This window comes from Cupressus sempervirens, chromosome 6, assembly GCF_028749045.1.
Source record: "Cupressus sempervirens isolate cs-2001-9-10 chromosome 6, ASM2874904v1, whole genome shotgun sequence".
In the NCBI taxonomy this organism is placed as follows: domain Eukaryota; kingdom Viridiplantae; phylum Streptophyta; class Pinopsida; order Cupressales; family Cupressaceae; genus Cupressus; species Cupressus sempervirens.
The window spans coordinates 531,388,441-531,532,619 of NC_143123.1; the positions used below are offsets into that span (position 1 = coordinate 531,388,441).

General features: G+C 33.4%; 1 pseudogene; it reads right to left on the minus strand.

Moving 5' to 3' along the window:
• Positions 1-11,953: 11,953 nt before the first annotated feature.
• Positions 11,954-109,043, minus strand: LOC149553357 (protochlorophyllide reductase, chloroplastic-like; annotated as a pseudogene).
• Positions 109,044-144,179: the final 35,136 nt, after the last annotated feature.

Genomic DNA, 144,179 nt, shown 5'->3' on the forward strand with positions numbered 1-144,179 from the left:
TCAAGTGACTAATAGTAATTAATATCTAGTCATTTATAACACTACTAAATATACTACTAAGCAATTTTAGTCACTGATTTTGATCTGTGACTAAAATATACTACTAAAATCACTTAGTAGTAGATTTAGTAGTGTTATAAATGATTAGATATTAACTACTATTATTCACTTCATTGATTTTTAGTAGTATATTTAGTAGTATGTTTTAGTCACAAATGAAAATTAGTGACTAAAATCTCTTAGTAGTATATTTAATAGTGATATAAATGACTAGATATTAAAGTTACTATTAGTCACTTGACTAATTTTAGTCATTGATTTTGAATGTTGATTTAGTCATATAATTAGTAGTATATTTAATCACATATTTAGTTATAAATTTAAAAGTTGATTTAGTCATATATTTAGTGTTATATGTAGTGATCTATTTGGTCACATAAAATTTTAGTTATAATAGGGCATGATGGAATTAAACCACCATCCTCCTTTAAAAATAGGTGCTCTTCCATTGATAAAATACCCTTTGAAGAATAAACATCAAATGTGTACATTTAGTAGCATATTTAGTAGTATATTTAGTTATAATAGGTTATGTATAGCATTAAGAGTTCTAGAGCTTGATTAGTTGAAGTCATTTTCAATCCAATGTTTCATTATATCAAGTATTGCAAGGAGTACATTATAAACTATGCCTTTCTTAGATCATTTAGCTTGCAATATCTATGTAGTCAAGTGCTTGTATTCAAGTACAAGAATTGCTCTTCCACTTATGATTTTAAGTATTGCCTTAAATTTTGATTTATAATCACCAAGGTCATGCATCAAAAATGTAGTTGTGGCTATAGATTCTACATCCACCCTTTGACCATGTAGTTACACAAAATGAATGCTTATTTTTTAAGGCAAGAATAGATGAAAAAAAAAAGATTATAAATTATTTTTTATTTCAAAATAAAATGGTGACTACTAAGCCCACATGATATTGCACACAGATAAGACACAAAAGAGTTTATTTTCAAAAGTAATAGTAGCCAAAAGGAAGTAAGGGAAAATGTATCAAGAACACTAAAACAATAATTACTTATATAGGAAAATTCAAAATAGATGATGTTTCATCACTTAAGCCACTTCATAAGAGCCATGAGATGCATGACTTAGGCCAACTCATAAAACTAAAAAGGTAAAGAAAGAGTAAGTATACTTGTTTTGCAATAATGGCAACAATTTCTTCCATCTCCCTTGTGAAGTGCTAAAGAACATGAACTCAAGGCATCATAAAAGGGTCTATAAACATTTATGCCCTTTAGCAAGAATCTTTACAATAGAAAGTGTAAAACTTATGATTGAATTAGTTGAGCTTGTCTCAAGTGATATTTGAGGTGCAATAGCTACTAAAGGATGTTTGTCTATCAATTCTTCAACCTTGAAATGATATCTTAATATCCTATGTTGTATTCATGACATCTATGGGAAATGCATTAAGCATTGTTTTTAATAGTGTGCAAAATGACTTCCCTATACCCAATAGCTTGTTATTAAAACAAGGCTTGAGTAATTGCAAAACAACAATAAAAGATAACTATAAGTAAATAATGTTCAAAATTGAAGTTTAATGTGTAGAAACTATGTAGTTTCAAAATATTTGATTTGTTTGCACATAGTTGAGTTATCTGCGACACATTGTTTTCAATGAATAGATGTGGTTTCTTTTATAACACCTAGTTCATGACATCAAGGCCCCATTCTAAAGTTATTGAGGGATCTTTGCTTTTCCCCAAAGGTTGTAAGTTGTTGAGTATTTTTTTTCAAATAATTGTAATTTATATTAGCAGTAGGCTAGGCTTCTAATGCTTGAGTTAGGAGCTATATTTTGTAGAAATTTCTTTTTCCTTAGGTTCTATTATTAGTGCAACCTAAATGGTATTACAAAAAATAACATTTAGATGCCACATATTAGTGGTTATCTAGGAAATATGTATATGACACTCATTTTTTTTCCAAAAGACATGTGGCATGAATATATTCAAATTTAACATAATACTATACCCTTGAGTATATCTCATAGATTTTTTGGAGTAATACTCTGCACAAGCATAACCATAGTATTTCAAAGTCTTTTCCAATCACATTTAATTCAACTGTACAAGACTATAATGCACTAACCACTACTACTAAAGAAATGCATTATAAAAAAAGAAAGCATGTCCATGTACTTTTGGGGCTATAGTTCCATTTATAGAAAATAAAATTAGTAAATAAAAAAGGTATACAATCATCTATAAAATATATTTTTAAAATCAACAAAATAAAATCAACAAATGGGAGTAATGAGAAAACTTCAATCATGTAAAATCTTTTAAGAACATGTAGTTGATATGAGATCTAACCAAGAAGATATATAACATATCAAATAGAACCCCTACTTTATTTTTATCATGTCTTAGATAGTTTAGAAAACACTTGACAAGCCTCTTGGTCTCTTTGACCTGCCTTACTTGAACATGATCTATTTTGAAGGTTGTATGACTTAGTCTGCATATCAAACATAGACTCTTATTCTATCTACATATTCAAATTTCAATTCTCTAGTATTCATGTGAATGTTGTATATATTCATGTCTGCTATTATTCTACTTTCAATTCTATAATATTCATGTGCCTATTGTATGTGTTCATGTTTTCTATTATTTACTTTCAATTCTATAGTATTCATGTGCCTTCTATATATTCTCATACTTTGTTGTTTTATTTTTCTCAATAAATCTACAACTTTTGTCTTAATGTTGTAGTCCTATGACTATCTTCTAGATGGAACTTGCATGGCTTAATTTTTTGATGTGTCATGATACAAGTTGTCCTTTGGTTTACACAAATTGTCCCTTTTCATAATGGAATCCTCTCACAGACCAATAGTAAAATGTGAATCTCAATCATTTGAACTTGGAATTAACTCTAGCCTAATGCTAAATAATAGAGAAAATATTGTTTATCAATTTTCAATATTTATAGAATGACAATGCTCAAGAGACTTCAAACTATCGATTAATCTTTCTAGTACAAGAGATGTGGTTGCTTAATTTTAGCATGTTAATATGATAAAATCACCTCAATTTAAAATTTACAAATTTAATTAATTTAATTTATTTCTTCTATTAATAACTACTTAGTTGTGATACATGTATGTCAGTCAACATTGTAACACCAAACACAAGGAGAAATTCCATGATAAAAAATGCTAATGCACTAGGATGTTGAGCTACTAAATGGTTCATCCATGGCTTGAAGGAGGAAAGAGAACTTTGATTTGTCACTAGTCTTGTGTTTCCAGATAAATATTATAATAAAAAGTCATCTAAACCTTAAACATGATCAACAATAAAAGTAAAATAGTAAATTGGTATTGAATTTATTTGGTAGTGAAGAAGACATACACTGAAAAGTAATAATGCCACTATTCAGCATTGTAGAAGTTTCCATAAGAAACAAGAAAAAATCTCATTTATTCTTTTGCAACCTTTAGTATAATAACCAACCCAAATATCACTTCTTGTTAAAAGATAAATCACCAATACATGAAATATTATACTAATTTTCAATGGTGATAATGATTTGCAAATGTCACAATCAGATGAATCTCACCTTACCAACATAGTTGGATATCCAAGGGCAATGATCATCAAATTGCTTAACACAATGGTTGCAAATAGATAAATGCTTAGAATGTAAAGGTCTGACTATCTAAATATTGGAAAATAAATTTATTAATGAGAATAGAAAACAAAATAAATAAATAATAAAGACATTATTAACTTAAAGATGTAGGAACCCACAACTTTTAACAAACTTAAAAACTATGTAGGAATTTGTATAAAAGGATATAAAATGAAGCACCTTGCAGGTTAGACACAACTATGACCAAAACCCTACCAATAGAGCATGATTATTTTCCTTAGGATTCAACAAATATTCCTAATTCGTGAATACTAGCCAAAAATCTCAAGAAAACACTTGAAAAGTCATATTTGAACACTCTATTGATTAAAAAGGCAACTGAATCAAAAAAAATCCTTGGTTGACATGCATGCAAAATGTGGAAGCATATAAGGCATAATAGTATTTAATTTTTTGAGAAAGAGAGGAAGTTGTGACTTATAGGAAGTAGAAAAAGAGAGAAAGTATTTAACAATATTCATAGTGCATGCAGGATGTAGACAATTATAGTTGCGAATTCCTTGGTAGACATGTATGCAAAATGTGGAAGCATATAAGGCATAATAGTATTTAAAGTTTTGACAAAGAGATAAAGCTAATGGAGAGAAAGATAATAAAAATGAGATTATTATATATTATATCAACTATATTCTCCAGTTAGAATCTTCACCCTTTTGGTATCTACACCATACAATGATCATTTAGGTAGTTTGAAAAGTTCAAAAATTATACATTTTAGGTGGACACGTAAGACAATATAAATGGTCATTTTCATTTGCATGGAATATCAAAAAAAGCTTAGAAAATAATACAAATTCAAAGGGTTATCAAATAAAGAGTCCTAAATCTAGTAGAAAAAAACCAATATTTAGGATTGTCTAGATTAACAATTTTCCATTCTATGCTTGATATCCTTGGCACACAGAAATTATTCAAGTTCCTTGCTCCAATTGGCTTGTCCAACATATACTATGGGGTGTCAAGGATTTCTTCTATTAAAAAATGTTTAGTTCGTGGCTTGAATATTGTTGATCCTTGGAATTGAGGTTAAGGAAAATATTTGTGTGTGAATTTTGTATTCTATTTCATTTCATTTAATTCTACTTGTTTGGAAAACAATTGTACAAGATGTTTCAAAACTAGATTATGAACAACTAAAAGTGTTATATACAATGTGCATGAATAGTTTTATATGGTGTGTGGCTTAGGGAAAGAGGATATACTAAATTAATATATGAATGCCATTAAATGGGCATGTTGTATTCTCTTAATTAATATATTAGAATAGAGAATCGTACACCAAAAAATGCTCAAGGAACCAATGTTATTTTGTTGGAAATGACTGATTGATAGCTATGTTATCAATTGATGCACCTTTATTAAGTGACATGTTAGGATTTCCTAGTTGGGCTAGTTATGAGGCTATGGAGGGAAAACTATCTAGCAAATCTCACAAAACTACTAAGTTTTATGCTATTCCACATATCATCTAGAGAAAAAATTATAGCATATTAATAGAAGGTGAGCTTGTGCTTTATATAATTCAAGCTAATCTTATTTTTAGAGAATAGAATTGGACTACATGAATATGTCACAAAACTAAGTCTATGCTTTGTCAAATATCATCTAGAATAAAACTATCACATATGGATAGATGAAGAATCTATGTGCTTTATATAATTTAAGCTAATCTTATTTTTAGGGATTAGAATTGGATTGTATGAGTATGCATTAGAGGTGAATTTTTAGCATGGGACTTGATCACCAATGCCTTGTTCAGGATGCTAAATTTGTATGCAATTGATATCATCCCAACCTGATTTATGGATTCAAGATAGAAGCACCAGCCAAAAGAGCACTTCATTTAATGGTTAATTCCATGCAGTAAGGAATCTAGAAGGTGCTAAGGTCTTTTTTCATCGATACAAAAAGACAAAAGCATGGGTTTTCTTTTCCTAAGAATCAGTCAAAGATAATAATTTGGATTTTTGAGCCTCTAGATGGTTGTTAAGAATTGGTAGTTTGTGAAAAGTGACAAAATTTTTAAATTTTTAAATTTTTACTCTATAATACCAATGCCTAGATATGCTATTCCAGGTAACATTTTGTAATCATGTTGGTTTCTTTTCACTATTTTTATAGATATCTTGTTGAATAGGGTTTGAGTGATGATAAAATAGATCCATTAGACCTACCAAGATGCCTAGAATAGTAGTTATGAAGGCTTTCATAAATCTCACATTAGTAGGGGACATCTTGTTTGAGTTTGGTTTGTGACTATCTCAATGTATGAAGAATGATTATCATAGTAGGATAGAGATTAGAACAATGGGGTGCAATTGGGAAGATAAAAGGATTGGTTGGAGTTGTTGAGTGTTAGGTGTCACATAAGTAGAGCCCTCTCATACTAAGAGAAGTGAGGACTCGAGCATTAGTCACAGGTGCAACAAGAAATTTTGGACAACTTAGAAAAGATAAGTACATATGAAACAATATCTAATGAGAAATTTTGGACAACATCTAATCAGATTAACATGCTTAACTGTAGTAATTTGATCATGAAGTGATGAACTATAAATTGCCACTTGGAAGACTTTAAATATGTCAAATAGAAGAAAAGAGTAGAAAGTTGAATCAAATTTTGTTTACTTAGAACTTTATTTGGTGATCAAATTTTTCCATATTAAATCATGCTAGTATAGTATAGAGTAGATTTGGAACTTACCTATTTTTCAAGATAAGATGTGAAAAAAAGTCATTATTCTTTGCCACTCATTCTTCACAAAGGTGCTCCTAATTTGTTATTATAATTGTATGATTCTGGTCACTATCATCTAGTGTACATATGAAACAAATATAGATAATTATATCCATTTGCAAAAATATCCATGTATAAGCTAAACTATAAAAATATCTAAATAATTATAGATTTAAATGCATTGGCATATGGTACTATGCATGAGCAATACATCCAATCATTTTCACAAAAAACATACACTATACACATACAAGCAAGAATAACATTTTCAATTCCTAAAACAAAAAAAAGACAGATGAACATGCCATTGTATCTTTGACATAGAGAATAGCTAAATTCAACTTTATCTTACAAAGACCATTGAATCTATTTTGATATTTTGATCAAGCATGTACTATAATAAATAATTATCTACATCATGACACATTTTTCTTAAGAGTCAAGTATGCCACCACCTTGTAGTTGCATTAAGAAGCATCTTCATGGTGATGTTGCTATCACCAGCCCAAGCCAACAATGTACCTCTTCACCATAATACTAAAGAAGCTAGGCATTTTTTCTCATTCTGAAACAACAACAAAACCAACAAATTTCACAAGGATAAAAATGGGGGTCAAAAAAGAAAACCTAAATAGCCATTAATTCAAGAATAAAATCTTATTAGAAAGTTCACAAAAATAATCTAGTAAAAGGCCCATTCAGTCCTCACTTGCAACTGACTGTGATCATCACTTTGAAGAATTATTGAAACAAACATCATGCATAATTTTCACAACATCAGATGGTGCATTTTGTATGAAGAAAAGGCTAAAAAAAAGTCAAATAACAATTTAAAAGTTAATAGTGTAAGTATTGAAAATAAAAAACATCGTGCCCATTGATTGACTAAAAATACATGGAAACTTTGAGGATGTGTGCAAGACATCTTGATGTGAGTAATGCATGGTTATCCAAAAAAAATTGCTGAATCACTTAAAAGTGTTGAGTTGTTTCAAGAAGTAGGAAAGAATAAAAACAAAAACTTAAAATAAACTAGAAATTTGGTTCATAAAAGGTAACAACCTTCAACAACATGGTAAGAAGATCCAAGGTGCTAGCAAAAAATCCTATTAGCTACTATTGCAACTATCTCAAACAATATAACACTATGGTAAAGTACAGGAGCAAGCCACATTATCTTGTTAAAAATAAAGCATCTCTAAGAAATATACTAAACAATTGCAATGTAAATTCACTTAACTATAGCATTCCATTAATGTTATAAAACTTACATTCACCAATATAGGGCCAATATAAGGCAGAACCTAAGCAACAAGAGGACACAAGCATCCTTGCACATCCTTGATAGCTTGTTGGAGAAGATGAAGAGAGTTATTGATTTTTCACAATTATATCAATCCATAAATTGGCTAGATTCTAGCAATTTCACCATGGAAGAAAATGAAGAGGGAATGATCACTAGTGGAGAACTTATTCTTAGATAAATCTTATCACACTAATACATGGGGCAAACTGGGCAATTGCAACTACCACCCTCCCCCTCTAGTGGTATAGCTCTTGTTTCTTAGTGGATTTATCTTGTATTTTAATGCTTTAGGCTTGGCCCCATGTGAAATTTCATATGTGACTTCTTCTTACCCATTTTTTTGGTAAATATGGATGATATTGTTTTTTTGAAGTAAAATACACTAATTGATTAATAGAAAAAGTCAATTTTTAGTAGCCCATAGGTTGTGCACACTAGATATACCTATAATCTCTAAATTCATGTAATAAAAAAAAGGGATGAAATTTATGATGCACGAGCATCTTGCATGGGAAAATTATTGGAAAAAAAAAATTTAAAAAAAAAAAAAAAAAAAAAATTGGAGGAGAGAGAAAGTGACGAAAATTAGAGGAGAAATAATAAATAAATAAAAAGGGAAAAAGGAGAAAAAGAAAAAAAGAGGAATTTCTATTTTCGAGGTGCATAGGTGGCATAAAATAGAAAAATAGGAAAAATAGTTGTCATTCCATTAATCGAGGTGTGTAGGTGGAAATTCTAGAAGGTTTTGGATAAATCATGTATTTAATATTTGTTGGGTGCTTAGTTGTATTTGGGTGGGAATTTAATATTTATTTAAAGATAGTTGTATTTACCCTTTATCCCACATTGGTTGTGTTTGTAATGTCTTGGGTTAGAAGTGCCTATTTAAGCAAGGCTTATTATCATTTGTAATCAAGCTCGAGGAGTAGAAACTTGAGAAGTAGAAGTTGTGGAAGGAGAAGCTCAAGGAGAAGCTTGATATCATCTTGTGGGTGTTGTAAGGATCTTCAAGTATAATAAAATTTCTTGTAGAGCATTTTTTTGGTCTCCATATTGTTGCTTTCTTGATTGAGTGAGTAAGGGTGGTGTGGCCCTCTATCAAGTGGTATCAGAGCAGGTGTTCCTGAGTGTGAGGCAGTTTGTGTGAGGCAGTTTGTACCAGGACCTTGGTTGGGTGAAGTTTATCAGAGCTGGTGGATTGCAAATCCGTTGTCCTAGACTTGTGATGTGGTTCCTGATTGCTCGTGCGAGGTGGCAGGTTGCAATCTGACTTGCAAACAATTTGGTTGTCACAAGGAGCGTGGGAAGGATTTGTTGCAGAGGGTTTACGAAGATCTTGGGAGATGGCTCCAAGAGGATTGGACCCTAAGATGATTGCCAAAATCTATGATATAGTGGAGAGGAATTTTTCTAAGATGATTTCTCGGTTGGATGCTAGATTGGCTAATCAAGCTAAGAAGGTCAAGGTGGAAGAGGATGGTTTTGTTGATCAATTTGTGGAGTCTGATGCAGAACCTGCAGAGCAACTAGAGGTTGTTGTTGATGTTGGGACAGAGGTTGGTTTTCATGATCAGTTGGTTGAGTCTGACATAGAGACTGCAGAGCATTTGGTTGTGGATGATCTAGTTGGTGTTGGTGGTAACTTGTATGTTGCAGAGCACTCGGTCGTGGATGATCCAGTTGTTGGAGGGTTTGTTGCTGTTGGTGTGGATTCACTAGTTGTTGATGTGAATGGGAGTTTGCTAACGAAGCATTATGTTCAATTTGTTCCTGGAAATGAGCACGCTGATTGGATGGTTGAGATTCTGGTGTTTGATAGAGTGATGCAGATGTGGAAGATTTGTATGGTGGTTTTCTTGTCTCTGTTGAGGTGGAAACCTTTGGTGAAGATGAAGATGATGGTAGATATTTCTTTTGGCATCAAAGTGTGGGACACACTTTTCTATCTACCGTGGGAGTCTGATGCAGGAGCATCTTGCATGGGAAAATTATTGGAAAAAAAAAATTAAAAAAAAAAAATTTGGAGGAGAGAGAAAGTGACGAAAATTAGAGGAGAAATAATAAATAAATAAAAAGGGAAAAAGGAGAAAAAGAAAAAAAGAGGAATTTCTATTTTCGAGGTGCATAGGTGGCATAAAATAGAAAAATAGGAAAAATAGTTGTCATTCCATTAATCGAGGTGTGTAGGTGGAAATTCTAGAAGGTTTTGGATAAATCATGTATTTAATATTTGTTGGGTGCTTAGTTGTATTTGGGTGGGAATTTAATATTTATTTAAAGATAGTTGTATTTACCCTTTATCCCACATTGGTTGTGTTTGTAATGTCTTGGGTTAGAAGTGCCTATTTAAGCAAGGCTTATTATCATTTGTAATCAAGCTCGAGGAGTAGAAACTTGAGAAGTAGAAGTTGTTGATATCATCTTGTGGGTGTTGTAAGGATCTTCAAGTATAATAAAATTTCTTGTGAAGCATTTTTTTGGTCTCCATATTGTTGCTTTCTTGATTGAGTGAGTAAGGGTGGTGTGGCCCTCTATCAATTTAATTATTATAAAAATAAGAAAAGTGTACAATAGGTAGGCTAAAAACCACTTAGTCAAATCAACAAAGAGAGTCATTCTGATCCACTTTCCTTTACCTATATGAATAAGTAGGATTTCTACTCTCAAATGAAAATTGTTTCTTGTAAATAGGTTTGTTATTGAAGTAGTTGAAAGAATACAAATTTATCTTTGTGTAACCCTTCTAGTGTTTGTTTACCAAACATCTCTTAGGTATTTGCCTTCTGATTGAAGTTTCTTCAAAACTAACTTTTCTTCACTACCATCCATAGACTCATGCCATGCAAACAAATCACTTATAAGTTTACAATAACATAAATGGTTGTTGTCTAATATTTGTGTATTAAAATTTGCTAACGCTTTAACCCTTTCTCTTAATCTCTTCATAAGAAGATTTACTTGTTGCTGAATGATGTTTAACAAAGCCCAATGGACATCTTTTTCCATATCCTTTATATCACCACACACATAAAAATAGTCAACTTGAGAAATGAGCTCCCATATATAGCTAGCATGTATTTGACAAATTAAGCAGATGTGAGCTACTATTAGGAAAATTACATGCAATATGTACTCTGGAAATAACCAAGCATGTCGAATAGGACTCCTATGAGTTATAAGAGAAAAGTGCATAATATTCAAAGCCATTGTACATAAAATCTTTAATAAATTTATTAGAGGGAGATATAGCATAGGGGAGAAAGAACGATAATGTCCACATTCATTGCATATGTCATCTTCTTCTCTTGTCTAATTGTAATTACATGTAAATGAAATGTTAAAGGCACATGTAAATGGATGAATGCATTAAATGTGTGTAGATAAATCATAGTTTAAATTAAATGTCTTATTGACTATGCAACTTCCAAGGTAAAGATTTTTATGATTGAATTTTATGTCAACACAAAACAAAAGATTACCCAAAAAATGTACCCCAACCAATGGTAATGCATGGAAATTCAAATCAAGATGGTGGAAAATTGATTTCAACAATGAAAGCAGAATTTGGTGGGATTGTTTTGATAGTTTCCCTACTCTTGAGGCACTCTTTAATGTTAAAGTGATGCAAAAACTTTAGTCCCCACCTATGGTTGTAGAGACTAATAGAAGGTATCAAATGAACAAAAAATGAATTCTATTAGGCTCTAATGTTATTCAATCCTATCAATCTAGATATAATTACCTTGTTGGGGAATCGAAAATTCAGAGAAACTTGAAATGGTTGTCAATTGGCAGATAATTTTTTACATGCAGCTTTCTTAGCCTCTCCAAAATATTGTTACATGCACATTCAAAAGATGAAAGTAGTTTTGAGGGTTTGTGGTCTAATATATTAGTGAACATAATTTTATAACAAGATATATTATAGATTTAAGATATAATTTCTAACATTTATTTGTATTCTCTCATTTTATGAATTAAGTAGTTCCCAACTTTTCACAATGTACTAGTCCATGGTGAAATATAGATAAACATGGAAACAAATGAATCTAACTTGTTTCGTTATAAAAATGGAAGTCTATTATTTTCATGTGAAATAAAATACTAAACAAAATTGAGTAGTCTTTCCTTGCAAAAATCTCTGACAGAATTCCATTGCCAACATGACTGGAGAAGTTTCAAATACTTATCATAGACACAAAAATATGAGAATTATTAGATCCCAAAGATTTCATGGGTGAGCTATTGACTCCTATAAACCACTAGCAAGACCTTTGATATCATTAAGATTAGTTTTCAGTGGAACATTTCTTGCAAGGGTATTTGTATTACCTATTAGCACACATATATGTTACAAAGTTCTTCCTACCCTAGGTAAAAGGATTTTCTAGTTTTGGATTTCACATTAATTTGGTTACTTCCAAACTATAAGAAATAGATAATCTATAAAATGTCACAATTTTATGTTAGATTTCTTAATTTTTTTGTTTATTTCCACACTTCTTGATAATTAATTTAAGGCCCTCGGACCAATAAACTCTTAAAAATATAAATGCTAGCATATATATTTTTATTAGTATAAAATTTTAAAATAGTTTTAGAAAGTCCATTACAAGAAGCTTTTCCTGATCTTACAGGTGCCTTATATATTATGAGTTATCACAAGTCATGTTATTACTTTCTAAATTTTTAAGGATAAACATTTCTTTATAGAGGTTTAAAATAAAACATTACGTCATAAAAAAAATGATTACAAATCTCAAAAAAATATGTTATTTACAAAGGAAGAGATTAATTTTTTTTTCTATAATTGATCCTACAATTATGACATTTTAACTGTAATCACACTTTTTCATGTCTTCTATTAGCAATCAAGATAAAAGAAAGTGAAAAAGATGGTTTGTGCCCACACTCAACTCATATCCATCATGTGTGAACCTTGGTTCCTTAGCAGGGAGCAAATAAAATACAACATTATAGACAAACACATATAGTGGGCTTCTAGACCACCAAAAGCTATCAACAAATTGCCTTGCACTTTCTAAAGAAGACAAATTCAAGTGAATGATTGAGATATTTTCCCTAGGAATACAAATTTTTTTTAGCAACCCTCTCTACCTTGAGGAAATCTCTACAAGCCATACTAATATGCCATTTCTCACTCTCTCAGCGAGCTTTAATAGTAGAAATCCCTAAACTAGTGGATGCACCAGTTATAATAACATTTCTATTTCTTTATGTCTTTTTACTATCAGGGGTTTCCTAAGTTACCATCATTGTAGCCATATTTTGTGGCATAATCTTGAGGTTATGGGTATTTCTATTCATAGGCCTTTGTTGTACAGTAATTAAATTAATAATCTTATGTCTATTAAACCTAAAAATATTATTAGATCTATGAAAAATAAATCACAACCCTAAAAATTTCACTCGGTGACAACTATTACCAAGTGCTAGTTTTGCTCGACACCAATGGATGCCAAGTGATAGGAGGGTGCCGAGTAAGCTTGGCATAAGAGGAAGTTGAGTGAACTTGGAAAACAAAGGGCAACTTAGCACAAGTATATGTTGAGTGAGCTTGGCAACAAGTAATGCGGAGTGAGCTTGGTAGCCACTACAAAGTGGTGCTTGATAGAAGAGGATGTCGAGTGAGCTCATTAATAATTGTAGAGAGAGAACTCAGTGAAGAAAAAAAAAAGAGGACTTGGTAAAGACCAAACTAAGTGGGCTATAAAACAAACTTACAACCTAGACTTTTCTTTCATTAAAACTAGAGAGCCGAAGTATGAAGATTTCAAAAAAGAACTTCTCAAATGAAAAACATATAATAATGAATAAGAGAAGAACAAAAAAGATATGTATGCCTTCTTTCTTTCTTTCTTTCTATTCAAATATGATAAAACTATTACAAAATCTAGGAGTATTCGACTTCAACCAGAAAACCCTAAAATCTTCAAACTAGTAAAACCTAAAACTTTGAACTTGTAGCTCTAATGGTTGCAAATAAAAATGCTTGGAGCAATCACTACTTCACAAGGAAAATCCAATAAATGATGAACTTACAGAATGACAAGAGGAAAAACATGCAACTGTAGACATGAGAAAAAACTTCCTTCTATCTTTAGAACTCTAATGACTAGATCTACTAATTGATTTCCCTCATAGCTCTATACACTTGCACTTCTCTACTCTACAATTCTTCTAACTCTCTAATCTATTGAACCTAAGAATGAATCAGTAAAAATTCCTTTTTTTTGTCTTCATTCAAAATGTTTTCCTCCTCTTTTCCAAATTTGAAACTCACCTACCAAGCATTAATATTTTTGACATGGTTAGGGTGGTAGGTGGGCATTTGGCTCCAGGAGAAAATGACTATTTTCATTTAATATTTCAACACTCCCCCTTTTTCCAAAGCCAAACTAAACAAGGATCACTGCTGATCCACATCAACTACACCAATACTCTCTCTTAGGTGTAAAGAAGCTCTAATGCCTAAAGGCTTAGTAAATGTCTGCTAGCCGCTACTTAGTCTTGCAAAATTTCATTTTGATATCCCCATTCTTCACCAACTCTCTGATGAAGTGATATCTGATCTCTATGTGCTTGCTTCTCTCATGGAAGACTAGATTCTTGGGCAATGTGATTAAGGAGATGTTGTCACAATAAATTGCGGTTCCATCCTCTTGCTTTTCATTAAAATATATCAATATCCTCCTTAACCAAATAGCTTGATCTGCTACTGCATTTGTTGCTGTGTATTCAACCTCTACTATAGATTGAGCAACAATAGGTTGCTTCTTAGATGCCCATGAAATTGCACTTGATCCCATGTGAAACATATATCCATAAGTGCTCTTCATATCATCTAAGCTTCCAACCCAATCACTATCTGTGTGACCAACCAACATGAAATCACTATTTGCAGTATATGAAATTCCAAATCCCTTGGTACGATTCACATACTTTAAGATCCTTTTTCTTGCTTGTCAATGTGAATCCTTTGTGTTTCAATAAATTTAGAAATCAAACTTATTGCATGCATTATGTCTGGCCAAGTTGTAGTCAAATACATCAAACTTCCAACCATGCTCTTGTATAGTGTTGGATTCACTCTTTTGCTACAATCTTCCTTGCTCAACTTTAGACCTACTGTTGTTGGTGTTGGAGTTGCCTTACCATTCTGCATTTTGTATCACTCCAAGATTTGCCTTGCATATTTTTCTTGAGAGATGAAGATGCCATCATGATTTTTTTTTACTTCTATGCCTAGAAAATACGTTAGCAGACATAAGTATGTCATTTCAAACTCATTTTTCATGGCCTCTTTAAACTCACCAATTAGGAAATTATCATTTCCAATGAAGATTAAATCATCAACATAGAAGAAAATAATCAACACATTACCATTTGTTGCCTTGATGTAAAGTGTGGGCTCACCATTGCTTTTCCTAAAGCCATTGCTCATTAAATCAGAGTCAATCCTACTATACCATGCCATTGGAGCTTGGTTGAGCCCATATAGAGCTCTCTACAATCTATACACCTTGTTCTCTTCACCTACAACTTCATAACCAGGTGGCTACCCCTCATACTTCTTCCTTCAATACACCATTTAGGAAGGTAGACTTCACATCCATTTGATATACCTTCCATTTGTGTTGGGCTTCAATTGTTATGATAGCACACACAGTTTCCATTCTTGCAACCAGGGCATATATCTCATCATAATCTCTGCCATATTGCTTCTTATACCCCTTGACCATTAAACATGCCTTATGCCTATCTATTTTTCCTTTAGCATTGCACTTGGTCTTATAAACCCATTTCACTCCAACAACTTGTTTCTTAGGAGGTAATGTAGTTAACTTCCATGTCTCATTTCTTTCAATAGCATCTATTTCCTCATCCATGGCATTACACCATTTATCTTCTTTCATAACTTCCTCAAAATATATTGGATCACTATGAGAAAATAATGCAAAATTTACACTCTCATCATAATCTTCATCATACCTTTCCTCTTAGTATATCTCCCTTAGAATTTTAGTCTTTCTTGGTAATAGGGATGCAACAGTGGGATCTGAATTCTCAATATTGTTGCTACTACTATTTTTCATACTAGCTCATGGTAGTCTTGAAGTGCTTGGAGCTGTTGCTTAGCATGTTAAGGGCTACTTCCCTTTTTGGCTTTGTCTATAATTGATTTTTGCTACTTCATCTTCTTGTTGATCACTAATGTCATCTTCTTCTTCTTTAATAGTAGGCACTTTACTTGAAGTGCTTGAGGATTCATCTACCAAGCCATCCCATGAATGATTTTCCAGAAACTCCATATCCCTTGAAATGATGATCTTCTTGTTAATTGGATAATACAATCTATAGGCTTTTGATTCTGAGCTACACCCTGTGAAGATGCATTTCACACCTTTGTCATCCAACTTTTTCCTTTGTTCCTTAGGCACATGTCCATATGCTACACATCCAAACTCTCTCAAGTGTTCAATTGTCCATCTGCTCCTTGACTAAGCCTCAAGAGGTATCTTGTCACAAACTAATTTTGTAAGATGCCTATTAATTAAATATACTATTGTTGCTACAACTTCTCCCCAATATTTAATTGGGAGACCTTTTGTTTTCATCATGCTTCTAGCCATTTCAACAATGGTCTTGTTCTTTCTCTTAGCCACTCCATTTTTCTATGGAGTATAATTAGCTGTAAGCTCTTTTCTTATTCCATTTTTCCTACAAAAATTTACAAACATATTGGAGGTATAATCCCCTCCTCTATCTGATCTAAGGACCTTAACATAGTGTTCACATTCTTTTTAGCCAAGGCTTTAAATTCAACAAATTTGTCAAATGCTTCAGATTTGTTCTTCAAAAAATACACCCATGTCCTATGAATGGAATCATCTATGAATTTCATAAAATAAGTACTCCCCCCAATATAAGTAGTTTGCATAGGGCATACCAAATTAGAATGCACCAATTCTAATGGTGCCCTAGCCTTTCTAGAATTTCTAGAATTAAAGGGAAACCTATGTTGCTTACCCAATATGCAACCCTCACACTTGTCATATGAATCTACAATGCTTGGCAAACCATCTATCATTCTTTTCTTGGACAAAAAATTTAAACTAGAAAAGCTTAGATGTCCATACCTGAGATGCTAGAGCTTGGAGGGGTCTTCAATCATGCTCCTAAGAGCTGATTGCTAGTGTACTGATGTACATGCATACTTGGGAGTTGCAACACTGACTTGAGAGGATCAACGTGAACATTCAATTATTTGTCATTTGGAATACTACAAGTAATCTATTACTCCCATCCTTCTCATGAATGACACACTTGTCATTTTCCATCAACACCTTATATCCATTTTTTAATGAGTTTTCCAACACTCATCAAGTTGTGCTTCATACCTAGGGAAAAATACACATTTTGTATCTCCTTCTTCTCACCTTGCTTGGTGTGGACCACAATCAATCATTTGGCCACTATGGGAATGGTTCCATTATTTCCCATTTTAATTTCAAACTTAAAAGTCTTATCAATGAGAGAGAATAAACTTTCATTACCACTCCTGTGGTTGCTTTAACTCCTGCCCAGGTACCATACCTTAGGGTTTCCTTCTTCGTGAATGTTACACATGATGAAGGTTGTGGGATTGTTTCCATTTCCCATGTTCACATTAGCCACATTAGCATTTTTCTTTGACTGATCACCCTATTTCTTCCAACATTCACTTGCATAATGCCCATACTTATGATAGTAGTAGCATTCAACATTGCTTTTGTTGGAGTTGTAATTTTTCTTACCTCCTCTAGAGTTATTTTGAGAGGTTCTTGCTCCCTCTTGGTTTCTTGCTCTTCTTGAGCTTTCTGCACCAGCATTCCTTTGACCATTCCTTCGACAACTTTTATTTCTTGAGCCTCTACTAGAATCATTTCTTCCTCTCACCCTGCCTCTTGAATTCTCTTGAGCCTTGAAAGATTGCTCTTGGGAAGTAGTTTCTGACCTATTTATCTAGTGCTCATGGGTTTGAAGAGTTCCCATCAACTCATCCATGGTCAATGTGGTGAGGTCCTTTGCTTCCTCTATGGTCATCATAAGATTGTCATATTTGTGAGGTAAACTCCTCAATATTTTCTCTATAATTCTTTGCTCATTACAGTCTTCTCCATTTGACTTAAGTTGATTTATCAAAGTGGAGATTTGTGAGTTGCACTCTGCAATAGGTTCATTATCCATTATCTAAAGGTCCTCAAACTCTCTTTTGATCATCTGTAGCTTTACTACTTTGACCTTATCAATTCCCTTGAAGTTCATCTCAAGGATGTCCCATGCTTCCTTTGCATAATTTGATGTTGCACTCTTGGGGAAGAATGTCTCTATCATTGTTTCCTCAATCAAACTTAATGCCTTTGTATCCTTTCTCCTTGACTCCTTCAGTTGAGCCTTTTGATTTTTGGTAAGGGTAGCATATTGAGTTGGGTCCATCACATCATTGAACCCATTAATAAAAAACTCCCACAAATTATTTGCGGCCATTATGGTTTTCATTTTCTTTGCCAGTGTATCATAATTTTGTCCATTGAAGGACATAGGCTATTTCCATATCCTTCCTACATCTCCTACCATGGCAAATATCCTAGAAAGATGCCCTAACTCACTATGGATGTGGGGCCTCAAAGCTCTGATACCATGTAAAAAAAAAATCACAACCCTAAAAAAATTTCTCAGCAACAACTATTGCTAAGTGCTATTTTTTCTCAACACCAATGGATGCCAAGTGACAAGAGGGTGCCAAGTAAGCTCAGCACAAGAGGAAGCCAAGTGAACTTGGAAAACAAAGGTTAACTTGGAAGAAGTATATTCCAAGTGAGTTCGGTAGCAAGCAATACCGAGTGACCTCAGTAGCCACTAAAAAGTGGTACTCGACAGAAGAGAATGCTGAGTGAGCTTAGTAATAATTGTAGAGAGAGAACTTGATGAAGGCAAAAAAGAGGACTTGGTAAAGACCAAACTGAGTGGGTTGTAAAACAAACTTAACACCTAGATTTTTCTACCATTAAAAATAAAGAGTTGAAGTATGAAGATTTCAACAAAGAACTTCCCAAATGCAAAACATGCAATAATGAATAAGAGAAGAACAAAAAAGATATGTATGCCTACTTGCTTGCTTGCTTTGTATTCAATTATGATAAAACTATTACAAAATCTAGGAGCATTCGGCTTCAACTAGAAAATCCTAAAATCTTCAAACTAGTAAAACCTAAAACTTTAAACTTGCAGCTCTAATGGCTACATACAACAATGCCTGGAGAAATCACTACTTCATAGGACAAATACAATAAACAATGAAATTACAGAATGACAAGAGGAAACACGTGCAATTGTAGACACAAGAACAAACTTCCTTCTATCTTTTGAACTTTAATGACAAGATTTGTTGATCAATTTCCTTCACAACTCTATGCACTTGCACTTCTTTGCTCTACAATTCTTCCAACTCTCTAATCTGCTGAACCTATGAATAAATCAATAAACATTCCTATTTTTTTGTCTCCATTCAAAATGTTTTCCCCCTCTTTTCCAAATTTGAAACTCACCTATTGAGCATTAATATTTTTGACATGGTCAGGGTGGTAGGTGGGTATTTGGATCCAAGGGAAAATGACTATCTACATTTAATATTTCAACAAGATCATGTGGTGATATCAAACTATTCTAAAGAAATTGTATCAAGTAGATTTTAGATGGCCTAAAAAATGTATCAAGATTGATTAAAAAGTTTGAATAGATGATAGAGACACTATTGTAGAGAAATTTACATGCCCTAATATTGATATTGTAGTTTCAATGACACATAAAAAAATATGTCTATCATTGGAGAATCTAGACTATTCTAGGGTAAAATCATTTATTATGGATTCATAGCTATCTGTCTGGGAACCAAATTCAAAGAAGTGTACTACCCCAACCAGGATTATCATTAAAGATATGTTAGTCTTCTTTTCTAGATACCAATATCAACATAAATGTATTGTGTACAAATAATGTTATGGCCTTATATCACTTTTTCATAATTTCAAGTCAATTGATCCTCAGTTTTCCAGAGAGCAGTTCTATTTTGAGAGGACCAGGGCAACTTTAGAAGTCAAATTTAGCTAGTAACTAGTTATATAAAAGTTTGATTAGCTTTGTGTCACTCTCTAAACTAAAACATGTTTAAAATTCAAATCACTATTCAAATCTAGAAGACAAATAACAATTATAAATAAAATGAAGAACCAAACTTGCTTCGAATAGCAAGTACACTGACTTATGGCTTCCCATGTTCCACTAGTGATATACCTAGAAAAATAGAATCCTTGGTAGGACCAATATATTATCCCTGCAACCAATGATTTTTATAGTTTTTCTCATGAAAAAAATTGGGTACAGGGAAAGCAATTTGAAATTTACACCCATTTAAATCAAATTTAAAGTACTTCTATAGAGGAATTGTTTGAGATAAAGGTGATTTAATAGAATATTGATGATGATCTCCTGAAATAGAAGCTATGATACTATACAAAAAGTTCCCATTGACTCACCTGACCTAGATGATGAATGATAGTCGATCCTGATCTTGCTCCAAACCATAGGGAAAATAAGAGTGGTATTTATGAGAGAATTCATTAGAGTAAACTCTTCTCCCTTGTGTAAACTCATTTGGTAGATGAATTATCAATGTTCTTTTAGGTAGACATAAGGCTATGTTCACATGATGCAATCTAGTTTCTCTATAGATTTTTTATGAAGAATACAATGGTCCAGTCTTTATTAGAGTGAAAGAAGAAGAAATTTGAGCCAGTTTTTGGAAATCAATGATTTATAGACTTATTTTATAATTAGCATATTATACTTCTCTAAATTTTTTATAGGTACATAGGAAAAAGAGGAAGGATTTGTGCATATGTGAAATATGGGTTCCTAGTATGCTCAAGCATTAGCAAACATTCAATTAAAATAGAATTATATTCAATGATAGATGTATAAATTTGGAATGATTGGAGTGAAGCTCATTCAGGAATGATATTCACAAAGGTTGTAGTAATATAAGGGAAGCGATAAATTTACATTTAATTTGTGCCTGTGGAGAAGAGTGGTAGGAGTGGAAAGTATTCAAAGCTAGAAGATCATTTGTGAGAATTTTTCATTTGGAAATATGGGGATTTCTCATCACTTGTTATTGCTTATCCATTCATTTTTCATTTAATAATTCAAATCTAATAATACATTGTTTTTCTATAGATATAATGAACGTGCATGATAAAGGAGAATCCCATACAAATCTGGAGCATTTGACCATGAACAAGACCTAGAGTGATCCCTTGAACTCCTTGAGCATGGATGTGACTAGTGACTATGCCTCCTCTCATTGTTATATGTGAAAATTAAATCACAACCCTAAAAATTTTTCTTGGCATAAGAAGGTGCCAAGTGATAGTTTTTCTCAACACTAATGGATGTTGAGTGATAGGCAATGGGTGTCGAGTGAACTTGGCACAAGAAGAAGCTAAGTAACTCATCACAAATAGGCAACTCAGCAATAGTGTATGCCAAGTGATCTTGGTAGCAAGGGATGTCGAGTGAGCTCAGTTACCACTGTAAGGTGATACTCAACAGTGAAGGATTCCAAGTGAGCTTGGTAGAACTATCAAAGATAAAACCTAATCAACTACTAGACCGAGTGGGCAGTATAATAGACTACCATTAAAATGTAGAGAGCTAAAAGATAAAGATTTCAACTATGAACTTTTCAAATGCCAAAATTATGTAATGATGCATAGAAGTAGGAAACAATACATTTTAGTATGCTTGCTTGCTTTCTATTCAAATAAGATAAAAACTATTATAAAATTTGTGAGTATTCAGGTTCAACCAGAAAACTCTAAAATCTTCAAACTGATAAAACTTTAAACTTATAGCTCTAATGGCTGCATACAAGAAATCCTAGAGCAATCACTACTTCACATGTCAAATCAATACAAACTTATAGAATAACTAAAAGGATCCAACTCATGCAACTACAAACACGAAACTGGAACTTCCTTCTATCTTCTGAACTCTAACTTGATCTGTTGATCAACTTCCTTCCCTACTCTACAACTGATTCAGTCCTTCTCTTTTCTCTTTTGCAATTGATCAAATCCATCAGATTCATTCCTTTTGTCTCTTGCCAAAAATTTTTTCCCTCTCATTTTGAATTTTAACTCACTTACTGTGCATTAATGTTTCTGACCATTCTACAGGCTATCAGGATGGTAGGTGGGCATTTGGCTCCAGGGGCAAATGTCTAGAAGCATTAAATATTTCAACACTCCCCCTTTATCCCAAGCCAAAAAAACATGGATCACTCCTAATCCAAAAAAACTACTCCAAGACATTCTCTTAGGTGTACAAATGTTTCAAAGCCTAAAGGCTTGGTAAATATGTTTGCTAGCTACTGCTTAGACTTACAAAATTCCATTTTGATATCCCCATTCTCCACCAACTCTTTGATGAAGTGATATCTAATATCTATATGCTTTCTTCTCCCATGGAAGACTAGAATCTTAGATAGTGCAATCAAGGAGATGTTGTCACAAAGGATTGTGGTTCCATCCTCTTGCCTTTCATTCAAATCTGTCAAGATCTTCCTTAACCAAATATCTTGGCATGCTACTGTATTTGTTGTTATGTACTCAACCTCTGCTGTAGATTGAGAAACAATAGGTTTCTTCTTGGATGCCCATGAAATTGCACCCAATCCCATATGGAACATGTATTTGGAAGCGCTCTTCCTATCATCCAAACTTCTAGCCCAATCACTATCTATGTAACCAACCAACTTGATATCATTTTCTATAGTATACAAAATCCCAAATCCATTGGTATCATTCACATACCTTAGGATCTTCTTTCCTGCTTGCCAATGGGAACCCTTTGGTGTTTCCATAAATCTAGAAATCAAACTTACAACATGCATTATATTTGGCTGAGCTACAGTTAAATACATCAAAATTCCAACCATACTCTTATATAGTGTTGGATTCACACTTTTGCTACAATCTTCCTTGCTTAACTCTAGACCTACTGTCATTGGTGTTAAGGCTGCCATACTATTTTTCACTTTGAATCTCTCCAAGATCTACCTTGCATATTTTTCTTGAGAGATGAAAATTCCATCATGCATTTTTTTTACTTCTATGCCTAGAAAATACTTCAAGAGACCTAGGTCTATCATTTCAATTTCATTTTTCATAGCCTCTTTGAACTCACCAATTAGAAAATTATCATTTCTAGTGAAGATTAAGTCATCTACATACAAGACAATAATCAATATATTATCACTTGTTGCCTTGATGTATAGTGTGGCCTCACCATCACTTTTGCTAAAGCCATTGCTCATCAAATATGATTCAATCCTATTGTACCATGCATGTGGAGCTTGCATGATCCCACATAGATCTCTCTTCAATCTATACACCTTGTGTTCTTCACCTGCAACTTCATAACCAAGTGGCTGCTCCACATAAACTTCTTACTTCAATTCACCATTCAAGAAGGTGGACTTTACATCCATTTGATAGACCTTCCATTTGTGTTGGGTTGCAATTGCTATGACAACATGCACAGTTTTCATTCTTGCAACTGGGGCATATGTCTCATCATAATCTCTACCATACTGCTACTTGTATCCCTTGACCACTAATCATGCCTTATGCCTATCTATTTTTCCTTTAGCATTCCACTTGGCCTTGTAAACCCATTTCACTCCAATTACTTGTTTCTTGGGAGGAAAAGTAGTTAACTCCCATGTCTCATTCCTTTTAATAGCATCTATTTCCTCATCATGGCATTACACCATTTCTCTTCATTTTACAACTTCTTCAAAATAAATTGGAACACTATGAGAAAATAATGCAAAATTTACACTTTCATCATAATCTTCATCATACCTCTCTTCTTGGTATATCTCTCTTATACTTTTAGTCTTTGTTTGTAATAGGGAGGCCAAAGTGAGATCTAAATTTTCAATATTGCTACTACTACTATTTTGCATACTAGGTCAGGGCTATCTTGATGTGCTTGGAGCTATTTCTTGGCATGTTAAGGGTTCTTTCCCCTTTTGCCTTTGTCTGCAATCCATGTTAGCTACTTCATCTTCTTACTAATAAAAAATGTCATCTTCTTCCTCTTCAATAGTAGGCACTTTACTTAAAGTTCTTGAGGATTCATCTACTGAGCCATCCCATGATTGATTTTCAAGAAACTCCACATCTCTTGAAATGATGTTCTTCTTGTCAATTGGATCATATAGTCTATAGGATTTTGATTCTGAGCTATACCTTATGAAGATGCACTTCACACCTTTGTCATCTAGCTTTTTCCTTTGTTCTTTAGGCACATGTATGCTACACATCTGAACATTCTCAAGTGCTCAAGTATCCATCTATTCCTTGACCATACCTCAAGAGGAATCTTGTCATGAACTAACTTTGTAGGATTCCTGTTGATCAAATATACTGTTGTTTCTAGAACTTCTCCCCAATATTTAGTTGGAAGTCCCTTTGCTTTCATCATGCTTCTAGCCATTTCAACAATGATCCTATTCTTTCTCTTAGCCACTCCATTTTTCTATGGAGTATATTTGGCTATAAGCTCTTTTCTTAAGCCATTTTTCCTACAAAAATTTACCAACATATTGGAGGTATACTCCCCTCCTCTTTCTGATCGAAGAACCTTAACATAGTGTCCACATTCTTTTTTAGCCAAGCCTTTAAATTCAACAAATTTATCAAATGCTTTATATTTTTTCTTCAAAAAATACACCCATGTCCTATGACTAAAATCATCTATGGATGTCATAAAATAAGTACTTGTCCCAATAGAGGTAGTCGGCATAGGGCCTACCAACTTAGAATGCACCAATTCTAATGGTGCTCTAGCCCTTCTAGAATTTCCAGAATTAAAAGGAAGCCTATGTTGCTTACCCAATATGCAAGCCTCACACTTGTCATATGAATCTACAATGCTTGGAAAATCATCTACCATTCTTTTCTTGGACAAAAAATTTAAACTAGCAAAGCCAAGATGTCCATACCTAAGATGCCAAAGCTTGGAGGGGTCTTCAATCACACTCCTAAGAGTTGATTGTTGATGTACTACTATACATGCATACTTGAGAGGTGAAGCACTAAATTGAGAAGAGAAACATGTCTCTATCCTCAAGGGGAACATTTGATTCTTTTTCATTTGGACTACTACAAATAATCTATTATTCCCATCCTTCTCATGAATGGCACACTTATCATTTTTCATTAGCACCTTGTATCCATTTTAAATGAGTTGTCCAACACTCATCAAATTGTGCTTCATATCAGGGAAAAAATACACATTCTATACTTCCTTCCTCTCACCTTGTTTGGTGTAGATCATGATAGATCCTTTGCCAACTATGGGAATGGTTCCATTATTTCCCATTTTAATTTTAGACTTAAAAGTCTTGTCAATGAAAGAAAATAAACTTTCATTACCACTCATGTGGTTGCTACAACTATTGTCTAGGTACCATACCTTAGGGCTGCCTTCTTAATTGATGTTACACATGATGAAGGTTGTGGGATTGTTTGCATTTCCAATGTTCACATCAGCCACATTAACATTCTATTTTGACTGATCACCTTGTTTTTTCTAGCATTCACTTGCATAATCCCCATACTTATGAAAGTAGTAGCATTCAACATTGCTCTTGTTGGAGTTGTAATTCTTCTTACCTCCTCTAGAGTTGTTTTGAGAGGTGCTTGCTCCCTTATGGTTTCTTACTCTTCCTAAGCTTTCTGTACCAGCATTCCTTTGATCATTACTTCCATGATATCTACTTCTTGAGCCTCTACTGGAGCCATTTCTTCCTCTCCCCCTACCTCTTGAATTCTCTTGAGCTTTGAAAGAATACTCTTAGGAAGTTGTTGCTGACCTATTTAGTTGGTGCTTATGGGTTTGAAGAGTTCCCATCAACTCATCCATGGCCAATATGGTGAGGTCCTTTGCTTCCTCTATGGTCATCACAAGGTTGTCAAATTTCTCTAGTAAAATCCTCAATATCTTCTCTACTATTCTCTACTCATCATAATCTTCTCCATTTGATTTGAGCTAGTTTATCAATGTGAAGATTCATGAATTAAACTCTACAATAGGTTCATTATCCCTCATTTGAAGGTTCTCAAACTCTCTTCTAGTCATTTGTAGCTTCACTACTCTGACATTATTAGTCACCCTCAAGTTTATCTCAAGAATATCCCATGCTTCCTTTGCATAATTTACTATTGCAATCTTGGGAAAGACTATCTCTATCATCACTGCTTCAATCAAACTTAATGCCTTAGCATCCTTTCTCCTTGCCTCTTTCAAGTGAGTCTTTTGATTTTTGTTGAGGGAAGCATACTATGTTGGGTCTGTCACATCATTGAACCCATTAACCAAAAACTCCCACAAATCATTAGCTACCATTTTGGTTTCCATCTTCTTTGTCCAAATGTCATAATTTTGTCCATTGAAGGATGGTGGCTACTGCCATATCTTTCTTGTATCTCCTACCATGTCAAATATCCTAGCAAAAATGAATGCCCTAACTCAATATGGATGGGGGACCTCAAAGCTCTGATACCATATGAAAAATAAATCACAACCTTAAAAAAATTTCGTGGCACAAGAAGGTGTCGAGTGATAGTTTTCCTTAGCACCAATGGATGCTGAGTGATAGATAGTGGGTGCCTAGTGAACTCAACACAAGAAGAAGCTTAGTAACTTGGCTCAAACAAGCAACTCAAAAATAGTGTATGTCAAGTGATCTCGATAGCAAGGGATACTGAGCAAGCTCTGTCACCACTGCAAGGTGATGCTCGATGGTGGAGGATGCCGAGTGAGCTCGATAGAGCTAGCAGAGATAAAACCTAGTTAACTACTAGACTAAGTGGAAAATATAACATACTTCCATTAAAATATAGAGAGCTAAAAGATGAATATTTTAATTATGAACTTCTCAAATGAAAAAACTATGCAATGATGAATAGAAGTAGGGAAAAACACACTTTAGTATACTTGTTTACTTTCTATTCAAATAAGATAAAAATTATTAAAAAGTTTGGGAGCATTTGGCTTCAACCAGAAATCCCTAAAATCTTGAAACTAATAAAACTTTAAACTTTAAACTTACAACTCTAATGGCTGCATGCAAGAAAGTTTGGGGCAATCATTGCTTCATAGGTTAAATCAATACAAACTTATAGAATAACCAAAAGGATCCAACATGTGCAACTGCAAACATGAAACTAGAACTTCCTTCTATCTTTTGAACTCAAACTTGATTTGCTAATCAATTTCCTTCTCTGCTTTGTAATTGATTCAATCCTTCTCTCTGCTCTTTTGCAACTAATCAAATGAATAAGATTCATTCCTTTTTTCTCTTGCCAAAAATGTTTTCCCTCTCATTTTGAATTTGAACTCACCTACCATGCATTAATGTTTCTGACCATTCTACAAGGTGTTAGAGTTACAGGTGGGCATTTGGTTCTAAGGGAAAATGACTAGAAGCATTAAATATTTCAACATCATAACCATTATTGAGATGCCTAATTTGGTAAGAGAAAAAAAATTAAACACATTAGAAATTATGATCCACTGAGGTGTATATAGAGGAATATTCAACATTTCAAAACAATAATACCTCTACATAATACTATTCATTAGTATGAAACATTTACATTAATTAATTCTTCTATTGTTAAAGTCATTAGATTAAGGATACTAATTAGTCCAATTCATAAGTGATCTCGGAAGGGGTACATTAGAGTCAACAATAAACATACTTCTATTTTCAAATTCAACTTGACTCAATACCACCATCTAAGAAAGGTTGATCTTCAATGAAACTTTCCTAGCACAATTTCTTCTTATAGTAGTTTATATCTTAGTTGTTGATTAAAATTCTAGCTCTGGTATGTATATGGGGTTTGGGTACATGGGTATAACAATTCCCCCCCCTTGTAGATTCAGGTTTGTCTGTATATGTATGTATATATGTTCAATCATCAAAGTTACATATAAAAAAAGAAGAGTGATACTCATAAATCCATAATGGCCAATAAAATTATAAATAAATAATTGTATTACTGATATAGTTTTAGCTTAGATGGATTACAAATTGACATCAATCCAAACATGATCAATAAACATAACTATGGGCTAGCTTTTACAAATTTTTCAACAATAATTTTATTAGATCTACAAATTAAAAAATCAATCCCTAACCTTCAAACGAATTGAAGTAGAATGTTGTTGACTACTGTCATAAACTAAATGCATTACATAGACCAAATTTGACTTGAATAATATTACCAAACTTTTGCAAGACACTATCTAAAATTGATACAAGAGCATGTTGAGGAACAAATTAAAAATACATGCATAGACTAACCTACCACCCTCTGGTATTTCATGGGTGCCCAAAATATTTGTGGGTCTTTTATAGAAGGACCCACAAAGAACTCATTAAGTACCCCATATGAACCAGTACCAAAATTATATTAGTACCAGGACCTGAGCCTAAATAGTAGAACCTAGTAATTGAGGTTTATATTATAAGATCTTGCAATGTACTTGTTTGATACTTTACTCAAGAATGATTATTGGGGGAACAAGTTCACCCCTAGTCTCATGGGATATTTCTACTATGGATAGAGAAAAGAGGTCTAGAGAAAGTGGATTTGAGGGCATAGATATCCAGTTTGGTGATTAAATTATGTTCTTATAAACCCTATAAAACTACTTTTCTCTTCTTCAGATTTTGTTTATAACCAACTCTTTTATGTTATAAGAAATTATTATTCTATTGTGATATGTGTCACTATTGAAATTACTTCTTTAAACATGTATCATGATTACATATAGTGTTTTACACCTGTGTCACTATTAAATATATTTTTCATGATAGACATATAACTTCATAACATGCAAACATGCTAAGTAGCCAAAGGTCTCAGCATACTCAATGATATATCTGCATCTTATTTTTTTTGTATTCCAAATCATCCATGTGAAAAATCTATCAACATGTTTCAACAAAGTCATATTGGTGTGCTTGATAAAACAAGGTATTGACCTAGTAAGGTGTATGTTGTTATCAAAACCTACTTGAATGCTTGCCAAAAAAGACATCCGATAAAAAGTTTGTGTATATTATCTTCCCTTGAGACAACTTTGTTATTACATATTATCCAGAATAACTAAAAATTTCATCCTTCAAAAATTCTATGACATTTTAGTATATCACCAATCTGTTTGACATGTAATGGCTAAGAGAACATATTCATAAATTTTTTTTTTTTGTATATTGTCGATAAAGATATATTGTACCTATGTGTATTAGACTTCAAAAAGTATTGAATAAAGAAGTTTTGAAATAGTCATTTGAAGAATTCTCAATGTTTCTGACCTATTCATACACAATACAGATCAAATATATAAGAAAACAATATAAACTAGTACAATCATAAGTTCTAGTCCCAGCAATTACTTACATTTGTTCAAATATGAAATCCAATTCTAGTGGATAGTCTTGTGTGAGTTTGGCATTATGATATTTTAGTTCAATCAAGAGTTCATGATTATAACTACTAATAAATAGGGGAATATGTCTATAACTACACCATTTACAAACTGACCAGAGTGATTAGATTAATGTGAACCTTTTCAAAAGTTACTCATGATTGTTTGTTATAATTTATAATAAAAGTCCGATTGGTTTATGAAAGTCATTGTATTAATTAGTCTCTTTAAAGGGTTTGCACATTTTTGTCCTATTAAAAGTTATCCAACACAATTAAAAGAAGTCTATAATTTCTCTTAACAAGCCTTACATATCATTTGGAGTGTGTTTTGAAATAATTTTAAAGCCATTTTGTCACTGTCTTGACAAGACTGTCATGTTAAAAAGGTTGATCAAGGAAATACATATGATTAGTAAATTTTCTTATCATTTTTCTACTTTAGATGTAAAAAATGGTACACCATATCAAGTAACCTATTTCAACTTGATGTTTGTATGAAATACACAAATTTTAATGTTTCACAAGGAATGTTCATTTGCTGATCACTATTGATAATAGTAAGAAAGTGTAATGTTTTGTCTATTGAAATATGGATATTTAAGAATGTAAATAAATTGACACTATTTCTAATGGATATAGGAGTCTTATAGAGTACATAAAGGAAAGATTTTGAATTCCTTTTGTTTAGTGTTTCACCATAGAGGCATGATTATCCTAAATGAGGAAAAAACTAATTGATAAGAAATGTTATGTCCCAAGTGAAGTTGACAAATGTTTTTTCAACTCAATAGGTTGTAAAGGATAAATATGTTCTTTTTTTGAAGTTTGTAATGGCCCAAGTAAAGAATATTTCTTCTAATTGAATTCCAAAGGGCTTAATTTTCTTGAATTAATAGTTGACAGCAATAAATCTATTTTCCAGTAATAGATCTTGTTTCACTTTTGATAATGAAGTTTAAGTAATTTTTTATGTTGAGACAATGTATGATAGTGAGAGGATAAATGGTCCATTGTCAAGATTTCTAGAAGGACCTTTGAAAATACTAATTCATAGGAAGATTATAATGTGATCAGAAAACTATCTAAGACTGAGATTTAATCATCTAGAAGCCTTCAATATTAATTGCTTGACATTAGTAACTAGAATTAGATCAAGGTGCATGAAAATGCTATCTATCTTGGGAATTGTTCTTCCTTGTATGAAAACCCTCTAACTAGAGCTACTAAGAAGTGAGACCTTTGTGAAGAAACTTATTTAGGGAGAGTTTATGGGAAATTAACCAGTGCACGAAATAGGTAGAAATGATACCTTAATCATTTTTAGAGGCCTATCCTAAAGTTTTCAAATAATTTTCTGATAAGAACCAAGTGATGAGAATATATTGCCACTCTCAATCAAAGAGAAAATGTGTGAATTTCCCTCAAGTGCAATAGCCTGTGCATATTCTTGTAGAATAATGTAGTATTAATTGATCTGTCTATTAAGTATTTTCACACATTAAACAAAATGATAGAAAATAGCTAACCTTAACAACTATAATAAGCATTCCACATCATTGATATGCAAGGCCTAAAGCCTGAAATGAAAAATAACTTGAAAATTATATTGCATTGATTTACAATATACTTAAATGTGCAATGCTCAAGGGAGGTGATTAACATAAAAAATATTGTATAGCTCATTTAACTTACTTCCCACAAGTCTAGACATATTGGATAACCACAAATTTCATGTTTAAGGCTACCAACAACATCTAACCATTTGTGTTGTTTCACCTAAAAAAGAAACATTTTTAAAAATATGAAGTCAACAAAAGAATTTTAAAAACCATAGTCACCAAAAACTAGATATCTAAATGCTTATAATGAACTCTTCTAATTAAATATTGTGAAGCAAACTGTATAATCATAACATAAAAAATATTGAACAAAGCTTGCAAAGATGCAATTACATATTTCGGGCTTCTAGTTTGGAAGTACTCTTTCTTTTTGTTGTGTTTCTTTAACTTGAGTATGAGATTGGTGATTGTGAACATACAAACAGTGTATGCAATTTTTGTTTCTGCTAGTTTTCTTAGCTGAGTATTTGAGGGTTAAAGATAAAGCTAGGTCTTGCATTTTCTCAATCATTTCTCTACAATGATTTTGAAGGATTATAGGAAGACTACAGTTCAAACTCCCCCAAAAACCAACTTTCCCTCTTCAAAAACTAATAAAATCCTACAAATCAAGCTAATGGAAATTAGCTTATTAGAGGGAGTTCCTATAAGAGGATAAATCGCTAACTTACTATTAGAAATTGGAGCTTAAGCCCAACTATCTATCTCTAGTAGAAAGAATACCTAAAAGTTGATTCAGGCATAAGGAAAACTAAAGAAGCTGACCTAAATTGAGAGAAAAATCATCCACTTGTCAATTGTCATCAAAGGTAATTTAAATGTCACTTCCCATTTCAACATGATAAATAGTTTCATAAGGAGTAGAGAGGTGGGACATCAATGTTTTGAAATAGGCTACTAGTAAGGTTGGATGTTCAAAGAGGCACAAGAACCTAAAGATGGTTGACCATGTTGCCAATGAAACAAGTCCACTAGGGATAACCCTGAAGGGTAAAGCAAAAAACCAAATCAACTAGCAATCATTTTTAGGGAAGATGACTATTTTATTAAGGATTTAGCAACTCGAATGGATAATTGAATCTTGACATTGTTTGGGAATCTTGATAAGACTCTGATAGGTGTCAAAAAGAGGCACATAATAGTGTCACCAAAATGTTAAATCTAGATCTTACAAGGTGACATTGCCTTCAAAACATTGTAAAATTAGTAACACATAGTTTCTAATAATCTTCTTATGCAGATGTCTTTGGAAGTTCGTAACACCCTTGATTAATCACGTGGGTGATAAAGGTTGTATGAGGACCATCCCCTTGCATTATGGAGGTCAAATAGAAAGAATTTCATGCATCCTCCTAACAATTTCAATGTAGAATGATTCCTTGTACAATGCTCCATAAACCATGTACATTCCATTCAAGAACATATGCTACATAAGTAGCTTGGTCTTTAACTGCCTTTATCTAAATATGATCCCTATATTTGTGTATAATAACTATACTAAACTTTACGTGGGTATGTGCACCAAGTGGTGGTGCCAAAAACATGACACGTAAAGTCTTTTAAAATTTTTCCAAAGTACACACGTGCTATAGAGCACATATGCTTTAGCTTGGGCTCCACAAGCCTAAGGTTTGTGGATCCCAAGCCAAAGTGCATGTGCACTATAGCATGTGTGCACTTTGGAAAACTAAAAAATAGTAATATAAACTATATTTATAAAAATAACTAATATACATGCAAATCTTAAAACTAATATATTAGATGTAACCTCAAAAAATTAAATTTTAATCAAAGTATTAATTCTTATTGTTGTTTTATATTCTAAAAAAATAAAAGACCTGATACCCCATTGGGAGAGTTTTCAAAAAACCTCAAACTAAAATGCACTAACAAAAATAATTTAATTTAAACTCTAACATATTGAAACCAAAATAGCCATTGGTAGAGTTTGAAATTAAAAGCAACGGCAAGAAGAATTTAAAAATTGAACATTTTGAAACCAAAATAGGAGTAGGGTAAAGCATATTAGGTAAAGATTCTAAATATAGTTTTATGTCCTTCCCTTCAATATATATATATATATATATATATATATATATATATATATATATATATATATATTTGTTTTTCCTAATCAAAATATTTAGGAAGTCTTTTTTGAGTGTTGTTCTTAGTACTTTTCCTTTGCTTCCATAGTGTAAACGTAGATGAAGAAATAGGGCAATGAAGAGGCAAGAAAAAGGGTAGAGCAAGCTAAAGAGACCGATGAAGAAATAGGAAACAAAATACTGTCCATTTGACAGACAATTAAAAGAATTTGGTCAAATTTATAAATGTTGTGACTGATAATTAAATGAATTTGTTATTATCAATATTGCCCATTGTCTTTTTTGGGTGTTGTTCTTAGTATTTTCCCTTTTTTGGTATGGCTATTCATGTTGCTGTCTTGTTATTTTCTTTTTCTTTTTTTCCCTTTTAAGTAGGGTAGAAGCAGGGTAGTGAAAGAGATCGATGAAGAGAGAGGACACAAAAAATTATTAGGTTGTTTGACTGACCATTAAAAGAATTTGGTCAAGTTTTAAAATGGTGTGAGTGATAATTAAATGGATTTGTTGTTATTAGGATTTTCCATGGCCTAAAAGAACTAAAGTGGGTGTGCAAATAACTAAAAGAAATGATCTGGTATGGACATGCATTTGATGTTTTAGATTGTTTTGATGAGTATAGAAGAAATGATGGATGAGTTGTACTACCAGAGAGGAAATGAGAAAAATAGGGGGCAAAAAATTTCAAATATGCTGAGATGTATCACATGAAAGCAACCAAAATGCCATGTTAGTTTTTCCTTTCCCATTTCTTCTATTTCTATTTTTTCCCATTTTTATGGATAATATAAATTTTTGCCAATTTTTTCAAGCAAAACATAATTTCCATTTGAAGCACAAAATTTCAATACTTAGCCTCTTTAATCAATTGCAAATAACATGCAATTAGCTAACTTGTTTTAGATGTGATTACACTATTTATCCTCTTCTTGTTTGCATCTCACCTCTTCTAAAGAATTTGTGATTGCATGTTTTGAAATGCCCACTTCAAGAATGATAAAGGGCATATATAGAACCAAATACTATTAGTATTACTAATTAACCAAATTGTCTCTACTCTCTAATTAGTAGTTACTAAACCAAATACAATCATTTGCTAGCTACTATTAATAATATAGACTTGCATTTCTTGACCAATACAAGAAACATGATAGTTAGATGTATCAAATGGTCTATAGGATATCTGACTAGAAACATTACTATAAGCATGAAATAGACATGAACCTTAGTCGAACATATGTGCACAAAATCTTCTATGGATGTTTTGAATAGGTTTCTTAAGTTCTTGTGATGCCTTTGAACACATATCTTTAGTTGAGTTACTTTTTAGTAGAGTGTGAAGATTATGGTGCAAGATTTCACTAGAAAAAACAAATACACTGAAGAGTAGACCTCTATATAGTGAGGAAATCAAACTCATTGTATTGAGGTACTTGTAGGTATCACATATGCAAAAGGATTGGTGAAAAAATAGGCACACCCCGAGGATCATGGGTACACCATACTGCATGACAACACAAAAAATTAACAAATTAAATGTAAGTGTAGTACAAAATTCAAAACTAGAAAGAGGAAGGTGATCATATGCTACTTGATTCAATTCAGGAAAAAAATGGTTATTATGGAATTGAATGTTATGAAAGAAAGAGGAAACTAACAAATTAAATGTAAGTGTAGTACTCTCTCTCTCCCCCATCCCCTACTCTCTCTCTCTCTCTCTCTCTCTCTCTCTCTCTCTCTCTCTCTCTCTCCCATCCCTTAGTCAGTTAGCCAGTCAGTCAATCTCCCTCCCTCCTTGCCTCCCTCCCTCCCTCTTGCTCTCCCTTTCCCACTGCCTACTCTCTCTCTCACTCTCTCCCATCCCCTACTCTCTCTCTCTCATTCTCCCTCCCCCTACTCTCTCTCTCTCATCCCCTACTCTATCTATCTATCTCCCTCTCCCCCTACCTAATCTCTCTCTCTCTCTCTCTCTCTCTCTCTCTCTCTCTCTCTCTATCCCTCTCCCTCTCCCTCTCCCTCTCCCTCTCTCACTCCCTCTCCCACCACCTACTCTCTCTCTCTCTCTCCCATCCCCTCCCCTCTCTCTCCCACTCTCCCTCTCCCACTGCCTACTCTCTCTCTCACTCTCTCTATCCCATCCCCTACTCTCTCTCTCTTGCTCTCTCTCTCTCTCTCTCTCTCTCTCTCTCTCCCTCTCCCTCTCCCTCTCCCTCTCTCACTCCCTCTCCCACCACCTACTCTCTCTCTCTCTCTCTCTCTCCCCCATCCCCTCCCCTCTCTCTCTCACTCTCCCTCTCCCACTGCCTACTCTCTCTCTCTCACTCTCTCTATCCCATCCCCTACTCTCTCTGTCTTGCTCTTCCTCTCCCACTACCTACTCTCTCTCCAATCCACTACTCTCTCTCTCTCTCTCTCTCTCATTCTTGCACCCCCTACTCTCTCTCTCCCATCCCCTACTCTCTCTCTCTCTTTGGGGCTACTCTCTCTCTCTCTCACTCTCTCTCCCTCTCTCCCTCTCCCACTCCCTTTCCCACCACCTACTCTCTCTCATACTCTATCCCCTACTTTCTCTCTCAAGTTACTCTCTCTCCTATCCCATCCCCTTCTCTCTCTCACACTCCCTCTCACTCTCCCTCTCCCACTCCCTCTCCCACTGCCTACTTTCTCTCTCATTGTCTGGACCTCTCCCATCCCCTAATATCTCTCTCTTAGGCTACTCTCTATCTCTTGCTCTCTCTCTCTCTCTCTCTCCCCTCTCCCATCCCCTACTCTCCCTCTCACTCTCTCCTCTCCCATCACCTACTCTCTCTCTCTCTCCTCTCCCATCCCCTACTCTCTCTCTATATATCTCTCTCTTCCACTCCCTCTCCTACCACCTACTCTCTCTCTCCCATTACCTACTCTTTCTCTCTCTCGTTCTCCCTCTCCCACTTCCTCTCCCACCACCTACTCTCTCTCTCACTCTCTCTCCCATCCCTACTCTCTCTCTCTTACTCTCCCTCTTCTACTCCCTCTCTCACTCACTCTCCCTCTCCCACTCCCTCTCCCACCACCTACTGTCTCTCACTCTCTCTCTTCCATCCCCTAATCACTCACTCTCTCTCTCTCTCTCTCTCTCTCTCTCTCTCTCTCTCTCTCTCTCCCTTCCCCTAATCTCTCTCTCTCTTACACACACTCCCATCCCCTCTCCCTCACCCACTCCCTCTCCCACCACCTACTCTCTCTCTCTCTCTCACTCTCTCGAGCTCCCATCCCCTACTCTCTCTCTCTCTCCCCTCTCCCAACCTCTACTCTCTCTCATTCACACACAGAATCCCATACTCTCTCTCTCTCTCTCGCACACACGCACATACTCCCATCCTCTCTCTCTCATGCACACACGCACTCCCATCCTCTCTGTCTCTCTATTTTTCTATCTATTTGTCTCTCCCAATCCCCTACTCTCTCTTTATTTCTCCCTCCCTCCCTCTCTCCCTATCCCACCTCCTACTCTCTTCCCATCTTCTAATCTCTCTCATTCTCTACCCTCTCTGCCTCTCTCCTTCCCTCTCTATTGAAATTTAGGTCTTAATAGTGTGTGCACACTAAAGTGTGTACATGCTATTAAGACCCAAATTTAAAAATGATTTAAGTAGTGCACATGCCCTATAGCATGCATACGCTATTTAGAGCTTTTCATTCTACCAAGCCTAAGGCTTAGTTTTTCCTTGGTGATCCAACCCAAAGATTTGGAGTCTCTAAACTAGTCTAAGATGTTTTTTTCTACAAACATACAAAAAATGATTGATTTTTCTTGTGTGCTCTCCTTCAAGTTTTTTCATGGTTGAGCATCGATAAAATTAGGTTACATGACATTGTAGGTCTCTATGTTAGCTATATAATGATATAATTTTATTTATTTTTGAACTATTTCAAGGCTTTCAACTATAATTTCTTTTGAATGTATGTCCATTTTTTGTCAAAAAACAACATGTACTAATTGGGTTGTAGATTTTAGCTCATTCATCAAATTTTGCAACAACTTAGTTTTTTAGAAACTAGACTCCATTCTACAAACTTTGAAAAAAATAAGTTTTGATTTTAGATTAGTTTTCAATCATTTCTAGGGGGAGCACATAGATATTTCACAAATTTGGGATGTTTCCAATTAAAAAATTCATAAAAAGAAAATAGACATTATAAATTACCCAAAAAATTTGGGATAAACTATATAGTGTTAGGTAAATTTTGACAAGAGTGATCAAAGAATTTTTTAAAAAAAGTTAAAATTTTATGGAGGCCAAACTATGTACCATGTTATGTTTTTTCTGAATAAATAGTGCCACTTTCTATGGCCCCCTTTTTTGAGGACCTAAAACTAAACCATTTTCAAAAAGCAATTAGTAGTTTAGAAACTAGATTCAAAGGACTACTACTTTTGTTTTTGTCATGTCTTAAAATTTTGAGCATAACTATCTTCAAATTTTTGTTGAAGTTAAGAAATTGTTGATTTCAAAAAAAAGGTGTTCACTTATACCCCCCTTTTGGCACCACAACTTGGTGCCCTTACCCAGGTAGCAACCCATAAAATATCAACAAGATTTTTAATGTGTCTTTAACTTTTTGGGAAACTTTGATGGTGGAAGGGATGATCCTATTTCACCTTTATTTATGAATTTAGGCCAAGTAGTCATAATAGTATGACTACGTTGATTTATCAATTTCTTTAACTGAGTCACAATAGTTCCCAAAAGAGTTTTGGATTAGTTATACTAATGCTTCAAACAAGACCTTCATTATCTTTGTAAGACCATGGTGACATAGATTTCCTAGTGAGAAGAGGGTTTCCTAGAAGTAAAATTTTCCCCTTGGTATTGCCACTTATGACTATATTTCAAGCACCATGTCATTTGAAGTAATATATTAGCATTTTCCAGGGTCTTTTATAATGATAGAACAACCACAATATTCTTGTGATTTTCACATGCCTAAAACAACGAAAATGCCTAATACAATAGAAGTTGCTAATTTTAGGACTCGATGAAGCACTTTAGACCTATAAAGATAATAATAGTAAAATATGTCATAGTTCTTGTGCATGAATAAATATGAATAATTTTATGTATATGCATAGGTATAGGTATATGTCATTCTGAGTGTAAGTCTAAGATACTGATGTATCTAAAAAATGCCTAGGTGCAGGTTTTAGAGCTTTATGATGCGCTAGTGCTTTTGGATGTTGCATTGGTGTGCCTAGGAAGCGTGCCCAACCACTGTGGGACAAAGAAGCCAAAGAGGTGTTAACTCTAATGCCCCACCAAGGGATCCAAATGAATTAACCTAATGTTTTACTAAGTTTTCCAAACATTTAAAAAAAGAAGAAGAATAACATACACATCAAACATGAAGTAGCAGAAGCAATAACATACAATCATATAAAAGAAAACAAAATAAATTACATTCCTTAAGGATCTCAAGATATGGAATCACATTTAAATATAATTAATATTAAGTCTAATAAATACCACATCCACATGAAAGAATAATTAAAAGTCCAAAGTCCATTTAAATAATATACATTTGTTTCAAATGCCACTTGGCAATAAAATTTGGAATTCTCAATCATCCATGGTACATGTCATAAGGTATGAAAGGCTAAATGAATATACATTTATAAAAATAGAATTACATCATCCTCCTTGGATCCATGATACAAAGTACAATAGAATAAATGAAACCATCCATCATAAAAGATATAAACCTCCATCAAAAGATATAATCATCCATCATAATGATACAAAGATAGAATGAAACGAAATGCAGATAAGGAAACTCCAGCCATGGTATCTACAGATGGACCTCAATGGTAAGAGTAAAAATCACTACCACCCAACCGTGTGGTAACCCAAAAAAGGCTCACTCCCACTATGTTAAGGAGATAGTCTCAAGTCCCAAATAGGATTATAATCCAAATATCAAAAGTACTCTCTAAGTCCAGGAAACCCTAAAAGTAATCTAACTCAAAGGTTCTAAGATAAATCAACATCTAAACCTAGAGGCACACAAGACACATAGGAAACCCACTATGTAAGCAAGCAAGTTTAATCACATGAATCAATGCTAGAGTTACCCTAGTAGTCTCTCAGAACCTAGACCCCCTAGTGACCCTATGTAGCACTAGTATCCTCTCATACTGACAAAGCATACTAATGATGCAAGGTCGTAACCAAATGTTCTCTCTACTCCCATCCTAGTCTATACTAGCACTTGAGGCATGGGAGAGAACATACAAAGACTCTTTTTAGGTTCATTTTATTCTCATTTAGTGTAGTATTTTCTCTCATTAAACAACTTACAATGAGTTATCCTGGTAGCTACTTAGGGCCCTGACCTCCATTGCAAGCCACTTCCTGACATTACATATAGATAACCTAACCTAAGCTCATGAAATCACAAATCAAAGAATCATAGTAAATCACATTAGTCCTATACAAGGGACTAGAAATCATCTAGAGATAAATCCCAATACCCATTAGTTCTCTATGAGCAACTGGGAAGTATCCCAAAAATATTGATTGAAGACTCAAAATGGTTAAATCAAATATATCATAGCATTCATCTCACTATCCCATAATGAAAATGAAAATAGTAACCAACAATATAATCACACTCATCATAGAGCATACCAACACATTACCATGGTTGAGTTAAAATAATCAAGGTCAAGTCGGCACTCTAGTCAACCCAAACCCAAAACATAGACATCATACTAATGGAGGGGCACCTTCTAAAATTCCAAAAGGATAAAAAATGGACTCTAGTAGTTGAAGAATAGTTTGTAACCATTAAAGATGATCTTTAAACAAGTCATCTCATAATGTGATCAAGACAAAGAATCGATAAGGGTGAAAAGATAATAGTTTGATAGAGAGTGAGTGAATAGAAGGAAGTGCAAATGGCTATAGATAGTTATATGTAGTGAAAATAGGTGTTGTTTTTAATGGTGATTCAATTTTCTTATCAATTCTTGTTAGGTTCCCTATGCTTTTGGTTTGGTACTTTGTGAAAAAACATGGTAGTGTTTAGAATCAGTTTCATATTACCATTATTTCATTGTCATTATTATGATTGCTCCACATCAGATTGGTATCAGAGCTGAGAAGATTCTGAGCGTGTAGATGAAAGGTGATCTACATTAGGCCATATTGTGGTTATTTTGAATTTTTCTTGTGAAGTTTTATGGTTGCAGATTCGGTGCCAGTTCATTTAGCTGTAGTGGGTGGACATGAAGGTCTACCAAAAGCCATAGGAGATGGTCTTGTGTGTCACCAATAGAATGGGGAGAGAGGCATGATGGACTTCCAATTGAAGGATAGAGGTTGTGATGCAGCGTGGAGGAGTGAACTGAGGAATGGGAAGCACCATTGAGGCAACCAACATAACTCCATAGATGGAAGTTGGTTGATAGTGAAAAAGGAATTAGTAGAGGTGTTGATGCAATGATCTAAGTGACAAGGCCCATATTTGTCTTCCACCTCACTTCCATGGGACATGGAAACATTTGAAGTCTAGTAGTATGATGTAGGGGCACCTTTCGAAATTCCAAAAGGAACAAAAATGGACTCTGATAGTTGAAGAATGATTTGTAGCCATTAAATATGATCTTTAAACAAGTCATCTGATAATGTGATCAAGACAGAGAATCAATAAGGGTGAAAAGATAATAGTTTGATAAAGAGTGAGCGAATAGAAGGAAGTCCAAATGGCTCTCTGGTAGTAGCCAGAGAGCCATCCTTTTTGTAATCTGCAGATAGTTATATGTAGTGAAAATATGTGTTGTTTTTAATGGTGATTCAATTTTCTTATCGATTCTTGTTAGGTTCCCTATGCTTTTGGTTCAGTACTTTATGAAAAAACATGGTAGTGTTTAGAATCAATTTCATATTACCATTATTTTATTGTCATTATTGTGATTTCTCTACATCACATATAGATAACAAAGTGTAGGTTTCATAGTTTGGTTTGATTTGAAAACATATAGTTGAGTTAAATGTACAGATTTCAGTTTTTGTTTCAAGGTAAATTTTGAGTATATAAGATTCTCAATTTACCGTACACATTAGCTCATTCTTTTTTTTTAAATATTAAAAAGTCCAATTGGCTTAATTTGATTTCAAGTCAATTATTCCAAAGGATCTAGGGATAATTATTTATTAAATTATATAAAAAATAATAACTAATTATTTCCCAACAAAATGATTCAATTTTATTAAAGTCACTTATCATTATAAAACAAAACAAATCTAAATCCTATTAAAAACTCGCCATTTATTAATTTGATCTTAATTAGATTCCATTTAATTAAATTAATTAATAATCATATAAATGAAATAACCATAACAACCTTTTATTAATAATTAACAAAGTTAATAATAAATTCATTACTTAAAATGAATTAGCTATAAACATATATGAAAATTTATTAATATTAAATTTAAACTTAAGAATAAAATTTATTAATTAAAATTAATAATAAAATTAATTTTAAAATATTTTTAAAAATGCATTTATTTCAAGGCCTACCAACCTTTTCATATGTAGGTACCCTGCTATTGCAGGGCCTGTAGCAATAGTGGTATGCGGTACCACTACTGATGCAATACCTATGATAGTAGGGGTACCACTACTATTAAATGGTGAGGGGGTAGGGGGTGGGTAAAGCCCGCTCCTCCCAGTAATTTTTAAACGAAAAAATTATATATATTATATATATATATATATTATTAAAAAAAATGAAACCCCCTTTTTAAAATTATTTAAAATATATTTTTTAATAGAATTATAACCAAACTCTAATAGGGAAAATTCAGCAAACCAATCAACTTTTCAATATTAAATTTCCATATCATTTCAAACCCTTCTTGAATAAAATTCAAACTCCAAATCTATAGAACGAGGTTTGTTTACTATATTTTAAACCTCCATGTATACAAAAGATATTGACATGCATTCAATAATTTACAATATTGAAGTATACACGAGTTCATCATACAGAAATTCATATTTACAATCCACAGTCATGAAGAAGATAGGAAAGAAAAGAGTGTAATAAATTGTGTGAAAAATCACAACCATCTACTTGGACTCTGATGCTAATCGCTATGCCCAAGAAAATTATGAGAGAAATTTCTCCTCTCAAAACCTTCTCTTTTTCGAAATCCTTTCCTCTTCCAAAATTCGCAGTCCTTCAAAAATGAACCCTTAATTGGTGATAAGGAGTCCTCTCCTAAAATTGGGGAACTAATTGTGCAATCACCCAAGAGGACTCCTTGCTCACCAAACATTAACTTCTTATTATCTTTTCTTTATCTTTTTCATGCACATTTAATGAATTATAAAATAATTTTATTTAATTTTCACTTGACTTCTCTTTTTAATTAATTTATTATCTTTTAAACTCATGCACACTTTATTCAATCTTTAAACTTTTAATAAATTAATATCTTTTCCACTTTTTTAAATTTATTTTTGAAACATTAATTGATAAAATATTTATTAACATAAATAATAATAATATTTAGCATTTATTTAAAAATGAACTCTAATATATTATTATTAAATTAAATAAATATTATCACATTCTAAAATTAAACTTATAGCTTTTATCTTTAAATTTAATTCTTTTTATTTAATTAGTTTTCTAATTAATTAAATATAATTAAATATTAAAATACCATAATAATTTTCCATTAAGTTAAATTATTAATTTAATCATTTAATTTAACTTAATTAATAGAAAAATCACTAAGGACTCAAAACAAAATACAAAAAACCATTATAGAAAAACACATACAAGATCAAACTAAAGGGTTATAATCATGAATTAACATCATTCAATGCATTCATAACGTAATCAACTTAGATACTTGTCCTAATTTTCTAAGACAAATGGGTTAAAGGTTTAGGATTTGGACTTAAGAATTGATCTCCCCTCTCTTACCATTGAGATAATGCGATAAGGTATGCTCATCTTGGCAATTCAGGGAAGTCGATACCTGATACTTGCAATCTACATAAAATCCATGCATGTACAAACACAATATTCTAAACTAAATAGACAATGGGAGGAAGTGGTGCATCATGTAGATTCTAACTAGTAGGTGATTATCACTCCTTTCCTTAACCACATCAGAAAGCCAATACATAACGAAAATATACACGCACACCACAGACATGCAATATGGGAAAAGTATCCATAAGAAACACATGATAATCCATCTAACTAATCATCATCAATAACTAAAATCACTAAATAATCATCATGCATACACGAAGTATAAATTACCAAGTAATCTCATCATATAATCAACTAAATATGAAATAATATCTGATAATCTCAAAATAATACTAATGATAATCAAGCATAAAACTGGCCTAAAAGAGTTCGACAATGATAACAAAAATGTAAACTAGGAGTAAGCACTACATTAACAATTGGCACATACCATCTTTTGACAAATCAATGCTCATATTTAAGTTTTTAACATATTGGTCATCTCTTGATAATTTTTTTTTTAAAGTTAAGGTCTTACTACTACATCCAGAAGTCTATTTCTTTTCTTTTGTTTCTTGTTTCCTTTCAATGGTTTACCTCTATTGCAATTCTCTGAATAGGCATATCTTGTTGGGGATCATAATTTTCTATGAACATTTCAAAATCCTTTGTATTTGGTAATGGTTTGTGGTATCATCTATGATTTTGGGGCAACTCATATTTTCTCTTTATGTACACAATTATCAAGCAAAACTGTAACCAAATCTGATGTATCTAGCTACCATAGTTGATTCACAACCTCAATCACCAGAGGCTCATGCTTAGGTTGTTTTGTGCTCTTATTTTCATTTTTTTTTTATGTTTATAACCATATTTTTATTAATTTTACTTGTACAATATGGTAGTCATACTTATTGATTACTTCTTGCATATTCCCCGAAATGCAACAATACAACTTGGTGCACATTACATGCAACATCAACCACACTAAAAATTGGCATAGTCAATCATGACTGATAGAGTTCTTATGCAAGATGCATAGTAGCTATAACATGAGCATTGTTATCAGAAATGATTGATGCAAAAACACCATTAGCATCAAAAAGCTATTCATAGTTAGCTAGGAATAAACTCTAGAGGAAACAATATCTTGAAAATGTTACATGGTGAGGCATACATGGGAGGAAATGAATCTCTTTCCTCTAGGGGCATGATTAACTTTGAGCATGGTAGTGCTGGTAATGTTGTAGAAGCATTGTAAGAAAATAGGGGGTTGGGGACAAACCATTTGGACACATGCCACAATCTTATTTTACAAGAAGCATTGCACATTTGTCTCAATCCTTTAAAAAAAAATTGTTTTGCATGTCATATTTCTACTTGGTATTTGTGCATCAAACATTTTCCATATTATGGTATGATATTTTCATGTTTATAAATTATTTTTTGGCATTAAATGAAGATTGACAAGATGAATGAATTACATTGGTTTCATAGTTTATCCATTCTCTCCACATGTATGCTTATATCAAAAGTAGCCAAGTAGGAAATGAAAACTTAGGTTCAAAATTACCCTAGGATAGGGGATGTTACAAAATGAAGTTACTTATCTAGAAGAGAGTAGGAAGCCTAAATGGAAAACATTGGCATCTTGAAATCAATTATAAGGAGAAATAAAAATAATCAAACATTAGTATTGAAAGACTTATTTTTGCGAATTATATACTTTATAAATGATCCCTTAACATGCATTGACAAAGGTTTAAGACAAGTTAAAGGTCTATTTTTCTATACATAGCTAACTTGTAATTATTTTTTATAAAAATTATTCATTGAACAACTCTGGAATGTAATGTATGCTAGGGTTTATGATTTTATTGAACCCTACCTCCATTTTTAACATTTCTCCGAGAAAACTTCTCCTTAATGATGAGATCTTCTACTATCTTGCGATTTGTGAATCCTTTGATGAAGACACTAACTCTATATTCTTTCTATGTGTTCATTCTAGACATTAAAACCAAAAGATCCCATATATGTAGTCACTACCAATCCAAAAAAAAACTTCCCACTTTCAATATCAAGATTGTTGCTTCTCAGTGTAAAGTTCATTGTTCTTCATGAACTTATTTAACAATTCATTTGAAAATGTTGTCTCTCATTGAACATATTTTTCTTTTATGGAACATTTAAGATAAATAAAGTGAAGAAGGGTAAAAGCACAAACTTGTGTCACCCTTTTACAAAGGAAAAGGCTAACAAAAGTATAATTATTCACCGTTAATGACATAAAACTAGTATTATTATTTAAAATTAAAAAATGAAGTAACCTAATGAAATGCATAGAAATAAATGAATTTTAGGATTGTAATTTTTAATAATTATTTGGAATAAGAAATGATATATTTTCCTATTTTTAAAGATAACTTTTTAGTTGCTAAAGAACAATAGAATTTAGGGGTCCAGTTCCCACCATAAAATGACATGGAAATAAATTTATTTCCCCTTGATCTCAGATTATGTTATAGATTACATATGTAGTTAGAACAATCAAAATTAAAAATTGGCTTTAGACCTATATTTTCTCTTTTATGATGATTCAACTTTCAACTTATTCAAATCGATAGTTTTCATCTCCCACCACATTTTTCAAAATAAATGTATTCCAATCAAAAGAAAAATTATAGATTTTGGAAAAGGACTCTCTCCTCTAGAAAATTATATAATTTTAATTTTTTTTTATATGATTTAATATTTTTTCTTTCTCAAAATTAACATCTTCTCAAGTGTTAATATACATACTTGTATAATTTTTAAATTCCAATATACTATATATAATTAAAACACTATGAACTCTATATGAGAATATTCATGACTTTGAGCTCTATAAAATGGTGTTTATATGTTATTAAAAAAATCTAATAAAAAATAGTAAGGTTATTGAAATGTTAGTTTTTTGAAATAATTTTATTTCTTTAGTAATTGGATACTAACTAGTATAAAACATACATTTAATAGACATTTCCAATTGGAAAATTGTGAGACCATATAAAAAGTTTATCTAAAATAAATTTATCAAGCTCATGTGTTTGAAAAAAATTAATTTTTAGATAGAAATACTCAAATTCAATCATTCTAATAAGTCAGCCTAAAAGGTGACAGAACTTTTTACTTTTACCAGAAATTATTTTACCATTCAAAGTTTGAGAATATCTCCCCCTAAAACCATGAATAATCTCTGAAACAAATCATGAAAATTCTTCTCCATTGTTTTCGTTTTGTGGAAAATGGATTGTTCTTTTGAGCCTATGTTGGTGGGAGTGAAATGATGAATATTTACACCATAGTTTGATATTTTATCTTAGAAATATTGAATGTTATGTTTTTAAAATAGGAGATATATAAAAATTATTAAATTATTAACATTATTATTTTAATAATTTTGAGAGGATGGTGAATTATATATAATAATTTTAGTAGAATAGATGTTCACATAAACTTGACATTACTAATAATATTATAATAAATTTCCAATTTAAGAAAGTGAAGAGCATTTTTTCTACACCCTAACTTCCTACATATATAGAACCTAAATTATAGCATTTCATTTTTTAAAAATTGGTTATATTTCTATGTGAGATGACACTTTTAAACTTATTTCTTAGCTTATAGTTATTAATGAAAGTCCTTCTAGAGATCATTAGGAACTTAAGGGTCAAAATATTGTCATTTTAAAGTTTCCATGAATATATGAAAGTTTCACATTAAGGAAACTCTTTGTCTAGATGCCCTAACTTAGGATTCAAATGCCTTTGTTTTTATCTAGTTGGTTTAGTTGTTGTTGTTGACTCTATAGTATATTGTGCTAAACTATGATTGAGCCCTTTTAAATCTATGTGTGTCATTTAAAAAAATCCTCAAACTCTTGGAGAAGTGAAATAAACTAATTGTTCTCTTGTTGTGCACATAGTTTGCCTAGTCATGGGATTTTAGCTCTCAAGATCTTGAATGATTCTTAGTGTTCCTCTTTTACAATAATGTTAGATTTTTTCATTTTCAACTCATCATCAATGCTAGCATGCACTTTGTAATACATTGATTGCCTTAATTTTGGTTATAGACATAGAACTAGAAAGATCAATTGAATTCAAGGGAAAATCAATGGATTGTTTTCAAGGTTTTTAATATTATATACCATAAATATTTGAAAATATCAATTAAAATATTTTCTATTATAGGATATCTTGTTGAAGCTAGTTAGACTTGAGAATTCAAGGGTACAAATACCTAAGTTTAATGTATTATATAAGTAACAAATGATCATCTCAAACTTTTAGTCAATTCTGAGGTATTTATTACACCAAATTATTTGTGATTCATACATAGAACCTTAGTTCAATACTAGTGTCTTGAAGTCCCTTCAAATTGAACAATTCACATATCAAGAAGTTGTAAATCTTCCTAGTGGAGAATTACAAAGTGTGTCATTGTGCTTATTTTGTTGATGGTTTGTGTTGTGAATACTATGCTCTGTTTAGATCCTCTTTCTCTTTCTTCCTCTATAAAATATAGATTGAAAGATAAAATAAATAGTTATTTTTTCTTTTAAAAAATCCATCAACAAAGTTGAGAGTTATAATATATTTTTCATTCATTATTATTTGAGTCACTGATTATTAATGACTAACTATTTAGTTATTTATTTAGTAGTTTTTGCTTAGGTGACTAATTATTAGTGACTAGTTTTACGATCATCTATTTAGTCATTTATTTGATAGTTTATTTAGTTACTTTCATTTGGTTGATCTTGTGATTGTACCTAGTGACTAAATTAGTCACTTATTTAGTCACCTATGGTTGTAAATTACAAAGAAAAAGTAGAATGTGATCAACTTTAGTCACATGACTAAATATTTTAGTAGTGCGACTAAAATTCTTTGTCACTTTGTCACATATTTACCAAAATGTACTAGTGTAGAGAAGAAGAACAATAGAAGTTGAGACAAATACAGAGGTAGAAAAGATGAGGAAAACAAGCATTACAAAGACAAAGGCAAGAATTCTTCCTACATTGTAGAAGAAGAAACCAAAGATGGATCTAATGATCATGATGATGAAATGGTGTATGTTGCAATGAAGGATGAATCTAATGGGGATGAGGCAACTACACTAGTATCTTATGTGAACAAGAGTGACAGATGGATCTTTGATAGTGGATTTTCACATCACATGACTAGAGATAAAAGTAAGTTCATTTCCTTGAATTATTATGATGGAAATAGTGTAAAGTTTGGTAATGATGCACCCTATTTGATAAAAGGACAAGGTTCTATCAAACTTAGAAAATATTTTGTGTGACAATTCTTATTATGTTGAAGGACTTAATTATAATTTTCTAAGTGTGTCACAATTGAATAGTTCAAGTTGCAAGGTTGAGTTTGAGAATAAGATAGCTAAAATCTATGATACTAATGGGAAACTTATTGGAAAAGGTGATCAAACTAGAGGTAATATATTTTATCTTGATATGAATGATGTTACTTTTCTTTTTGTAGAATTCAATGATGTGTGGTTATGACACAAGAGATTATGTCATGTTAATTTTGATAACTTGGTTAATATTAGTAACATGAGAAGAGTTGGAGATCTTCCTAAATTGAAGAAACTTGACAATATAATTTACAAAAAAAGTCAATTAAGAAAGATGAAAAAAATCTAAATTTAAAAGTGAGACTCACAACTCTAAAGGAATCTTGGAGATTGTTCATACTAATTTGTGTGGAGCAATTGAAGTGCAAAGCTACAAGGGTGACAAGTACAATATGCTATTTGTTGATGATTATTCTAGGATGATGATAGTTATGTTTATAAAACATAAATTTGATGCTTTCTAAATGTTTAAGTGGTACTTAGCAAGAGTTGAGAAGAAGAAAGGTAAAATCCTAAAATGTTTGAGATCTAACAGAGGTGAAGAATTTAAATCAAATGAGTTTGAGATATTTTGTAATGATATTGGAATCAAAAGAAAAACATTTGAACCTAGGACCCCTCCACAAAATGGAATTGTTGAAAGAAGGAATAGATTTGTAATGGGCCATTCTAGGACACTCATGATTTAGAAGAATGTTGCTTTGAAATACTAAAGAGAGGTTGTAAGTACAACTATCTATACCTTGAACCATGTGCAAGTCAAGAAAGGTACTCATTCAACACCTTTTGAATTATGGTATGGATACTCACCAAATGTAAAATATTTTAAAGTATTTGGAAGCCAATATTATATTCTTAAATATTTCAAAAATGGAAAATTAGATGCTAAAAGTGAAGAAGGTATGTTCCTTGGGTATTCCACAAGAAGTTAAGCTTATAAGTGTTTAAATACTAACACTAACAAAGTTGTGGAAAGTGATGTGAAGTTTGATGAATATAAAGAGGTACATGAGGCTAAACCTATGAAGGAACTAGAGGAATACAAATCTTTTTTATACTTTTATGAAGGTATGCCTACTAATGTAGATGTTGAAAATCAACAATAGTTTTTAGTGACTGTCAAGTCACATATAATGAATGTCGAGTTGCATTTAGGAACTGAGTTATAATTAGCAGTTGAGTTGTAGATATAAGTTGAGACACATTATGATTCTAAGATCAGTGTACATGAAAGAAATTTATGAATTACCAATAGAGAAGTGCATAGTGATTCAAAAGTGGATAGACCTAATGAGGAAGGTAGAGCAAAACCAATATTGTTAAAGTATCTCAAAAGACATCACCCTACATTGGAGACAAAGATGCTAGGCCAATGACAAGGAATAAGCTAAAAAGTGATTGTTGAGATAATGGGTGTTGCACACATTGCATAATATTGTTATTTTATTATTTTATTTTTATTATGTAATGTTGTACCTAGATGGACGTGCAACATGTAAAGATTCCCATGGAATATTCTTGATGAGTTGTATTGTAACATTGTGATAATATTTCATGTAATTATTTACTATTGGGGGAAAAGAATTAAATGCCCAATATTAAATGTGGGGTCAGTGGGTTAGGTAGCACATGGTTTTAGCACATGGTTTATGTAATACCACTTGGTGGTTTTGTGGGACTTGCTACTATATAAGCAGCCACAAGGGTAGTTGTTGTAGAGAGAAAAAAGAGAGAGAGAGTGACAAGGAGAAGACAAAAGGCAAGAGTTGAGCGGGACAAGGCTTGACAGGTTAGCCAAGGGAGCATTTGTGAAGGTTGAAAGCATGGCATGGGATGTGTGGATTCATGCTTGTTCACATAGTTTGCTCGGTTGTGGCTATGGCCATGAAGGCTTCCATGGTTGTATGGCAATGGTATTTTTTACTGAATAATATATGATGATGGATGCTTTTGGAGGCTGGGTTTTTTCCCTCAATGAGGGTTTCCCAGGGTATATCTTGTGTCACAATTTTGTGGGTATGTTTTCTATTCTCTTGCATGTGGATTTTAATTTTGTATTTATTTCAGATCTATTATGAGTTATGTGGAAACGGTGGTTATATTCTTTATTGCCAAGTTTCCTTACAAGTGGTATCAGAGCTATGGTTTTATTATTGTAACCCTAGATTGAATCCATGGGAATGCATGAGAGGATAAAAGAAAGGGCAAGATATATGAATAATTATTGCAGATCTGAGGACTTTGGATTTGCTGTTATGATGGGATGTTAAAATATTTGGGCATGGGAAATTGTTGGACAAAAGAGTTTTTCGGATGTTTCATTTAAAATGAGGGTTTTGGGGGGTAGCTTGCAGAAATGACCTCCTGGGTAAAAACAGGCCTCACCACTGGATCCGGGTCAACATTTCCATAAATTTTGATATATAATTTGCCCTAGTTTGGCCATGTTCAGAGGAAATGAAAGAGTTTTTTTGGTTTCAGCCCATGATGGCCGTCAAATTTAATCCCGTCGGAATTTTCGTCACTGAAAAAAATTAAAAATGAAAAATCGTACTGAAAATGGTAAAAGGACTGTCTTAGTAAAACGGCCATAACTTTCTCTCAGAATATCAGATTTCAGAGTTCTTACAGGCGTTGGAAAGCTAATTCAGAGCACTACAACATGGTGTAGGTTTGGTTTTGTGATTTTGAAATTTTGTCAGGTTTTAAGAGCCCTAAAGTCAGATGTTATTTATTTTGAGAACGGATTAGGGCATAACTTGGGCATACGGAGTCAGATTTTGGACTTCGAGTAGTCAACGGAAAGCTCTTGGAGAGCTCTACACATTGGTTCAGATTTGGTGCAGGTTTGGCATGATTTATTTATTGATATATTGATCTGAACAGTTTATAGATATATTTTGACTATGGTAATATTGTGAGTTTATGGCATTGGAAATTTAAGATTTGATGTCATTGTATACTCAGTTCATATTCAGATTGGTCTCGTGATGATATGGTTATCAGTGTTTGGATTTGGATATGCATGATGACTTGTTGGATCTACAAGTTGTGCAGTGTTGTAAGCGGTCTATACTTACAGGTTGCATTTATAGCTTGGTTATGGGTTGTCTTTGCCCATTGATCTTTCATTATTGATGCATATTCAGATTGGTGGCTTGGATTTGGGTTTTCTATGCCCTGAGTCACATGATTTGCTGATTTTATTCTTCATGTAGAAGGGATGAGATGTTGTTACCAGGTACAATCATGGTGGAGGATTGTGGTTGACTATGCTGACAGGTTAAACATATTGAGAGCCAGATGCTCAGTTCATGGATGTGATCATGGTGTCATGGATTTTGGCATGACATGATTGGTTATACAGGTACATCCTTGATGTTCATTAGCTTGGATTTCTGATTTGGTTATGGTGGTACATCTTCTTGGTTGAGGATCATGGTTATTTGTTTTCTTTTTGAGGAGCTCATGATGTGCACTTTGAGTTCTTTGATGGTTTGATGCCTTGGTTGATTCTCATGGTTAGAGGATGGTTTTTTCATCATATGTCATGGATAGCTTGGATACATGGTTTAGTGGGAGCTTGTGACAGTGATGGGGTGACAGTGCAGGATTAGTTCCTGGTTTGGTTTATATCTTCTTGGTTTGGAGAGGATGGATTTTATGATGCCATAGGTGACTTGGTACCACAGTTGAGTGGGAGTTGTTGGCATTGATATATTTATTGAGTGTTTGCAGATGTTGGAGATTTGTCTTAGATCCTGTTGCTGCAGAAGCATCTTTGACATTTGCATGGTGCACTTGTTATCTTCATGGTGTGTCGAGATGGTTCTTCCTGGTATGTGGAGATGGTTTTTCTTCATGGTGTGTGGAGATGGTTGCATCTTGAGGACTCACAGGGTTCTTGGCAAAGGTGTGGTTTATGCTTTTATTTGGCATGTTATCCTTGGTATGAGGATGGTTTCATTATTATGTCATGATATACTCTTGATACGCGTTTAGAGTTGTGACATGTTATAGTGTGTTCATATAGAGCATGTTATCTCTTTAGTTGAGATGGTAAGATCATGTTGTCATGTTTATGTTCCTGAGGCCATGGTTGGAACTTTGACATTGATCTTGGTTTAGTTTCTTGGTATTGAGTACACTGATCATAAGCTGGATACTTCATGATATTGCTATGTTGCATTTGGAGTTGGCATGGATTGATTGGTTACAGGTGCTCATGGATACTTAGAGACGGTGGTGATGCTGATTTCTCTTGGATTAGAGAAGTATTTGTTGGGATGGTTGATGGTTTCAGCAGGAAGTCCGAGGGGCAGTCACCTGATATGGACTTGAGAGGAGATTGTTCTTAGATGAGTCTTGGTTGGAGACGTGGGTATCTTGATGAGCATTCTCATTCCCCACTCTTGGTCTACTCGGCGGTTTGCTACTTGAGAGGTATAGCCCATTTTTTTCTCTCAGTTGCATTATATTTATGCTTATCTTTCATGGATATGGATCTTGAGCTATGGTACATGAGTTAGTTCTAGAGGGTTCATTTGAGAGATGGTTTAGCATTGGTTATCTCCATGTGCATATATTGTTATGCTGGTTGAGTTTGGGAGATGGTTTTATATTGGGCATATTCCTTGGATTAGGAATGGTTATTCCTTGGTTTAGGAATGGTTTTATTGAGTTTGATCTTCTTGTGAGAGGCTTACATCCATGATGAGTTATATGGTATGGTTTGGGTGTTGTTGAGGCTTCTTGTTGGGGTTTTATGGAGGAGATCATACTTGCACAGTTTACATCTAGAGGTGTGTGTAGAAGGACATGATACAGGTTATGATTTGCATGGTTTCTCTTGGTCTTGGTTATCTTCCTGGATGTTCAGTTTTGCCTACATTGGATTTGAGATTGGTTAGAGATTGTGATCACTGGTTTGTGCTCATGTATGTCATGTGAGAGATGACATGGTTATTTCTTTCTCTTTCCTCTGTTGGTTGTGGTCAACTTGGGAGAGCATTGCAGACTTGTTATGAGAGTTGTTCTTGCAGGATATTAATTTATGTATTGTGGATGTCCTTGATACTACATGGATTCACTTCTTTGAGATGTGTTGAGTGAATTGGTTATAGATTTGACATTATCTTTTGTAGTGGGAGCTTCTTGGTATATATGTGGCAGGTATTGCTCTTGAAGCTTGTGATTGCAGGTTATAGATTGGATATGTCGGTGATATGAGATTCACTTGTTATACCTTTGAGGTATGGATAGTTGGATGGGTTTGGCACTTTGCTGTGGGTGCTATTTCAGCTATGGATATTTTGACAACTACGGATACATGTGATTACCTTTGGATCAAGTTTTTTGTGCTTGGAATTTCAGTTGGTACAGGATTTTATGATCTTCTAATGCGACAGGTTGGGTGGCTTTCTCTTTGGATGGCTTCTATGTATGTCCAGTGCTAGTGGCATAATAGGAGGTGAGATCATTCATGTTTGAGATGCTGGATACTTTGATTTTGTTGCGGGTACCAGGATGGAGCACTTGGTATATTTTGATCCATGATGGTGGATGTGCTGGGAGGGATTGTTCCCTTGTTCATTTTTTGTGTGGCTACGGATTGACCCTATGCAATGTATACAACAAGTGGGAGATTGTTGAGATAATGGGTGTTGCACACATTGCATAATATTGTTATTTTATTATTTTATTTTTATTATGTAATGTTGTACCTAGATGGACGTGCAACATGTAAAGATTCCCATGGAATATTCTTGATGAGTTGTATTGTAACATTGTGATAATATTTCATGTAATTATTTACTATTGGGGGAAAAGAATTAAATGCCCAATATTAAATGTGGGGTCAGTGGGTTAGGTAGCACATGGTTTTAGCACATGGTTTATGTAATACCACTTGGTGGTTTTGTGGGACTTGCTACTATATAAGCAGCCACAAGGGTAGTTGTTGTAGAGAGAAAAAAGAGAGAGAGAGTGACAAGGAGAAGACAAAAGGCAAGAGTCGAGCGGGACAAGGCTTGACAGGTTAGCCAAGGGAGCATTTGTGAAGGTTGAAAGCATGACATGGGATGTGTGGATTCATGCTTGTTCACATAGTTTGCTCGGTTGTGGCTATGGCCATGAAGGCTTCCATGGTTGTATGGCAATGGTATTTTTTGCTGAATAATATATGATGATGGATGCTTTTGGAGGCTAGGTTTTTTCCCTCAATGAGGGTTTCCCAGGGTATATCTTGTGTCACAATTTTGTGGGTATGTTTTCTATTCTCTTGCATGTGGATTTTAATTCTGTATTTATTTCAGATCTATTATGGGTTATGTGGAAACGGTGGTTATATTCTTTATTGCCAAGTTTCCTTACAGTGATATGTGTTTGCTAAGCATGCATGAATGTAAGTTAGTGAAAGATGCCTTAGAAAATATGGACTGGAGTAAAGCCATGGAAAAAGAGATTGAATAGATTGAGAAGAACAAGATATGGACTCTAGTTCCTAGACCAGAGAACAAGAGTGTTATTAGAACCAAGTGGGTATGCAGAAACAAGTTAGATGAGAAAGGTGAAATCAGAAGGCATAAATAAAGATTAGTTTTCAAGAGGTATGCACAAGAAAAAGGAATTGATTATGGAGAAACATTTACCCCTGTTGAAATATTGTAAGGAGTAAGAACTCTGCTTGCTTACTCTGCATACAAAGGTTTTAAAGTTTATCAGATAGATGTAAATTTATTATTTATGAATGCCATAGAAGAAGAAGGGATCTATATAGAATAACTAGAAGGATTTTTTGATGCTAACAATAAGAACATGGTACATAGACTACACAAAGTTTTATATTTTTTAAAGCAATCCCCAAGAGCATGGTATGAAAGGCTTCACAATTATCTTGTGAAGGTTGGATTTGAGAAGACTGATGATAACAACAATTTGTACTTGAAGAGAGAAGTAGGTAAAGGTATTTTACTTGCTAAATTTTTGGTTGATGATATCATATTTGGAGGTCAAAATGGATTATGTAAGGCATTGGCAAATGAAATAAAGAAAGAATTTGAGATGTCTATGTTTGGAGAGATCAAGTTCTTTGTTGGTTTGCAAGTATATTAGATGAAATATGGTATATACATCACTTAGTCTAAGTATGTGAAGCGAATATTGAAAAATTTTAGACTAGAAGATTCAAAACTAGTTAGCACACCTATGGTGACATGACATGAGTTGTTCAAGAATGATGATTCAACTGATCATGTGAATTAAACATTGTATAGATCTATGGAAAATTTTAGTATGTAGTACATAGGAAACTTGACATTTCATTATCTATTGGAATAGTTACAAGATTCTCTGCTAATACTAAGGAGAATCATTTGATGGATGTTAAGAGAATACTAAGATATCTGAAAGGAATAGAAAACTATGGTCTATACTACAAAAAAAATAAGAAGTTTGAGTTGAGAGCCTACATTGATGTTGATTCGGATGGAAACATTGATGATATAAATAACACTAGTAGAGGAAGATTTTTCTTAGGAAAGAGGTTGGTCACCTAGACCAGTACAGAACAAAATTGCATTCCTCAATCTATTGCTAAAGCTGAATATGTTGCTACTATAGTAAATTGTACAAACATTGTATGGATCAAACAACTAATCAAAGGTATGATGGAAAAAATCACTAAAGCTATGGTAATTTATTGTGATAATAAAAGTTCTATAAATATATCAAAGAAACATTTGATGCACAAAAATAATAAGCACATTGTGATCAAGTATCATTACTTGAGAGATTTAGTTCAAGACAAAGAAGTGAAGATCAAATATGTGAATAAAAAAGAGAAGATAGCTGATATCTTCACAAAACCATTACCTAAGGCTGCTCATGAGTATCTAAGAGGTAAAATAGGCTACTTAAGAAGCATGAGTAGTGCCTTGCATCAACCAAGTTGAATGTTGTATCTTACAACTTGATGCAATGGATCTTACTTTAGGAGCTTGCTAAAGTAATCAAAGAGCTAGAATAGAAGATCAGTCACAACTAAGTTGATAGAGGGAGAACCAAAATTAATTATATCTACATCTTGAGATGACAAGTCTTTGGCATTATTTTCAAAGAGGGAGAAATAAAGAATATCAAACAAAGTGAGAAAGAGGGAGAAATACTTGCAATATCTACTTAGGGGGAGATAGTGTACTTGATAGTTACTACAAAGGGAGAAATGACTAAAAGAAATACATCTACCTAGTAAGAGGGAGTGATCAAAGAAAGTTAGAAAAACCCTACAAGATGATAGATGTGAGTCATAAGGAATAGTTGATTGTCTATTGATCATAACAGAATTGTGTAGCCTATACAAAAGCTGATAGACAGAGAAACTTCAATACAAGGAATTATTTTATTTTTGGTATTGTTGTTAGTATTGGTTTTCCATCAATGCCAAAGTGAGAAATTTTTGAAAAAAGATTGATACTAGTATGAGAATGTGTTTTAATCATTGTTTTATCACTGATGTCAAACCTGCTACTTGTTGGTAAGACAATTTCTTAGTTGATTTGAGTATTATCATTTGTTTGACTGATAAAGAGGATTTAATAAAATAAGATAACAAGAGAATATAGAGGAAAGGTTGAGTTATGAAATAAAAAAGAGTACAAATATTAGTTAAGACAATGATGATATAGTGTATTTTTTGTCTACTTAAGGCTAGAAGGTTGGATACATTGATTAAGTCTAGAAGAATAAGTAAGCAGAATTGAGTCTTCTAAGCTTGACTAAGTGGATAGTAGGTGCCAAGAAAAGTTAGTGCAAGCTGACCTAAAAATTAGCTGGAGCTGAGCAAACTGAAGATTTAGTGTATGTCAAGTGAACTTTATGTAAGCCAAGTAAAGTTTAGTTGGTGTCGTGCATCAGTAAACTTTAGTGTTTACAAAGAAAACTAGTGGCAGATGAGTGGAAGAATAGTATGGAAGTCGAGTGACAACATATTGATGTCGAGTGCTAGTATCCATATTAAATCATAGATTTGATGAATCTAAGTTGACTATTTTTTTTCTTGAATTGTGTGAAGTGTGTGGGACATAACTTTGATCAGCTGGTGGCATAGAATTCAAGGTAAACCATTTTGTGGTGAATTTGAGGAGGATTGAAGAAGTTTCTAAAGGAACCAAATGGGAAAGTGGGTAGATTCAATATATCCTATCTAATTCTCCCTAACCCTAAAATGGATGATTGAGGTGAAATGACAAAAGATCTCAAATCTCTATTTATAGAGAGAGTTGTTCAGAAGAAAAGGTTGTCATGTGTGAGAACCTAAGGAAGAAAAGAAGTCTAGGGTATTGCTTCATTTAGTGGCTAAAAAGAAGAGACTTCTATTGGTAAGAAAAGCAAGAAGGCTTAAAAGTGTGAATTCTTGAAGAGTGAAAAAATTATGAGAGTTAAAGTGTGTTAAAGCCAAGTAGAATGGAGGACTAAAACAAAGATATATAATCTGCAAGTGAGTTGTAATTTATTATCAGATCAAGCCTTATTGTTACTTTCTAATCATTGTACCAATCTAGGGTAAATCTTTTGGATTAAGGTTGACCTAACATTCATTTGTAAATCCTTTAACTGGGTGACATTCCAAGTGAATGATCTAAAGTCCTCTAACAAGGCTCACTCCTAATAGGGTGGTTGAAATATTTTAACCAAGTCACATTTAATAGTGTATATTGTAACCTTTAATAGGGTTGGACTTTCACAAGGCATCACTTCAGATGAGTGAGAATTAGTAGCATGTTACTGGTGTTTTTTCCAAATTGTGCTTTCATTGTAGTGCCTGCCCTCGTTCACATCTTTCTGGACACATTGTTGCTATTATTATTAGACTATGTTAGACTAGCTTTATGTTGATGGATTAGTGGTATTGTTTTGAGACTATCAGATATTATGTTATGGTTTCAGTTGATATATGATGAGATCATTTAGACTTTACATTTCATGTATGCATGATGATCATTAAATTGCTTTTAGTTATTGATGATGATTAGTTAGATGGTTTATTATCTCATGTGTTTTATTATGGATACTTACCCCATACTTGCATGTGTATGGTGTGCGTATTTGTTCTTAGTGTATGGTGTTTCTGATATGGTTAAGGAAGGGAGTCATAGTCACCTGCTAGTCGGGATCTACACGATGCACCACTTCTTGCCATTGCCTATTTAGCTTAGTATTATATATATATTATATGTACATGCATGATTTTTATGCAGGTTACAGGTACTGGGTATCGACTTCCCTAAATTGCCAGGATGAGTGTACCCTATTACACTATCTCAATGATAAGAGAAGGGAGATACATTGTCAAGTCCAAATCCCAAACCCTTAAACCATTTTTCTTAGTGAGGTAGGACAAGTATCTGGATATTTTACCCAGCGAATGTGTCAAATGACATATTTCATGACTTTTAACCCTTTAGACTGATTTTGTATAAATTTTTCTATGGTGGGTTTTTATACTTTATCTTGGAGGTCTATGGTGAATTTTCTATTAATTAAAGTCTTAATAAATAGATTTAATTAATAAATTAATTATTTGGAGAAAATTAATATAATATCATGATCTTTGATATTTTGATTATAATTAATTAAATGAGAATTAATTGAGAAAAAGAATTAAATAAAATAAATTAGAAATTAAAATTAATAATAATTATAAAATAATAATAAAGTAATAAATAAATAATAATAATAAAAGTTATAAAAATTAAAATGAAAATTATAAAAATTAAAATAAAACTTATAAGCTTGTCTAGGAGTTAATGCACCTTTTTATTTCTCATATGTCAACAACACGGTGGTTAGTGCACCAATTAAGCACATGGTGTCTACAACCTTATGACTCATTTAGAAGGTTGGAATAGACTCATGCTTAGTTCTCAACACCTTCTAGTTATTTCTAGAGACATTCTAGGTATTTTCTAAGAGTTCTTTATATTCAGGCACTCTTAGAGGCTTAGGGAGAGTGTTTTGAGAGAGCATTTTTGGAGCTTTGGAGGACCTGACAATGTTGGAGAAGGAAGGAGCTTTCCATTAGAATTCTTTAAAATAACTGGGGGGGGGGGGGGTGAATCAGTTATCCAAGGTCCAAATGCCCTAATAATACTTTTTCTCAAATTATAATGAATCCATAAACTTTTCATCCATCCAAGCTTAAATCAATCATCTTAGCAAATTACAGTAAATCAATATGCAGGGATAAAACATGCAAGATCTACACATGACACAATGATTTATGTGGAAACCCAATTTAGGAAAAACCACCTGTAGCATGCTATTTGATTTTAACTCTTCTAAAGTGATGTTGTGTTAAAAGGCTACCTTGGTAAAGGCTTACAACACACTGTTAAATGTGACCTTGTTAGAGGATTTCACCATACTGTTAGGAATGGGTCTGATCAAAGGACTTTAGAACATTCACTTGGAATGTCACCTTGTTAAAGGATTTATAACATGGCTATTAAACCAACCTAAGTCTATAAGATTTAAACTAACTATTACAATTGCTAGAAAGTAACAATAATGGCTTTTTGATCTGATACAACTTACAACATATCTTGCAGATTTCATATCACACTTCAGCTCAATCCTTTTCTTAGCTTTAATCACTTCAGCTCTGATAGCTTGTCATCTCAAGCTTCATCTCCTTGAGTCTTCTTACTCATCATACCAATGCAATCATATCTTTGGTCATCTGTTGAAGAAGAGTAACTATGCTTTCTTACTCCTTAGCACCTCCTTCAACACTTTATACTTTCATGCTTGACCTCTCCTCTCTCTTTGCTTCATGACCTTATTATTCCTTAAATAGAAATATGGATTACCTTTTCTGCTCGATTCTCCCTCTCCAACTTTAGGGTTTCATATGGATTAGGTATGATACAATGTATCTACCCCATATCTTGCTCTTATCTAGAAACTTCGTCTAGAGTCCAGTTGTATTCTCAAAAAAAAATTCTACATGGTGTTTTGTGCCACCAGCTCATCACTCTTATCTTCTATTTAATTCACAGAATTCAAGATAACAACCTTGTTGGCTCAGATCTGACGAATCTTCAATCTTTGAAATAATGCAGCAACTCAGCACTATTGGTTTACTGATGCTCAACATCTCTGTGTTACTTGCCACTTGTATTTGCTCGACACTTTTTTCTGCTCAGCACTTGTATCTTCTCAGCACTTGTATCTGCTTGGCACTTGTATCTGCTTGGTACTTGTTTCTGCTCGACACTTACTAAAGTTGAACTTGCTCGGCTTCAACCAAGAATCTATTCAGCACTTACTAGCTTACTCGGCTCTCTCTCTCTAATGAACTTAGTTAGGCTTTACAAATGACTTAGCTAAAACCTTGCATCTTTGGTATGTTTCAGTGTGCCCATTTTCTATGTCTTAGAGTATGTCATCAATACACTTTTTAATCAATGGCTTAGTTGATCCTTGTACTTAATTACAACATCATAACTTCAACCTTTCTCTAGGTGTTCTAGTTACATCTTATTGATTGCCTCCTCCTTGTCAATCAACCATTTGATAGTGTTTGGATCACAAAAGCAATTGTCATTCTTGCAAGTAGCAAGTTTGACATCAATGACAAAACAATGATTGCGAACATTCTATAATAGTTCCATTACTTCCATTACTTTTTATATATGATCATTTCCAACAATCTCCCTCATGATCTTTTCAATCATTTCCAGTAATCTCCCTCTTTGGCATTGATGGCAAACCAAATTGATCAATTGATCAACTTAGTTACCACCAAGATTGTATGTGTTATCTTGACTACTACATCCTTACTACTGATCTCATATATCACCCTCTTTCATATATATCTCCCTCTTGCTTTGTATTGATCAGTTTTCTGCATATTTCTCCCTCTTTGACATAAATACCAAAGATGTAGCATCTTTAACATGTGAAGTATAAGCTTTGCATCTCATGTTTTCTCCCTTTATCACCATGCTTTTGATTGATTTGGAGTTTCTGGTCCTACTGTCGTCCTCTACATCATTCTTCTGATATTTCAATGATTTATTCCTATTGATGCAGGGTAGCTTCCTTGCTGTTTTATACTGCTTGAGTTAGGGGCATTACCCACAACTTTCCTCTAAGATATTCATAAGCATCCTTGGGCAATGGTTTGGTGAAGATATCTGCAGTTTGTTCCTTTGCATGAATGTACTCCAACTTCACTTGTTTGTCTTCTACCAATTCAATGACATAGTGATACTTGATTGCAATATGCTTGGTTTTTTCATGCATTACTCGATTTTTGGATATGTTTATAACACTTTTATTATCACAATACAATATCACAGGTTTAGTTAATTCTTCTTTCATTCCTTTCAATAGATGTGTGAGCCACACAATGTTTGTGCAATTAACTATTGCTGCCACATATTCTAATTCTGCAGTGGACTGGGATGTGCATGTTTGTTTCTTGCCGGTCCAAGTAACTAGACTTTTACCTAAAAATAATGCACCTCCACTTGTGCTTTTTTTGTCATCAATGTTGCCTCCCTAATCTACATCTATATATGCATTGAGTTCAAACTTCTCATTCTTTTTGTAATATAGACCAAAGTTATCAGTTCCTTTGAGATACCTCATTATTTGTTTTACTGCTATGAGATGATTTTCTTTGGGATTAGTAGAGAATCTAGCCACTATTCCAACTACTAATGGTATGTATGGTCTGCTATGTACAACATATTATAGTTTTTCAATCATGGATCTATACATTGTTTGATTGACTTCAGCTGATACATCATTTTTGGATAGCTTATTTCTTGTTTCCATTGGTGTGCTAACTAGTTTGGACTCCTCCAATCCAAACATTTTAAGTAATTCTTTGATGTATTTTGATTGAGTCACAAATATACCATGTTTTAGTTGATGTACTTTCAATCCAATAAAGAATTTGATCTCTCCAAACATAGACATCTCAAACTCACATTTCATTTTGTCAGCAAAACCTTTGCAAAGCACTTCCTTTTCCTCCAAAAACTATGTCATCCACAAAGATCTCAACTACAATAATATCCTTACCTTCTTCTGATTTGATGTACATGTTGTTGTTATCATTAGTTCTTTCAAATCCTATTTGCACTAGATACTTGTGAAGTCTCTCATACCATGCTCTAGGTGCTTGTTTCAGACCATAGAGTGCTTTATGTAATTTACAAACCATATCCCTATTGTTCTCATCAAAAAATCCCTCTGGTTTTTCAATATAGACTTCTTCTTCTAGTATACCATTTAAAAAACCAGACTTTACATCTATCTGATAGACTTAAAAACCTTTATATGTAGCATATGCAAGTAAAGTTCTTACTCCTTCCATTCTAGCAATAGGAGCGAATGTTTCCCCATAGTCCAATCCTTCTTCTTGAGCATAAACCTTGCATACTAGTCTAGCTTTGTTTCTAGTAATCTCACCATTCTCATCTAGCTTGTTTTTGAATACCCACTTGGTGCCAATCACATTCTTGTCAACTAGTCTAGGAACCAAACTCTAGGTTTTGTTCTTCTTTATTTGATCAATCTCTTCTTCCATAGCTTTATACTAGTCATCATCTTGTAATGCACCATATACTATCTTAGGTTCAAGTTTGCTGATTAGACATGATTCATGTCTTAGTTTGTTCCTTGTCATTGGTCTTGCATCTTTGTCACTAATTATCTGTTCAGCAGGGTGATGTCTTTTTACATATTTGGATAATCTTGGTTATGTCCTTGTTTGCATGTTTGATCTTTCAGATTCAGGGTCACTATGCACTTCGTTGACAGGTTGTTCTTCATCTATTTCATGGTACTGAGTTTAGAATCAAATTGTGCATTTTCTTCATTCTATAACTCAGCTTTTGAATGTAACTCAACCTTCACTAGTTGTGACTCAGCTGAAACTAAAATTTTTTGTTGAGTTTCAATTTGATTGACAACATCCTCATCAATAGGCATTCCTTCATAAGAATACACAAAGGTTCTGTATTCATTCATTCTCTTTGGTTCTTCAACTTGGACTTCTGTATGCTCATCAAAGGTTACATTTGCACTTTCCACAATTTTGTTAGTGTTAGTATTCAAACACTTGTATGCTTTACTTCTAGTGGAGTAACCAAGGAATATACCTTCATCACTTTTTGCATCAAATTTTCCATTTCTAGCATCTTTAAGGATAAAGCATTTGCAACCAAATACTTTGAAATATTTTACATTGGGTGAGTGACCATACCATAATTCAAAAGGTGTTACATTAGTACCTTTCTTGGCTTGTACTCGGTTCAGTGTATGAACAGCTACACTTACAACTTCTCTCCAGTATTTTAGAGTAACAGTCTTGTCCATCATTAATGTTCTAGCACAGTCAATCACGGATCTATTTCCTCTCTCAGAAATTCCATTCTGTGGGGGAGTTCTAGGAGTTGACGTTTGTCTTTTGATTCCTTTGTCATTACAAAATATCTCAAATTTGTTTGATGTAAATTCACCACCTCTGTTTGAACTCAAGCATTTCAAACTTTTTCCTATTTCCTTTTCAACTCTAGCCACATACCACTTAAACATTTGAAAAGCAATAGATTTTTTCTTTAAGAACATAACAGTCATCATCCTAGAATAGTCATCAACAAACAACATTATGTATTTATCCCCTTTGTAGCTTTGTACTTCCATTGGACCACATAAGTCAGTATGAACTAACTCAAGTACTTCTTTAGATGTATAGTTTTTGCTTTTGAAACTTGACTTTGTCATCTTTCCTAGCTGACATTTTTTGCACATGATATTGTCACATTTTTTTTAACTTAGGTAAACCTCTAACTTTCTTCATTTTACTGATATTGACCAGATTGTCAAAGTTGACATGACATAGCCTTCTATGCCATAACCACTCATCATCAAATTTTGCAACAAAACAAGAAACATCATCCATATCAAGGTAAAACAGATTACTTCTTGTTTGATCTCCTTTTTCTATCAATTTTCCATCAGTATCATAGATTTTTGTAGTTTTGTTTCCAAATTCTACTTTGCATCCTACATTGCCTAACTGTGAGACACTCAGCAAATTGTAGTTTAATCCTTCAACATAGTATGTATTATCACATGAAATTTGTTCTGTAAGCTTAATGGAGCCTTTTCCTTTTATTTGACATGGAGCATCATTACCAAATCTAATACTATTTCCATCATATTGAGTAAAGTTAACAAACTTACTTTTGTCTCATGTCATGTGATGTGAGCATCCATTGTCTATGATCCATATGTCATTTTTGTTCATACATGTTACCAGTGCTATAGGTTCTTCTTCATCAGATTGATCCTTCATGGCTACATAAACAACTTCATCATCATTATCATCAGAATTCTCTTTAGCAATATAACACTTCTTTCCTTTGTCTTTGTAATCTTTCTTATCATCTTCTCTTCTATATTTGTGTTTGTTGCCTTCCTTGTAATCCTTTTTCTGTGTACACCTTGCAGCAATATGTCCTACTTCATTGCAATTGAAACAAATGATAGGCATCTTACCTTTGAATTTTCTTTTGCCTCTGTGAAATCTTCTAGCTAGCAATGCTTCCAATTGTTCCACATCTTCCTCATCAATGCTATTGTCACTAGATACATATTTCATTTTTCTTCCTTTCTTTGATTTTATCCGTTCAGCATCATTCAATGATAGCTTGGGCTTGAAAGAAGATTCAACATTCTTAGGTCTATAGTTATTAAAGTTAGATAACTCAAATGCAGTTAGTCTACCCACTATTCCTTCAAAACTTAGATTGTTTCCTGGTACACATCTTAGTTCTTGTATTGTTGATACTCTAATGGCATAGATAGGGAGCAAGGTTCTTAAGAACTTACTATTAATAGTATCTTCATCCAATTGACCACTCAAACATCTTATTTCACTTACCACTTCCTTTATTCTTGCGCCATACTGAGCAGCATTCTCACTTTCCTCCATTTTCATATCATCAAACTTTCCTCTAAGGCTTTCTCTTTTTTCTCTTTGGACATTCTGATCTCCTCCATAGATGTCTGATAGGGCTTTCCACATTTTGAATGTAGTGTCACATCCTTTGATATCATCAAATTTAGCATAGTTGAGTGCAAAAGCAATCTCCAGTATTGTCTGATTGTGTTCCTATTTGTTTTTCAAATCTTCTGTAGTAAGAGTACCAGTTGGATCAACATGTTCAGTAACAATTGAATTTTGGGCATAATCTCCTATGGATCCAAGATGTAGCTTCATCAAAACTTTCGATGCAAAAAAGTTGTCTTTGTTGAGCTTGGGGACTTCTCTCTTAGGCATTTTGATATTTTCTTCTTCTAGTCCCTTTAAACTGAATCAATAGTTTGGCTCTGATACCAATTGTTAAAATTTGTTAGAATAACTGAGGGGGGGGGGGAGGGTGAATCAGTTATCCAAGGTCCAAATTCCCTAATAATACTTTTTCTCAAATTATAGTGAATCCACAAACTTTTCATCCATCCAAGCTTAAATCAATCATCTTAGCAAATTACAGTAAATCAATATGCAGGGATAAAACATGCAAGATCAACACATGACACAATGATTTACGTGGAAACTCAATTTGGAAAAATCCACCAGTAACATGCTACTTGATTTTCACTCTTCTAAAGTGATGCCCTATTAAAAGCCTGCCTTGTTAAAGGCTTACAACACACTGTTAAATGTGACCTTGTTAGAGGATTTCACCATACTATTAGGAATGGGCCTGATCAAAGGACTTTAGAACATTCACTTGGAATGTCACCTTGTTAAAGGATTTATAACCATGGCTATTAAACCAACCTAAGTCCATAGGATTTAAACTAACTGTTACAATTGCTAGAAAGTAACAATAATGGCTTTTTGATCTAATACAACTTGCAACATATCTTACAGATTTCAGATCACACTTTAGCTCAATCCTTTGCTTAGCTTTAATCACTTAAGCTCTAACAGCTTGTCATCTCAAGCTTCATCTCTTTGAGTCTTCTTACTCATCATACCAATGCAATCATATCTATGGTTGTTTGTTGAAGTAGAGTAACTGTTCTTTCTTACTCCTTAGCACCTCCTTCAGCACTTTATACTTTCATGATTGACCTCTCCTCTGTCTTTGCTTCATGACCTTGTTATTCCTTAAATAGAAATCTATATTGCCTTTGTCACTCGATTCTCCCACTCTAGCTTTAGGGTTTCATATGGATTAGGTAGGATATAATGTATGTACCCCATATCTTGCTCTTATCTAGAAACTTCATCTAGAGTCTAGTTGTATTCTCAAAAAAAATGTTCTACATGGTGTTTTGTGCCACTAGCTCATCACTCTTATCTTCTATTTAATTCACAGAATTCAAGATATCAACCTTGTTAGCTGAGATCTGACGAATCGTTGATCTTTGAAATAATGCAGCAACTCAGCACTATTGGTTTACTGATGCTCAGCATCTCTGTGTTACTCAACACTTGTATTTGTTCAACACTTGTTTTTGCTCAGTGCTTGTATCTGCTCAGCACTTGTATCTACTTAGGACTTGTTTCTGCTCGAGACTTGTATCTGTTTGGCACTTGTATCTACCCGGTACTTATTTTTGCTCAGCACTTACTGAAGTTGAACTTGCTTAGCTTCAACTAGATATCTATTCAACACTTACTAGCTTGCTCGACTCTCTCTCTCTAATGAACTTAGTTAGGCTTTACAAATGACTTAGCTAAAACCTTGCATCTTTGATATGTTTTAGTGTGCCCATTTTCTATGTCTTAGAGTATGTCATCAATACACTTTTTCATCAATGGCTTAGCTGATCCTTGTACTTCATTACAACATCATAACTTCAATCTTTCTCTAGGTGTTCTAGTTACATCTTATTGACTACCTCGTCCTTGTCAATCAACCATTTGATAGTGTTTGGACCACTAAAGCAATTGTCATTCCTGCAAGTAGCAAGTTTGACATCAATGACAAAATAATGATTGAGAACATTCTTTACCAGTTCTATTACTTCCATTACTTTTTATATATGATCATTTCCAAAAATCTCCCTCATGATCTTTTCAATCATTTCCAACACTTGCTCTGGAAATTCTGAGGCATAGCAAATTAGTATCAGTATCCAAGTGCACTCATGATTTTTACATGTTTCATTTGCACTCTTTATTCTTCCTGTCATCGTTAAACTTCCTATCGCAATACAAATCTGGATTTATAATTCTGTATGCTATTTTCCTCTCACCACTAGACTTCCTTTCATAATGCAATTCTTGATTTATAATTCTGTATGCTATTTTCTTGTCGTCGTTGCAATGCAATTCTGGATTTATAATTTTGTATGCTATTTTCCTGTCACCGCTAGACTTCCCGTCGCAATGTAGTTCTAGATTTATAATTCTGTATGCTATTTTCCTATCACCGCTAGACTTCCTGTCACAATGAAATTCTAGATTTATAATTCTGTATGCTATTTTCCTATCGCTGCTAGACTTCCTGTTGCAATGCAATTTTGGATTTATAATTCTGTATGCTATCTTTCGATCACCGCTAGACTTCCTGTCGGATAAGCTTTCTATTCAGCCACTATAGCAGGTTTGAATAGAATCTTATTACTATGCATTAGTTTTATATGGTTTATTAACTAATCTAATTAAATTAAATTAAATTGAGATTAGTTAATAGTAGATGAAGTGTAATTAATTATTAATTTAAGTAAATGGATTTTTAAATGAGGTCGATTTAAAAGAAAAGAGATATTAATAAGTGTTTAGTGGAATTAAATAATTGAATTATTAATGAGATTGATTTTACTTAAAATCAATGAGGATTATTTTAAATAAATGATTGTCCTTGAAGTGTTTAAAGGAAATTGTAAACTAATTATTTGAAAAGTTGAATCTAATGTTTTGAATAGTGTGAGTGATTTTATCTAAAAGTCAATGGGTGCTAGTGCAATGATTTATACAAGTATATAATTATCTTATGATTATAATGGAAGGATAATTCTATGTTGACTTGGAGATTAAATGAAGAATCTTGTACTCTTGAAGTATACTTGCAAACAGAAAATAGAAAACTTCTGCACTTAATTCAGTTATGTAATTTTAGCAAACCAAAACATATGCTTGTATTGTGTTTTCTCTATGTTTCTTGTTTTGGGTTTTTTGGGTTGACTAGTGTTGACCAATTATAGGACATCTACTAGAGGCTCAGGGGTTATGATTATGATGTCATGGTGATGTCTTATTTCCAATCTTTATAAACCCAACCATGGTTATGTGATGGAATGCTTTATGAAATGTTTGTAATTACTGATTGTTATAGTTGAGATTCTTATGTATGAGACACTTGACTTGACCATTTGTGAGTCATCGATCAGTTATCTTTGGGATATTTTCTAGTTGCCATGATGAGATTGAAATGTTGATTTATGATGTCATGTTGTGACATGTTTTGACTCAACCATTTTGGATTCTTCGATCAATATGATTTTGAGATATATTTTGGTTATTCAGAACCAATGGATACTTTTGATTATTAGCGATACCTTTAGTTGCCAATAGAGAACTGTTGAGGTCATGATTTTCTATGGATACTTTTTAGTTGCTCATGGGGATTTAATTCTTTTATTATGGATATTTGATGTTCTTATCTTTTGATATTTCTTTCTAGTCACTTGTATAGGACTGGGGTGATTTATGATTCCATGAGCTTAGGGTAGGTTATCTGCTTGTAGTGTCAAGAAGTGGCTTGCAATGGGGGCTAGGGCCCTAAGAGGCTACTAGGGTAACTCATTGTAAGTTTTTTAATAAGTGAAAACATTCACACCTAATACTAACTTAATGAACCTAAAAAGATAATTGTTTTATTCTCGCTCATGCCTTGAGTGCTTGTATAGACTAGGATGGGAGTAGAGAGAATGTTTGGTTGCAACCTTGCATTCCATAGTATGCCTTGTCAGTATGAGAGGATACTAGTGGCTGCATAAGGATCAGTAAGGACCCGTGGAGTTTAGCTAACTGCCAGGGTAACTTCTACATGATATGTGCAATGACACTTTTCTGCTTGCATAGTAGGTTTCCTACATGTCTTTGTGTGCCTTTGGGGATTAGATGTTAGTTTTTGTGATTGGAACCTTTGAGTTAGTATACTTTTAGGATTCCTGGACTTAGAGAGTATTCTTGTGCTATGTGATTTTGATAGCCTGTTTGAGACTTGAGATTATCTCCTTAGCATGGTGGGAGTGGACCACTTGGTACCATGTGGTCAGGTGGTAGTGTTTTTCCACTCTTATCATTTGAGATCCATTGAGACATCTTGGCTGATGCGTCCTTCATGATGGTGGATATGTATCCTTTTACTAATGAATAGCATATGTTAGATGATGTTATTTTATGCTTATATTTGTAGTGTATGTTAGGAGTGACATTCTTACTATGTTAACATTGATGATCTCCTTGGTGATTTGGAATGTTACACATGGAGGGATGGCTAGGATCCACGATGGTCTAATGATGCTATTAATGGTTGGGAGGAACCATGCACTTAGTTTTTTTATGTTTGATCTTTTATGATGGATGTCTATATCTTCTATGATGATGTATCATGTATGACATGTTATTACCTTTACCTTGTTGCATCATGGATTAGAATAGGATGATGTACCTTATTCCACATATGTACATTCTTTTAAGCTTTTCATACCCTATGACATGTACTGTGGATGATTGAGCATTTAGAAATGTAATGTATAAACATTGGACTTATCATTATTATTTCATGTAGTTGTTGTATTAGATGGATTCAATAATGTTAGTTTTTTTAGATATAATTCAATGTTAAGAGATCCTTAAAGAATGTAACCTGTTATGTTTACTTTTAGATGGACATTACTATTGCTTTCATAAGTTATAAGTGGTATTTACTTTCATGTTTAAAAAAAAAAAAAAATGCTACCGAACTTAGTAAGAACTTTAGGTTTATTCTTTAGATCCCTTGGCGGGGCATTACATTCATGTAAAATCCATGTGTCAAATGTTTTATTGAATCTTTTATGTTTCATGTTTACATTTCTGCAAAATTGTTTTGATCTAGGACAATAACCTACAAAATTTAAGTGTTGTACGATCTAACGGATACATGCATAATAAGGTTTTATGAATATGGGTTCAATAAGCTATAAAATTTTTTATTTGTACACCTAAACCTTGGATAACTAATTCACCCCCCCAACCTCCCCCCCCCCCCCCCCCCCCCCCTCAGTTATTCTAAAGAATTCCAACATTTTCTTCCTTGAGATAATGCACTTCTCCTCCTTTGACAACAATGCCAAGGGTAACATATCTTCTCATGTTTTTTGTGGTTGAATGCTCCCCTTATGGAGTATTCCCTTGTTCTCATCAATCCACCTTTAGATTTCTTTAGTTAGATTGGATGTGGATTGATGCCCACCTAATCAACCTTTTAGTTCAGGATGGATATGGTAAGACCTGTAACATGTCTATTAGATAGTCAAATGTATCCCTTTCAAGAAACTATGTGAAGATATCTATTAGTTGTTCCATGGTTGGTATATATATTCCAATCTGACCTCTTTTTCTTGTACCTATTCTCTCAAAAGTGGTATTTGATGGATATATTCTTGGTTTTTTAGTGCATAACTAGATTGTTGGGTATATTATTCATACTAGTATTATCACAGTTGATCATTACTAGTTCCTCAATTTTCTCTTAAATTCCTTTAAGAAATTTTTTGAACCAAACAACTTGTGAGTAATTTATTGCTGAAAAAGCATATACTACTTTAGTAGTTGAGTGTGATATGCAATTCTTCTTTTTCTTGTACAAGCTACCTATCTTCCTCTGAGAAAGAATCCACCACCAATTGTACTCTTTCTATCATCTATATTCCTTTCCCAATAAACATTAGTTAATATACTAAGTTCAAAAATACCTTTATAAGGACACTATAGTCCATATTCTTCAATACTCTTCAGATATCTCAAGACCCACTTCATAGCTACTATGTGTGATTTCTTTGGGTTTCCTGAGAATCTAGCTACTATTGCATCTACTTGTGCAATGTCTACTTTGTTGTACACCATGTATTAGAGTTTTTAATCAGAACAAAAAGAATCAAACTTGAATCTTTCTCTCTTTTAAAATCTTGACATGTAATTTTTTAATTTAAATGAAATTAAATCTAATAAAAATATGGAATATAGTTATGCATCATATTTTACATGTTAAATTACAAAACTTGGTAAATAAAACTATTGCAACTTCTCTGTGTTGGAAATTTAATAATAAGCAAGTGACTGAAGGTGGGGGGGTGTGCGGAGGGGGGTTGTTAATCTATATTCATTTTGATTATCTAATCTACTTCCATGCATTAACATAAAGAAATAAAGAAATCAACATCATAACACTTTGACACAAGATATAGTGACTCAAAAGACCTCAATGTAGAAGGTAAAATTGGGGTGGGGATAACACCCACAATGCTTCACTACTATAGTAATAAAGTTGGCATATTTGGGCTTACAATTGATCACTTCTAGTGATACTCTATTAGGAGTATGAAGGATTGGTAGGTCCACCTTGCAAAAGGATTTTACAATCTAATTAAGTATTTTATCTATTAAGAGACTTAGCAAAGAACTATTAGGTCCACCTAGTTAGAGGATTTGACTGATGCACTTGTTAGGACTAATTAGTAGGTTGATCTCTTTTTTGTAACTTAATTTTCTGAAATATATCCTTTGAATAAAATGATCACTTGATTGTGATGGATGAGTTTCTTCTTTGCCCTTTATACTACTTTGTAGCCTGATTACTTAAATTGCTTCATATTCGCTTGTTATCTTCAATTAATCATGTATCTTCCATATAGTTCTTTGAAAAATGAACTTTTCTTTCTTATATACTCTTCAAACAATAACTCTATACCAAGTCAACTCCAATAATGGATATCTTGATAATAATCAATTTATACCTTTAGGTTGGCCCATATACCAATGCTCAAGAAATACAGTATTCTTTTAATGATCTTTTGTCACTTGAGATATATAGTGAGCTCAAGTAACAATGAAACTTAGTTAGCACTGGATACTTGGCTAACACTATGAAACTCAGGTAATATAGCTAGCTTAGTTTACACAGATAGCTCGGTTAACTCTATGAACTTAGTTCACACATGAAGCTTGTTTTCCACCAATAATACTAAACACCTTAGTTTATATTGTGAGCTTAGTTAGCACAATATACCTTCATTTTCTTTGGCTACACTAAAATTTACTCCTTGGTGGAAAGCTTAGTTGTAGTATTAACTGACCTTCATGGATAACTTAAGTGGTTTGTCACTAATTAAAAATGTGTCTTAGGTCATAGGGTCAACAATCTCCCCCTTTGGAATTAGTGACAAAAATACTTATCATGAGTAGTTATTTCTATAAACAAAAGTATCTGTCAAACCCCCCCTTTGCATGTGCTTGATTTTTTAACTCGGTTTGAGCTAGAAATTGTAACTTGGTTCCACCTTGTGTGAATTTGGAATTTTCAAAATTGTTTTTGTTTGATCGAACATCTAATTTTTATCATATAAATATTCCTATATACATTTCCTCATATACATATTTCCTCCTTTTTTATTATATACATACTTTTCTCCCTCATTTTTGTTACAAATGTCAAAAGCATATACTTACAAGGTAAGACCAAAATGTGTGAGGAAATCATTATGCACTTTCAAAATCAAAGACATAGTTTAATCCCAATTTTCTTGTAGTACCTTCAAAATGTGAAGTTCATTCTAGATTTCAACTAATAGCTCCATCATGAGATTTGTAACTAAGAAATTTGTGTCACGTAGTAATGGCTTAGCATGTGCTAGATGCTTCTACATCACATCCATGTGAGGAAGTATCATATTCTAGATGTCTTATATGATTCCCCTTATTTTGGCTTCCTACCTTAAATAACTCTACCTACAAATCTATACAAAAATTTTACCTTCACAAAATGATTTGAGATGGTACTCGAGTCAAGTGCTAATTGACTAGGACTACTCTTCAAATCTTTATCAATTTTTGTCAGTTTGTCTTTTATTTCCTTAGTGAAAATTGATGTATCACACAATTTTATGAACTGTGAAATGACAATTTTTACAACTCCATGAATAGTTCCAATGAGAGTAGATAGTTCCACTTGATCAATAGCAATTTTCTTACTTCTTCTTGTAAAGTAGCATTCCTCACTAGTAGATCTTCTATGGCTACATTTGTTTCCTCTTAACTTATTTCTTTGTATAGATCTTCTATTGTTTCTTCTATGCAAAGGTTGTTACTCATCTATATATAGCCAAATCTTTTATTCTCTTCATAGAGTGAGTGAGTTGATCCTTGAGTTTCTTGACTTGCTTCATAGCCATTTGTAGATCCAATTTTTCATTTTTCAATAGCTTTCTCTAACTTGTACACCTCCATTTCATCATATCTTTACTCTCTAGCTATTAAGCCTTTGACAAGATAACCAGGCATTGATACCAATTGTTGGAAATTTAATGACAAGAAAGTAACTAAGAAAGGGGGCAGGGGTGAATCATGAACCAATAAAACTTTTTGCACTTAGATTACTTTAGCTATATTCCTTTTCATTTTCTAATCTACTTCCATGCATTAACATAAAGAAATAAAGAAATCAACATCATAAAACTTTGACACAAGATACAATGACCCTAAAACCATCCAAGTAGAAGGGAAAACTATGGTGGGGATAACACCCACAATGTTTCACTATTGTAGTAATAAATTTGGCCTATTAGGGCTTACAATTGATCACTTTTGGTGATCTACTCTATTAGGAGTATGAAGGACTATTATATTTGCCTTGCAAAAGGATTTTAGAATACAATTAAGTATTTGCTCTATTGAGAGACTTAGCAAAGGATTGTTAGGTCCATCTGGTTAGAAGATTTGACCAATGTACATGTTAGGTTGGATCAATAGGTTGATCTCTATTTTTCAACTTAATTTTCTGATATAGATCATTTGAATAAAATGATTGCTTGATTGTGATGGATTAGTCTCTTCTATGCCATTTATACTACCTTGTAGCCTAATTACATAAATTATATCATATTCTCTTCTTACCTTCAAATAATCATGTATCTTCCAAATGTATTTTGGACAAATGAATTTTCCTTTCTTATATACCCTTCAAACAATAACTCTATACCAAGTCAACTCCTACAATGGATATCTTTATAATAATCTATTTATACCTTTACGTCAGCCCATATACTGATGCTTGGGCAATATAGTGCTCTTAATGATCTATTATCACTCGAGCAATATAGAGAGATTAGGTGACACTAAAACTTGGCTAGCATTGGATGCTCAGGTAACACTACACCATGAAACTCAAGTGATATAGCTACTTTAGTTTACATAGAGATCTTGATTAACTCTATGAACTTGGTTAACACATGAAGCTTGTTTCCCACTAATAATATTGATTAGCTTGGTTTATACTATGAGCTCAATTAGCACAATATCCCTTCATTTTCTTGGGCTACACTAAAATTTGCTCCTTGGTTGAAATCTTGGTTGGAGTATTAACCGACCTTCTTGGATAGCTTAAGTGGTTTGTCACTGATTGACAATATGTTTTATCATACGATCAACACTATGTACAACTTGAATTGTACTCTTTAGTTCATTTTTTTCTATTGGTGTGACCTCACACTTATTTATGATGCAAGTGCCATTCTAAAATAAGGAACACTATAAACTATGCAATTACATTTTTAAATCTAAATAATTATTGATATCAATTCTAAATCTAAAATTTTAGTATTCCTATATGTAAGATTTTAAACGTTATAGTGTGTTAAAATAGGAAGAGAGATGTACTAAGTTGAATATGGATCTCTATGTTTTATATGGATTTGAAGAGCTTAGAAATTTGACTTAGTGAATAAGGACTTTAGATTATTTTAGATATTGATGTGGCCCCAAAACATTTTTTATAAGTAAGAGTAGTTTAAACTTAAATTAATGGTGCTAAAATCTTCTCTCTTGACCAAAAGATATTTAACATTAAGTTTCAAAAACACATGATAAGATTTTACAAAACATAATTTTTATTAAAGCTATATATTTTAAAATTTTAAATAATAAATTTAAATATTTATGTTAAAAAAAATTCTTACTTATATTAAAAATTGTTATATTTTAAAACATTGTGATATATGTTGTATAACATATGTTGATCTATAAGCCTATGTTACCAATTAGTGTCCAAACACTAATTCATTTACTAGGCAAGATTACAAGGTCATTACTATGACCAAGTTATCTAGTAAAGGCTGAGTATACAACACTTATACCATGTAGAACAGTGATAGTCAAGGATTCAGTAGAGATTGAGCATATATATGAGCTGAGAAATATAAAATGAGACAAGAAATACAATTAAGATCGACCATATTGATAAGTTATCAAGAGCTAAGAAAATAATTATATAGAAGTTGAGTAATAGAATGAAGGTTTATGCATGACCATGCATCAAAGCAATCAAGTGCTTAGTAGTTCAGTTTTGATATGAGAGCTTGTAATGGCACAAACTCATATGTATACCATCTTGGTTGACTTCTACAATATTTAATATTTGAAGAGTTAGCTAAGATGTTGATTATACATCATTGTAGAAGGTAATGATCCCTAGGCAAGCAATTCAACCAATCAAAGAAAGGGACGTAAACAAAAAAAGATGGCAAAGTGTAAACCGTCAATCAAGATCTAGAACCTTCACAAAACATCTATTAAAGGAGAATTCAAACCCTAGAATCATACGAGAGAGATTGAAAGCTTATGGGGAAGGACGAAGAGATGAGGATAAGTATCCTTATGTGCATGTGAAGGAGTGCAAGTGAAGTTTAAGAGAAGAGAAGATAGAGAGAAATTAGAGCAGCGAAGGACTAAATAGAGTTATCAAATTAGTAGAATCAAATTAGTGATACAACAAGTAGGAGACATGATATCATCTTGTAGAGCATACCAAGAGTTAGCTACTGAATTAATTATTTTTAATTGAGATAGGCTAAATCTATAAATAGAGTGGTCTTAATAGGCCTATGGAGACCTCTTAATAGAGTCCTTAATTGTCAGTGTAAAATCATTTAACAAGGTGAGACATAATAGTCTCTTAAGCTTTTAATAGGGAAGACTGCTCGCAAGGTAGATCATATTTTATGATCAAACATTGTAACCCTAACATGTTAACTTTATTGTTGCAATAGTGAAGATTTGTGCATTTCATCCCCACCCTAGTTTTACCTTCATCTTGAAGTATTTCTCAATAACCAAATCATTGTGTTATGTGTTGAAATTTTTATGGATGTGATGTATTTCATTTATGTTTCAGCATTTTATTTTCAATGATAGATGTGTGAGATGATTTAGGTGTGAATGAATGAAGTTGGTTTTAAAGTGAAAAGTTTAAGATTGTGATTTATCCCACCCCCCATCTCAGTATTTTGTTTCCCATATACTTATTCCAACAATTGGTATCAGAGCTGAATTTTCTTCTTGGGAAGCCTAAAATATTGAGAGGATAAGATTATGGAGTTGGAAGTGTACAAGATGGGAAAGATCATTGAGAATTAGATGATTGAAATCTAGATCATGTTGTAATAGTTAGAAGCAGAAAAAGAGGAGTTAAGGAAAGCCCTAAAGAGAATAAGAGAGATAACTATTTAGCTAAATGATACTCAATAACAAAAAGTTGACAATGAATGACTATTGGACATTGGAAAGACAGGTAACAATAATGAAGCAATGATAGAATTTCTAGAGAAAAATAGTGCCCTAGTGAAAGAATTAAAATATCTCAAGATAGAAAAAGAAAATGAATTAGTTGCACTCTATGAAGCAATTGAACAAAAGAAGAAAGAAATGGAAGACAAGCTCATGGCTAAAGAAGACAAAAAGAAGATGACTAGAAAACTTTCAAAGAAAAATTATTTGAAGTACATAAGCTTACAAACAACTAGCTAGACATGATAAACTAGTTAGTAATTGCAAATAAGGAACCAAATAGAAAAGATGTTGAGATCACAAATCTGAAACTACAAAATGAGAAATTGAAAAGTGAGTTAAGACATGAAAAGGAACTCATAGAGAGAATGAACAAACCAAATGAAGTAATCAAGCACTTTGAAGACATGATGAAGTCACCTAGAACAAAAGACACCTCTCGAATTGGATACAACAAGAAATCTTCATCTACTGAAGAAGGAGAATCATCCAAGAGTGGAGAACAAAGGAATGCAAAATCAAAATGAAAATCTAATGTCATTATTGTGGGAAAATTAGTCATACAACCAAAATTTTCAAGAGAAGAAATGGTAAGCAAAGTCCAAAACCCAAACCAAGTGGTAATTATTTTAATTGCGAGAAAGCAAGACATCAAGCACATGAATATAGATCAATGAAAAATGACTCAACTAGGAAAACATATAAATTCCATGGTCACTGCAAGAATTGTCAAAAGTATGGACATAGAGCTTATGAGTGTAGACCTAAGAAAAAGTCAAATTGGTCACCTGAAAAACAAACTCATATAGCAAGGAAAGGAAATTCTTAAAATTGGGATTACAATACATGGTACAATGGTCACTATTATGTAGAATATGGAAACATTCTAGAGAATTACATCAAAACACATTTCAAAGGAAATTACAAGAAATGGTTAAATGGAGAGATGTATGTTTCAATTGTCTAAAAGTTGGACACATCAACAAAAACTACAAAACTAGAACACTAGTACCAACACTAAGCAATGGAAATGACAAACTTGAAGAAAATAAAATATGGATAGAGATAGTAAGAGCTAGAAGTAGTAAAGTAGAAGAAATTGTGATCACCCAATCTAATGGATTAGGTGATCACATGACATCTCACTAAAGAAAAGGAGGTATGTAAGAAATGTATACCCAATGTTATATTTTATATTAGTTCCTAGAATCGAAGTGGTGCAAGGTCATATTTGCATAAATGAAGATGTATTAAGAATTGTTAGAAATTGAAAGTCATAAAGTATCAAGCACTAGTGGTATTGTCTATATTGACTAAGCCTTGCGGTATAGATCAAGTTATCAAGGAAGATAATATACTTACTGAGTTAATTGGTTATGGTTGAGTAAATAAACTTGACCAAGATGAAGTGTAGACTGAACTAGCTATCATACACCAACCAAGTATTAAGACATTAATTGCAACCCTAAAATTTAAAGATAGGAGGTATTTATTGAATTTGGTGATTCATTTTCACTCACGAAGCAATAAAATACCTCAAGAGAATATTTTAAGGTAATCAAAGCAATTGTGGTGAACAAAGAAAAGAATCTTAGTAGATTATCAACAAATTTGTGAAGTGAAGTAAGTATCATTCTCAGTGTCAAGTAAAATACTTAGTATTTAGATATCTGTGAAAGTTTTGTTTAAAACCCTAGTTGGAAATGGCATCTAGTAGTGAAATGGTGAAGGATAGCAGTGCCCAAATCATTAGGAATGAATAAATTCCCCTACTGAACTTCATAAATTTAGTGAACATTGATCACAATGTTGATGCTATGGGAGCATTATCATCAGTTCTACCCAAATTCTTGACTATGCAAGACCTAAGATTGTGCTATTAATGCAAAGTTGCAAAAATTTGAGATTTTGAAATAAGAGAAGCTCATGTGAATCTATGCATGAATGAAAAGCTAAAGGACAAATAGAAGGTCATTGCAGAGAAAGGGATAACTTGTTCCCTAGGATTTCCTAAAGTTTTCAAGGTCAAATGGATCAAGATTGTACTCAACTAAGTTCACAACATGAAATTTTGGTTGGAAGGTGGGCTGATCAAAATTAAAAAAGAAATAATTTGTAGGGTAACTGGTACCCTACTTTGCTTCAACAAAAGAGCATAGGGAGTAGAGAAAAGAATGGGATTGAAAACTTGACCAAGGAAAAGTGAAATGGTCTTGGCATATCAGTTGATGGCATCGAGGATCCATTGATTGAATTTGTTTTTCATTTGATTGCACACAAGTTCTACCAATTGAACAAATTGAAGAGTGTGCCCTGTGTTGCAGTTGATTTAGGCTAAAAACTAGTGATGAAGGATCATTCACATGATCTTACTGAGCTACAACTACATCAACTTAAAGAGAACCTAGGTATAGTAAGAAAATAAAAGAAAAACTTTTGTAAGTTTGGTTCCGTACTTGTTTACATATTTATCTATGTACATAATTATTTTCCTACCATTGGAATGGTTGAATGGGTTAGGAATGGGATTGCTATGGAGAAATTGAATGACCTAATAAATAGATTGGGAGAGAATTTTGAGGCAGTAATGGACAACTACTTTGAAGAGTTCAAAGTTAAAATGAAGAAGAAAATGAGAATTCCAAAATCAATTATAGGTAGATATTATGATGAAATATGTTTCATTGTAGACATAGGTTTTGTGTATGCAAAGGTAGTATTACCAAGGGTAGCATTGCTAAGGCCACTACCCTATGAGGTAAATATGTATGATGTAATGATAAAAGTTACTACACTCTCAGTAGAAGAAATTGATGCTAGTGTTGAGCATTTGGGCACATATGAGACTGCTATTACGAAGTTGACTACTAAATTTGGCACACCGAAGGAAGGGAAGCAAAGAAAAAGAAAGGTTTCCAAGGCTAGTAAGAAATAAAAAGGAGAAGAGTTTGGAAAACTCTCATAGGTTGAAGAAGGAAAAGAAAAAGAGCTTGTAGTTGTCAAGCTAAGGGCCACCAAAAAAAACACGGTTGGTATAATTGAACCTAAGGTATAGGAAGACCTAATGAAGGACGTACAAGAAATGGTGACACCAAAGAGGCCAAAGGGAAAGGTAATCATCACTAGAAATAGGTTAGCACAACCTCCTATTATGCTATTACCTAGAAATCCCTCAAACAAGAGAAAAATGAATGAAATTGAAGCTAAGTTGAGGAGAAAGATGATCATTGCACAAAAGGACAAAAATGAAGAAAATAATGAGTTTGATGAGACTACCAAACTTCAAGTAGTGAATAGACTCCCTCCATGACTGTGGATCAAGTATGTGCAAAAGTGGTAGAATAAAAAATCATATTGGGATTTAAAGACATTCAATGTGATTCTTTGAATAATGTTCATGAAGTTGAAGGCACAATGATTGATATAATGATCAAGTTTAGGTGCACACCCCTAGAATTGAGAACTAGATTTCTAGTGGGATTGTATAAAAGAGTGAATGCCAAGTGGAAATTGCACATTATCCACTAAAAATAATAACAAGAGAAACAAAATTAGCACAAGTAATGCCTAATTTAGTCAAGACACACATTTCTATAGCCTTTAAAGATTTTGTTAAGAAGTTTATGTCGAGGGATAGTGCATACAAAGTTTTGAAGAATAAAGCTCATGAAGTTGAGAAAGATAGCATTAGAATATGGAAAAAAGCATTAAGATTTATTCCTCCATTTGTAGAGGTGAGGGAAGGTCAAGATGCTATTGAATTTGAAGATGAATATAAGTAGGGAATGGTCAAGCTGATAGAGGAGATTCAACAACTTGTGATGGGGACACAACCCAAGAACAGAATGGACACAACAGAAAAGGGAAAATTATATTAACTGAGAAAATAAGCTAGTACAAATAGTATAGGAAAATAAACTTTAAAACATGCCCTAAGAGCCTACAATAGTATAAATCTAGAGATAATTTCTCCTTTCACTACCTTCTCTCAAACTCCACTCCGAACTGGCTTTTACAATGCCAAAAATCTCCTTAAATAGACCCCAGAGGGTTAAGGACTAGGAGTACATTCTAGAAAGTGCTAGTAAGCACCCATTGACCAAATAGAAGGTTTTGAAAGCTGCGGTAGAAGTCGGCACAAATCTAGAAGAATCCAGAAATGGTAACCGAACTTTCGGGAGGCATAACTTTTGAACCGTAGCTTCGATTGATGAACCGTTTACATTTTTGGAAAGCTCTCGAAGCACGCTATAGCCCTATGGACCAGATTTTCTTGTCCCCCATTTTTTGACCCTTTTCAAGGTCATTTAATGCCCTAACCTAACTTTGAAGCATTCTTAGGAGGTCTCCAAAACTCAAAAAACTACAATAACTTTCAAACCGTGGGGCCTTTTGACCTGATTTTTTTTCTGGAATGCTCTAAATCACAATTACATTCATCTGGCCAATTCACACCTTCTAGGTCACCAAAATGATGGCCAAATTGCATGCTCCTATTTTTTCAGGATTTTCTAGCACACTGATAACGGAATTGTGAGAGTTGAAACTTTTATTTGACCCAAATGGGTATCCAAAAATAAAAACACATGAAATAGAAACTAAGTCTAAGTACATTTTTTTGGGTGACACAGGATTGCCCTTATACCTCTGGATGCTCCTGCATCAGACACCCAGGGTAGATTGAAAAGTGACCTTGTCACTTTATGAATGGTAGAGGAAATCCCAAATGGAAAACCTTAGCTACTGAAATCCAAGTTGAGTCCTCGATCAGTAGTCCTTTCCATTTGACCAAATACTCTTCATACTGCCTATTTATGGTACTCCTACCCACACGATGATCTAGAATGTCTTCTATCTCCTCCTTCTTAGAAGCAGGAATTGGACATGGCTCTAACACCAGCTCCTCATCTGAACCATCATCATGATACTCTATTAAATCTGCAATGTTTAAAATGGGAGAAATGTGAATACCATCTGGCAGCTCCACCTCATATGCATTTCTTGAGTCATGTTTCTTCAAAATTTTGCAGGGGCCAAATTTTTTCATTTTCAGCTTGTTGTAAGTACCAACTGGAAATCTTTCTTTTCATAAGTGCACCATGACTAAATCTCCTACTTGGAATTCCTTATGTCTTCTCCTTTGATCAGCCCTAGCTTTATACTCTTGATTCATCTTGGTAATGTGTGCCTGAACCTCCTCATGTAGACGCTTGATATGTTCAACAAATTCTTCTGCTTCAGCACTTATCCTCTCCCCTTGCTCTATCTTCCTCAATTCTGATGCAGTCCTTGGGCTATTTCCATATACAATTTGGAATGGTGATTTTCCAGTACTCCTATTTATAGAGTTATTGTAAGAAAACTCTACTTGTGGTAGAATCAAATCCCATCCCTTGGGCTTATCTCCAACTAAACATCTCAAAAAATTGCCCAGACTTCTGTTTACCACTTTTGTTTGGCTATTAGTTTGTGGGTGATGCATGGAACTGAATTTCAAGTCTGTTCTTAACTTTTTCCACAATGTCCTCGAAAAATACCCCACAAATTTAGTATCTCTGTCAGAAAATATACTCCTTGGAAGACCATGTAGTCTTACCAACTGTTTGAAAAACAAGTCTGCAATATGGATAGCATCATGAGTTTTGTGACATGGAATGAAATGTGCCATTTTGGAGAACCTATCAACCACCACGAATACTGAGTCATTACCCATTTGTGTCCTTGGCAATCCAAGAATAAAATCCATACTTATGTCCTCCCATGGCCTTGATGGAATAGGCAATGGCTGATATAGACCAGTATTGTGACTAAATCCCTTGGCAACTTGACAAACCTAGCAACTCTGTACAAACTGCTTCACATCTTGTGAAATTTGAGGCCAAAAATAATGTTCTCTAAGAATGGCAATGGTCTTATCTCGACCAAAATTTCCTACCATCCCTCCACTATGTTTCTCCTTGATCAAATTCTCCCTCATGGAACTCCTTGGAATGCACAATTGACTACCTTTGAACAACATGCCATCCTGAATCAAATAGTCTAACCACTTGGTTCTATCTACAGCAATAGGTTCTTTACAAGCTTTCCATGCTTCAGCAAAATCAGGATCCTCGGGGTACAAATTCTTGAGTTCATCAAACCCAACTACTTCAACCTACATTACTGTAAGCAACAACTATCTCCTACTTAGTGCATCTGCAACCCTGTTAGATTATCCACTTCTATGCTTCAACACAAATGTATAGCTCTGCAAGAACTCTACCCACTTCATATGCCTCTGATTCAATTTATCTTGGCTATTTAGGCACTGTAATGCTTGCTGATCAGTATAGAAAACAAATTCCTTTGGCAATAAATAATGCCTCCATTTCTTTAAGGCCTGAACTATTGCATAGAACTCTTGATCATAAACATAATACTTCTTCTTTGCATCATTCAATTTTTCACTAAAATAAGCAATAGGCTTACCTTCTTGGTTTAATAAAGCCCCAATAGCGCTACCACTAGCATGAAAATCCACCTGGAAAACATTTCTAAAATCTGGAAGTGACAACACAGGCTATTCTATTACCTTCTTCTTCAGCAATTCAAAACTTCTCGTAGCTGCTACAGTCCATTTGAACTCTTTTCTATCCCCTCTGATTGTATCAGTTAGGGGTGCACATATGCCACTGAAATTCTCAATAAACTTCCTGTAAAAACTAACTAGACCATGAAATGATCTTACCTCGGTAGCAAACCTTGGAGTAGGCCATTCCAAGATGGCTTTTACCTTCTTCGGATCAATTTTGAGACCTTCAGGTGATATACAAACCCCAAATAGACTAACTCCCTTTTTGCAAAGTTACACTTCTCTAGATTAATTAACAATTTCTCTTCCCTTAGCCTTTCAAGGACACTACAAATATGCAGTAAATCTTCCTCCAAAGTCTTGCTGAAAATTAAAATATCATCCAAATAGACAATAAATTTTTTTCCCAAGAACTTCTTAAGTACCTCATTCATGAGCCGCATGAAGGTGCTTGGGGCGTTCATCGATCCAAAGGGCATGACTAACCACTCATAAAGACCCTCCTTGGTCTTGAAGGCTGTTTTGCACTCATCTCCTTCTCGAATCTGTATTTTTTGATAACCACTCTTCAAATCTATCTTTGTGAAGTACTGAGCTCCACTCAAGCAGTCTATAAGATCATCCATCCTTGGCAAAGGAAATTGGTACTTGATGGTTATCCTATTTATAGCTCCAGAATCTGTACACATCCTCCATTCTCCATCCTTCTTTGGTGCAAGTACTGTAGGTATTGCACATGGACTCGGGCTCTCTCGAATCAAGCCCTTCCTCAATAGCTCCTAAACCTGTCTATTTAGCTCCTCTGTTTCAGTAGGAGTCATCCTATGAGCACCCTTGTTAGGCAAACTAGCTCCTGGAATAAGATCTATCTGATGATTGATTTGCCTTACTGGTGGCAATCCATTTGGAACATTATCAGAGATAATATCTCCAAACTCCCCTAGTAAATCTGAAACTTCAACTGGTATTTCACTACTACCTTCTTTATCTTTCCTAGGAATCAAAGCATAGCACATATCCTAATGCTTCATGCCATCTAAAAACTTCCTTTTATCAACAAGACAAATCCTAGCACTACTACATACCTTTTCACCTTCCTTTTTCATGGGCTTCAATTTGTGGCAAACTCCATCCTTTGTTAGAGAGTATGTGTTTGCATGTCCATCACGCACTGCATGTCTATCAAATTGCCATGGTCTACCCAACAATAGATGGAAAACATCCATCGAAATAACATCACAGAGAACTTCATCATGGTAACTTCCAATTTTGAATTTTACTAAACATTATTCACTTACCAGGACCTTATGATCATCTTTTACCCAAGCAATTTGATAGGGCTGGGGATGTTTCTCCCTCTTGAGCTTTAGCTTAGAGACCATCTCTTCTGATACCAAGTTATCAGTTCTACCACCATCAATGATTACATCACAACATTTATCCTCACGCTTGCATCTGGTACGGAACAAACTCCAGTGTTGTCCTGGTTCAATCTCACCACTTAGTAGGACTCTTTCATTTACCAAGGTCTCTCCTCTTTCTGCATCCTCTGAATGTGATGATTGTGCATCCTCATCCACATGAGCAACCCTAGCTTGGCCCTCAGCTCTCCTATCTATCCTTCCTTGTCGTTGAGGGCATTCAAAGGCATGATGACATTCTTCATTGCAATGGAAACAGGTACCACGGAAGCCTCCTCTTCCTTGTCCACGTCCTCTACCTCTTCCTCTTTGATTTACAAAGTCTTGGTCATGGGAGCGGTTGAAACCCTCATTCCTTTGGTTCCTGCTAGTACCCTCATCTTCATTTATATTTTGGGTTTCATTGTGGCCTTCAGATGACCTACTGCTTCCCCTTCCTCCTTAACCGTGCCCTCTTTTTCTTCCTTCAAACCTTTTATTTAGTTTCTCTTCAACTCATAGGGCAAACTGGTATGCCTCTTCAACACTGGTCATTCTTACCAGACTTAATTCCTCCTGGATGCTAGGTCGCAACCCACTGATATAACGAGCAACCTTCTCCTTATTTGCTTCTGCATGCCCCGCTCTAATCAAGAGTCGATAAAATTCCTCTGTATATTCTTGGACTGATCATCCTGCTTGCTTTAACCCATTCATATTCTTAAACAAATCAAGCTCATAGTCCATAGGAATGAACTGCTTCTTCAATTTGTCCACCATACGATCCCATCTTGTGATGTTCTCCTTTCCTCTTCTATTTCTTTCCAATTGAACCTCTTGCCACCAGATTTTGGCATGGCCTTTCAGTTTGGCCTTTGCAAACTTAACCCTATCTGGGTCCCTTATATCCTTATACTCAAAGTATTCTTCCAGTTCATTGATCTAATCGATCAACTCATCTGGTTTTAGATTTCCTGAAAAATACACCCACTTCAATTGTAGGTCTTTTCCCAAACTTAGTAATGGCCCTAAAACGCCTTTCCTCTACATGATTCAGAACTTCCCCATCAAATTCCCCTTCTGGTTCCATTACTTCTTCCTCATTGTCATCCTCACTATCGTCACCTGCGGCAACATTTTCTCCTCTGCGGAGCTCCTCTTGCAATGCCTGCACCTACCTTTGGAGGGCTCTAACCTCCTTAGGATTAATGGCTCTAGCCCTTCCACCACGCTCTCTTCATGGAGGCATCTTCTAACTCGATCCCACCCACACAGTCGGCGCTCTGTCTACACACTCAGGAAAACAAGCTCTGATACCACTTGATGGGGACACAACCCAAGAATAGAATGGACACAACAGAAAAGGGAAAATTATATTAACTAAGAAAATAAGCTAGTACAAACAATATAGGAAAATAAACTTTGAAACATGCCCTAAGGGCTTACAATAGTATAAATCTAGAGATAATTTCTCCTTTTAGTACCTCCTCTCAAACTCCACTCTGAACTGCCTTTTACAATGCCAAAAATCTCCTTAAATAGACCCCGGAGGGTTAAGGACTAGGAGTACATTCTAGAAAGTGCTAGTAGCCACCCACTGACCAAATAGAAGGTTCTGAAAGCTGCGGTAGAAGTCGGCACAAATCTAGAAGAATCCAGAAATAGTAACCAAACTTTCGGGAGGCATAACTTTTGAACCGTAGCTCTGATTGATAAACCGTTTACATTTTTGGAAAGCTCTTGAAGTGCTCTATAGCCCTATGGACAAGCTTTGCTCATCCCTCATTTTTTGACCCTTTTCAAGGTCATTTAATGCCCCTAACCTAACTTTGAAGCATTCTTAGGAGGTCTCCAAAACTCAAAAAACTACAATAACTTTCAAACCGTGGGGCCTGTTGACCTGATTCTTTTTCTAGAATGCTCTAAATCACAATTACATTCATCTGGCCAATTCAGACCTTCTAGGTCACCAAAATGATGGCCAAATTGCATGCTCCTATTTTTTTGGGTTTTTCTAGCACATTGATAGTGGAATTGTGAGAGTTGAAACCTTTATTTGACCCAAATGGGTATCCAAAAATGAAAACACATGAAACAGAAACTAAGTCTAAGTACATTTTTTTGGGTGACACAGGATTGCCCTTATACCTGTGAATGCTCCTGCATCAACTTGTTAGTGAGTATGATAAAAAAGACATTGTAATAGTTGAAGATTACATCGATACCCTTCCACCTAATCCAAACATACTAATAGAAGAAGAATTTCAAGGTTTAAAGTACTCAAGAAAACTCTATACTAACCCAATTTTGTTACAGATAGTTGAATATCCAAATCTTCAAGAGTATGTGCAAGATCATGGTGTGCCAAAAAGTGGTAATTTGAAAAATATGTAGTTTTGAAATGCCTCAAAGCATTTCAAAATCTCTTCCAACTTTTCTCCAACCCATCTTGATACTAAACGAAAATAATTAATACCTTTATAATTTCTACTATATCTTACGATACCAACCCTATATGATCAACTTTAAAATGCCTCAAAAATATGTTTTTTGCATGTTCTTGTGTTTTTTTTACTTCAAACATGTAGTTGATGACTTTTTTTGACCAAAATTTGATAAAATGAAAAGTATTTCTTAAGAATGTTCTTTTCTTTCCATAAATGTAAGATTTTTAAATTAGAGTTTATGAAAGCCAATTTCGAAGATGCCCAAGATCACTTGCATGTGAAAACCTATCAAAGAGAAGCCAAGGAGAGGAAGAGCATGGAGCAAGGGAAAAACCCTAAATGGACATGACAAACAATATGTGCAAACACAAGAAGAAAATGTATTTACAATATGCACAATGCTTTATGAAAATAGAATGAGAGAGATCGCTTATAAAGAGCTCATTGAAGCTTATAGAACAAGCTGAAAGGTGGTAGAAGATAAGGATGACAACTCAGCACATATCCACAAAAGGTGGAACATGCTAGAAGGAAACAAACTCCCATGCTATCAACAATTAACCACTACATGCATTAAATTAAAAATATTAAATAAATGTATTAACCTAAGTAAGCTTAAGTAATAGAAAAAATAATTAACAATTAATTAATTATTTACTCTAACACCCCCCCTTAAGTGCAACTTAGGGAAATGCCTTAAGCTCACAAAACTAAGATAAATGCAGAATGGGCCCCAGCAATGAGCCCATGTTAGGTACCCAAGTAAAATGCAAGAAAATGCAACTTCTATAAATGGGGAAAGAGAGAAAACTACGTAGGAAAAACCCTCCCCCAAAAAGAGGTAAGAACCTAGTGAAGAACTGAAGAAGCCTCCAACTAGGGAAAAGTCCCCTAAAACAGGAACAAGGAGTGATCATGAAAAGCATCACTAAAGCATGAAGAAGCCACAAATTTGCTAAACTGTTGATCTGAAGAACCTCCATGGATGAAGTAGGCACGAACTGAGCATGTCCATATGGTAGATGATCCATCTTACCAAAATGCATAGGTAGCTAACCACTGCAATCACCTTGTACATAGGATCAACCACTGAATACATAGTTCACACTATCAAACCATCAAACCACGGATGCATTAGAACAACAACATAACCCCCCCTTAATGTAGATGGGGTGTGATGATAGGAAACTAAGAAGGTGGGCCAAAGTCTCTTGCAGATAAACCAAGAATGACAAGGGAGGGAAAGAGGTACAAAACACCCATAAAGACATGGTCAAATTGACTTTGCATGGGGCTAATGTCATGGAAGGGACACTCACTTGACAAAGGAAGAATTCTTAAAATAGCAAACAACTATCCCCCTCATGGTGCTTTATGAAAATAGTGCATGTACAACTGACTCAAAACAACGTTCATGACTCTAGAAATGCAAAAGTGGCACTTTATCTTAGTGTAATACAAAAAAGTGCTTCAAAATGATAGCTACAATGATCAAAATTGAAAAAGAGCTGCAAAAAAATAAATTACAGCTAAAAGCAAGAGAAACCATGCCAGGAAAATGATCCTCGGGCCTAAAACACTCAAAATATCCACCATATAGCGAAAATGCCAAAACTATGATAGAAAGAGCATGGGCCAAAAAATAAGAAAAAACACCACATTTTTGAAAAGGTGATAGAACTAGCTTTGCAATAATAAAAAGTTTTCAAAAAATAGGCATGGGACAAAAAAGATATGCTTGCTGGAGTCAAAAATAAAACTTTGGACTTTGACTAAAAAAATAGACAATAAAAATGCATCAAAACCAAAAAATACCCAACCAAAGTCTTCGTCTTGGAACTAGCTTTTTGACACTTCTTTCGGATTGGAAAAATACGTTTGTATGCTCAAGTTATGGCCAAAAAACCAAAGGTAGGTCCAAAATGACCTTGAAGGAGAGTGCAAGCAAGGATGATGATGCAGTGCTGACATCATGCTGATGTCAGCAGGTAACTGCATTAAAATTGACAGCCATGTCAGTTGTCATAGGAAAAAATAAGCCACGTGTTAGCTAGACCCCACGTGGTAGTATGACAGATGTGGCAGGGGCCATGTGGCATCCATGCCACATATTGCATGCTGGTCGTGCTAACTGTGCAAATAGTTGCTGATGCAGGCTACTGATGAGGATTGAGCGATGGTGGAGATGTTTGGAGGAGCAACATTGAGCGGCAAAAATGGGAACAACCACTAGCGGAACATAGGAAGGTCAGCTAGCGAGTGGCCTGCTTGTAACGACTGGGCTGCAGCGGCTCTGCAGCGGTGCTGCCAATGGTAGTGGCTGGTGAGCTGCGCGGTGGTGGCCGCTAGGTGGCATGGCAGTGACTGCCTGACGGTGCTCCAAAAAACCCTTTTTTTTTAAAATAATTTTGCTCAAAAATTCGTATGGAAATGGCCAGCAACAAAAAAATTTTGCCTCCCAGAGCTTTGTCTCCAAAATCAAAAAGCTTTATACGAATCCTAACTGCAAACGGCCTTTTGGATCCAATGGTGATGTCCGTTTGGACTGAATGTGCTCCAAAAAATTGTTGATCCCCTGATTTGAAGAAAAAATGCACAAACAAACTAGGGTTTGTGACTTCAAATCATGGCTTCAAAAATCCTTCAACGAAGTAGCAGTAGGAAGGCTCTGATACCATGTTGGAGTTGATGAAAGCCAACTCTGAAGATGCCCAAGATCACCTGCATGCGAAAACCTATCAAAGAGAAGCTAAAGAGAGGAAGAGCATGGAGCAAGGGTAAAACTCTAAACGGACATGAGAGACAATATGTGAAAACACAAGAAGAAAATGTATTTACAATATGCACAATGCCTTATCAAAATACAATGAGAGAGCCTGCTTATAAAGATCTCATGGAAGCTTTTAGAACAAGCTGGAAGGTGGTAGAAGATAAGAATGACAAATTAGCACATATCCACAAAAGGTGGAACATCCTAGAAGGGAACAAACTCCCGTGTTTTCAACAACTAACCACTACATGCATTAAATACAAAATATTAAATAAATGCATTAATCTAAGTAAGCTTAAGTAATAGAATAAATAATTAACAATTAATCAATTATTTACTCTAACATTGTCAAATTATGAGTTCAGTAAGTAATTATTACTTATTTTCTAATGGAGTTACATATAAAGTGCTGACTGACACACTACTTGAAAAACAATTAGAACTTTCAAATGGTACAACATTTTTGAAATATAAAAGATGCATCACATTCTATGTTTCTTCTAATAAAAGGAAAACAAAAGAAAATTTAAATATTTAGATTTTTGAATTAGTTAAGGTGGTCAGACACAAGAGTTTTTTAATTCCAAAAATACTAAAGTAGAAAATTAATAATTTATTTAGAATAAAAATACCCAAAAATATGTGTCACATCCAGGCATAAGTCTACTTCTTATATCTAGAATATTATTAAAAAATATTATCATTTGATTTTGATTAAGGTGGTTAGACATATGTCTACTTCTTATTCTTGTCCTAAAATTTTTGTACTATTGCATTAAAATTCAAAATTTTGACCAATCAACTTTTTATTTATTTTTAGATAAGGCCTAATAGTTTAGAAACTAAATACAATTTGCTAGAGATTCTTTTCTTGCAACTTTTTGATATAAAGTTTATAACAAGTACAAAATTGCACATCAAGTTCACATAACCCTAATTTGCTAATGTTTTATTGCCACTTAAGAGCATAGTTTGGTTGACCATGATCCTGCACATACCTTGAAGTCAAGAAGATTGATGATATTATAGTCCCATCATTTATAGATGATACAATTGCCAAACAACTTGGTAAGGCATCAATTGTACATATGCCACCAACTTGTATGCAAATTTTATAAAAGTTTGAAAATTTTGAGAAAGATTCTTGCACTCAATTGGTAGAAGATGAAATAGAATAGAAGAAGCAAGAGGCTACTCAAGGTCTTATTCAATTTATGAGTGTAAAGGCTATAGAACCAAAATATGTGACACCTATTCAACATGTGATTTCTACACCAATGTAGCATTCAAAAGTGAGATCAAGTGAAAAGGGGAAGCAGTCACAACTATCACTACCAAATAATACACCCTTAGATCTCAGGATGTGACTCATGTAGATGAGGAAGATGATGAGTCCATGAACCTTGATGAGATAATTACATTACCTAAGTGTAATTTGAATAATCTTATGCTAGAGAACATACAAGAATTGCAAATCTTGATGAACCATAAGGAAAAAAAAGAACAACTAATAAGCATAAGTTGGCATTGATTTAGCTTCAATTATTGCCACATATAAAGATAATTCAAAAGGTAATCTTTGTTGCTAGAGATATTTTGAAGCAAGAGACACATTTTTCTAATATTATAGGATTCGTTGATATATACACCAAGCTAGAAATTTAAATTTAGATTTTGGAATAGGTACATGAGAGATGTAATAAAGGCTATGACAATATTGTGGCAAGTCATCAACAATACTTTGATAAGTATGGGCTAACCCCAACAACCCCAAGTTCCATCAGTGACAAAAACAAGGAGGAGTGAGAATAATTATGATAGGAATAAAGAAATATGAGGAACTTATGAATGAATAAGACAATGAGAGTCAATTTGTAGATCAAAGATTAGATATCGCATTTAATAGGATCACATTATGGTCTCAAGGGGGGTACTCAATTTTGAATGAAATGATTTTAGGAAAAAGTGTTTTTGCCACTAATGTCAAAGGGGGAGATTTTTGATCCCTAAGCCTATGTTTCTAAGCAGTGTCCAAACACTTAGTCATTTAACAGCCAATATTACAAAGTCATTACTACAACCAAGTTATCTAGTAAAAGCTGAGCATACACCACTTATACCAAGGAAAATAATGATTGTCAAGCATTCAGTAGAGACCAATTAGATATATGAGTTGAGAAATATAGTATGAAGTGAGCAATATAGTAAAGACTGAGCATATTGATAAGTTATCAAGAGCCAATAAAATAGTTATATAGAATTTGAGTAACAACATGAAGGTTTATGCATGATTGACCATTAGAGTATTCAAGTGCTGAGTAGTTTAGTTTTGATATGAGATTTTTTAATGGCACAAATTCATATGTATCCCATTTTGGCTGAATTTTCTATGATATTTAATATTTGAAGAGCTAGATAATATGTTGATTACCAATCATTGCAAAAGGTATTGATTCCTAGGTGAGTGATTCAACTAATCAGAGAAAGGGATGTAAACAACAAAAGATGGTGAAGTGTAAACCGTCAATCAAGATCTAGAACCTTCATAGAATGTCCATTTAAGGAGGATTCTAACCCTAGCACAATGAGAGAGAGAGATGGAGAAAGAGAGATTTCCAGCATATGAAGAAGGAGGAAGAGATAAGGACAAGTATCCTTATGTGCATGTGAATTAATGAAGGTGAAGTCAAAGAGTAGAGTAGATAGAGATCAATCAGATCAATGAAGGACTAAACACCATTATTAGATTAGGAGAATTAGATCAATGATTCAACAAGGAGGAGACCTAATATCATCTTGCAAAGCATATTGAGGGTGAGGTATTGAATTAGTTATTGTTGTGGTGTTCACAACACATGCCCCATTCCTTACTAGGAATGGGGACCCCCTACTTTTTTCAACTCCTGGACTCATAGTTCAAGAGTCAAGAGAAGAAAATTTGGTTAAAAGTTAGAATTTTAGAGTAAAGAAAAAACCAAAAAAAAAAAAATTCAAAAATCAAAACATTAATTTTTTTTTAAAATTTAAAAATAAAAATAAAAAATAAAAAATTTTGCACCACCAATGAAGGTGTGTCATGTACGCTCCTCATGGAGGTGCGCTATGTGTCATGTGCTCCATGGAGGTGCCGCGCACCATGCATGACCCTCATGGAGGTGTGCGGTGCACGCGCCCTCCATGGAGGCACCACATACACCCCTCCATGGAGGCATGTCATGCATCTCATGCCCCTCGTGGAGGCATGCCACGCGCACCCCTCATGGAGGTGCATAGTGTGCCATGTGCTCCATGGAGGCACAACATGTTGTGTGCGCCCCTCATGGAGGTGCATCGTGCCACACCCCTCATGAAAGGCACCACGCGTGCCCCCTAGTGCACGCGCCCAAATAAATAAAATAAAAGGTCCAAAATTTTTCTTCCAAAGGTGTTTGTCTTAATTAAGCATTTTCAACTCTATGGACTAATGTTTGCTTATTTGTGTAGGTAAAAAATGTATCCTTAACTTGTCGAGGTCATAACTTTTGACTCGGAGCTCAAAATTTAGAACCACTTACACCATTGGAAAGAAGAACTGAAGATCTAATTTTAGTCCCTAAAACAACAAGTCTTCAATTGCCCAATTTTAAGGATAGATGAAAGTTTCAACTTGAAATTTTGAGTAGAAGACCTCCAAAAAAGCCATTAAAAAATGCCTAGAAAAATTTGCAAAAAAATACGAAAAAGTTTGAAATATTTGATCATCTGGATCAGTTGGTTTCTCACCGAGAAGGATAGGGTGGTTGTAGAGAAGACAAAGGTTGAAGATACAGAGGATGGACACATGAAGTGGAATAGGTTCCTCATTTTATGTGGCTATTAATGGCAAGATTCAACACAAGTGCCTTTGAGATTTTTTATTGAAGAAGCAGAAGGAGTTTAAGTTTATGAAAGTGATTGGCTATAAAGAGGGTGTAAATCATCAAAAAAGGGTAAAGAATGTATACAAAAAATGATCTAAAACCCCATTTGAGCAAAACCCAGAAACCATTTTCAAAATTGAGAAGATTGATTTTTTTGGCGAATTGAGCTTCCGAGGTCGCAGCTCTGCATTTTTGAGCTCCGCAGGTACGTAGCTCTGCAATTTAGAGGTGCACCAAAAGTTGAGTACCAGTTCCAAAAATAGTACTTTCCATGCATCAGGAGCACATTCTATTGGCCAGTTAACTCTGACACACGCCTAGTGAAGGGCCAGTTTCTATTTTTGACGCTATTATTATGCACTTCTACTTCGACTGATGGCTTCTTCCTACTTTCTCTCTCATGCTTTCATTATTTTTGACATGTAAAGGACTCATGCATCCAATTAATGAATAAAATATGGATGGAGTCCCTCTAAGCACCAGTTAGATTATCAGTTTATATTTATTTAGTTTGTTTAAATGTTTTAAAAGCATTTCATTGCATCAATATATCTCACTCTCAACGCAAATTGAGGAGATGATTTCTTATAAATAGCCCATTGTAAAATGTAACAAAGGTCATCGTTATTATGCAATAAAATTATGCTTTTGGTGCTAGCATTCATAGTGTATTTATTCTTACTTGAATGTGTCATTGTTTTGTGGATTTTATTCATGAGATTGTGATTGAGCCAAAGGTTTATTGTGTTGTTTCTGATTTTGCGATCTTTTAGTTTTGGGGTTTGCTACAGATATATGAATTTCATTGATGTAACAAGATTGAGAAGAGATCACCATATTTTGTCTACATAACTTTTTGTCTCGCATGAGCACATTTTCCATGGCCTTGCGATTTGATGAAGAGTGAAACATCATTCGATTTGTTAAAGATTCTCACTGATGATTACATCAGTGGATTCTAGGAAGAACTACTCCTATTTTTATTGGTTTCCTACCGATTTCTTCAAAGGTTTAGCTTGCAGTGTGTTGTGTTTTGTAGCTTATGTCCATTTAGTAATTTCAATTTCAAGTCATTTGATTTCATGTTATTTGCTTTTAGTTTTGTTATTTTCTTTGCTAACCCCTTGTTAGAATAGGACCTCATAGTAGCTGCATTGTTAGAGTTGCATGCATTGAAAAATAGAAAATACAAAAATATTGTTCTTTTGGTGTGATATTTTGAGACAGCGAACATATTTTACTTCAATTCCAACATAAAAGGGTTTTTAGAACTAGCAAAGGCCTCCTTTTGAACACTCACATTTATCTTCTACTGAGCAGATTTTGGTACATTGTAAGACAAATACTGAACCTTGGAGTGGATCCTTAAAAAGATTTTCTTTTCAAGAGAGGAATTACACTATGGATTCCTGCCGTTGAACTCGTGCAAAATGAACACCCAATAGTTATTATTAATTTAGATATGGTAAATCACTTAACAGAGTGGTCCTAATAGGCCTATGTAAACCTCTTAACAGAGTCCTTACTTCAATGTGAGTGTAAAATCCTTTAACAAGGTGAGACATAATAATCCCTTAAGCTTTTACTAGGGAAGACCCTTCATAGAGTAGATCATATTTAATGATAAAAAATTATAATCCTAACATGTTAACTTTATTGTTGCAACAACGAAGATAATGAAATTGGTTTTGAAGTCAAAAGTTTAAAAACCTAATTTATGCACCCGCCCTCCCCCCCACCCACCCCTGAGTATCTTGTTTCCCATGTGCTTATTCCAACAACATATACAAATAAAAGTTATATATAAGTAATAAGTAAGAATATGTTATACTATAGTAATAGATACATTTACTAAAACTTGTATAATTAGTAAAATAGAAAACAATATTAAAAAACTAAATAAGTAGTATTAAAAATATACATATATAGTTAGGCATTAACATACCATATTTATTATTTAATAAAGATGTAAAAATATTATTTTTTATCAAATAATTTCTTATAAAATCCTAATCTACCTAAGTTGTATAAAACATTAATCTATCTCTTCTAGATACTTGCTTCCAACTACTTTTATCTGGAAACTATTGCACATGATGATGGCATCCATGGCATCCATCCATATAGAGTTATGTGACAAAAAATAGTGGAAGAATGGTTTCTCAATTGACATGAAACTATTATTAATTAAGATATTGTTTGAGAAGGTTCTTATCAGTTTTCTCTCAACGTTGGTCAAAGGAATTTGACAATAGTGGAAGAGTTGTTCCTCAATCAATCACAAAACTAAAGCTATCAAATTTTCCACATTCCATATAAGAGTTTATCTTTTTCCTAGATTTGGTTGTGTGATAACTGTTTAGCATCAACATGTCAGATCACACTACATGATCCATCATTGGGATGCAATGTAAGAGAGAAAATGAGAGGTAATTTTTTAGCATCAAGATTTTGGATCATATCACATGATCTATTGTTAGGATGCAATGCAAGAGAGAAAATAAAAGAGTAATCACACATGTTCCCATTTTTTGCAGCGTTTCTTGTGTTCTACAAATAGGATGTCTAACATCATCATTGTGGTTGTCCTTCTCTGACAATTTTTTATTTTCATGAAATTTTAAAATGCATTGCTTCTTTCAAAACAAGAATGTGGGTATTTTAAAGTTTTAATGAATAAATGAATCAAAAAAATATGGAACTTCAAATATTAGCTAAACTAGTTAAACTCTACATGATACTATGGAAAGGGAAGTTGAAGAACTTTTTTTACGATGTTCCTAGCTTGAACTTGTATTTTATATAAGTTTTTGCCTAAACTACATTATGATTTGAGTCCATAGTGTAGACTTGTTCTAATGAGTGTGTGTTCCTCATGGGACATATAATTTTTATATAGAGATGTCATGTCAATTAATATATATCATGCTTTAATTCACACTCTAGTATAATGATGCATATTTATGCTCATTTTTTTCCTATTGCAAACACACTGTGAAATTTTGATGACCATGTGATACTTTTGACCAATGATTGTAAGTGTTTCTATAGTCTACTTTTAATTTTTTGCAGTGTAAGTTTCTTGGCTCCTAGAGTGATCATTTTAGTAGTATGGTTCTATTGAGCACATTAATCTCAGGAATCAACAACTTGGATGTTAAATCCAAATTTGTGGATTCAAAATCTATGCAGTCTTTTTTGCACTCGCATGAAAAAAAATTTCATTTATTCTTTACATTAAAAAAAACTACCTTTCTATTTCTTTTAGTTTTAGTATTATCTTTAATGACCATTCTAACACATTTTTGTGTTCTTTACCATGTTTCACAAGAAAAATAAGGGGCATCTTGCCATAAAAAACTTGACCAAATCTATGGACTGACCTTTATGTTGAAGAGGCCTCAAGTCTAAAGATTCAACTAAATTATTATTTTATCTAGATTATGCATAGGATGCATTCTATATTGAAAAATTATATGAAACATTTAAGTTGTTGTAGCGTTATTATTATTAATAATAATAATGATTAAATTTTTTATTTAGATATTCTAGAATTTGAAAATTATTTATTTTTAATTACAATTTACCATAAAGCAATGTATGTGAAGGTTCCTTCTATTTAAACTCAAAATGCTATTGTATAAAATTTTAATCATTTTTAACCTTCTCTCTTATCATTCAAATGAATGACAATCCATTACAAGTACTTTCAATTAATCAGTTTGTTGCAAATGGTAATAAAAAGAACTTTGGTGCTTGCACCTGAGGCCAGTGTGGAGACAATCTACAAAGTATGTCATCTGAATAGCTAGTAAAAAAGTTGCATGTTATTTCATCATAAAAGAAGTAGGTCATATATTTCTTGATTTGAGATACCATGACATGGCACTAGCTAAATAGCCAAATATTTTCACTGGCTAGCCAGTGCCCATTGCCATGGATAGGCATGTGCATCCGTGCCCTCCATAGCATCCTCCTATCACCCGTCAGTCACCAGTCACATTAGGGATTTCTTTTTGCCTCTGCTCTCGTACTAGCCACAGAAACAAAATGTCATCCTCTATCAATAAAATTTATGATTTTAAACTGTGACATTTGCAACTAATGTATGTAGCATGTAAGAGCAAGGTTAGTGGTATACGAGTATTCAGCATGCAAGAGAAAAATTGGCAATAAAACTACTGACTTCAATATATTAGATTCATCATCTCTGATGGACAAAAATAAATTAACCTTTTGTGTCTAGAAACTTCAATAGCAATCTCTGCATCTAGAATTGCAATCAACTTTCAAATAGAATAATCTAAAAGGGGGGATAGCAAGGGCTTGCTATGGGAGCACAGTAGGGGCTTGAACAAACTTTGGAACAATGATTTTTTCTACTGAATTAATGTCTATATAGCAGAGTAAATTGCCTCTTTCTTCTTTACATCTCCACATTTTCTGATTCGTAAGCTTCTCAGTGTAGAGAAACAACTAAGCTGGAGCCTTTCAATCTTCTATTGCTAGCTATTGCTATGACAAAACTCACATTTTCAGGTCAGATATTTTAATATTTTTATTTAAGTTATTTTGGAATGTTATTAGTTATTTTGATTATTTAGTTTTTTTTATTAATATTTTATAATAAAATATTTATTATGACCTAATTTTTAAGTCATACATTTTTTAGTCAAATTGATTTTCAAAGTGGAGTGCTAATTTTTGAAGTGGAGAAGTGCTACTTTCAAACTAATTGATTTTTAGGTACCAATATTTTTAAAATATATTTATCATGTATTTTGATTCTTATTATATATTTAATAATTTTGACATATATATTGTTTCTTTTATATAAATTTAAATATATTATATATTTGTTCTTTAAATATATTAAATTTTGAAACTTTAATTTAGTCAGAATTTATATCTTTCCATAATTTTTATTTAAATATTTTGAATTTTGAAATAAAATAAGATAATAAAAAATTTCATTACATTTTCATTATCTTAAAACAATTTTCAATATATAATGTAAAAATTGATATTGTTTGTTGATCTATTCCTCATTGTTGAGGAAAAATTTAAACTAATTCTACTAATTTTTTTTATTTTTAACTATATTAAAATCTTAATAGTATTTAAATATTAATTTAGAAAAATATATAATAATTAATAAAAAATTAATTAAAATATTTTTAAAAATTTGTTAGAATTGAAATAATGAAAAGTAAGTATTGTGGTAGAACTAAAAAAGAAGAATATAAGTGGTTAGTAAAAAATTTCTTTAACTATTAAACTTAATAATATAGACACTTCTTTTTTAGATAATTGTAGTCATTTTTATTGTGATAGCAAAAACCACATCTTAATTTAGTTTATCATTTAATATGGGTCAAATTTTAATACATTTACATACTTATAATTATATATGAGATAATTTATGCACTCAATCACAATTGGAGAAAATTTGTTGAGGTTATTAATTTAAGTGGTAGTAGGGGCTATAAATGTATGAGATAAATTTAAGTCCTAAATTTCAATGTTATGTTTATATTAATGATCAATATTTTTGAAATATAAAGCGACCAAAACTTTGGGGTCGACCCTTACAAGAAAAAAGCTGGTAACCAGCACATTACCAACAATGACCAACAACAAACAAAAAACTAACTAAAGCTTCAAAAAATTGAAGTTCCTTCAACTAGTAACTAATCAGCATAATACTAGGAACAACTAAACTAAAAGGACTAGAAGATCTAATATTATAGAGTTCATCAAGATAACTGTTGGCATAATAGACCAACCCCAAGTCTTAATTACAACTGGATACCATCAAAACTAGAAACAATAGATAAACATAAAACTCTTGGATCCGAGAATCCCATTAAACTAAAAAAAATAAATTTATTTTTTGTCCTTCCCCTTCATAGCTAGTAGAATTCAAAACCAGTCATTAGTAAGGAATTTGAAGAGCAGCTTATGGTCCTCCATATCCATTCCCGTATCCTCCTTTTCATGTGCCAGCAGCTGGAGGGTGGTGGCCACAACGTAGGTGACTTTGAGGGTAAATTTAGAGAAGGTAAAGAACCCTTCCTCTTAAATTTTAACCTTTTTCTCCAATTTTGCATACTACTCCACCTGCTCCTTGGTCTCTTCCTTGGTTTTTATTTCCACCTTCTTTGCATCCTTCTTCATCTTTTGGACCTAGATTTTATCATGCAAAACCTTTGGATTAATAAAAACCTTAGAATTTTCCTTGGCCAAGGATGAGATAGTTATGGGGGAGGTATCCATTTGTTTTCTTTCTTCATAGAAGGTTATGGGCTGGAGGGAGAAGCTTGTAGACACATGTGTGATCTCTGTGGTAGTAGCATTACCAACATAAACCTAAGTTTGTGCATTATTAATAGAATTATCTTCCAAATTCATACTTCTTTCCACCCCCTCCTTACATTCTTCTTCTTCCTACTCCCTTTCTTCTTTATTGTTTTTTGAGCTTTCCTACTCAACCTCCTCCAACCTAAATCTATTAGATTTCTATTTATGCCTTGCCTAAGATTAGGAAGTCTTCCAGATCTCCTCCTTGCCTTACCTTTGGCCTCCTCCTTTGAATCCTCTTCATCCACCTCTATGGGTTTTTCAACTTTTATCTTTTTATTACCCTTTTGTTCCATAGTTGTATCAGGTTTTCTCTTTTTCTTGTTTTCTCCACAAGGGGAGGGGTGAGGGGTGTGAATTATAGTACCAATACTAGTGCTTGGGGGTAAATTCTAGTGGTGATGCTGGTTTCAACCACCACCACCCTTGGGAGACACAAGGAAAGGTCAAACTCATAGAGATAGAAAATTAGGCCTTGATGGATTATGGTATAGTTTTTCCCTTTATTTCTCTTTTCCCTAATATTCGCTACCATATCCTCAAGATAATGCAAAATATAAAACTAGATAGAAATGAAATCCCTATTTCTGAAATGATTCAACAAAGGGAAATGGTAGTAGTAACAGACACTGAACCTACCCTCCAACATTAGATATCTCATGAGAACCAAGCACACATCATCCCATGGGGCTAGTAGCTTGTCCCTTTTAAACCCTCCTCTATATCAAACTAGCTCCTCATCTTCTGCAAATAAATTATTCATACTAGCCTTGTATGCAGTTTTAGTGACCTTTCTCCATTTTTTCCCTTTCATTGAAAGGCCAATTTCCATGGCAATCACTTCCTTAGTCACTTTGAAGGTGATTCCATTAATGGTGACCTTGCGGTCATTCCACCCATTAACAAATTGGAGGGAGCAATTCTCATCATACCCAACCATCAACTACATGTAGGGTAGAAAACCCCCTTCTTTTAGCAAAAACCAGGTGGCCATCCTATCTTTGTGACGTAGTACAACTCTGCTACCACTAACAAATGTATGCTCTAATACCACTAATAAAGGTATGCTCTACCTGTACAAACTCATAACCAAGATCACAACAATATGGAGACAAGGAGATGACAAAATGCTTCATAAAGTATCCATTAATACTTAAAATTCATTACAATATCCTCCAAATGAAAGGACTCCAAATTCTTACAATATAAGAGATATTTTCTCTTTAAGATCTTCTACAAGAAATTACATCCTAAGAGCTTCTATTTCTCCAACTTGATTACAAATGATAATAAGCCTTGCTTAAATAGGCACTTCTAACCCTAGACATTACAAACACAACCAATGTGGGATAAAAGGTAAATACAACTACCTTTAAATAAATATTAAATTCCCACCCAAATACAACTAAGCATCCAACAAATATTAAATACATGATTTAAGGAGCTTTCCACAAACTTCTAAAATGCCACCTACACACCTCAATTAATGGAATGATAACTATTTTTATTATTTTCTATTTATGCCACCCATGCACCTTGAAAATAGAAATTCCTCTTTTCTCCATTTTTCCTTTTTTTCTATTTTTTATTATTTTCCTTCCATTTTCATCACTTTCTCTCTCCTCCACAAATTTTTTTTCCCCTTTTTTTTTCCTTTTTTTTTTCATTTTTTTGTTCTAATAATTTAATTTTCCCATGCAAGATGCTCCTGCATCAGACTCCCTTGGTAGATAGAAAAGTGTGTCCCACACTTCGATGTCAAAAGAAAGATATAGAACCATCTTCATCTTCACCACAAGCTTCCACCTCAATAGGGACAAGAAAATCAACATACAAATCGTCCACATTTTTTTTTGCTGATGCATGATGCTCTTGCATCTGACTCCCATGGTAGGAAAATTTTTGTGAATATGGATTCACAAAATGAAGTAGCCAGTGCTGACATTTTTTTCCTCTTCCTCCAACACATAGCTGGAACAAGCATTCGATGCTGAAATTTCTCCTTTGCAATGAACTCTATCCAAGTATAAATCTCATCCTCATCCAATCTTGTTGAATTAATCACACCTGTAATAAATCCAGCAACACCATACCAATCTTCCTTTGCATACCATACATCATGAACAAGATCCTCATGCAAACCATCATTAGTATCTTTCAAACTCACCTCAAATTCAACATCATATAGTTCATAAAAATTTACCTCTTTGACATATTCATCTTTTCTTGCCTCTTTCATGCATGTAACTACTTCACTTGCTTGATCTCCAACGAAGGCACTATAATTTTCCTCCATTGTTGCAATCTTCAAATCATTTATTTCAGGTTCATAAATCTTGTCATCTTTATGCTCTTCCTCTTCTCTTTCATCTTCTTCAGCTTTAGGTTCACAAATAATTTCCTCTTCATCCTCTTGCTCTTCTTTTGTACCACATGTCTAATACTCCACTAGATCTTCTTTCTTTTTTGCATCCAAAGAATTATCAACATCTTTTTTCTGGTGACATGCTCTTCATTTCCGCAACTCAACTTCTAATTCATTCACTTGCTTATTTAAATCAACTAGCAATGACTATTGATTTCTTGCTCTAAATTTCTCAAGTTGAGGAATCCTCAGAATCCATCCAATCACAAAAGTCATCTTCTTCTTTCTCTTCTCCATAATCAAGTCTTTAGAAGACAAATCTAGTGCAACACAAGAACCTTGTGCAAACTGCCTCACAGTCGGTGATCTGTCTACACAATCAAGAACTTCTTGACAAACTTCACCAAACTCAAGGTCTTGGTGCAAACTGCCTCACGTTCGGTGATCTGTTCGCACGCTCAGGAACTCTCGCTTTGATACCACTGATGTAGTACAGCTCTGCTACCACTAACAAAGGTATGCTCTAATACCACTAATGAAGGTATGCTCTACCCGTACCAACTCATAACCAAGATCACAACAATATGGAGACAAGGAGATGACAAAATGCTTCATAAAGTATCCATTAATACTTGAAATTCATTACAATATCCTCCAAATGAAAGGACTCGAAATTCTTACAATATAAGAGATATTTTCTCTTTAAGAGTTTCTATAAGAAATTAAATCCGAAAAGCTTCTACTTGAAGAGCTTCTATTTCTCCAACTTGATTACAAATGATAATAAGCCTTGCTTAAATAGGCACTTGGAGCATCATGCATCACTTTGAAGTTCTCTATCTTTGTGGGCTCTAGCCTATTTAGGTCCCCACCCATATCGATTCTGCCAATTTTTGCCTCCTCTTCTTCAGTAATATGCATTTGAACTTCCTCTAATGCGATATCTCTACAGCTACTATTCACCTTAAGCCCTTTAATAATAAACAAAAAAAAATTCTAGACCTGTGCTTCATAAGTTTCAAAATCCCATGCAAACTCATTATGGGATTCATAATTCTATAGCATCATAATTTTCACACCCCAAAAATCTTTAACAGTCTGATAAATGATATCTTTCATACTTTTAATTGGGGATTAATTTGAAATCTATGATGTGTTACCATAATTATGAAATGACATCCCTCTTAATTTGCATTCACTCCTCTCTTTTTTTGTACAACCATGTCTTCTCATTTCTAATAGACCTTTTTAAAATTTAGTGGACTTCATCACATAATTGCCAAAATTGGTCCCGACTCTAAATATAATAATCATAATTAAATAATATTCCTGCCTCTTTCCTTGGTTATCAATGACTTAATATCATCATTGAGATCTACTATATTCCTCAACATGTGATTGCCATTGATTTAAACCCCACAATAGCCATTGTGTCTACCACCTTATTTCCCTCCTTGTAAATGTGTTGCAGGTGGATAGTTTCCATCCCTTCTAAAATTTTCTTAATATCCATAATGATATTTCAAATATTCCATCCTAGTTGGGAGGCTTCCTTGATCATATCAATGATTAATTTGGAGTCCCCCTCAATCATTGTTTCCTTAATTTTCATTTCCCTAATCAGCTGAAGGCCCCAAAAGAATGTCATTGCCTCAACCAGATTATTGCTTCCATTTCCCACTTTCCCAATATAGACCAATAGTGCATCACCATTCTTGTCCCGCAACACTCCTCCTACATCTCCTATGCCTCCTCTAGCAACACAATCAAAATTCAATTTATAATGTGAAAGGGTAGGTGGTCTCCATCTCGTTTGCTATCTCTTCATCATTTTTGAATTATCAAAGAGGAAAAATTCCTCATGACAACCCCATTTTTCAGCAATTAGTCCTTCTTGTCTACTTGGTTCCTCCTTTGGCATCTTACATTTAGCCACTCTTAAATTTTCTTTCAAAAATTTCTCCATTATTCCAAAGACCACCTCCACCTATTTATTCTCCTCCCTAAATATTCTATTATTTCTTTCTTTCCATATGTACTAGGATACATATGGTGGAACAAACTTCCATAGAAAATTAAATCTAGGTGAACAAAGGGATAGCTCCAATTCTCCACAAATTATCCCAAATTGTCATTCATAACCCAATTCAACCGAAATCTCCCATAGACCCTATTCCAGATCTCTAAGGAAAATTGGCATTCCGAAAATAGGTGAGTAATGGTTTCCTCATTTTCCTTGCAGAGATAGCAATGGTTTGTAATATAAAAGCCTCTTCTTTTCAAATTGTCCAAAGTTAAAATTTTGTTACACTGAGCTATACACCAAAAGAAATTAATCTTAGGAATAAGGTTACTAATCCAAACCTTACTCCACAATTGTGGGAAAGGATCCTTTCTAAATAGGTGTATGTAAGCCAATCTAATTGTCAAGCTATCACTTGGAGTTAAATCCCAAGCCATAGTATCCTCCTAGAATAGTACAAGGAGTCTCTGTTCCCCAATAAACTTTTCCAATTCCTTGAGAAGTTGAATTTCTTCTAATTCCTCCCCTGATCAATATAATCTCCAACTTTACTTCCCACATCTTCTTTGAGCAACTCCATTAATCTTCTAAATTTGTTGAAAACCAATGGTTTCCCTCCCATCCACTTGTCCTCCAAAAATCGAACACTAAAACCATTTCCCACAATCCACCTTGTCCCTTCCCTTAATAATCCTCTACTTTTGACTATAGTCATCCAAATTTTAGACCCTCTTGGGAGTTCATTATTAAATAGATTTCAATTGAAAGGGAAATTTGACAGATATTTAGCTTTCATAATATCACCCCAATCCATATTGTCTTTTCCCAATCTCCATCCAATCTTTGTAAGGAGAGCTGTGTTAAGGTTTCAAAGTCTTCTTACTCCCAATCCCCCCTTATTCTTTGGTTTGCACACCTTCTCCCACTTGTTAAAACTCACTTTATTTTTCTCCTCTATCCCTAACCAAAGGAAGTTTCTTTGTATTTTCTCAATCTTCTCTGCCATGTTTTGGTTAATTTTGAATAGGAACAGGAAATAAATGGGAATACCCTGGAGAGTAGCTAAAAGCAACTATAGTTTTCTAGCATTGCTTAGTATCTTCTCTTTCCATCTTGAAAATTTCCTCTAAATTCTCTCCACTATCATGTTCCAGAATTCATTAGTGACTTCTTTAGTGGTTAGTGGTAATCCAAGATAAGTATCTGGGAGGCTGGCTGATTAGCATTCTAGAATATTTCTTATCCTCCTTTTTAATGAGGCATCCGTATTAAAGAAAAAAATCTTACTCCTATGATAATTGACTTGCCAACTTGAGCTTTCTTCATAATTGTGTAGTATCATCTTCCAAGCTTGAGCCTCTATAATTGAAGATTCTCCAAATAGGAATGTGTCATCAACAAATTGTTGTAGGACTTCAGTATTGGCTATAGTAGTAGGCTTAACCCCTTTAACACAACCAATATTCACAAGTTTATAGAAAGACCTCCCTAGAACTTCAACAATCATAATGAAGAGGTAGGAGGAAAGTGGATCACCCTGCCTTAGTCCTTTTTCCACTCCAAAGTTGCCCCAAGGAGAACCATTTAGGAGAACAAAATATTGAAATGTACCAACCATCATTTTGATCAAGTTTATAACTTTTTTTCTAAACCCCACTCTTTTGAGCACCTCATCAAGGAAATCTCACTTAATCTTATCATAAGCCTTGGAGATATCCAATTTGAATGTTGTCCCCAATTTTTTGTTTTTCTATATTGAGTGAATAACCTCATGTGTGGTTATAGCTGCATCTAGAATCTATCTTCCCGAAACAAATCCTATCTATGGAATGCCAATTATTCTTTTCACAAAAGGATTTATTCTATTCAACAAGACTTTAGCAAATATCTTATTATAAATAGTGTTACATAAACTGATAGGTCTAAAATATAGTAGGCACATTCATGTGGGGATTTTAGGCACTAATGTAATAAAGGTCTTATTGATCCTTTTTAGCATCTTTCTAGTTCTAAAAAAATCTCTAGTAGCCTAGACCAATTTACATTTAACAACCTCCAAAAAATGCTAAAAGAATGTAGGGGGGACCCATCCAGACCTGGAGCCTTATAAGATTTCATAGAGAACACCACACATTTCACCTCCTCCTTCATGATATTGCCAAGAATGTGATTGTTTTCCTCCATTCCTACTACCTATAGAATCATATTAATCAAGCTTCTTCTGATCACCATATTCATAGCTTTATTGTCCTTGACATAAGCCTTGCTAAAGTATTCCATCGCATGTTTTTCCATCTACTCCTAATCCTTAAAGACCCTTTCCCCTTCCCAATCAAGCCTATTAATTGTGTTTCTTCTTTTATGGTAAGAGGCTGACCTATGAAAGAAAGTAGTGTTCTTATCCCCTTCCTTAAGCCACTGAACTCTTGATCTTTGTTTCCAAAAAATTTCCTCCCTCAAGAGAATATCCTTCCACTTTTTTCTATACTCCTCTTCTTGAGTTGCATTTTCTAGGTTGATCCCTTCTACAATCTCCCCTTGGATTTTTTAAGCTTTTCCTCCACTTCACCTTTAGTTTTGAACAAGTCACCAAATGAATCCTTAGACCAACTCTTCATATTCCTCCTTATGTTGTCAAGTTTTTGGGTCAGTCTATACATCATAGTACCATATATCCTTATATTCCACCATTCTTGAACTCTCTCTTTGAATTCTAGGTGAGACTACCACATAATTTCATATTTGAAAGGTTTTGGTCCACTTTTCAAACCATCCTCCCACAAGAAGATTATAGGGGAATGATCTGAAGCAGTTCTAGTAAGATTCTCAAGATGAGAGTTCCCAAGTCTATTCTAGTTCCCTGTCACCAATAACCTATCCAATCTAACCTAGATAAGGTCCTTTCCCTTTCTATTCTTAGTCCAATTATATGAGTTCCCTCTCAGTTCCACATCTATAAAGTCCATTCTACTCATAAATTCATTAAGGTCTTGCAAGCTTTGTGGGTAGTCCTTGTTTCCACCCAATTTCTCTGAATTATATAGGGGGGTATTAAAATCTTCCATACACATCATTTTTTATCCTTCATAGTTTCAATAATCCTAGCCAATTTATCACACGTTTCCTTCCTTTCTAGTTTTCTATTAGAAGCATAGATATTGTTCATCCCACAACAACGAGTGCTAGAATGGAAATCAATAAATATAAAAAAATTATCCTTCCAAACCTCAGTTCCCTTCATGGGTTTTAGATTCCACATAGTAGCAATACCCCCTGAGGCACCATCAACATCCCTATGTAGATACTCAACACTTGGCCAAATATGACTAACTATTTTATCAAAAGTAGCACTAGACATTTTAGTTTCTTGTATTAAAACACAGTCAATTTTTTCTTGAAATATGTATTGTTTCAGAGCATATTTCTTATGGGGTTTATTTAATCCCCTCAAATTCCAAGAGAGAAATTTCATTTCTTACCTCTAGTAATGGTCTCCAGTGTAAGTTGCTTACCACTAGCCACATCCCTTGTTGCTTGCTTTGTCTTGGTTGCTCTACTAGATGGTCTTCCAGTTGTCCCGTAGGCTCCTACATCTGGTTTTCTTCCCCCCATCTTCTTCTTTTCGTCAACATTCCATTCCCCATTATCCTCATCATGTAGTGAGGTAGGGCTAAGCTCCTTATCAGCCTTATCAATGCTTTCCATTACTTTTGTTGCAATCTCCACTAGGGAAGCTTTAACCATCGTTAATGGGGTACACTCTCTCCCTTGAGTATCACCTCCTGTAGTTGTAATTTCCTACTGGTTGTCGCCTCCCTGAATTTTTGGGGAGCGAGGAAGAGGGAAACAAATCTCAATTAATGATCAATGTTATTATTTTTGACTTGCATCTTTATATTTCTAGTTTTGGTAGAACTAAGAGATAATTAAGCTTAGGTTACATGCATGTCAAATTATTACAAGATTACATACAAGAAAATGTTAACATAAATTAAACCACTAATCAAATTTATTTTCTAACATGTGTAGGCATCTTGAAGCCATTTGCATGTCAAACATGGTCAAACAAAATTGTTTCTTCATATTGGACACCATAATTCAAGTAAGTAGGGTTTTTCTTCAATCTTTAAATTGTATTTAGTTGAATATTGATATTAGTATTACCAAAAATATTTAATTTAACATTTAGATATTAATATTCAGTATACTTTACAATGGTTTTAGCTTGAAAAATGTCAAAACTAATGAAGGGTATACATTTATTGGGTCCATGGTAGGAGTCGCTCCAACTTAAATAATTATTAAATAGGTTTTCTATTTTTTATTTTTTTATCATTTTAAATTATAGCCTCCCTACTTGAAGGAAAATGGTGACTTTGTCCTTTCAACTATAGATTTTTAATTGTGTCTCTTCTTTTTATTCCACAAATATACAATGACAGTTATTCTTCTATCTACAAGCTAGGTTGACACCATTATAAATATTTATATCTTATATCTACACCACCAACTCATAGTACTCAGTCACATAACATCTTTAGACACAAAAATGTCTTAGGTTATAGATTCACTTATCATCACACCATCTTCATATGCATCCGTTATACATCAAGTCTTAGGTTTCACTTAAATATAGATAGGTCTACATTTCCTATAGATTCATACCTACCTTGATGAAATCTTCAAAAACATTAATATTGTACATTCATATTGTTTCCATCCTTTGTTTTTCCATTTCATCATAAATATTTATCTCTTATATTGAGGATACTATCATAATATCCAAATTGTGATAAAACATCTTCATAGACATCCATTTCTTAGGTTGGATAGTTACATACACCATCATAACATCTGCATGCATATCCAACATCAGATATAGACTATCTTCATAAACATCTATTTTAAATTAAATCTTCATTAACTTAACTCAAGATATAGGTTTGATCACCATCTATTTTGTTATCATCTTTTGATCTTGCCATTTTTTCATAAGTGTTGATAGGTTTAGAAAACCATTGTAGTATATGCCATTCTATTTTACAAATCATATTAGCTTTAGAATTTTCTAAATTCCATGAAGAATTAAACATGTAGTTAATTTTTTGAAGCATGTCTAACATATGTATTAACTTCACCAAGTAGGCCCATACCTAGAATGATTTTTTTTTATATGATATGCTTAACAATGGTGTTTATATGATTTTAATAAATGTAAAAATATATTTTTGTGGATATCAATATATAGATATAATGATATCTCTATAAATTTTTTTATGTATTTAAATAACACATCTAGGTCCTCTAACAATATTCATATTATTCAGGATGGGTAGAAAGAATAAATGAGAATCACTTATCAAGCTAGACATGCAAGACATCCCTAATCAAAGAAATCATTTTTCAAGTTATAAAATTGAATGGACACCTATTGGCAATGATAATAACCAAAAAATAGACTTGTGTGTTGCTATCCCTCTTGAAAGACTCCCTCACTTTGTGAAAGGTGAAGGTTTATTAGGTGACACAAAAGCAACTTTTATATGAAAAAAACACCAGGAGCATATTATGGAAGAACCTTCTGACCACGCCACAAAGATGTATCCAAGGTTTGTCTAGTTTTGATAATTTAAATATGCCACCTTTTTTTTGTAATACCAATTAATGTATATTTGTGCACATGTATAAATAGTTATCATTGTGCATCTGGGCCTCAAGGTCATAGAAATATAGATGAAAACAACAATGTAAAAAAGAAAAGGGTTTGAAAGTTTGTTCAAAAAAGAGGTTGCCAAGCCCACTTTCTTGTTAGAGTTATGTATGGTAGACAAGATGTTTCTATCATTACATATAATGAGTATATCCATCAAGATGCTAGTGGTGGATTTTTTCATGGAAAGGATGACCCATCTGGTGATCCAAGGTGTACTTTTGCACCAAGGTTGTCAAATGAGTGCAAATCATACATAGAATCCCTGTTACTTATGGGAGTGGGGATTGATACTAAATGTGAACAACACTACTTAGATTTTGGTTTGAAAAAGTTGAGGAATAAGAGAGACACATGTTTTTTGAGAAAGGATGTGTTAAATGCATGGAAAAGAGTGCATTCACAATGTTCACAGAAAAATGAAGATGACTCAAAAAGTGTATGTTCGTGGCATGTGGAGGAGAAAGAAAACTTCTATTATAAAACACCAAATAATGTAGAAAATATTCCATTTATTATAGGCATTTAGATACCATGGATGCAAGAAATGATGGTGAAACATTCACAGAACTCAATCATTGCAATGTACTCTACATTCTCAACAAATAAGTATCGTGTAAGTAGAACAATTTTAGTTTTATTTATGGACCTTGATTCAATTTTTTGTCTAATTTATTCTAAAAATAATAATGTAATACTAATTTATGTATGTGTAGTATGAGTTATATGCATTGCTTGCATTTGATAAACAAGAAGCTGGTGTACCTGTTGCGTGGGCTATATCCTCAAGAAATAAAATTTAAGATATATGTGAATTGCTAATAGAGGTTTAAAAAAGAGGGAAAGAATATAAAAAAGATTGGCACATCAATGCATTCATGACAGATGATGCCACTGCTGAGATTGAAGCAATCAGGTTTATCAATTTTACTTTATATTTTCAATAGTGTAATGGTTTTCTATTTCATTTACAAAAAATGTATTTCTTACTTTTGAATAATAATAATTTTTTCATTTAACATTCACTTTTTTGAGAATGCATTTGTTATTATCAAATTTTATAATGTAAATTGCAAATCAACCTTTATTTGTCGAGTAATTTTATGTATCTAGCATGTATGTAGAGTATGTTTAAGAATGTATACAAGTAAGTCAAGATTAAATTAAAGCATAGGAAATATCATATTCTTAAACATCATATCCTAATATAATTGTTATAATCTAGGTTTTTTAGTAATAGGGATGTTGGAACAAAAATATTTGAAAGATTGGGTGAAATAATGTATGGAATGAGTGACAATGTAGACATTGTCACTCATTTGATTAAAAAATTCATAGAGGAGTTTAAAGAAGAGAAGACATTTATTGAGTATTTTCAAAAAACTTGGTGTCAAAATTAGATGCATTGGTAAGTCAATCAAAATATCATTATGTTTTATTTTCATTTACATATTTTATAACTTGTTTATAGTGTAATCTATCATTTTTTTTTGTGTAGAGATGTGGGAAAAACATTTTCAAAGTTCCTCTCATGCAAACAAAGAAACTAATGCAGCTATAGAGTCATACCATTTTCATGTTAAGAGTCATTATTTAAGTGATCTTTCTAAGAAATGTACAAGGAGAATGGATTGGCTAATTCATACACTTCTCCATAGGGTAGAACCATACTATAAAAATAAAAGATATCTTTAGTTATTTGGGTTCTTGTCTAACTTCAAAAAGGAAAGATATTATATAACTACTTTAGAGAGATCAAAAGCAATAGCTAATACAAATTGTTATCCCCATCATCTTCTTCCTAATTCATATAAGGTAAGAGGCCAAACTGATCCAACAAAATGGTACCTTGTTATGAAATTTGGATCAAATTTAAATGTTTGTGATTGTTAGTGGGTAAAACGAGGAAATATGTGAAAACATGTGTTGAAAGTTTTAACATAGACCAACAAGATCAAGTTGGTGGTAAGTTTCATTTGTGATTTAATTTTATTAGTTATTTCTAATGATTTCTTTTTCCAAACTAACTAAATTTAATTTATTAAATTGCAGATGATGTCACTACATTAGTTGGTGCAAGTGATGAAGTTACAGGGGGTGCTTGTCATGAAAATGGTATCATTGGTAATCTTAATATTCTTACAATTAAGTATTAAATAGTTTTATGTTTCTTAAATATTAACTAATTATTTTAATTACAGATGATGTTACTAGATTGGTTAATGAAAGTGATGAGGTTAGAGAAAGTTCTTGTCATGAAAATGGTACCATTGATAATGTCAATATCCTTACAACCAATAATTTAATTATTTTATGTTTCAAAAAATTAACTAATTATTATTTCAATTATAGATGGTTGCATGCATTCGAAGATTAGGATGTGCTTGGGGTTGTCATTACCGAAGCTCAAAGTATAGGTAAATTTCAAAACTATCACTTTATAATGAAGAAGAAGAATCATTAAACTAATTTTTAACTTAGTCATTTTTATTTCTATTGCAGATGGTTGGTAATCATCTAATACTTCCAATAATGAATTTCTAGATTCAATTGACTACATAACTTCATTGCTTCAAAATTTACTAGCTAGAGAAGATGAACAAATAATGTTTAGTCAATGTTTTGGGAGATTTAAAAAAGACCTGTATGCAACTTTTTCTTCATCTTCCATATTCAAAACAATTCTTGGCTCAGAAAAAAACATCTATGAGATGAACATCACCATGGTTTAGTCCAAGTAAAATATGCAAATGACATTTTACTCATCAAAAACATAATTCCATAACTAAAAACCCAAATGAAAGAGCCAAGGAACATGAAGCTTTTCAATTCCCCTCTATACGATCTAGAAAGAAAAAGAAAAAGAAGGCCATTAATCGATCGAGCATAACAATACAACATGAAAGAGATGTTATCATACAAAAAGGTAAGTACATTAATTTAAAAGTATTTTAGTAATTTATATAACAATAAATCTTTTCTATATATGATAAACATGTCATTTGTAGGTTTGAACTACCAAGAAAGCATTTGTCGACATCAATTACCTTTCTCCATCGATTTGAATGATTACAGGTGAAATAAAAGTTATATATGGTAATTATCTTAAATGATTATTATATTTCTTTGAAACTAACTAAATTAATTTTAATAGATTAAAGATGATTTTACTCCATTGGTTGATGAAAATGATGAAATTAGAGTGAGTTTTTGTCATGAAAATGCAATCCAAGCTAGAAATGGTAATGACTTTAAACAAAATGACAATTTAATTAAGTTTTGATTCTTTTTCTTCTATATTGATTTTATATGATTCAATGTATTAAATATGAAATATTGTTGTAGTGCTAGATGGTGGACAAAATACTCAAGAAGATTTCTTACCCAAGACAACAACAACAATGGATGCAATGCAAGTTATCACTCATAATAAAATAATGAGATCTATTTTTCACAATTTTTGTGGCTTTAATGCATAAGTTATGCTTTGATTCTTTAAATGTGAATGTTATTTCAGTTTTAAATGATCAATACAACAACCAATACCATGCATTACCCTTTTCTCTTAATCTTAACCAAACAGTTGCAATAAAAGGCACAATGCAAAGTGGAGATGGTAAGAAAATTTTGTATTCAACTTTCATTGATTCCAAGTCTTTCATTTAGAATTTAAAGTTATAACTAACTTGATTTATTTGCAAGTGTTGATGATATTTATATGGAGGATCATGATCAACATCTCTTTGGATAATCAAATGTTGACATGATATTTATATAGAAGATCATTGTAGTGCCTACCTGCATTTATATCTTTTCTAGACATATTGTTGTTATTATTATCAGACTATGTTAGACTAGTTTTATGTTGATGGATTAGTGGTATTGTTTTGAAATTATCAGACATTATGTTATGGATTCAGTGGATATATGATGAGATCATTTAAACTTTACATTTCATGTATGCATAATGATCATTACTTTTCTTTGTTTTCAATTGCTATTGATGATTAGTTAGATGGTTTATTATCTCATGTATTTTATTATGGATACTTACCCCATACTGGCATGTGTATGGTGTGCATGTTTTCATATTGTATGGCGTTTCTAATGTGGTTAAGGAAGGGAGTCGTAGTCACCTGCTTAGTCAGGATCTACATGATGCACCACTTCCTGCCATTATCTGTTTAGCTTAGCATTATATATATTGTATGTACATGGATGGTTTTTTTTGCAAGTTGCAGGTACCGGATATTGACTTCCCTGAATTGCCAGGATGAACGTACCCTATTATACTATCCCAATGATAAGAGAAGGGAGATAAATGCTCAAGTCCAAATCCCAAACCCTTAAACCATTTGTCCTAGTGAGATAGGACAAGTATCTAGATATTTTACCCACTGAATGTGTTGGATGACATAATTCGTGAGTTTTAACCCTTTAGACTAACTTTGTCTGAATTGCTCTATGATGGGTTTTCATATTTTATCTTGGAGGTCTATGGTGAATTTTCTATTAATTAAGTCTTAATAAATAGTTTAATTAATTACTTAATTATTTGAGGAAATTAATATAAAAATATCATAATCTTTGATATTTTGATTATAATTAATTAAATGAGAATTAATTGAGGAAAAAGGTTTAAATAAAAAAAATTAGAAATTAAAATTAATAATAATAATAAATTAATAATAAATTAATAAATAAATAATAATAATAAACATTATAAAAAATTAAAATGAAAGTTATAAATATTTAAATAGAAATTATATAAAAAGTAAATTGGAGTTATAAGCTTGCATGGGAGTTAACGCACCTTTTCATTTCTCTTATGTCAACAACACGGGGGTTAGTGCATCAATTAAGCACATGGTGTCTACAACCCTATGTCTCATCTAGAAGGTTGGAAAAGACCCATGCTTAGTTGGTGACACCTTCTAGCTATTTCTAGAAGCATTCTAGATGTTTCCTAAGAGCTCTTTATATTTAGGCATTCCTAGAAGCTTAGACATAGCATTTGGAGAGCAATTGGAGCATTGGAGGACTCGAGAACTCTGAAGAAGGGAGCTTGCTCTATGGGTTTTCTGAGGAAGAGCGAATTAGCATCAGAATTCGAGTAGATTCTTGTGATTTTACTTATTCTATTTCTGCATCTTGCATTCCCTGTCTTCTTCGTGTCTTCCATATGTCTGCTGAGGATTTTTCCTATTTTTATTGTATGCATTCTCAATATGGGTAGTTAATTTATTTGAGAATTTTATATGTATAGATTTGAAAAAAAACATGGGGCTAGGGTTTAGATTGATAGGCAAACCCATTAGATCAATTATTGGAAAAATTTTGAGATCAAAGGTTTATAGGAAAATTCTGAGGATTGAAATTTATATATATATCTTGTGTATATATATGTTTATATTTTTAATTTGCATACACACACACACACACACATATATATATATGTGTGTGTGTGTGTGTATACATGTTTATATGCTGTGATGTTTTTAATTCTTCATGTATATATACATACATACATACATACATATATATATATATATATATATATATATATATATATGTATGTATGTATGTATATATACATACACATACACATATACTTTCATATATATATACATACATATGTATATATAATATATATTTATTAAAAAATCAAATATTCTACCATTAATCAAAAACATTTTTAAAAATGTTAAACTTAATTAAGAACCAAATCGCATACCCAAATGGAAAATTGCATAAGCGATTTTAAAGAAAGTAATATGCATAAGTGGGGGGGAATGAGACCCACGCCCCCGTGCCACTGCGGTCGCAGTGTACCGACCGTCTTAGGTACTGTGATGGCAGGGGTACACAGTACCCACTAACGTCGCAGGCCCTGCGACCGCAGGGTCCTGTGTACCGCCAACGGTTTATATCTTATATGTATGTTTATAACACTTGCCAAATATGAAGTCAGTTTTTTTTGTTATTAATATGTGAAATGGTATTAATCGAATTTATTAATTTGATTTTGTAAAATGTAATAATAACTTATATATTTATATATGTATGTATATACATATATTTAAATATAAATATAAATAAATAAATAAATATATGTATATATATAATATGTAAATATGTTAATAATAATTTGAATTATAATTATATAACTGATAAATGATTTATACCAAAGGTTCATTTCTTTTATAATGGTGAACTCTTGTTTAATTTTTAAGATTCAATTAATTGTTTTATAAAGTATATGAAATTTAATTGTTAGTTTGGTGGGGGACATTTTTAAACAAAGATTACAACTAGAAGATGGAATTTAAGAAAAAGCTTTTATTCATCCAAACGTACAAAATGTTCCTCCAATTCATTCTCTAAACTTGGAAACATAAACTGAGATCTCTACATGTAAATTAAGGTTTGTTATTTAGCAAAACCAAAACATGTGTTTGCATTGTGTATTCTCTATGCTATTGTTTTGGGTTTTAGGTTGACTAGTGTTGACCGGTTATAGGATGTCTACTAGAGGCTTGGGGGTTATGTGATTGTGATGTCATGATGATGTTTTAATCTCAATCTTTATAAACCCAACCATGGTTATGTGATGGAATGCTCTATGTATTGGTTGTAATTACTGATTTTTATAGTTGAGATTCTTATGTATGAGACACTTGACTTAACCATTTTTGGTCATCGATCAGTTATCCTTGGTTATTTTCTAGTCTCCATGATGGGACTGTAATGTGGATTTATTCTTGATGATTTCATGTTGTGACATGCTTGATTCAACCATTTTTGGAGTCTTCAATTAGTATGATTGAGATATATTTTGGTTATTGAGAACCATTGGATACTTTTGATTATCAGTGATACTTTAGTTGCCAATTGAGAGCTGTTGTGGTCATGATTTTCTATGGATGCTTGCTCATGGAGATTTGATGCTTTTATGCATATTTGATGAATTTATTATGGATAATCTTTTGTGATTTTAAGATTTATGATTCCATGAGCTCAAGGTAGGTTATCTACATGTAGTGTCAGGAAGTGGCTTGCAATGGGGATCGGGGCCCTAAGAGGCTGCCAAGGTAACTCATTGTAAGTTGGATTAATAAGTGATAACATTCACAAGTAATACTAACTGAATGAACCTAAAAAGATAAGTGTTTTGGTTCTTGCTCATGCCTTGAGTGCTTGTACAAGCTAGGATGGGAGTAGAGAGAACACATGGTTGTGACCTTGCATTCCATATTATGCCTCGTCAGTATGAGAGGATACTAGTGGCCGCATGAGATCAATATGGACCCGTGGAGTTTAGCTAACTACTAGGGTAACTTGTACGTGATAAATGTGATGACAATTTCCCACTTGTAGAGTAGGTTTCCTACATGTCATTGTGTTCCTTTGAGGATTAGATGTCGATTTTGTGTTTGGAACTTTTGAGTTAGTATACTTTTAGGATTCCTGGACTTATAGAAAGTTGTGTTATGTGATTTTGATAGCCTATTTGGGACTTGAGATTATCTCCTCAGCACGGTGGGAGTGGGCCACTTAGGTACCAGACGGTCGGGTGGTAGTGTATTTTCACTCTTATCATTTGAGATTCATTGAGACATCATGACTGATGCATCTTTGTGATGGTGGATATGTATCCTTTCATTGATGATTAACATATGTTAGATGATGTTATCTTATGCTTATATTTGCATGTTAGATTACTTTCTGCATATCATATAGTATATGTTAGGAGTGACATTCCTACTATGTTAATACCAATGATCTCTTTGGTGATTTGGGAATGTTATGCATGGAGGGATGGCAAGGATCCACGATGATTTAATGATGCTATTAACGATTGGGAGGAACTATGCACTTAGTTTATTATGTTTGATCTTCTATGATGGATGTATATGTCTTCTATGATGATGTATCATGTGTATCATGTAATTATCTTTACTTTGATGTATCATGGATTAGAATAGGATGATGTACCATTATTCTACCTATGTATATTCTTTTGAGCTTTTCATACCTTGTGATACAGTGGATGATTGAGCATTTGGAAATGTAATGTATAAACATTGGACTTATCATTATTATTTCATGTGGATGTTGTACTAGATAGATTCATGTATGTTAAATGTTTTAGATGTAATTCAGCGTTAAGGGATCTTTAAAGAATGTAATCTATTAAGTATGTTATGTTCACTTTCAGACGAATTTTGCTATTGCTTCCGTTATAATGCATAAGTTATATGTGGTATTTACTTTCATGTTAGAAAAAAAAAAATCTTACCAAACTTAGTGGAATTCTAGGTTAATTCTTTGGATCCCTTGGTGGGGCATTACATTTGGTATCAGAGCCTGAGTTTCTACATTGGGAGCTCTAGGTATTTTGGAACAATTAGAAACTTTTATCTAATAAGTGTATCTTTTCAAACTTGAAACTAGGTAAACTGAAACAAAACTTGAATTGTTACTTGCATATGTTTCATGCTTCAACACTTAGTTTCAAAATTGGAAATTTTACTTAAACATAAACATAGAAATGAAATTAGTATCTTGTACTATTGTAGGATGGTATCTGGGACTAGGTCTTCTGTTAGAGGCTGTGGTAGGGGCCGTGGTCATGGTAGAGCTGTCAGTGTCCATGAGTCTACCCATGAGGGATTGACTCATGTAGAGAGTAGGGAAGAGCACTCTAGTAGGAAGCAGGAAGAGAGCCGTACAGAGGACCAAGCTGAGCCTAAAGAGGTTGGTTTGAGATAGATGATGTAGACTATTCTAGAACATCTACCTCCTACTCAAGAACAACCCACAGTGCATCAGGTAGAACAAGAGCATAGACCTAGATCTAGAAGTCCTCAAAAGGATTGTCAGAAGTCCATTGTGTCCTCTCAGATGAAGGATCTTTCAAGATTCAAGGTTAAGCCTTTCAATGTGCAAGGTTTTAGTTATGTGGCAGAGCAGTGGCTTATTTCCCTCGATAGGATTTTTTCCATGCAGGAGTTCAACAACTATGTTAAGGCAAGATTTGTGATCACTAATTTGGAGAATTTTGGGGCCACTTGGTGGATGATTGAGGAGAAGAAGCTGGGAATCGATATGAGTAGTGTTTGAGAGACAATCAGCTTTATGCCAATGCAGCTAACTGTGAATTCTTCAAGTCAGAGATTCAGTATTTAGGGCATGTCATTTCAGGTGATGGTATTTCAGTGGATCCTACAAAGATTCAAGTGATAATAGATTGGTTGACATAGACTAATGTGTCAGAAATTCATAGTTTCATGGGCCTAGCTGGTTATTATCGCAGATTTGTCTAGAACTTCTCTAGGATAGCAGATCCTATCACTTCTCTTCAGAGGAAAGGAAAGAAGTTCATATGGTTAGAGAAATGTGAGGAAGCTTTCCAACAGCTCAAGGAGCTTTTGACCAGTGCACCGATTTTAGCCATACTTGACCTGAAAGATGATTTCATGGTGTGTACAAACGCTTCTCTTGAAGGGATTGGGGCAGTGTTGATCCAAAATGGACGAGTGATTGTGTATTAATCACACAAGCTCAAGGATCATGAGTTAAATTATCCTACACATGATCTTGAGTTAGCAGCAGTAGTTCATGCTTTGACAAGGTGGAGACATTTCTTTTTGGGGCACAGATTTGAGCTACATAGCAATCATCATAGTCTTCAGTACATTTTCACTCAGCCTAATTTGAATGCTTGTTAGAAGTGATGGATGGAATTTCTATGCGAGTATGATTTTGAGGTTAAGTACATTCAAGGTAAGGAGAATGTGGTGGCGGATGCTTTGAGTCACAGGAGACATGTAGTATCATCGAAGACTCTTAGTGTGGACTTGAGGAGTTAGATTTTTTAGGCACTTCCTATGGATTCTTGGTATTAGGAAGTGTGCAGAGAGATTGATTCAGGAAGATCTTTGGAAGGTAGGTTTATAGTTTATGTTCGAGAATCAGATGGTCTTTTGAGACATTTGGGAAGGATTTATGTGCCATTATCGAATGAGCTTCACACCTTGATTCTAGCAGAAGCCCATTGTACACCTTATTCAACACATCCAGGTGTCAAGAAGATGCATGCTGATTTGAGACATTTGTTCTTTTGGTCTGGGATGAAGCGAGACACTGCTGATTATGTGGCTAGGTGCCTTGAGTGTTAGAGAGTTAAGGCAGAACACCAGGACCTAGCTAGACTTTTGCAGCCTAATCTCATTCCTTCTTGGAAATGGGATATCATTTCCATGGACTTCATAGTAGGATTACCTATGAGTATTCGACATCATGATGCTATCATGGTCACCATTGATTGGTTGACCAAGGTGGCACATTTCTCACTGATTAGGTCTTCCTACATAGCAACTTCTATAGCTAATGTTTTCATGCGTGACATTGTGAGATTACATGGTATTCCTAGAAAGATCATTTTTGACAGGGATCCTATATTCACATTTGCATTTTGGACATCACTGCAGCATGAGCTTGGAGCATAGTTAAACTTTAGTTCGGCATATCATCCAGAGACTGATAGTTTGATAGAGAGGGTGAATTAGGTTTTGGAGGATATGTTATGGATGTATGTGATGGATAGGTAGACACATTGGGAGGACTATCTCTACCTAGTGGAGTTTGCTTACAACAATTGGTATCATAGTTCTATTGGCATGGCACCATTTCAGGCATTATACGGATGTCCTTTTTGTACACCCTTGAGTTGGGATAGCCTTGAGGATCACATCTTGTTGGGTCCGAAGATTCTTCTTGATATGGAGCAACAGGTAGTGCGTATCTGTGAGCACTTGACTACGACACAGGATAGGCAGAAGAAGTATGTCGATGCTCATAGGATTGATAAGCAGTTTGCTGTGGGTGATAAGGTTTTCTTGAGAGTGCGTCCGTGAAAGAGTCCTATCCGATATGGAAAGGGTTCTAAGCTAGCACCTCGCTTTGTGGGACCATTCGAGATTCTAGAGAAGATTGGCCCAGTTGCTTACCGCCTTGCTCTACAACCCAGCCTAGCTTGCATTCATGATGTTTTTCATGTTTTAGTGCTTCAGAAGTATATTCCTGATATTGTACAGGTTCTTGATTGGAATGTGTTGCAGGTAGAGGACGGGCAGCTGGCTTTGGAGCCGATTCGTATTCTGGAGTAGTGGGAGTTGACCCTTAGGGGTCGAACCATCAAGCAGGTAAGGGTCCAATGGGACCCTACTGATGATTCTTCAGCTACATGGGAGGATGTTGCTAGGTTATGGGAGTTATATCCCTACCTGTTTGTAGGCTTCCAAGAGTAAGCCTAATTCAAGGGGGGGTGGATGTAGTGCCTACCTTCGTTTACATCTTTTCTGGAAATATTGTTGTTATTATTATCAGACTATGTTAGACTAGTTTTATGTTGATGGATTAGTGATATTATTTTGAGATTATAAGACATTATGTTATGGATTCAGTGGATATATGATGAGATCATTTAGACTTTACATTCATGTATGCATGATGATCATTACTTTGCTTTTTTTTCAGTTGATGTTGATGATTAGTTAGATGGTTTATTATCTCATGTGTTTTATTATGGATACTTACCCCATACTTGCATGTGTATGATGTGCATGTTTTCATATTGTATGGAATTTTTGATGTGGTTAAGGAAGCAATTCGTAGTCACCTGCTTAGTCGGGATCTACACGATGCACCACTTCCTACCATTGTCTGTTTAGCTTAGCATTATATATATTGTATGTACATGCATGGTTTTTCTGCAGTTTATAGGTGCCGGATATTGACTTCCCTAAATTGCCAAGATGAGCGTGACCTATTATGCTATCCCAATGATAAGAGAAAGGAGATAAATTCTCAAGTCCAAATCCCAAAGCCTTAAACCATTTGTCCTAGTGACATAGGACAAGTATCTGGATATTTTACCCACCTTAATGTGTCGGATGGCATAATTTGTGATTTTTAACCCTTTAGAGTGATTTTGTGTGAATTGCTCTATGATGGGATTTCATATTTTATCTTGGAGGTCTCTATTAATTAAGTCTTAATAAATAGATTTAATTAATTAATTAATTATATGAGGAAATTAATATAAAAATATCATAATCTTTGATATTTTGATTATAATTAATTAAATGAGAATTAATTGAGGAAAAAGGTTTAAATAAAAGAAAATTAGAAATTAAAATTAATAATAATAATAAAGTAATAAATAAATAATAATAATAAAAGTTATAAAAAATTAAAATGAAAGTTATAAACATTTAAATAAAAATTATATAAAAAGTAAATTGGAGTTATAAGCTTGCATGGGAGTTAACGCACCTTTTCATTTCTCTTATGTCAACAACACGAGGGTTAGTGCATCAGTTAAGCACATGGTGTCTACAACCCTATGGCTCATCTAGAAGGTTGGAAAAGACCCATGCTTAGTTGGTGACACCTTCTAGCTGTTTCTAGAAGCATTCTAGATGTTTCCTAAGAGCTCTTTATATTCAAGCATTCCTAGAAGCTTAGACATAGCGTTTGGAGAGCAATTGGAGCATTGGAGGACTTGAGAACTTTGAAGAAAGGAGCTTTCTCTGTGGGTTTTCTGAGGAAGAGCGAATTAGCATCAAAATTCGAGTAGATTTTTGTGATTTTACTTATGCTATTTCCGCATCTTGCATTCCCTGTCTTCTTCATGTCTTCCATATGTCTTCTAAAGATTTTTCCTATTGTTATTGTATGCATTCTCAATATGGGTAGTTAATTTATTTGAGAATTTTATATGCATAGATTTGAAAAAAAACACGGGGCTAGGGTTTAGATTCATAGGCAAACCCATTAGATCAATTATTGAAAAAAATTTGAGATCAAAGGTTTATAGGAAAATTCTGAGGATTGGAATTTATATATATATATATATATATATATATATATATATATATATATATATATATATATACATATACATACATACATATGTATGTATAATATATATTTATTAAAAAATTAAATATTATACCATTAATCAAAAATGTTTTGATAAATGTTAAACTTTATTAAGAACCAAATCGCATACCCGAATGGAAAATCGCATAAGCGATTTTAAAGAAAGTAATATGCATAAGTGGGGGGGTGGAATGAGACCTGGGCCCTCGTGCCACTGCAGTCACAGTGTATTGGTCATCGCAGTTACTGCGATGGTAGGGGTACACAGTACCTACTGACGTCGTAGGCTAGCTGACTCCAGGGTCCTGCGTACCGGCGGCGGTTTATATGTTATATGTATGTTTATAACACTTGCCACATATGAAGTCGGTTTTGTTTTTGTTATTAATATGTTAAATGGTATTAATCAAATTTATTAATTTGATTTTGTAAAATGAAATAATAATTTATATATTTATATATGTATGTATATATATATATATATATATATATATATATATATATATATATATATATATATATATATATATATATATATATATATATATATATATATATATATATATATATATATATATAATATGTAAATATGTTAATAATAATTTGAATTATAATTATATAACTAATAAATGATTTATACCAAAGGTTCATTTCTTTTATAATGGTGAACTCTTGTTTAATTTTTAAGATTTAATTAATTGTTTTATAAAGTATATGAAATTTAATTGTTAGTTTGGTGGGGGACATTTTCAAACAAAGATTATAACTGGAAGATGGAATTTAAGAAAAAAAAATTATTCTCCCAAACATACAAAATGTTCCTCCAATTCATTCTCTAAACTTGGAAACATAAAACGAGATCTCTACATGTAAATTCAAGTTTGTAAATTTAGCAAAACCAAAATGTGTGTTTGCATTGTGTATTCTCTATGCTATTGTTTTGGGTTTTGGGTTGACTAGTGTTGACCAGTTATAGGACATCTACTAGAGGCTTGGGGGTTATGTGATTGTGATGTCATGATGATGTTTTAATCTCAATATTTATAAACCCAACCATGGTTATGTGATGGAATGCTCTATGTATTGGTTGTAATTATTGATTGTTATACTTGAGATTCTTATGTATGAGACACTAGACTTAACCATTTTTGGTCATCGATTAGTTATCCTTGGTTATTTTCTAGTTGCCATGATGGGACTGTAATGTGGATTTATTTTTGATGATGTCATGTTGTGACATGCTTGACTCAACCATTTTTGGAGTCTTCGATTAGTATGATTGAGATATATTTTGGTTATTGAGAACCATTGGATACTTTTGATTATCAGTGATACTTGAGTTGCCAATTGAGAGCTGTTGTGGTCATGATTTTCTATGGATGCTTGCTCATGGAGATTTGATGCTTTTATGCATATTTGATGATTTTATTATGGATTATCTTTTGTGATTTTGAGATTTATGATTCCATGAGCTCAGGGTAGGTTATCTACATGTAGTGTCAGGAAGTGGCTTGCAATGGGGACCGGGACCCTAAGAGGCTGCCAGGGTAACTCATTGTAAGTTGGATTAATAAGTGATAACATTCACACCTAATACTAACTAAATGAACCTAAAAAGATAAGTGTTTTGGTTCTTTCCCATGCCTTGAGTGCGTGCACAAGCTAGGATGGGAGTAGAGAGAACGCATCGTTGCGACCTTGCATTCCATAGTATGCCTCGTCAGTATGAGAGGATACTAGTGGCCGCATGAGATCATTATGGACCCGTGGAGTTTAGCTAACTGCCAGGGTAACTTGTACATGATAAATGTGATGAAAATTTCCCACTTGCAGAGTAGGTTTCCTACATGTCATTGTGTGCCTTTGGGGATTAGATGTCGATTTTGTGTTTGGAACCTTTGAGTTAGTATACTTTTAGGATTCCTGGACTTATAGAAAGTTGTGTTATGTGATTTTGATAGCCTATTTGGGACTTGAGATTATCTCCTCAGCACAGTGGGAGTGGACCACTTAGGTACCACACAGTCGGGTGGTAGTGTATTTTCACTCTTATCATTTGAGATTCATTGAGACATCGTGACTGATGCATCTTCGTGATGGTGGATATGTATCCTTTCATTGATGATTAGCATATGTTAGATGATGTTATCTTATGTTTATATTTGCATGTTAGATTACTTTTTGCATATGATATAGTATATGTTAGGAGTGAGATGCCTACTACATTAATACTAATGATCTCTTTGGTGATTTGGGAATGTTATGCATGGAGGGATGGCTAGGATCCACGATGGTCTAATGATGCTATGAAAAATTGGGAGGAACCATGCACTTAGTTTATTATGTTTGATCATCTATGATGGATGTATATGTCTTCTATGATGATGTATCATGTGTATCATGTGATTATCTTTACTTTGATGTATCATGGATTAGAATAGGATGATGTACCATTATTCTACCTATGTATATTCTTTTGAGCTTTTCATACCCTATGACATGTATAGTGGATGATTGAGCATTTGGAAATTTAATGTATAAACATTGGACTTATCATTATTATTTCATGTGGATGTTGTACTAGATAGATTCATGTATGTTAAATGTTTTAGATGTAATTCAGCGTTAAGGGATCTTTAAAGAATGTAATCTATTAAGTATGTTATGTTCACTTTCAGACGAATTTTGCTATTGCTTCTATTATAATGCATAAGTTATATGTGGTATTTACTTTCATGTTAGAAAAAAAAAAATCTTACCAAACTTAGTGGAATTCTAGGTTAATTCTTTGGATCCCTTGGCAGGGCATTACATTTGGTATCAGAGCCCGAGTTTCTACATTGGGAGCTCTGGGTATTTTGGAACAATTAGAAACTTTTATCTAATAAGTGTATCTTTTCAAACTTTAAACTAGGTAAACTGAAACAGAACTTGAATTGTTACTTGCATATGTTTCATGCTTCAACACTTAGTTTCAAAATTGGAAATTTTAATTAAACATAAACATAGAGCTGAAATTACTTGTACTATTGTAGGATGGTATCTGGGACTAGGCCTTCTGTTAGGGGCTGTGGTAGGGGTCGTGGTCATGGTAGAGCTGTCAATGTCCATGAGTCTGTCCATGAGGGATTGACTCATGTAGAGAGTAGGGAAGAGCACTCTAGTAGGCAGCAGGAAGAGAGCCGTAGAGACGACCAAGCTAAGCCTAAAGAGGTTGGTTTGAGACAGATATTGTAGACTATTCTAGAACATCTACCTCCTATTCAAGAACAGCCCACAGTGCATCAGGTAGAACAAGAGCATAGACCCAGATCTAGAAGTCCTCAAAAGTATTTTCAGAAGTCCATTGTGTCCACTCAGATGAAGGATCTTTCAAGATTCAAGGTTAAGCCTTTCAATGGGCAAGGTTTTAGTGATGTGGCAGAGCAGTGGCTTATTTTGCTCAATAGGATTTTTTCCATGCAGGAGTTCAACAGCAATGGAAAGGCAAGATTTGTGATCACTAATTTGGAGAATTTTGGGGCCACTTGGTGGATGATTGAGGAGAAGAAGCTGGGAATCGATATGAGCAGTGTTTGAGAGACAATCAGCTTTATGCCAATGCAGCTAACTGTGAATTCTTCAAGTCGGAGATTCAATATTTAGGGCATGTCATTTCGGGTGATGGTATTTCAGTGGATCCTACAAAGATTCAAGTGAGAATAGATTGGCTGACATAGACTAATGTGTCAGAAATTCATAGTTTCATGGGCCTAGCTGGTTATTATCGTAGATTTGTCTAAAACTTCTCTAGGATAGCAAATCCTATCACTTCCCTTCAGAGGAAAGGAAAGAAGTTTGTATGGATAGAGAAATGTGAGGAAGCTTTCCAACAGCTCGAGGAGCTTTTGACCAGTGCACCGATTTTAGCCATACCTGATCCAAAAGGTGATTTCATGGTGTGTACAAATGCTTCTCTTGAAGGGATTGGGGTAGTGTTGATCAAAAATGGATGAGTGATTGCGTATGAATCACACAAGCTCAAGGATCATGAGTTAAATTATCCTACACATGATCTTGAGTTAGCAGCAGTATTTCATGCTTTGACAAGGTGGAGACATTTCTTGTTGGGGCACAGATTTGAGCTACATAGCGATCATCGTAGTCTTCAGTACATTTTCACTCAGCCTAATTTGAATGCTTGCCAGAGGCGATGGATGGAATTTCTATGCGAGTATGATTTTGAAGTTAAGTACATTCAAGGTAAGGAGAATGTGGTGGTGGATGCTTTGAGTCACAGGAGACATGTAGTATCATCGATGACTCTTAGTGTGGACTTGAGGAGTTAGATTTTTTAGGCACTTCCTACGGATTCTTGGTATTAGGAAGTGTGCAGAGAGATTGATTCAGGAAGACCTTTGGAAGGTAGGTTTATAGGTTATGTTCGAGAATGAGATGGTCTTTTGAGACATTTGGGAAGGATTTATGTGCCATTATCGGATGAGCTTCGCACCTTGATTCTAGCAGAAGCCCATTGTACACCTTATTCAACACTACCAGGTGTCAAGAAGATGCATGCTGATTTGAGACATTTTTTCTTTTGGTCTGGGATGAAGCGAGATATTGCTAATTATGTGGCTAGGTACCTTGAGTGTCAGAGAGTTAAGGCAGAACATCAGCTCCCGGCTGGACTTTTGCAGCCTAATCTCATTCCTTCTTGGAAATGGGATATCATCTCCATGGACTTCATAGTAGGATTACCTATAACTATTCGACATCATGATGCTATCATGGTCACCATTGATTGGTTGACCAAGGTGGCGCATTTCTCACTGATCAGGTCTTTCTACATAGTAGCTTCTATAGCTAATGTCTTCATGTGTGACATTGTGAGATTACATGGTATTCCTAGAAAGATCATATTTGACACGGATCCTGTATTCACATCTACATTTTTGACATCGTTGTAGCATGAGCTTGGAGCGTAGTTAAACTTTAGTTCGGCATATCATCCAGAGACTGATAGTCAGATACAGAGGTTGAATCAGGTTTTGGAGGATATGTTATAGATGTATGTGATGGATAGGAAGACACATTGGGAGGACTATCTCTACCTAGTGGAGTTTGCTTACAACAATGGGTATCATAGTTCTATTGGCATGGCACCATTTTAGGCATTATACAGATGTCCTTGTTGTACACCCTTGAGTTGGGATAGCCTTGAGGATCACATCTTTTTGGGTCCAAAGATTCTTCATGATATGGAGCAATAGGTAGTGCGTATCTGTGAGCACTTGACTACGACACAGGATAGGCAAAAGAAGTATGTCGATGCTCATAGGATTGATAAGCAGTTTGATGTGGGTGATAAGGTTTTCTTGAGAGTGCATCCGTGAAAGAGTCCTATCCGATATGGAAAGGGTTCTAAGCTAGCACCTCGCTTTGTGGGACCATTCGAGATTCTAGAGAAGATTGGCCCAATTGCTTACCGCCTTGCTCTACCGCCTAGCCTTGCTTGCATTCATGATGTTTTTCATGTTTTAGTGCTTTGGCAGTATATTCCTGATATTGTACATGTTCTTGATTGGAATGCATTGCAGGTAGAGGATGGGCAGCTGGCTTTGGAGCCGGTTCGTATTCTGGAGCAGCGGGAGTTGACCCTCAGGGTTCGAACCATCGAGCAGGTAAGGGTCCAATGGGACCCTACTGATGATTCTTCAGCTACATGGGAGGATGTCGCTAGGTTACGAGAGTTATATCCCTACCTATTTGTAGGCTTCCAGGAGTAAGCCTAATCCAAGGGGGGGTGGATGTAGTGCCTACCTTCATTTACATCTTTTGTAGACATATTTTTGTTATTATTATCAGACTATGTTAGACTAGTTTTATGTTGATGGATTAGTGATATTATTTTGAGATTATCAGACATTATGTTATGGATTCAGTGGATATATGATGAGATCATTTAGACTTTACATTTCATGTATGCATGATGATCATTACTTTGGTTTGTTTTTAGTTGATTTTGATGATTAGTTAGATGGTTTATTATCTCATATGTTTTATTATGGATACTTACCCCATACTTGCATGTGTATGTTGTGCATGTTTTCATATTGTATGGAATTTCTAATGTGGTTAAGGAAGCGAGTCATAGTCACCTACTTAGTCGGGATCTACACGATGCACCACTTCCTACCATTTTCTGTTTAGCTTAGCATTATATATATTGTATGTACATGCATAGTTTTTCTGTAGGTTGCAGGTACCGAATATTGACTTCCCTGAATTGCCAAGATGAGCGTACCCTATTATACTATCCCAATGATAAGAGAAAAGAGATAAATTCTCAAGTCCAAATCCCAAATCCTTAAACCATTTTTCCTAGTGACATAAGACAAGTATCTGGATATTTTACCCACCTTAATGTGTCGGATGGCATAATTTGTGATTTTTAACCCTTTAGAGTGATTTTGTGTGAATTGCTCTATGATGGGATTTCATATTTTATCTTGGAGGTCTATGGTGAATTTTCTATTAATTAAGTCTTAATAAATATATTTAATTAATTATTTGAGGAAATTAATATAAAAATATCATAATCTTTGATATTTTGATTATAATTAATTAAATGAGAATTAATTGAGGAAAAAGGTTTAAATAAAAGAAAATTAGAAATTAAAATTATTAATAATAATAAAGTAATAAATAAATAATAATAATAAAAGTTATAAAAAATTAAAATGAAAGTTATAAACATTTAAATAGAAATTATATAAAAAGTAAATTGGAGTTATAAGCTTGCATGGGAGTTAACGTACCTTTTCATTTCTCTTATGTCAACAACACAGGGGTTAGTGCATCAGTTAAGCACATGTTGTCTACAACCCTATGGCTCATCTAGAAGGTTGGAAAAGACCCATGCTTAGTTGGTGACACCTTCTAGCTGTTTCTAGAAGCATTCTAGATGTTTCCTAAGAGCTCTTTATATTCAAGCATTCCTAGAAGCTTAGACATAGTGTTTGGAGAGAAATTGGAGCATTGGAGGACTCGAGAACTCTGAAGAAGGGAGCTTGCTCTGCGGGTTTTCTGAGGAAGAGCAAATTAGCATCAAAATCCAGGTAGATTCTTGTGATTTTACTTATGCTATTTCCGCATCTTGCATTCCCTGTCTTCTTCGTGTCTTCCATATGTCTTCTGAGGATTTTTCCTATTTTTATTGTATGCATTCTCAATATGGGTAGTTAATTTATTTGAGAATTTTATATGCATAGATTTGAAAAAAAACACGGGGCTAGGGTTTAGATTCATAGGCAAACCCATTAGATCAATTATTGAAAAAAATTTGAGATCAAAGGTTTATAGGAAAATTCTGAGGATTGGAATATAAATATATATATATATATCTTGTGCATAAGTTATATGTGGTATTTACTTTCATGTTAGAAAAAATAAAAATGCTACCAAACTTAGTGGAATTCTAGGTTAATTCTTTGGATCGCTTGGTGGGACATTACAATCATGGTCAACACATTTTTGGATAATATTGTAATATATTATAATTTGCATATTGACTCTTGAGTAATATTTACTCTCTTTAATAGAGTGAAGACAACATAAATTTAGGATCTAGAATTCATTTGTTTTGAAAGTTTGACTCATTACTTTTTAAATCTAAATTATGATCAACAATTCCTTTTGAATTATATATATATATATATATATATATATATATATATATATATATATATATATATATATATATATATATATATATATATATATAAAGTTTTTTATCAAATAGAATCACATTTCTTTGTGTTGACGATTTTAGGAAAATCATTTTAAAATTCTTTAATGAGTTATTTATATATATCTTGAACTAAATTTTTTATTAATTCAATTTAAATTCTATTCTATTATGCCATATAGTTTGCCACATTTTTTTATTGTTAAAATTGTTTTCGTGAAAGAAATTTACGTGTTAACAAAAAAGCTGACTAGATATTTAATTGTGCTAGACTTTATTCTAATTTCATTTTGACCATTAAAACACTTGTGTAAAAATTTAAACTTGAAATAGTCTTTGCAATTAATTATTTCTATATTTTTGCTATATATATATAGAATGAATTTGTATAATGTTCTAATTAAAAATATATATCTAAATTTATGATTTGTTATTTTAATTATTTACCAATAAAGTCATGTAATGTTTGAAACATGGAGAGAAGAGAGAGTGTTCTTCATCTATTTTTCGTTAATATTTTTTTTCTAATATATGACTAATAAAAAATATAATTTGTATATCATATGAGAAATATGATAAATATGCAAGAACTATTTTTTATTAGTTATATTTTTATCAAATATCTCTGTTGTAAATGATGTTATTAAATAGTAGCAATATAAAAGAAACCATAAAAAGTGAATTAGCTATATGTATGTATTATTTTATTATTATTACAATAAATAAGAAACAAGCACATTCAGTTACATAAATTTAATTTAATAAATATCTTCTAGTACATAATAAACTTAGAATTAAAATTAAAGTTGTATTTTTAATATAGATTAGAAAAAAAATCTATAATGTCAATTCTTTCATTCGAATTTGATAATTACATTTTGAAAATTATTCCAAGATAAATAAAAATGTATTAAAATATTATATTATCTTATTTTATTTCAAATTTTCAATTTTTTAAATATTTTAAGTAAAAATCATGTAAAAATATATTTTATGAATACATTAAAGTTTCTTAGTTTATTTTTAAATTTTTATTTTAAGAAAATAATATATTAAAAGGAAAAATGTATAAGAAAAAAAAGTTATCATTCTACACCTAAATTACTTGACCAAATATTTCTTGAGCAATCTCCACTTTTCTCTAAGGCCTTGTAAGGAAATGCAAACTACTCGACAATACACAAATTATAATTTATTATTTTTCTATAAGGCCTCATAAGGAAATGCAATAGAATAACAATAATCCATTTTTACCTTTGACTACAGTTACCCTTTATTGGGTTCTTGGAATAACAATAACATTTTTCTCTCAATTTCCAAAGGATGCATAGAATATCAACAAAATGACATGTTTGCGATGTGTTTTGGGCAGTTGTACATTAAATATTTCATATGAGGAAAATTGTAAATCATAGTCTCCCATGGAAGATTAAAAATTCATAAATTCAATTGATAGAAGATGCTAGTACGGGAGTAGAGGCAAAAAGAAATCCCTAATGTGACTGGCGACTGACAGGTGACAGGAGGATGCTATGGAGGGAATGGATGCACATGCCTATCCATGGCAATGGGCACAAGCTAGCTGGTGCAAATATTCAGCTATTTAGCCAGTGCCCCATGGCATACCTATTGATAGCAACTCCATCAGTTCTTGAGAATAAAATATCCCCCTACATGTTGCCATATTGCGGTGGAGGAACCCAAATAAAAGTTTCCTTTTAATGTCCAGATCTTTAACTAGATTGATAGAACCATAATCTTGATGGGAAGAGATAGAGGAAATGTAGAAAATAAAATAAAACTCACAAAAACATCAAAATAGAGATAAAACTAGAGTGCTCATAAACTATACACCAACAAAAGTTCATTTTCACTACTTCTAAATTGTTCTGCTCTGCTATTGCATATCCCTATTTTTAGACTTTTCACATACACCACAAATAAGCTTCCATTATCACCATCGTTGTTGAATAAAAGATAAGGTTCAAAAAAATATTAAATGCATTTTATAGTAGGTTTCAAATCCACCATAGAAGAAACATCTAGAAAATATTATAATAATATATATCTTTAATATAGAATTTGTTCAAACAAAATGATTTGACACAAAATGGCAAGGAGGAATGGAGTCTACAAAGGAGTAGTTGGGCAGGTGGGATTAGATTCAACACTCCCCCTTGATCACAACTCTTGTCTATGATTTCCAATTGATCTCTTTGATGCATAAAATTTTCCTTTCCCAATGGTTTGGTGAAGGTGTCAGCATATTGATCCTCTAATATGCAATGCTCCATTTTAATTTCACCATTTGTGATGAGCTCCTTGATGAAATGATACCTCATGTCATTGTGTTTACTTCTTTTGTGAAAAATTGGATTCTTTGATAATGTTATAGCTGAATTGTTATCACAGTATATCTTCATTGCATCTTCTTATTCTTGTTTCAACTCTTTCAACACTCGTCTCATCCAAATTACTTGACATGCTACACTTGTGGTTGCTACATACTCGGCTTCAACTGATGAAAGAGTGACAATTGGTTGTTTCTTTGAAGCCCAAGATACCACACCTAATCCAAAAAGAAAAGCATAACCTAAAGTACTTTTCCTATCATCAATGCATCTTGCACAATCACTGTCAGTATATCCTATAAACTTGAAATTTATTGATCTTGAATAAAATATTTCATAATATCTTGTTCCAATAATATATTTCAAAATTCTTTTGCCTAGTTGCCAATGAGAAAATTTTGGAGAATTCGTGGCTCTTGAAATGAGACTAACTCCATATGTATTATATCTGGCCTTGTGGCTATTAGATACATGAAAATCCCAAAAAGTTTCTTATATAAAGATGGATTAATATTAGATCCTTTTTCATTTTGGCTTTGCTTCATGCCCGTGATAATTGGTGTTGGTGTTGATTTACATTTCAACATATTAAACCTCTTCAAAATATCATTAGCATACTTTTCTTGAGAAATGAATATACCATTTTCATTTTGTTTCAATTCAATGCCAAGAAAGTACTTCATTAAACCCAAATCAGTCATCTCAAATTCTTGTTTTGTAGCTAATTAAAAAATATCAATTGATAAATCACCCATGACAATCAAGTCATCAACATATAAACAAACAATTAAGATCTCACCTTTCTCATTCAACTTGGTTTATAAGGTAGGCTCATATTGCACCTATTGAAGCCATTTTGTAAAAGATAAGAATCAATTTTGCTATACCATGCTCTTGGGGCTTGGTTGAGTCTATAGAGTGCCTTCTTTAGTCTATAAACCTTGTTTTCATGACCCATAATCTCATACCTAGGTGGCTGCTACACATAAACCTCTTCTTCCAAGAAGCCATTGAGAAATGCTGATTTTACATCCATTTGATAAACTGCCAACTTGTTTTCAGTTGATATGGCTAATATAGTCCTCACAGTATCTAAATGAGCTACTGGTGCAAATGTCTGATTGTAGTCTACACTGGGCTATTGGAATAACCTTTTGCTACAAGCCTTGCTTTGTATTCTCAACATTTCCATTTGCATTCAGCTTTATCTTGTAAACCCACTTTACTCCAATCACATCTTTTCCTTGTGGAAGACTCACTAGTTCCCATGTTTGATTCTTTTCTATGGCATCAATTTCTTCATCCATTGGTTGAATCCAATTTTCTTCTTTAATTGCTTCTTCATAGTGAATTGGATCATCAACATGTGAATATAAAACAAAAATAAATGTCTGATCTGCACTACTTTCAGCATTATCTTGCTCATAAATTTCTCTCAAACTTCTAATTTTTTGTCTCCTTAAGCTTGCTAGTGTGGGATTTGACATGTCACTTGAATTTGTAGATTGTGGATTTGATAGATCAGCAATAAGAGTCCCAACTGAAGATGGTGTTTGTTGCACATTTGATGGCATATTTTCTCGTGAGTGTGGGGTTGTCCTAATGCTTGATGATGGTGTCCTTTGACCCAATTGTTTACCTTGAATGGGTGTAAGTGGAATCAAATTTGAAGTACATGATGTTACAAAATCTTCATCTTCTCTTGTGGTATGTTGTCTACTATATTAATTGTCTTATCCAAGGTCCCATCCCATGCTTCATCTTCTACAAATTGCACATCTCTAGTGATTATAACCTTTTTGCTGATTGGATTGTATAGCTTATATGCATTTGATTCATCCCTATAACCAATAAATATACACTTTTCTCCCTTGTTATCCAATTTTATTCTCAACTGATTTGGCACATGTGCATATGCCACACATCCAAATACTCTCATGTGAGAAACACTATGTTTTCTTCCACTCCATGCTTCTTTAGGAATCATATTTTTCACACTTTTGGTTGGACATTTATTCATTATATATGTTGCAAATGATATTGCTTCAGCTCAATACTCATTTGACAAATGTTTTTCTTTCATCATGCTTTTAGCCATTTCCATTATTGTTCTATTTTTCCTTTTAGCTATTCCATTTTGTTGAGGGGTATATCTAGTAGTGAATTTCTTGTGAATTCCATGTTCCTTGACAAAATTTAGAAATTCATTCGATATGTATTCACCACCTCTATCCATTCTCAAAGCTTTGATGTAATGACCACTTTGCTTTTCAACAAGAGCCTTAAACTGATAGAACTAAATGAACATTTCATCCTTATGTTTTAAAAAGTAGACCCATGTTTTCCTTGAATAATCATCAATGAATGTCAAGAAGTAGTTACTTCCACCAATGGAGGTGTTTGCATTGGTCCACACAAATCTAAATAGGTGATCTCTAAAGGTTTCTTGGCTCTCATTGACATACCTACTGGAAATAATTCTCTATGTTGTTTTCCTAAGATGCAACCTTCACACACCCTTGCTAGTTTCTCTATGAGGGGCAATCTTTTGACCATGCTTGTAACACCTCGCCAAGGGATCCAAAAGAAATAACCAAAGTTTTACTAAGTTTTCCAAACATTTTCTTTTTTTGAACTAGAAAGATAAAATATATACATCAAATACAAAGTAGTGGAAGCAATAACATGCAATCATCTATAAGCATACATAACAGGTTACATTCCTTAATGATTCCATGACATTGAATCACATTTAAATTTGATTAATACTAATTCCATCAAATACCACATCCATATGAAAGAAAAATTAAAATTCCAATGTACATTTAAATAATGTACATTTGTTTCGATGCCACTTGGCAATAAAATTCAGAATGCTCAATCATCCATTGTACATGTCATAGTGTATGAAAGGCTAAAAGAATATACATATGTAGAACTAGAAATACATCATCCTCCTTGGATCCATTATAAAAACACAATAAAATAAATGAAACTATCCGCCATACATGATATATCCATCCATCATAAAAAATATAAACATCCATTGTAAGGTATAACCATCCATCATAATGATACATAGATAGAATGAAAGGAAATGCAAATAAGGAAGCTCCATCCATGGTGACTATGGACATATCTCAATGGTAAGAGTAAAAAGCACTACCACCTGACCAAATGGAACCTAAATGGTCCACTCCCACCATGCTAAGGAGATAGTCTCAAGTCTCAAGTAGGATAATAAACCAAATATCAAAAGTACACTCTATGTCTAGGAAATCCTAAAATTATTCTAACTCAAAGGTTCTAAGATAGATTGACATCTAGACCCAAAGACACACAAAGACATGTAGAAAATCTACTATGTAAGTGGGTAAATGTCATCACATGAATCATGCTAGAGTTACCCTGACAATCCCTTAGGACACCGACCCCCTAGTGATCCCTATGCAACCACTAATATCCTCTCATACTGACAAGGTATACTACAGATGCAAGGTCACAACCAAGTGTTCACTCTACTCCCATCCTATTCTGTACTAGCACTTGAGGCATGGGCGAGAACATACAAATACTCTTGTTAGGTTCATTTTATTCCCATTTAGTGTAGTATTTTCAATTATTAAACAACTTACAATGGGTTATCTTGGGAACCACTTAGGGCTCCAGCCCCCATTGCAAGCTACTTCCCAACATTACATATAGATAACCTATCCTAGGCTCATAAAAGTATAAATAAAAGAATCATATAAAATCACCTCAATCCTATACAAGCGACTAGAAAACATCAAAAGATAATTCATAATAATCAAATTAGTTCTCTATGAACAACTGTAAAGCATCCCAAAAATACTGATCGAAGACTCAAAAATGGTTAAGTCAAGTAGATCATACATTCAGCTTAGTGTCACACAAATCACTAGAAAGCAATAACAATCAATAGATTAACACACATCATAGAGCATACCAAACACATTACCATGGTTGGGTATTGAAGATCGAGATCAAAACATCAACATGACATCACAAACACATAACCCTTAAGCCTCTGGTAACAACCTAAGACTGGTCAAAGCTAGGTCAACCCAAACCCAAAACATAGAAATCATATAGATAACAAAGTGTAGGTATCAAAGTTTAGATTTATTTTGAAATCACATGGTTGAGTTAAATATAAGGTGTCAATTTTTGTTTTTAGTGTATGTTTCAAGTAAAAAGATTCTCCATTTAACCTATAGTTTAACCCATTTTTTTGAAACGTCAAAAACCCACTTCCTTGATTTGATTTCAAGTCAATATTCCTAATGATCTTAAAATAATTTATTTATTCAAAAATAATAACTATTTTTAAAAAATAAAATAACCAATAGCATTAATAAAAATGTTAGTTATTTTTTAAGTGAAATTCCCACTTAATCAAATTTTAATTAAAACTAAATTTGATTAATTAATAACTATATTAAAACTCATTTATTATTATTATTTTTATACTTATTAATTATAAATAATTTGATTAATAAATATTAATTTTATTAAACATATTACAAAATTTTAATAAAATAAAAAATAAATTAAAAAAGCAAAGGTGATTTTGATTTCCCATCTAATGGGACTGCTATCTAGAACAACTACTTTGTTGTGACAGCAGGTAGCTTGTTGTTGAAAATAGGTGCACTAATGTTCATGGTAGGTACCTATCGTGGTAGCAGGTGTACTACTGATCATAGTAGTGCTCGTTGTGCCATTGGTCATGGGGAAGAAGAAAAGGGGAGGTGGGGTAAGAACCCCCTCCCCCTTCAATTTATTTTTTTAATAAATATTTTATATAAAAACAAAACAACCAAGAACCCTCCCCATTAAATCATTTTTAAAAAAATATTTTTTAAACAGAATTATGAATAGAAGAAAAACAACCAACCCTTCACATTTAATTGCTAAAATTTTGATTTCATTACAAACCCTTCCCTATGTAATATTCAAATTTTAAAAACTACTGGAGGAGTATTGTAACGATACTTTCAATCCTCCCATTTATAGATGAATCAACATGCACAATAGAGTTCTCAAGACTATAAGAATGAAAGATTCGTTTGCAATGAAATATAGACAATCAATTCATAGTCACGACGAAGACAAAATTATTTAAATAATGTAATCAATTGTGCAATTCATGACATAAGAATCTACCTGGATCATGATGCTAAAATCGTAAACAACTACAAGATTTGAGAGAAATTTCTTCTCTCAAAACCTTCTCTCTTTCGAAATTCTTTTTTTTCTCTCCAAAATTTGTAGTTCCTTCCCAAAACTTCCGTCCCTTGAAAGTAAACCCTCAATTGGTGAAAGGAGTTCTCTCTTAAAATTGGGGCACTAATTGTTCGATTAGCTCAGAGAACTCTCTATTCACCAAACTTTAACTCTTGATTATCTTTTCTTTATCTTTTCTCTTTCTATTCCCATGCACATTTATTGAATTATTAAAATAACTTTATTTAAATTTTACTTGACTTCTCTTTTAATTAATTTGTTAAATTTAATCTCATGCATGCATCATGCAATCATGAAACTTTTAATAAATTAATTTCTTCTTAGTTTTTAATTAATTTGTTATATTTTAATCTCATGCATATTTTATGCAATTTTAAAACTTTTAATAATTTAATATCTTTTCATGGTTTAATTTATTTTTGAAACATGAATTGATAAAATATTTATTAACTTAAATAATAATATTATTTAGCATTAATTTAAAAATGAACTCTAAATTTATTATTGTTAAATTAAATAAATATTATCATGTTCTAAAATTATTCTTATAACTTTTATCTTCAAATTTAATTCTTTTATTTAATTAATTTCCTAATTAATTAAATATAATTAAATATTTAAAATACCATAATAATTATCCATTAATTTAATCATTTAATCTAACTTAATTAATAGAAAAATCACCAAGGACTCATAAAACAAAATACAGAAACCCATCATAACAAAACACATACAAAATCAAACTAAAGGGTTATAATCATGAATTAACGTCATTTTATACATTTGGAAGGTAATCAACTCAGATACTTATCCAAATTTTCTAGGAAAAATGGCTTAAAGGTTTAGGATTTGGACTTAAGAATTTATCTCCCCTCTCTTACCATTGAGATAATGCAATAGGGTACGCTCATCCTAGTAGTTCAAGGAAGTTGATACCTAGTACTTGTAACTTGCATAAAACCCATACATGTACAAACACAATATTCTAAGATAAAAAGGCAATGGTAGGAAGTGGTGCATCGTGTAGATCCTGACTAGTAGGTGATTATGACTCCCTTCCTTAACCACATCAGAAATGTCATACATAAAGAAAACACACACACACACACACACACTATACACATGTAGTATGGGGTAAGTATCCATAAGAAGACACATAATAATACATCTAACTAATCATCATCAATAACTAAAATCACTGAATAATCATTATGCATACATGAAATATAGAGTACCAAGTAACCTCATCATAAATCAACTAAATTTGAAACAATATCTGACAATCTCTAAACAATGCTACTAATCATTAAGCATAAAACTAGTCTATAAGAGTTTGGCAATGATAATAGAAATGAAAACTAGGGCAGGCACTACATCCACCCCCCTAGACTTAAGCTTACTCCTAGAATCCTACAAGAATGGTAAAACAAAAGAACTCACTATGTGGGTCCTATTGGACCCTTTCCCCCTATAGGAGGATATGACTCCACTAAAGACAGTCTTTGGGATCTACCTATGTCTCCAACTATAGGTTTTGAAGTTGCGGGTATCTCGCTTGAGAATAGTGATTTCCCTTGAGGGAAATGGGATGACTCGCGTCTGCATTGTCTGCATGAGAAACATTCTTTGTCAAAACTCTTCTGCACTCTAGGTGCACTATACTACTGAACACTACCCCCACTAGGATAAGATTGAACATTCCAAGATGACTGATCATACTGGTTTAGCTTATTGCACTATGCATTGCAGTAGTTCTTAAAGATATAACCACCTTCATCACCTTGAGTTGGAGAGTAAGATCCTCCCTACTACTAATTAGCTCCAAAAGGAGGCTTCCTACTATCACATTTTCCCTGATTACCCTTGGATCTTAATGTAGTAGGTGCTCCTACAAAACCCCCATGTCCTTGGTTGATACTCTTCTCTACAAGAACTTCTTGATGTACTACATCTTTGAGGGTTTTAGGTTCAAATACCTTAACGCCCCCAACTAGATGGTTGTTCAAGCCTTTGATGAAATATTATGCTAAATACTCTAGGTTATCACTAATTCTTGAAAAGACCATGAGCTCATAGAACTTGTGCTCATACTCTACTATGGTCATAATGAACTGCCTTAGGTTGTGAAACTCATCTACTCTATGTTGCTTCCATTCCTCTAGTAGGAATCTCTCACAGAAGTTTTCCAAGAATAACTCCCATGTGAAACTATTCACATCTATGTCCAACTTCTTCTCTTTAATAGTCCACCAAGTGGCTCCAAAGAGTTCCAGGTTGGTGATAGTAAACCTCGCTTTGACATTACTGTTAAAGTCCTGAATAGAAAATACCCTGTCAAGAGCAATAAGCCACTACTTAGCTACATAACCCAAGCCTAACCTATTAAGGGGTTTGACCTTGGACCTCTAGAGGTCCTTCATCTGAGCAGATATAGTGGATCTCTGTCAATCCCTCCAAGGTCTCCTAGACCTAGGTCTATGCTCATGTCCTGCCTAATGTGCCCCATCCTGACCAATACCTTAAAGAGGAGGTAGGAAATCAATGATGGTCTTCACTATTTTCGTCAAGTCAACTTCCTCTAAGTTAGCTTGCTGCTCTCTAGGGTTCTCTTCCTGATGCTCACTAACATGCTCTTCCCTACCCTCTTCATGATTAAGGCCTTCATGGATAGACTTATGTACACTGATGTTTCTACCTCATCCATGGCCTAGGCTATGACCTCTAACTTAAGATCTCATCCTAGATACCATCCTACAACAAGATACAAGATACTATAATAACCATAAAACATACTACTATAAAGCATAGATAAAAGACATGTGTTTTGAAAACAATTTAAGTTCAATTTTCAGTTTTTCCTATTTTTAGGTTTAAGTATAATTTTAGTTTTGAAGTCTAAGTGTTGAAGTATGAAAAATATACAAATAAAATTTTAAGTTCTATTTCAGTTCAACTAGGTCAAGTTTCAATTTGAAAAGGATATGCATAATAGTTTTAAGTCTTGCTTTTGTTCAACTAGTTAACAACTAGTGGCATTGCAATATACCCAGAGAACCCAATATAGAAACTCTGGCTCTAATACCAAATTTAACACCCAACCAAGGGATCCAAAAGAAATAACCTTAAGTTTTAGAAATTTTGCGAAACATTTTTTTTGAACTAGAAAGATAAAACATACACATCAAACACAAAGTAGTAGAAGCAATAACATACAATCATCTATAAGCATACATAACAAGTTACATTCCTTAAGGATCCCATGATGTTGAATCACATTTAAATTTAATTCATACTAAGTCCATCAAATATCACATCCATATGAAAGAATAATTAAAAGTCCAATGTTCATTTAAATACTATGCATTTGTTCTAAATGCCTTTTGGCAATAAAATTTGGAATGCTCAATCATCCACTATACATGTCAAAGAGTTTGAAAGGCTAAAAGAATATACATATGTAGAACTAGAAATACATCATCCTTCTCGAATCCATGATACAAGTACAATAAAATAAATGAAACCATCCACCATACATGATATATCCATCCATCATAAAAGATGTAAACATCCATCATAAGACATAACCATCCATCATAATGATACATAGATAGAAAATGCAAACAAGGAAGCTCCAACCATGGTGACTAGGGATGGATAATGGTAAAAGTAAAAAGCACTACCACCTTACCACATTGAATCTAAATGGCTCACTCCCATTGTGCTGAGGAGATATTCTCAAGTACCAAGTAGGATAACAAACCAAATATCAAAAGTACACTCTATGTCCAAGAAATCCTAAAAGTATTCTAACTCAAAGGTTATAAGATAGACCGACATCTAGATCTAGAGGCATAGAAAGACAAGTAGGAAACCTACTATGTAAGTGAGCAAGTGTCATTGCATGAATCATGCTAGAGTTACCCTGGCAATCCCTCAAGACCCTAGCCCCCTAGTGATCCCTATGCAGTCACTAGTATCCTCTTGTACTGACAAGGCATGCTACAGATGCAAGGTTGCAGCAAAGTGTTCTCTCTACTCCCATCCTAGTTTGTATTAACACTCGAGGCATGGGCAAGAACATACAAAGACTCTTATTAGGTACATTTTATTCTCATTTAGTGTAATATTTTCACTAATTTAAAAACTTACAATGGGTTACCCTAGCAACCACTTAGGGCCCTAGCCCCCATTGCAAGCCACTTCTCGACATTACATATAGATAATCTACCCTAGGCTCATAAAAGTATAAATCAAAGAATAATATAAAATCACCTCAATCCTATACAAGTGACTGGAAAGAATTAAAAGATAATTCACAATAATCACATTTGTTCTCTACGAGCAACTAGAAAGCATCCCAAAAATACTAATCGAAGACTCAAAAATGGTTAAGTCAAGTAGATCATACATTCACCTCAGTGTCACACAAATCACTAAAAATCAATTAAAATCAATAGATTAACACACATCATAGAGCATACTAGACACATTACCTTGATTTGGTATAAAAGATCAAGATAAAACATCAGCATGAAATCATAAACAAATAACCCCTGAGCCTCTAGTAAGAACCTAAGACTAGTCAAAGCTAGGTCAACTCAAACCCAAAACATAGAAATCATACGGATAACAAAGTGTAGGTATCAAAGTTTAGGTTTGTTTTGAAATCACATGGTTGAGTTAAATATAAGGTTTCAATTTTTGTTTTCAGTGTATGTTTCAAGTAAAAAGATTCTCTATTTAACCTATAGTTTAACCCATTTTTTTGAAACATCAAAAACCCATTTCCTTAATTTGATTTCAAGTCAATATTCCCAATGATCTAAAAATAATTTATTTATTTAAAAATAATAACTATTTAAAAAAAAAAAACC